We start from the raw sequence: 132833 nt of genomic DNA on the forward strand, positions 1-132833 counted from the left end.
GGTTACTGTGCTATTTCTTAATGTGACATTTTAACACCAGGAAAGGGCTCTCCAGCTTTCTTATGCTGCAGGAGAGGGAGATCTCTGCTCCTTTTCCTAACTCTATTGTAAATTGCTTGCTCTTCATTGCACTAGGTCCTCTACGTCTACCCTGTCAAGTTCATCCACATTTCTCAAGCCTTTAACCCTCTGTTGCCTATTTTGCACACACTGGTTCGACCCCAGGCTCCCATCTAAACTGTAAAACTTAACCGCCCTACAGGAAGCCCAGTGTCTTAAGGCATCATTTATACCACACTTGCTCCAGACAGAGGGATGGTGACCAAAGGTCCATGGGTCCCAGTGGAATGTGAAACCCACAGCTATGGAGAAGCTCTCCTGAAATTTCCTTTCATAGGAGGGCTTGGCTTCCTTGCCCTGTTCCCATTACTCTCCTCTTGCCAAGCGGCACACAGTTGGCTGGCATTTCCCTGAGACCGTTGCAAGAAGTGCCTTCAAAGATGCGACGTCACGTATGCCACAGCATGCCTCCGGTCTGAGTGAGTCCCTGTCAGCCTGATGTGTGGGGGGAATACTGAATTAATTCCTGATGCTGTTACATGCATCACAACACAAAGATGTCACCCACTGGCTTGAGCATGTTGAGTCACTACATTTCCCCAGGCTGCAAAAGCACAAGAATTATAACCATTTCCCACACAGACCCATGAGGGTGCTGGCTCCTGCTGAGAGACCTGTGTGCTCTGCTTGACTTTCCAACATTTTTTCTGAGGATTTTAGCACCAATGCAAGCCACAAGTGGGTCCACCTTTCCCTCTCCCTCTCTCTTAGCCAACCACAGCATGGCTGTGAAAGGAAAATAGGAAGATTCCAGGGAAAGCTACGTGCCTGCCCCAGGTTGTGAAACTCGGTTCACATGAGGCTGTGGAGATTCCCCCCTCCAAAAAAAAGGGGGAGGGGGTCAAGAAAAAAGGAAATGATGGTTTGGATCAAGTTCAGGCCTTTGATGTGCGCTTTGAGTCTGGAAGCCCAAGAGACAGTTGTAAGTTGCCCCACTATTTCTGTACTGGGAACAGACTGTTTTCCCTCACCACCTCCTGGATTGCATCTGATCCTATTTCAGCTACCTTTTTTATGCATATGCTTTCATACCACTTTTTTGTTATTTCTTTTGAGTGAAACGATAGGTTTTATGGGCCAGTCTCAACCCTATGGACCATTGTGTCCCAGAGCTGTTCATCAGAGGGTGGCAAGGTCTCTTGCTGGGTCATCTGTGAGCAATGCTCTGTTCCACCAGGAGGGCTGAGCAGGGCAGAAATGGGAGTCAGGATGCTTCCTAGGGAAGACAAAGTGCAAGAGAAAGGATGTTGTGTTCACAGGGTGAAAATGCCTCCCCTCACCAATGAGGCAAGGGGAGTTAGGGCAGCAGAATGGTAGCGAGGCCCTGCAGCTCTCGCTCTACGTACTTTTGCTACTACTGCACAAGCGGGACAAGGGGGACCACCATCGCACACCATCTCCCAGGAGGGCCAGGGAGATCTGTCCCTGGCTGAAAAACACCACCCGTGGCTCTCTGCTGCGATGATTATGTTTGTCTAATGTTGAGGGAGCTGACAACTGGAGAGCAGAGGAGGAGGATGGAAAAGAGGGGGGGGGAAGGCTGTTGGTTGTGAATGGACAGACAGATTATTGTTGCCTTTAGGATCCTGGGGGACAGGTAAATTGTAAGAGAAGCTGTAATATGCCATAAAACAAATACCTCTTGTTGAGACTATGATTTGTCACAGCCAAGAGAGTTATGAATTTTAGTTCAAGAGTTGGTATTATTTTAGCTTACCCTTGAGGATCAGGATTCACAGGCTGGAGATGAAGTAGATGTTGTATAAAAATGTTTTCCCACTGGTAAGTGGGTGTTTCTGCTTTTCACTGAGTGGTCTGCGTGATATGCAGTTTTATGGAGGGCATTTTGTATAAGGCATAAAATATATCACATTACAGGTGAGAATATGTGGGATCCAAAACTTTTGATGGGTCTGAAGTGAGACAGCTCTGAACATGCAGATAACTGGGTCAATGACAAAATGTGTTATTTTAATGCCTTTGAGGTTTTCCTTCTGATGAGCGTTTGGGTCCCCACACCTCTGGCTTAGGATAGGAGAGGGAGTTTCAAGCAGGCAATGTCAAGAAATGAGAGGAGCTAATAACTTGTGCCACGATGCAAGGGAGAGACTTGTCAGGGATCTCAGCACTGCAAGAGATTCAGAAAGAGACACCAGAAGAAGGGGCTGGTTGGAGGACAGCCAAGCACCTTTTGAGATCTCTGCTCTCTTCCCTAATTGCTACACCCCTCTGGATAAATCAGGAACAGTCTAACTTGCAGTGGCTGCTCCAGATCGCTGCGTCTATCCATTAGACCCATCCACACAAGGGCACAATCTCAGATCTGAATGAGGCACAGCTCAGCCCATGGCCAGGAGACAGCATCCCTTAATTCTTCTTTGCCTTGAGTTACAGCTTCAGACAGTCACCTCCAGCCCTGCACCCCGCCTCTGCTGAGCTCCGGAGTGTTAGGGGACTGAGCTAACGAAACATGGCACTGAAATTTGGCCTCAGAGGAGACGGCAAACTGGCAAGCCGAGCCAGGACCCAGTTGCAGGAGCAAGCTCCGCCATAGAGGGGTTGAAGCCATCTGCCCTGATTGCACATGCACATTTTCCTTTCCATCCCACTGGGGGTGGAGGTGTCCCAGCAGCAGCTGTGAGTCACAAAGGACTTGTTCTAGAGGAAAAGCAAAGGCTGAAATGCGCACACAGGTTCCTCTGCAAGAGCTGATTCTCCTGCTTGTCAGCAGTGTAACAGTCCAGAAAAGTGTAATTATTGTAAATGTAATTAATAGTGATCTGGGAAGATTATAACCTTCTCTCTCTCTTCTTCTTCCCCTCCTCCCCTCCAAACTTTCTGGTTGTGCTTTTTTTGGCAACCCCAAAATAGTAATTTGATGCAGACTCTGGCCACAAATCCAATGGAGCTTGATAGGCTTTAAATGAGGGGAGGGGGGATAGGCAGGGGTGATTGCTTTAATAACTGTTCTTGGAGAAAGGCCACTGATGTGTTTTCATTACTGGGAAGAAAGAAGAAAGCCAGAAAGAAAACAAGTGGCAGGGCAGCCATTAGAAAATAACTATGAATAATTATAGAGTGGGGGTAAGGGGAAGTCCAAAGAATTACTTCAGGGATGTAATCATGAGCCCACATCCAGGCCAGTTACTGGCAGCTAAGAAGAGGATGTATCCCAGCAGTGTTTGACGGCCCGTCTGGTTTGGGTCCGTCTCCATCCAGTCTTGCATGAGCCTGCATCCCCATCACAGAACCTGTTGTCCCCAGTGTCTCAGCAGGACCCCGAAACACTACACGTATTCGTGACCTTACAGTACTCTACAGACCTTCAGGGAGGAAGCTCCACGGATGTGCCTGGGACGGGATGGAGACAGGATATTTTCCTTTCACAGCAGGAAAGCTGAGGGTCTACACTGCAGCCTGGATTTGACTGATGAGAATCTTAACTGTCCTTTGAATGATACAACCGCTTTACTCTTTACTTATTGTGGGTATTTAATGAAGGAGGCTGTACACAGGCATCCCACCAGGAGAAAGCTTTGCAAGAAATCAAGGTGTGATCATTAAAAGAAGGAGAAAGGAGAGTTTTCCCTAGTCAAAAGGGCTATAAATGGGAACAGCCAGTTCTCCCCATCCCCACATCCCACAGTAGTTTGCATGTCCCTGGGAACTTCTGTGGTACCTCAGCTGAAGAGAGCGCCTGATTTCTGAGCACTCTTCAGAGTCAGGCTGTAGAGATCATGTCACCTCATGTCTATAAAGTCTCGAAACCACCCATAACCATGCTTGTCAGTGGTGCAGCCAGACACCCCTCCATGGGGCTCTCCATGAAAGTTACACCTCCCTGCCCTTTGGAGAGGGGTTTTGGTGTGTTCCTGGTGGTGATCTTGATTCAGACAAGAAAATTTCCAGACACGTGGCAATGTAAAAGAAGATGAAAAGCCCAAATCCATCTTGGCTCATGCACAGAGCAGGAGGGAATCCAGAGTGGTTGAAAGATGAAAAAAGAAAAAATAAAATGAGCAGGGCCCAAGAGATTATTTTCATGCCAACTCCTCAGGCACTATGCAAAGGTTCAGGTATGAATGTGCACAGCAGGCTTGGAGGGAGGTGATGGTCACAGTCAGGAGTCGTCTCTTCCAGGTAAAGCTCTGCCAGTAAACTGCCAGTAAACACTGCCAGTTCACGGGGCCAGGCAGCAGGTACGTGATCACAGAGGCAAAGGGCATCCCCACATCACACCCTGCACACCCTGTAAAGGACCTCTGGATTTTCAGTCAACTCCAAGCATATTTTCTATCCAAAGTCATTATCCTAATGTTCACAGCAGAACCTGCAAGACCTTACAAGAACAGAAAGGAGCATCCTTCTGAGGACAACTGCATCTTCCAGGAGATGCCCCTCTCCTGCCACAGCAACAATCCATTGTATTTCTGAGTCACCCATCACCATGGCACCCATCTGCACAGCAAAGTTTATAAAGCTTCTTAGTCTACTGCTAGAGAGACACAGCAACCCCCTGTATTTTATTGCACTACAAGGTAAATAATTAGACAATACCTCCAGAAGACAGCAGACTGGGGCATCTGTTCAAGTTTCCCAGAGACCATCTGACTTTATACTCTTCCCTTTATTTACACCATTTTTTCTTCTGGTTATTGATGATGTTTCTCATTTGTTTTTATTAGATGCAGGTGTTTTCTGCGCTTCAGCTGGGAGCACTTTCCCTTTTCAGCTAATTCCAGATCTACTTTGTGTCTTGGTCACCTTTTGACTGTGATACTGGAGAGGCAGAGAAAGAGAGAGGAAAAAAAAAGAGAGAGATACTCTTTTTTTTGCGGCCTCAGCAGATGTGTGTTAAAGTGTTTTAGTGATTCAGTCAGTGTGCCTCCCTGAGGCCAAAGGAGAGGCATTGTCTGAATCTAAAACAATTAATAACAAAAAACCAATGTGGGCAGCATGGAGCCGAGGAAGGTGGAGGTGGAAAGTGAGCAAATCACAGGGATATTTCCAGCTTGCAGAGCACCTCAGCAAGATCTCCAACCACTTTTAAAGGCAGCCCTTTAAACCCACCAAGTCCCCTTCGAGATACAGAAGTCCCATCAGCCCTGTTGTGCAGATAGGGAAAAATGAAGTCACTTTGATCACCCAGACTGCACTTTCCCGATGGCCCAGGGAAGCATGACCCCATACACAGGCCCATGCTCATGGCAGACGTGGTTGGGAGGCGGTGGGAGACTTGCAGCACCCACTGGTTCCTGCACTCCATATGTGTGCTGGACGGGACACCGAGCTGCTCACTCTGCGCTCAGGGATCGCTCTCACATCATTCGAGAGCCATCAGCAATGCATGACCTCTACTCTCCACACTGGCTAGGAAGGTGTGAAGGGGAATCTTTGTTGTCTGCTCATGATGACATGTCTGTCTTATCCCTCCCAGCAGAAGTAATTAATTTCATCTGTGGTCAGGCAAGGGGGATTTGTCCCCTGAGCCACTCCTGCCTCTATCATTTAAACATCCAGTGCAGCCTTTATGCTTCAGTCCTTGTAAAAGACTCTGAGGACCTCCTGATGCTCAAGATCTGATGTTCCTCATTTACCAAATCCCCCCCACCTTGCAAGCTAACTCAGGTGGGCCACGAGGAGATGGAGGCACACCAGTCACCAGTCACTGCTGGAAATCTTGGCAGCCGAGCCTTGATAATGTGAAACAGAGCCAACACAGCCCTGCAGAACACCCAGGCACTGATCTGTTGAGGGGAGACTCCATTTCTACATGCGGTTTAAAATTGATACCCCCATGAGGCGTGTTAGAAAGCAAAACATTGATGCTGCCTTCACTGGAAGCATCAGTCGCTTTGTTTTTTTAATGACACAGAAAGCTGCTTGCAAGGAGATAATTTCATTCAGCCTAGCCTTTGCTGGATGTGGAAGGAAGTCCTTGGAGGTGACTCACCAACGTATCCAGTATGCCACCTAGCCCTCGCTAGCTCTACTACACTCACCGCTTGCTCCTGCTGGAAAGGGGCTCCCAGCATGAAGCTGTGAACAATTGTTGGGGTTATCATCCAAAGTAAGAAGGCACTGTCCAAGGGAAGGGCAAAACATCTTGGGAAGAAATTGCATTTTACTTCTGACACTCAACCCAGTCTCCATGCAAAGTGAAATATCATGTCAATATCTGCACCACCTGCTGTTGCTCATCTTTCCTTCCTGCATTTCTGTCTCAGACTTGCCCCATCACTTCCACTTTTATCACTTGTCATTTTTCCCTCCAAGGATGAAATACTGGCTGTTTTCCATAATGATGCTTCAGCCGCCTGATTTCACAACCTGTTGGTGTTTTATAATACTTGCGTATGAAAAAAAAATAGAATACTGTCTCCTGTATAAGCATTGTTTTGCTAATGAGATTCAGGTCTACACAAACTGGACAGTGGTTTTGGAGGGAGAAGAAAAAAAATCTCACTCTCATATCTGTGATTCAGCTCTCAATCTTTCTAGATTGCCTGAACTTGTTTGATGTTCTAAGTGCCTCCAAAACACACAGATTAGCCCAAACTCATTAAAGCATATGTTCCATCTTCTTTATCATACCCAGGAAAGTCAGTGCTTTGGCACATTAAAGAGAAGATCATAATGAAGTGTGATGTATCTGAGATGTAAAGAACAGTAACTTTCCAAATAATTATTTCTCTCTTTGCAACAGAGCCATATGTAACACATGGAGCCTATAGCAATGGAGTATATTAGAAGATGCTAATAGAAACCTTGATTTCCTCTGAATGCTCTCTGTTAACTCCCCCAAAATAAGAAGGCATGTCTTATAAACATAAAACATGATTGTGATCTCCCTTGAAAGAGCACAAGCCAGGAGAAATGTGATCTGTTAGCTGCAGGCTCTCCTACAGCTCACAACCAGCCGTACGCTGCGCATTGCCCGGTTGTTGTCTTACTTTCCCGGGGTGGTGGGGTTTTTTGGTGTCAGCAAAAGATGCCAAAAAGACAGCCCTTGTGAGGAGCTTGGATGGCACACACCAAGTGGTCATTAGCAATTTCATCCCAGCTGCTGGGCTCAGCGGTTCAGTATGGGTGGTAGCCCCAAGATCCTCATGGCTGAGACTACCTTCTTAACGTGGGAGAAAACCTGCCATCAGGGCACATCTCACCGCTAAAGTCTTGTCATCTTCTGGGTAAGGATATGACTGATTTTCCAGGCACACTTCTGTGGATGAATGTCCTTGTGATACAGCATAGGAGTGAAATGAGGGTGGCTGCAAGACAGCTTCACACCTGCTTTTGGCCTGCTTTCAAAACCCAGGAAAAATTTCCCGGACAGCCCTAAATTAGAGCAGCTTCCCTAGGGATCCCTTGTAGGATCTCTGCCCCATGGCATTCCAGCCGTGCCCAAGCCTCCTATGCCAGGGCTTGCAGCTGGGCTTGATGGAGGCATTTCTCTACATGCCTCACCATTTTGTGTCTCACAGGTTGCAGTGGGAATGAAACCTCTCCTGCACCCCTCTAGATGCTCTCGCTGTCTCTGTACCAGGTATTAATATACAAAGCATGCTATTTCTTAAAGGGTGGAGGAGAGAACAAGGCAAGCAAATTCTCTCCTGCCTTAAGCCCTCTCACAAAGTGCTTCCAGATCTCCAGGTGAACAGTGCTCACTCTCTGCCTGGTGCTCTCGTCTACAAAGCACCCATTCACATCAGTGGCAGAGTCTCATAAAAATCAGCTGCGGGATGCAATTAATATGCTGTAAAAGTACTAAGTGTCAACTGGAGAAACCATTTTAAAACACTTCTAGATAAAATCCTAAAGGGTTGCTTCTCTTAACTTAAGGGTGCCTATTTTTTTTTGCAGTTCACTGTGATCTAAGCAAAGAATCAGGTAGTATTAATTAAAACCTCTGGAAAACCACTTGATAGAAAGAAAAGCCCACCCCACCCCCCAAAAAAAACCAAACATACAAAAAGAAAAACAAACCAAAAAAAAAAAAGAACCTTAGAAATGCTTCTGTCTTTTCTGAAAGGGTTTAGAAATGCTTCTGTCTTATTTGAAGGGGGGAGGGGGGAAGAACAGAAGGGAGTTGATTTTTGCGATAGAGTCCACATGGCATGGTAGGAAGGCAGTAAAACAAGGAACACCTGAGAGGTGCAAAAAAAAAGCTTTAAGCTTGGAAATTTTGGAGAAGAAGGAGTTAATGCTTTTAAGCAACAATCCGTCCTCTTACCATAGATAAGGGTGCATTCTAGTGGCAAAATCCATGCAATGCAGCTGCATATATGACTGATCTGAAAGAAAACCTGGGGAATATGAGGCTTTGGAGGAGTGTGTGCATATGTGGAAGGGGGGTTGACTCGAATCGCGCGTAACCCTCACCCAGAACTGGCTGCTCGCTTTTAATTTCCCACTCCCCTAGATAACCGTGGGCTTGCGGTCCTGCGCGAACTCCCGCCCCTTGGCTCAGCCATTCCTGCCGGGCTCAGCTCATCCTGCTGCTCCAGGTGAAACAGCCCGGTGCACAGCTGCCCGGGCGGGCCACGGGTCTGCACACTGCCGTTGTGGAGATTCCCTTCCCCACGCTCCTGGCAATGAATGAGCACTAAGGGAGGCAAGTGCAAAGGACCACGGCCGGAGAGCTGTAACCCTTAGGAATGCAGCGGTGGAACAAAAGAACAAACCCCAAGCTGTCCAGGACAGAGGATGAGCATTGCAAAGCGGTTTTGGTTGTTGGGTTTTTTTTAATTCTCACTCCCCACTTTGTGCAGGGCAAGAGGCAGAAGAATGAGCTAAAACGTGCAAATTGGACTTCACATGGCAAAATTCCCCTTGTTTTCTGGCATGCCCTAAGCAACAGCGAACTTTTCCAAAGAGGAATCTAACAAAGTTCTTACAAGCAGCCCAGCCCTCCCTCCAGCTCACTGTCCGGCTGCATTAACCCTTGCTGTTTGGTGTGTCAGAGGTGCACCCCAGCACTAGGTAAAGCCTCACTGCGTTTTTACACCTCGCCCAGGGGCAGAGGGGCAGGGCAGGGCGGGTGGGCACACTGCGCACACAAAGGCTCCTTCCTGGACCAGGGCTGGCGAGTGGCTCCCTGGCGTGCATCCAGCCATCTCCCTCCTGCACTCACCTTTGGTGCTTATGGGTAGATGTGTGCACCAGCTGCCCCCTCTGAGGGTCCCCAGCTCGCCAGCTACCCAGGCAGCCGATGGGGGTCCCTGCACCACCATCACAGGGTACAGCATGCAGGATCAGGCCCTGCTAACTCAATCCTCCCTTTCCTCCCCAAACTGAGACAGAGCCCTAACCTTTCCCTCCCAGGCTGCCTGCAACCCAGGCTCCGTGCAACCCAATTGCAATCACTTTTTCCCCCACCCCTTTTTTATTTTTTTTTTTCCTTAAACCATGAAGATCTGAACTTCCCTCTCCCCATCCCCCTCCTCCTCCCCTTGTCTCTCCTCATAATATTATACTTGATCACTACCCGGGGTTTGAAGCCCAGAAGTCAGAAGCTGTGCACCCAACCCCCACCGCCTCGAGTGCGCACTGATAGGGCCCTGGCTGCTGGCACCTAGTCAAGCTGAGGTGTCATTGGGATCTCAAATTGCAGCTAGGGGCTGGCAGGCAGCCAGAGGCAGTCTATTTAAAAGACAGCCTGTTCTGCAGTATTCAGTCTCTTTAGAAACTTCTCCAGGGGAAAAGTGTTGGGAGATCTACAAAGTGGATTTTTTTTTCCTCTCTTTTCTTTTTTTTTTTTTCCCCTTCCCCCTGTTTTTTACCGCTCCTCTGCAGACTTTGCAACAAAACACTCCAACTTTGCCGAAAACTTCTCCTTTTTTCTTTTATTTCTTTTTTGCCTTTTTTTGGCGGGTTTTTTATTTTTTTCCGCTTTTTTTGCCTTTGCAAATCTTGGAAGAGGAAAGCGGGAGAGTTGAACAGAGCCGATCGAAACACAGCTTTGCTTCATTCCAAGCTTCACAGCAGCTCACTGCGTCGGGAGAGACTTTTTCTCCTCCTGCAGAAGAAGATAGGGGGAAGGGGAGCTTTGCATCCCCTCTTCCTTCTCCTGCGGTGTTTTTTGTGTTGTTTGTTTTTTTTTTTACCCCCCGTCTTGACTGCTTTGATGCATTAATAGCAGGACACTGGTTTTCAAGGAACTTTGCTCCCTTCTCAACCTGCCTCCTCCCAGCCCTTTGGGAAGAGAGTGTGTGTGTGTGTGTGTGTGTGTGTACGTGCGCGCGTGTGTGTGAAATCGCCGTCCCACCTCCCCGAACCCCCCTGCTCCCCCACGCCTCCCCCTGCAACCTGTAGGCTGTGCAACCCCTGCAGGCTTTTCTCCCTTTCCCCCCTCCTTCCCTCCCCCTCTCTTTTTGCGCTCCCGCGGATCGCAGCGAGAATTCCCCCTTTCGAGGCGAGAAAAAGCAAAAGCAAACAACAACAACAACAAAAAATCAAAAAAGCCAAAAAGCAAACCTAGACGCTCCCCCTCTCCCAAAGCCAAAAGAAAAGCAGGAGGGTCTCGCACCCCGAGAATAAACCCCAGAGTGGGGCGTCTGCAAACAGGAGCTGCGCTCTCCGCCCCTTTTCCTTTTTGATTTTTTTTTCTTTTTTCTTTTTTCTTTTTTTTTTTTGCCCCCGAAGGGGCAATCGGAAAACAAGCGCAGCCCGCCCCCCCTCCCCCCGCCCCGCCGGCGGCAGCCCCCCGCGCCCCGTCCCGCAGCATCCCCGCCGCGATGCTGCTGCGGCTCCTGGTGCTGCTGGGCGCCTGCCCGGGGCTGTCGCGGTGCCTGGGCTCCTTCGTGCAGTGCGAGCCCTGCGACGGCAAGGCGCTGTCGCTCTGCCCGCCGCCGCCGCTGGGCTGCGAGCTGGTGAAGGAGCCCGGCTGCGGCTGCTGCCTCACCTGCGCCCTGCCCGCCGGGCAGCCCTGCGGCGTCTACACCGAGCGCTGCGCCCGCGGGCTGCGCTGCCTCCCGCGCCAGGGCGAGGAGAAGCCGCTGCACGCCCTGCTCCACGGCACCGCCGTCTGCCTCAGCGAGAAGAGCTACCGCGAGCAAGCCAAGGCCGGTGAGTGACCCCAGCTTCTCCCATCCTCATCTTTCCCTCGCGCTTTTCCGCTTTGCCGGCGCCTCTTCCATCTTTGCGCCTACTTTTTCCATCCCGCCACCGTCTCCCGGCCGCATTTTCCCTCTTTCCGGGTGCTCTTCCATGCCCCTCCGCTTGCTTTTCCGCCTTTCCGGCTGCCTTTCCATCTTGCCGCTTGCTTTTCTACTCCCTCCCACTGGCTGCTCTTCCCTGCCCTCCCCGGCTGCTTTCCCATCCTTCCAGCCTCTTTTCCATCTTCCCAGGTGCTCTTCCATGCCCCTACTTGCTTCTCTGTCTTCCCGGCTGCTTTTCCATCCCCACCCTCCCCAGCTGCTCTTCCATCCCCCCTCCCCCGCCGTGTGCTCTTTTGCCTTCTCTGCTGCTCTTCCATTCGCCTCCACCACCAGCAGCTGCTTTTCAATCTTTCTGGCTACTTTTACATCCTTTTGCATGATTTTTCTCTCTCACACACACATATATGCACCCCGGCTGCTTTTCCATCTTTCCAGCTATTTCCCTGTTCCTTCCCCTCCACACCCCCTCCACCAACATCTTTTCCAAGCCCTTGGTTGCTTTTCCATCTTTTTCAGGTGCTTCACCACTACCACTTCCCCTGGCTGCTTTGCCATCCCCTTTCCAGCTACGTTTCCGCCTTTCCAGCTGTTCTTCCACCCCCTAGTTGCTTTTCCACCTTTGCGGGTACTCTTCCATCCCCCTAGCTGTTCTTCCATGCTCCCTGCCACTTTTCTCATCCTTCTTTCCATCCATGCCTTAGGCCAACTGCCTGTTGCATCATCTCACAGCCTCCCCCACCCCCCCTTCCATCATCACCTCTGGATTGTCCCATACACAGTGGAAACCTTTTCTTCCCCCACCTCCCAGATGCACCTTCTGAGTCACAGCTGCACCTTCTTAGTCACAGCTGCATCCCAGTCCTTCCCCAGTTGCATCCTTTACATCTTTCCTGCATCCCCGTCTTCACGCTCTCCCTGACCCCTTTCTTTCACCATATCCTCCACCTTGCTCTGGGGCCCAAGCTGACCTCTGCAGCTTGAGACGCAGGGGACGGCAGGGCACCTCCTTGCAACCATCTGCCCCATTCCCAAAATCCTCAGCTATCCCCAGGTTTGTTGCTCAGCCTCCCGCTTTCTCTTTGCCATCGTTGCAGCCTGCCCCTCCTGGCTGCCTGCTGCTGGACTTCTTTGTTGGGCAATGGGTTTTAGTGCAAGGAGGTGAAGAGAGCAGGTGCGTTCGGGACAGGGAATTTACAATTGCAAAAAATAATGATGGTATTGCTAATAATCTGAAAGAATAGGTTAAAAGCAAGCATGAAGGCTGGCATGGTAGCACCAGTGCAAAGACAAGCTTCTGAAATGTTTGCATCTTGCACGTGACAAAAGCACGAAAGAAAGCGCTCCTTCACTTTGGCACATGCTTAACTCTCATTTCTGGATCCTGTAGCTTGTGCAAGGATACTTTCCCTATGCTTCTCCAATTACATCTGTATTTCTGCCACGGCGTGAAGGGGAGGGTGTCTGCCAGTCCGGGGGACTGGGCAATCACTTGGCAAAAAAAACCCAGAAACATGCCCCCCACTTTTTTTGGTCCATGAAAGTTAGCAAGCTTCTGCTTATACCCACACAATGGGAATCCGTTTCTCCTTTCTAGCACCTAATAAATCTTGATGCATTTATTTTTTTCCCCTTCGCTGCTTGCAGGCAGTGGTTGTGTTGCTATGCTCCATCCTTCAGAGCAAAACCAAATTCTGTGTATAACTTCCCCCCTCCCTCAAATGACAACGAATGTCCAAACTCCCTTAAAATCTGCCAGAAACAGCAAAGCTGAGCTTGGTTTTCTGAAGGGGAGCTTCAAGGGGTGAGGGCTGGGAGGGGACCTGTGTGGGGAGTGCAGGGCGAAGCCAGGAGCAGCATTCCTGCCGTGGAGCCTAGGAAGCTGGGCAATAACCCACTGGCAGACGAGCTATGTGAAGCATCCCAGAGCTCGTCATGCTCAGTGTTTATTTACTCTGCGTGTGTATGTGTGCACGGCCGGGGCAGGTGGTGTGGTCAGGAAGGCAAAGCTATGCAGCTGAAACCCAACAGTGGCTGAGAGAGTGGGGCCAATCCTTGGGCCTGTGGCAAGGGTGCACCATGCAGACAGGAGGCACCCGAAAAAGCTTTGGCACTTGGCTCCAATTGTGAATGTCCTTTTGTTCCACCTGCCTCGCTCTTCCCAGGGAAACTGGTCCTTTAGCAGGTGCTTTGCATGAAAACTTTGGCCAGTCCCTTTGTAATATCAGTGCTTTTGGTTTTCTTGGGATGGGGAACACCCACTGAATGAACAAGGAGAGGGACAGGAAAGACGTTGCAGGTCTGTTGCAAAACCAACCCCCTGGCACTACCTGCACTTCCAGTTTGGACTCCCCAAGTGCCACAGGGGGCTCTTTTTGACGGGTTTTGTTCACAGCCAGGAGATGAGCCTGGATCGGAAAGGCTGCTGCGAGAAGTCACAGGAGACAGGCAGGCTCCTCTTGAGATATGTGAGATTGCAAAAAAGAAATAAAAAATAAATCAGGAATTCCTGAGGATGGGAGAAGGGAAAAACTCTTGGCATTCAACTGGTAGCATGTGAGAACAAAGTATATTTTCATAGGCGTGTTTCTAAGCAACGGGGCAAGGAAAGAAATGAAGTTTGACTTGAACTTTCTGGCCTCTGCCAGTTTGGCCAGCAGTGCAGGGACCGTGAGCTGGGGAAGCTGGCCTGGCCCTCCCATCTATCAATGACCAAAATTGGCCCTGAGCTGCGAACCACTGGGAAAGAATCGGCACTCTGCAAAATAAACTATGTGACAGCGGCGAGGACTAGATCAAACTGCATTTCCATCTATTTCTGCTCTTGCGCTGGCCGAGTTTAACATCGCAGATGCTTTCCTCCTTATAGTCGATGTGGAGATGCAACAAGTGGTATTGCAAGAACCCAAGCCTGGGAGGCCAGGCTTGGCTCTCCTGTAGACCAGATGTTTTGCCTGGGGACAAGATGCTCCTGGGTACCGTGCCTCAGTTTCCTCATCTGGAAGCTGGGCACAGTGGTACTGGGAAATGCTGGAGCCACTGGGCAGAGTGTGCTCCTGGTTTGCTGAGTAGTTGGAAATGAAAGCAAGTGTGGGATTAAAGGGCTTTGGTAAGGCTCATTTTAAGTAGATGGATGTGTAGGTACTGACAGGACAGTCCCTGTAGTCCTTCCTGGCACAACAGTCAGACACTGTCCTTTACCGAAAGCCAAACATCACTGCTGTAATTGACTGTTCCTGGTAAAAAAACATGAATGAGCTTCATTTATGGCACAGGCTGCAGGATTCTGGGTTTTCTCTGTTTTGTTTAGGTTTCCTTTGAACTGCACCACGTCTTTCCATTTTTCTCCTCCGTGCTCCTGCCAGACTTCCTCCTGCTGAGACAGCAGGGTCAGGCTGAGCACTGGGGAGCGAAGGGTACAGATTGGAGCCTGCTGCCCTAAAAAGGCTCATGGAAAAACAAAGGTTGTCAAATATTTCCTTCTCCTTTCTCATTCCTGCTCTCTTTCTAGAAAGCGAGCAAGACTTGGCAAGTTTCCTTGCGAAACCGTGAGCCAACGATAACCAGGAGGGGAAAGGGGGGGGACAGGGGGACGTGTTATAGTATTAGCCCTAAGAAAATCGTCTTTGCTGCGTCAGCTGGAAGTAGGCGGAGGAGGAGTGCTGCAGAGCCCAAGTTTCCTGCGGCTCGTGTTCGGTGCAGTCCTTTATCCCTCTCTGACATATTCCCCGCCACCATTTTTCTCCTTCCTGTGCTCTTCTGCTCCCTGTTCAGGCATGTGTGGTTTCAGGGGCAAGCGATGGGACAGGTGGGCAGCCCCATGATGAGGTCCAGGGTAAGGGTGAGGGTTAGGGCAGGGGTCGTGGGAGCAGGGCGCTTGGGACACACTGGCTTGTGAACATGTGTCGCTCAGGGAGGGACCCGGCTGGTGCGAGCAGCAGGTTCTTTGTGTAAAGCAGCTCTTGAGCAGTCAAGGCAAAAAGCTAGTAGCAACAGGCCTGCAAAGCCTCAGATCTGGAACAGGAAAATCTCCATTTCTCTTTTGATCTGAAGTTTCAACAATAATAACTATATATTTTAAAAAAAAAACGAGGGTGAAATCTATCAGATGCCAGCAAGAGAGCTGGGTTTCTGTGGTGTGTGTGTGTACGGGGGAGGGAGGGATGGGGTGGTTCAAACAGGAAAGGAGGGGCCTTGGCTGGAAAGATTTTTCAGCAGCCTGGTTTCTAAGGAAGGAGGGAGAATATTAAGTAGTTGATCCAAATGAAATTCCTGTCGGGTGCCAGCAGAGTTCACTGGAGAAAAGACGTGGCTCTGTGTGTGCGTGCGTGCATGAGCGATAGAGCTGGTCCCAAGCTCCCACACAGCACTGTCAGCCTGGACCCACTCCAGGTGAACGAAGGGCACCCCTCCAGAGCCGGCACTGCTGCAGCAGAGAGCAGAGGCTGGCCTTAAATGAGAGCTTCCACAAACCTGAGGGATGCTGCAGAAAGGCTGCGTGCCTCCTCGCGTCAATATTTAAGCACCAGCATCCTGTGCCCAATTGACCGTCACGGTTTTGGCAGGTCAGCGTCAGCAGCGTGAGCAGAGTTGTGTGCGACCGGAAGCATTTGCATGAATGCAGGGTGAGGTGTCCCCTCAGGCTCGGAAGAAGGGGGTAGGAGAGCCTCAGTGCATTTTGTGCCAGCTTCAAGAGAGCCCCCGGGTTCTTTTGTCGCACAGTTTGGCACACGTGTGTCACGGCAGCTGGGGAGGAAGGAGAGGAGGAGATGCAGCAAGCGGGTGCTGCCTCGCACAGAGCATGGTGCTCTGCTTCCTCCTAACGTCCACTGGAAGTTTTACTCATGCTGGGTCAGAAAACGTTGCAGATGCAGGAGCAGCTGCTGGAGTTGTTACAGCAGTGGCAGTTCCCAGCGTTCTTCACCCAAACTGGAAAGCCTGGGAGCAGTCTGGGAAGGAAGGCAGGAACCTCAGCCCCTCTGGGGCTTGTTCTCCTCTGCTCAGCGAAGCAAGTGACTAAGAACAGTTGCTGCTCGTTTCACCCATGCTAAGTTACAGGGTAGATAAAAGGGCCCATGGCACAAAAAATCCTGCCTGTTTTTTTACCAAGCACTTAGTAGTGTAAATTCAATGTCAGACATAAATGGAGAATTTGGCTGCAACACACGTGCCCCTCGATGTGGGCTGCAGAGCAGTAGGGCTAATATGCACAGGAAAGATATGCAAGTGAAGGTACGCACACATGTACCCGTGTTCACACGCCCATGCACACCCGCGCGAACATTTAATGTGTGCGCACGCACACACACACATTTTTGTCTCTGCAGCAGAATGGTTTCCAGCCAGCACACACAAACCTCTCTTAGGTGCAGTGGTTCTGCTTATGACTGGCACATCGGTATTTTGCCAACAAGATCAGATATTGGCGTACAGACTGGCCTACCCTATCCTCCCACTGAGGGCTGAGAAATGAGATGCAGCAGGTGAGCATATCAAACAACGGGAAGCAAGGAAGGAGATAGACCCGAGATACTCCTCCCAGCCAGCTGTGTGGATCTGAACTCAACCCCCTTGCTTGGAGGTGGGTTGTGTTTTCTGGATAGACTAGATCTACATTAGTTAAATACCCCAAGAGATATCCCAGTGAAAGTGCGGATAGGTTGCAGCTTGCAGAGGGCAGCAAGTCCAGCTCCAGCCCCATGCCAGGTCTGGAGGACGTGTGGGGGAGGCAGTGGTGCCTGGTAGCATTGGTGGAGGAGATGGTACTGGGGCCACTGAGGGCACTGAGACCCTATAAACTTCTCTTTCCCCAGGCAGCCACAGCTGGCCTTTGGGAAAGCAGGAAAGAAGAACTGAATTGGGAAAAGATGGCAAGTTTGCTGAGATGTGGCAAGCTGAGGGCAGGAGAAACAACCTCCAGCATTGAGGAGGAGGAAGCAGCAGGACCTGAAGACATGGTTCATGCAGAGGTCAAAAATGATCCAAAGAGTTTGGCCTGGGTGAACTCACTGGCAGCCAGCATAATAACCACCTAGTCATTTGTAAGGAGATTTTTTACAGGCAAAAAGATATTATCTGTTTATCCTCAGGACAGGTGTAGCCAAAAGCATGAGGAGGCTCTGCTGGCAAGGAGGAGAGGGATATCTGGCCCCCCATGCTGGGATCCCCTAAGATGTGGGCCCGCCAGGTCCATTTAGCAAAGGTCTCCACACTGGGTCTCCCCAAGGTGATGTGCAGGCTGCCAGTGGGTCACAGAGCAGGGTGGCAGCTGTGCCAGCGCTCCTGGGCCCCGGGGCTGCCTGTCCGAGGTCACTGGGCATGGGTCATGCTTGATGCCTCAGCCCATCCTGGAAGGGTCATGTCACATCTGGTGATGAAGGAGTGACATCCCCCATCCCCTCGCCACTCAGCCCCCACAGGACACTCCCTATTCCTTCAGCTGTGTAGCCAAGGCAACTCTCAGCAAGATACTGTTTTTGAGGTGGCTCTTTGATGCTAGTGATCTGAGGGGACCCCTGACTGTTTATGTCAATCCACAGCTCACAGTTAATCCCAGCAGAAGCCAGCATAATGTATTAGCAGAATTTTGGGACTCTCAGTGCTTTGACGCAGGCAAATTTGCTCTCAAGAAAGCCATTTTCCAGCATGTTTTGGTGGGTCTCCTGTCTACTTATGATGTTTCCAGGACGTGTGCTAACTGCCCATCAGCCCACATCTTTTAACCATCAGCTTCTGGCTGGGAGACCACACCTCTCTTACCCTATGCCTGCAGGAAGGTCCAAACCTTCCCTGGCTGGAGAAAGATTCTGGTCAACAGGCTAAACCTTGAGGAGGCATCTTAAATTTATGCCCATGGAGTCAGTGGGCATTTCTTGTGTGTGTATGCATAAAGCATTGCTCTCACGATTGCCATCATTCTCCAGACCCCTATTTTTCCTGTTATTCCTATCAAATTTTTTTCCCAACCCTCCACCCCAGTGGTACTGCCTCTTTCATGCAGAATGCGGGAATGGGAGATCAATACCTCCTACATCAAACTGGCACATCGTTCCCTATTACCTTGTCAGGGGTTGATCCTGCAAGATGCTGAGCACCTTTCCTCTTGGCTCAGGGCATCATAGGCTTTCAGGCACGTAATCCCCTCTGTGGGAGTCAGCAGCCTCAGTCCTCAAAGGACTGTGAGGCCAAAGCTGAAGACAGTGTTGGCTTGGTAGAATTGGAAAGCTCTTAGCAGCTGCCTGCCTTGAGGGCTGTTATTGCAGTTTAGTTTGTTTGCTTGTTGGATGGATACAGCTGGCTGACTGATGGAGGTAATTGTTATGTTGATGGAGGTAACTGGTCTGGTTGCTATTTAAGGGCAAGAAGGTAATCCTGACAGATACTTAAGGAAATGATCCCCTAGCTAACCAGGGTAGGCAAAGTATCTTAGTGATAACTTTGAAGGCAAAGTTGGCCAACAGTAATAATTCTTTTAGTAGAAAACCAGTAGAAATATTTTCTTTTTCCAAATTCAGATGGGATTCATCCTTAGGAGACAATTGAATCAACAGACCTATTTATTATTCATGCTTAAGGAATCAGTTGTTATGCATTGGACTGATGATGCAAATCTACTAATTAAATAAGCCAATGAATAGCTATGGAACCTGGCTTTCACTTTTTAATTTAAAGGAGATGCTGGAAAAGAAGAAGCTTTATTAGGAAGGGGCAGCATGTCTTATATCTGTCCATCAGTCAATTACGGTGCTGCCACAGCCGCATGTATGTCTTAATATATTTTAATAATGTCTAAATGCAAAGTTTCCTGAAGCAATAGCAGAAATGGGTGACGTTTTACCACATTGTTTCATAATCATTTCAGTCTTCAGTTATTTGGTTTTGTAACAGCAGAGGTGGCTTGAGGTCGCAGGGAAAACAACGAAGTGCAAGAGGGTTTTTATCATTGCAGAAGGGCTCTGGACCTGTGGCAAAGAGTGATCAGTTCTCTTTCCTGGAGTTTCAGACCCCAAAATGGAGGTCTGTACCCTTTGCTCCATCGAGGGACCCATGATATTTTTGTAACATTGAAAAGCATTTTTTGTGTTGTGTTGGACCAAAGGGAATTGGTTAATGTATGCAGTGCAGGGAGGGAAATGGCTAGGAAAGGCAAGAGTTACCCATCAGGATCAAGCCTGGGCAAGTTTCTGCTTATCAATATTGTCAGAACGTGAACATCAAACCTGTTACTTTTTTATGGTACAACTTAAGTGGACTGAGAGATTAAATAATAGCTAGGTCTACTCCAGGCGAAGGCTTTCTGATAGAAGGAGCTATTAAGAAAGTAGAAGGGAGTCCTGAGGGCAGAGGTGGAGATTTCGTTGCTTGGAGCTTATAAAAGTCAGGTTGGACGGTACACGTAACAACGTGTCATCTGGTGCTGACACAGAGATGAGCAATGGGTGATCTCACAGATATTTTCCATCTGGTTTAGGGCAGAGCTGTGAAGTCGGGCCTAAGGCCTAGAAATTAATCCAGGCTAGGCTGGAGGTTGTAATCACAGCTGCACACCTGAAATACTTGTGGTGTTAGACTAGTTCTCATGTAGCACCTGACACAGGTGCATCTCCAGACTCCACCTGATAGGTCTTCACCTCTTTTTGGGTCAAGCAAAGGGTTTGGTTTTCGTGGCCTTTCTGGTTACTGGCTGCTGTTGAGGCTGATGGATGCCCTCAATAACCTAAGTGGGGATGGATCTTTTGATGGAGACCACCAGCCTCCAGTGGGAGTAGTGTTCAGATTCAGTTCCAGCAGTCCATTTGTTAAAAGCTTCTTCTCAATATGAGACTAAATCAGGTTCAAAACCCTGATCAAAAGGCAAAACCCACCTTCGTCCGTAAGCAGACCAGAGAGTTTATCATAAATCTTAATGGCTTTTCTTAGGCCTTCCCTGAGTTTTCCTTCTTTGCTCTTTTCTGCTCTTAGTTCCTTGGCAGCCTGGTGGGGTTTTTGCCGCCTTTATTACAACCAATGGAATCTGCCACTAGGGTGGATTTGTTGGAAGAGATGCAAGACTAAGAAAGACTGAATGATTTCATCCTTTCCAGGAAGGAAAAATATGCCTTGGTCACTATGATGTTGAAAGCTGGTTTATTTAGATTTCTCTGGGTCATTCTTCAATTCAGCTCTCAGCTTCTTCTGCAGTTTCAGCATATGGAATGAGGAACATCTGCAGCCTCCAGATGATGTGAAGGAAATATGTTTTATCTTCCTATCATCAGTGCCTCAGCAACAGGAGCTTCTTGATGTAAATCTAATTCTGAAATAATTCCTTCCCCTCCACTTGCCAGTTCAGTTCCCTGGAAGATAACTTTGTTCAGGAAAGGTCAGGCTGATACAAGCAGCTATCTAGAAACAGGGTGCCTGCAATTTTGCAAGATGGTGCACAATGGCATCATTTAATTGAAATGTACGGATGTTTGTTCATCATCTTACCAGAGGGAGAAACCGGAAGATTTCCCTACTATTTACTGGTTAGACATTTTGGGTTCTCTCTTGCACAGAAATGGTTGTCACTGTGAATCCAAAGTCTCTGTCCATGCTGCCTGTTGACCCAGACTCTCACCTGGACTTGGTGTGTCTTGTACATACATTGCAAATTCCCAAGCCTGTATTGAGAACTGATCGTAGCCTGATCTGGGAACTCTCTGGAGAGAAAGAGGTAGATCAAAGGCAGCACCTCTCAGTGAGCCCAAATCCTTGCTTGTACATACCAGGCGAGAACAGCCCAGCCCACTAGCTAGTGCCCAAGCTTGGGTCTTCCAGAACAGCATGGATCCTTGTAGTCTGCTGAACTAACAGCTAGCAACGTGTAGGGAAGGCCCTTACATCATGGAGCTCCCCATATCTAAACCTGCTTTTCTCCTTGCTCTAAAGAGTTGCTCCCAGGGAGTTTTATTTTGTGGCTGCAGCAAGGAAGGGCAGCTCAGGGAAGTATCATTTGGCACACAGCAACACAGATCCTTCTTTACATTTCCAGTTCCCATAGCTGTACCTCTCCACCTCCGTGGCACTTGCTGGCACTGCGGAGAAGTGGTGCTGACCCAGAGATCTGTTCCTACAGATAGGCCCTGTGCTTTCAGAACAGACCAAAACATGAACTGGTTCCCTTGAGAGCTCCTTTCCCACATGCTGAGCTGCATTTCTCCCCCATCCAGCTCTGTATGAGGACACCAAGGTCATCAGGATGATGATCTCCCTTTCCCATGAATCCTCTGTGAACCTGGGGGCATCCCAAGCACCTGATATTCACGCTCTGTAGGTGAGCCCTGGCTGATGCAGCACAATCTACATACACAGGTTTCTGCTGAGGAGACAGTAATCTCCTGAGAAAGAACTGGTCTTCCAGGGTAGTTCAGCAAAGCCCAAACAGTAACTTTAAAAAAAAAAAAAAGGACACAGTATAGCACATCCCTCTGCCATCCATCCCTGCTCTCTGAGGCTTTCCAGATATTCCTGAGCTGTTCCCATGCATTCTCCCAGCTCTTGGCTTAATAAAATGGAGATAAGCCTTAACCTAAGGCTGAGTCCTTCCAGCCCTGTGGCCGCTTTTCCATCTGTTCTCTGAGCTTGGTCCTACTGATACTTATCCTTCTCTTAAAGGGTATCTCTGAGACAAGAGAATAAGGTTCCAGCAACTTTTATCATGCTGTAACAGGGATATAAGGCATTGGAATACCCCAGAGCTCTCTTCCAAAAGCTTGTGTGGCTTTTGGGCCATGGACTATTTGGACTCTGGTCATATGTCTTTGGTAGGGGACTGGGCATGGTGGGGCAGAATGGGCGTTTCTATAGGTGCTTTGACAATGCTTAGACTGCTAAAGACTTCCTTCCACACTCTGCAAATCACAAAAGTGATTTGCTGCTTCTGGCAGCTGTTGGAGTACCTAATTCCCAGTGAAGGAAATAAGGTCTGGTTTTTCTTACCACTGCTCCTGTGCCTGTAAAACTGCCACCCAAGAGAGCTGCATCACAGGCTGTGAGAGGACCAGCACTGAAGAGGTGGTGGGATTTACCTTTATTAACTTCAGTCCTTTGGAGGCCTAAGTGTGACTATTGGAGTCACAGGAGGAGAGACTGGAGCCCCCCGAGATGCATTGTTCCACCCTAAAATCAGCATCCAAGCCAGATGATGGGGCTGGTCAAAATTTGGAGGGTGCAGTGTCAATGCAGTGACTTGGACTTGGAGTTTAGCCAGCCAGCGAAGCCCTAACACCTCTGTGTTAGTGGACGGGCATTAGTTGACAAGATCTGTCATAAATGCCTGTTGTACTTTGCTAAGACTTGGGGAAGGTAGGGTGGCAGTCCAAGGAGGGCTTTTTCTGTCCTTTTTAGTGTGTGGTGTCTCCTCCCAGTCTCTCATCACCTGTGAGCATCACCAGTGTGCTCCCTTGACAGTTCCCACCAGACTGGCCATGCCGGCCTGCTGCCAAGTCCCCACCAAAGCACAAAAGTTCATCAAAAGTCCAAGGCACATTGCAGCTGGCTCTCCAGCAGTCAACGCCCTGGTCTAGCAGAGGGACCGGCTGGAGCCTGCATCCCTAGCCCTGGCTGCTCCTCCTCCAGTGGATGCCAGACGGCCTCGGGCTGGATGGCCGCCTGGAACTGATGCCTGACTTCACCGGGGCGGTGGTCCGAAGCAGTGACCCCAACCCCAGGCATAACGCCTGAGCTGGCTCCACTGCCCACCCCTGCGGGGCTGCACACAGGGCTGGGAGTCATTTGCCACCATGCTGCTGGGGTTGTGCCTGTGATGGGAACCTTAATGAGCTGGTCTTCATTAGGGCAGTGAAAGCTCCCTTCTGTATGGGCTAATCCAGGCAGCCCCCAGAGATCTCAGGAATGTTTTTGCTCAGTTGCACTCTCCAGCTGCCAAAGGGTGCGAGATGAGATGACCTTTCTTGCTCTGCATCCCTTCCCCATCTGCATTATCCCTTCCCTGCCTGCATTTCAAGACTGCATACACAGTGGCTGTTCCTGTGTGCTGATCAGGAGGGAGGGATTTTTATTTTCCTGTCATCGTCAAAGGTGCAAGTCCAGGCTGGAGAGGAACTTGCCTGCTCATTCCAGGAGGTTTCAGCATAGATCAGGCATGCCCCCTCCTTTGGAGTGGGGACAAGTGGGGAGGGCAGCTGGGGGAAATGCACAATGGGGGATTTTACCAGCCAGGGACCTGAGCATAGTCTTCCTGTATAAGACCCCATCTGAAGGAAAATAGGTACAACTCTAACATGATTTGGAAGTGCAAAAGTTGTATTCAGGGCCAGCACCAATGTTCATCCTCTCCTAGCCACAGAGAGCCCAGGGAAGCTGCTTTACCTTTTCCAGCAAGAACCAGTACTGTAAAGGAGTGGGAGGAAGGAGAAATGGGAGGATCACATCCCTCCAGCCGGTACAGGGAAGGAGACAAACATTGATTTCAGCAACCATTGCCTTTGCCTGCATGTGAGTGTAAAGTCCAGCATGAAGATGTAAGCAGCCAGCGTGGGGCTGGGCAGATAATGGAGCTGCCGTAGATAGGGAGTCTGCAGCTGTTTGTGCTGGGTAGCTCTTTTTATGGGTAAAAGCTTGGAAGGAGTGTCCGGATCTGGCTCTGATTAGCACTTCTGGGTCCTGATTGATGGGAACTGCAGAAAAAAATCCCTCCCCAACCTCTCCCGTAATTTTTTTCCCTTTTCTCCATGACCAGCACCAGCTGCCTAGGTATCTTATCCCAAAATGTTGTGCCTCCCCAAAAAAAGAAAGCCAAAGTGTCAGAAATCAGGCAGCAAGATTTGGAAAATACCATCTTGTAAGCAGTGATGGGACAGAAACTGGGGTACTCCAAAGATAGCTGCCACCGGGGCCCAAAATCACAGGGAGCCCACTGGAAAAGCAGGGTGGAGGGGGTCACTCCTGAAGTCCTGCAGCTGAAGATATTCCCTTCATGGGCATACTGGGAGGTGGTACTTCATTCTGGGGTTAGATCCTCCTCCAGTGGAGAGCACAGACATTGTGCACTGTTGCAGCACACTGTTCAGTGGGAGACGCTGCTGTGTAACCAGCGATGTTTCAGCCCTGGGTAATACAAGCCTTAATTTCCATCTTGTAATGAGCACCTCTGAACAGAGATGGCCAAGTTTGGGGCCAGAGGAAGGACTGGGCAACTTCTCAAGGTCTCTACCAGTGACAGTTGCTTTGTTCCTGTGCTAGAGGTTTAAATGAGATCCCCGTTAAATCTTCCTCTAACACCTTCCTGCTTAAGTGGTGTATTATGTTAATGCTCATGCTGTAAATAGTAATCATGATAATCAAGAGGGCTGTTTAGCAAGGTTCTGCTGTGGTTGTGCTTTTCCTTCTTAGATGCACGTGGCTTTTTGGGGAGTTTTTTGATGGAACAGCAAGTCCTCTAGCAGTGGGCTGTGGATACAATGAGCACGGATCATTAGCAGCAGCAGTCAATAGATACTTTTCCTACCTTTCTGCCAGAAACTGATGAAAATATGTTACAAAAATTCAAGCCTCCTAGCTATTTGGAAAAAGCTTCCTGCTCTGCTCTCTAATGTCAGCAGGCAGGGAGGTGGTGTTCCCACACGCCCTGCACCCACATGTGAACACACACACACACCCTGTGGGGACTTCACACGTGTCCAAAACATCTGAAGCACAGAAGAACCCAGCTGGGTTTTGGCCCAGGTGCAGGAAGGTGCATGGGCTGCTCTGGGTGGTATCTGTTGAGGATGGCAGCAGGCAGCCAGACAGGAGCAATTTGCAGCTTCCCAAAAACTGCCTGGTATTTTGGTACTCCAAGTCCCTTCTGTAGGGGCAGGGTGAAAGGGTTGGAAATGGCTTCTACTAGGGAGCTCCCTGTGGCCAGCCCACAGCAGGGAGAGGGCTCTGTGCCCTCAGCCCCAGGGCAAAGGACAGCCTATGCTCTGCTGTGGGTATTTTTTGCCTCCCAGGGCTCATGGAAGCTGAGTGGATTAGGACATAAACAGCGCAGTCCTTCTGGCCTGACCTGTGTCAGGAACATCTCCAGATGCTTGCTCATCTTTCCCTGGGTCTTCCATGGGCACCACAGCGTCAGACCAGACACAAAGCCATGGAGTGGCTCTGAGTTGAGTTCAGTCTCCTGCTTTGGCTGTAGGGTCAACATCCCCTTGAGGCAGCTACACCCAGGCTGCATCTCCAGGCTAGCCAGGCATCCTCAGCTTGGCCAGCATTGTCATTCTTCTGCATGGTCAGTGAGCCTGGGATCTCCTCTTGGAGGTCACCTCCTACTGAGGAGCGGGGAGAAGGGATAGAGATGTGAGAGCCACCCACCTCCTGCTTCCCACTGTTCCCCAGCTGCAGAGATGGTGAGCAGGGCCTTCCTGCCTATGCCTTGTGCCCGCAGCTGAAACACTGAGGTGTAGCACGCTCTGCCTCTGCAAACAGCCGCCTGCCTGAAACCCAGTCGCCGGGTTGGCAAGGCAGATGGGAGTGTGCGGGAAGGGGCCGTGCAGCAGGCCAGATCCTGACAGCAAGGGAGGAGGAACTCCAGCCTTCTTCCTGAGTCTCAGACAGGCATAATTAGGGCTCATTCAGGAAAACTGGGCATTGCTTCTGCCAGCGTCTCCTTGGGAGCAGAGGCACAGCGGTGCCAGTGCTGTCTGCCACAAGCCAGCCCAGGGTGTCAGACGGAGGTTAATGAATGAGGTGGTGGGTGAGGATGGGCAGGCGGGTGCAGGGGCTCTGGGGATGCTGATGTGGGTGTCTGGTCCCAGCTGCAGTGAGCAGCTGCAGGTTGATGTGGATGAGCCAGCCAGGAGGTGAAGGGGCTGGAGGGGGGGACTGCACGGGTGCTGCCAGCCCCAGCTCTGCCTTTCCCTCTCCTGTTGGCACTGGGAAGGTCTCTTACCACCTGCCCAGAGCTTGTCAGGAGTTTGTGTGTCAGAGACCTCTGCCCTTCAGTTTGTCAAAACTAGCTTGTTAATATCAAATTAGGGAACACAGGTGCATGAGCAGGGACTGCTTCAGCCTTGTTGCTGAAGGAAATTGGGCTGTAAAAAAATTCAGAACGTGGAAGAAAGGGATCTCTGCAATGCATCCACAGGGTTCTCACTGGGAAATAAACCCCCAAACTAAACACCGCTGCTGAGCAGCAGATGGAGAAGTCCCACCACAGCCATCCCTTATTGTATTGCTACTTGAGGGGTGGCCCATGTGTGCCAGGGAGGGTGAAGGGTGTCAGTTCCAGGTACTTTTTTAGCCCTGCAGGAAGCATTGAACTTGGGCTGGGAGCTAGGCAGCTTTTGGTGCATGCCAGCCCTCAGCTCCCTCTGCAGAGCACTGGGCTCCTGTGGCTCCCATCTTCCCTGCTGAAAGGGCTCCACATTAGTCCCCAGCTCGCTTTGGCTTGCTGGCAGCTTGCAGGAAGCTGCTGACCATACGAGCAGGATGAGCTGCTGCAAACACCCATTGCAGTGTGAGTCCTGGGAACTGGACACCCTGTGCTGTTTTTTCTGACTGAGTCCTCACTGCCTTGTCCCATTTGTTTGTTATTTTAGATTTACCCAGGTAGTTGTGCCTCTCTTATTTGTTATTGCAGAGGTAATGAGCTGTGCCCCTCTTGTGTTATTGCAGGGTTGCCTGCACCAGTGTGAATCCTCCCCTGCCCTTAATTACCATAGGGCAGCCCAGGGAGATGCCCTGGCAGTGGGTGCTGGAGGTGATTCCTGGAACGGATGACAGTGTGTTTCATTGCTGTGGAAGGGCTTAGTCACAGCGGATTCATCCTGTCTCCTGTCAGACCTTAGATTGCTGCAACATTTTGTGGCAAAGGATGCTCTTCTGCTACACCTTGTACAGTGTCATTTAGTGGGGGACAAGATCATTCCCAATTTAATTAGTCTTTTCTCTATTCCTTGTCCATCATCCCAGTATAATAGAGGACCCCCCAACCTGTGGGGGCCTTTGAGTCCTGCAGCAAGAAACAGAACCCAAGCATGGGGCAAAACGGCAAGAGGATGCTGTTCTAGGGAGAAGTGTGAGTCCTGGGGATGGTGCATGGGGTCACTTATGTTGCCGTGGGCAGTTAGGAGGCCGCTGAGTCTGGGATGCTGATCCAGTGCTGTTCTTTTGGAAAGAGAAAAAAAAAGGGCTGCTTTAATAAATAAGTGGCTACGGAAAACTCTTCAGTTTTGCTGGGAGAAGGCAGATTCACTTTGGCAAGGAGGATGAAGAGACCAGTAGCCATGGCAGGTTTGTGGGCCCAGTGACCAACTTGTTCCCTGGGCCACCTCCAAGACCTCTGGCTGGGCTGTGTGTGACTGACTGGTGCTGCCTTCTGCTGCTGAGAAGTTCATCTGTCACCCCTTGCTGGGTGTCCCCCAGGCACCCCTGGGCAGCCCAGTGGGGCAGAGGCTCCCTCCTCCCCCCTGGGGCTGCACCTGGGCTCCAGGGAGCTGCTGGCCTGCAGGGTGACTCCTGTTGCCTTGTTGGGGGCAGGTTATCCACTCTTATTTTCATGCTGAGCTTTTTAATTTTGTCCCAGCAGTGATGTTGCAAGGAGGGGTAAAATTGGTGTCCTGCTGTCTTCACTATAGGGCTGCAGGAGGGGATGAGCCAGGTTCACCGGCATCGAAGTCATGGGAGACACCGTGCAGGGAGGGATTTCAGCTGGTCTGATGCTTTTCCTTCCCCCATGGTGGAGTTCCCCTGCTCATCCATCAGCCTCAGCACAAAGCTGGTATCGGCACAGGGCTGCTGGGAACCAGGGGCTGGGAGACTGAGGGCCTCAGAAGCTTTAAACTCTATTCAAATTTAGTCCAGAAATAACCCTTTTTCACTCTGGTGGCTGTACTAAATGTCACAAGTCATCTAAGTTTAGATTGTCACCAGATTGCTCCTATATATAACTGCACAGGGCTCCTGACTGCATCCTGCTGGCACGGGTCATGCTGGGGCGATCTGGGGGGTCTATGGGAAGGCAACTGCTGTGGACAGAACCTAAACATGTTCTCTTTTGCCATTGGTACCATCGGTTGCAGCTACAGTCAGGAGCACCACTTGGCAGTGTTACCCTGGGCTTTGCTGGCTGCTTGGTGCGTGCCAGTGGATGCGGGCTGGTTCAGTCCCATGAGCTTGGGGCTGCAAGCTGAGGACCCTGGAGATCCCAGCACTTGTCAGCCACGTCTTTGGCATTGCTGCTGAAGTGTCTGCCCAGCTGCATGATGGCTTTGCTGTGTGATTGACCTTAACTCTGGAGTTGCCTCATCTTTGAGCATCCCTGGCTTTTATTCTTGCAACTGCAAGGCAGGTTAGGGTGTGAATTTGTCACTTAATCCTCTCACCATGGCTAAAGAGGGGCTTCTCTGCCACATTTTGTGTGTCATCTGGTCCTTTCTGGGTATAGGATAACCCTCCTACCAGGCTTTTTCCACTGACACACTGCACTGATGATGGCTTTGTATGTAGGAGTCCATGCTAGACCCCCAACTCCTCTGTACCCTCAGACACCTTCCTATCCTGAGCTTGGGGGTCACACAAAATCCATGTCAAGTCCCACACAGTGGGATAAAGCCAGAGCTGTAGCAGCAGCTGGGAAAGGGATTTCTTTGGTCATTTGTTCCCATCCTGTCTGTTGCAAAGATGTCTTCTGGGGTCAGGCAGGAGGCTTTCTACGCAAAAGCAAGCCCCAGTCAGCTCATGGAGACCTGATGGTTTGGTACCCCTTGTCTTCCAGAACGGGAGTCCCGAGAGCATGAGGAGCCAACCACGTCAGAAATGACAGAGGAAACCTACCCACCCAAGGCCTACCGGCCCAAGCATGGGCGCCTCTCCGAGCTCAAAGCTGAGGCCCTGAAGAAGGACCGCCGGAAGAAGCTGACCCTGGCCAAGTTTGTGGGCATGGCCGAGAACACAGCACACCCCCGCGTCGTCATCCCTGAGCTCCGGCAAGAGTTTGAGCTCGTGGGTGCCTTCATTTTCCCTCTGTGGGGCTCCCATGGGCAGGGGGCTGTGGGAGGGCTTTGCCCCCCTGGGGAGCGGGTGCTGGTGGAGAAGGAGCAGGAGACCTGGGGGCATTTGCAGCTGTGAGGTGCTCCCCTTCTCACACTCCATCTTCTCCCCACTTGCAGGGCCCCTGCCGCAGGCACATGGAGGCATCTCTGCAGGAGCTCAAGAGCAGCCAGCGGATGGTCCCCCGTGCTGTCCACCTCCCCAACTGCGACCGAAAGGGGTTCTACAAGAGGAAGCAGGTAAGAGCCCCGTGGAGGGATGCTCCCCACCCAGGGAGGCTTTTCTCTGCCACTGCCCTGGATGGGAAGGATGGAGATTTTTCCTCCGATGAGCTGGTAGGTAGGTTGCTGTGAGCATCTCCAGGCACATGCAGTGGTGGGTGGCCTTGCTGATGGGTTCAAGTGCCATCCCTCCTGAAGTGAGCATCTTCCTGAGAGGAGCTGGTGAGGGAGGAAAAGTCAGAGAACCCGAGGCTGGGGTACCAGCGGGGATGGAGATGTGCTGAAAGCAGAGACCAGGAGCTAAGTCCTACCCAGGGAATTGCATTGCTGGGGTGAAAGGGGCAAAGTGCATGGCTGATCCTGATCCCCAGTGTGAGGGAGCCGCGCGGTGTCTGGTGGCCAGCTCTTGATATCTGCCCTTGCATGTCTCCCCAGTGCAAGCCCTCCCGAGGCCGGAAGCGTGGGTTGTGTTGGTGTGTGGACAAATACGGCATGAAGCTGCCAGGGACTGACTACCTGAGTGGAGACCTGCAGTGCCATGCATTCGACAGCAGCAACGTGGAGTGAAGTTGCATCCCCTCCCTCCGCCCCATCACTACCTACCCAGGCTCCCTTTCACCCTCCCCTCTGCACCTCCCTGTGCCCCGGGACTCCGATTCCTTTCATCTCATGTAAGAAGAAAGAAAGAAAGGAAAAGAAAAAAGAGAAAGGAAGGAAAAGGGAAAAAAGAGAAAGGGAAAGAAAGGAGTAAAGAAAGGAAAAGAAAAGAAGAGCAAAGAAAAGAAGAGAAAAGAAAAGAACACAAAAAGAAAAGAAAAAGAAAGAAAAAAACAAACCCTGAAGAAACTGAGGACTCGGAATCTACAGCAGCCTCATGACAACAAGGACTCAGCAAGGAAAGGACAGAGCCAGAGATAAACCAGCTGCAGCCGCTCCACCATCCTGCGCCTCTCCCCAACACTGCCCACGCCCCCCTGCCACAAGCAGAGGCCACCCCAATGTAGGAAGCTCTCCAAGTTGGTGATTTTCCAGTATGGGTTTTGGGCAGGTTAATTTTTTTTTTTTTTTTTTTTTTTTGGGGGGGGGGTGTTGGTGGTGGTTAGCTAGTTGTTTTCTAAAGGGTCTTGAGATAAAACCTTGCAGCCACCACTGTTCCCCCTCCTCACTGTGGTGCCCTGGAGTCTTCTCCCCACATCACTGGCACTCACTCAAGTCAATTTGATTTCCATCTCAAACAACCACCCCAGATTCAGGCAGACTTTGACATGTCAGGAGGAGGTGTGGGACTGCTGGCCTCATGTCTGGAGATGAGATAGGCAGGGAAACACAGCTCCTGCAACAGCATGAATACCCCCAAAAATATCCATGGACTTCAAAAGGAAATCATCCTAAAAGGAAAGATGTCTTTCTCCATCTGGTTCCTCTTGAATGGAAGGTCATAAATCTTTTTGGACAAGCACAACTTTGACCGTTATCCATCCAGGTGTGGAAGCATTTGTCACCTGTGTGCACATGTGCAAGCATGTGTGTGCACAGATGTGGCTTTTTCTCCTTGCAAAACTTTGCTTCAACACCTGCAGTCTGGAAGGCTTAAGTGTAATCAGGGGGAGAGATACTGCCCCTTCCCAAAAAATAATAATAACCTGCTGGACTAACAGGAGCAGGGTTATGGAGGAGCATCGGTGCCTGCAGGATCAGGGCCCAGCCAATGCCAAGGGCTGCATCTGAGCCAACTCTACAGATATTCCATCAGCATCCAGACTGAAGCATCCCTACGTGAGGACAGGGGGATCGGGGCCAAAACTCTTCCCACCCTTCAGCACCACAAGGAAGACCAACTATGGAGATTTTTTGTTTGTTTTTTTTCTTTCACAGCCAAAAAGTGGTTTGCTCCAGGGAAAAAAAAAGAAAAACCACCAAAAAACCAAACAAAGAAACCTACACTTTGCTTTATCTTGGATTTTTGTTAAGGCTGGTTTATAGCCTTCCCTGTGGGTAGAAAAATGCCAGTCTCCATTCTTTTGCATTGAGGATACTACTCATATTGCCACGGCTGATTCCCACCACCTTGCAGCAAAATCCTGTGATGGGCCTTCACCTTTAACCTGGGACCCAGCTCCTTGTTGATTGACAGCAGCCACTGCACCACGGAGACCCACTGCGTCAGGCATGCTGGAACAGACCTCAGCTGCCTTCCCGACTTATTTTGTTGTTTTAAATTTTTACATTCAATTTTGGGACTGTTGCCTCTTGCTTCCTCATGACAAGGGTCTCCGCGATGTTGGCACTGGGAGGAGGAGATCCTGCAACAAAGGGTAGGAAGGAAAGCGAGCTGTGGGGTCTGAGTGCTGTGGTCCCAGTGGGAAAACATGCACCCACCAGGGACCGCAGCCCACTTCCATGGCTGGAGCTGGCAGCTGGTGCTGGCCAAAGGACACAGCTGATCTCCGGGGGAAGGTTTCTGCACCCCCAAAGCCCTGTTGAGCATCCCGGACTTGGACAGAGAGGAAAGGGGGTCCACAGCACCACCAGGTCCCTGCCAGCGGAGATGAGACAAGGGGAATTCGATGCCAAGGGGGTCTGGCGGAGGCTCCTTTTCATCACTGGTTGGGCACCCTCATAGCCTCCCACAGCCCCTAGACGCCCTGCATACCCCCCACCGGGAACTTGCCCTGATCGAGGGCAGGACTGGACACCCTGCCATTATTTCCCTCGGAGTTAGGGTGGGGGAAAGTTTTGCCGATGGACTTCCACAGAGACCCAGTGGAGCATGTTTGGAGCTGGGGACAAGGCTTCTTTCCTTACTGAAAAGAATAGAGGGTGCCACCAAATGCAGATCTGCCCCACACAAAAAAAATGCTGGAGCAGGGTGACCCCCATGTTGCTGAAGGGGAGCATGGTGTGTGCTGGGGCCAAGGGAGGGACCCCTCTGGGCTTTGCAGGGCTGATGGGGCAGGGTCAGTTTGACCAGGGTGGTGGGTTAATGGTGTGGTGAAGGTGAAGAATGGGGTGCAGAGGCAGGAGGAGAGGCGCTCAAGCTAGCCCCAGGGGCCACTGGTCGCCATTGTCGACACTGTTCCCGTCTCCGCCACTTGCCAATCCCTGTGCAAAACCTCCTGTTATAGGCCAGTACCACCTTCCCCAAGACCCTTCCCTTCTTCTCTCTTCCTATTTCTTGCTTTTTTGTTTGTTGTTTATTTTGTTGTTTAACTTCCCAAAACTTGAAAGCCTTTGGCTGCAGGGAAAAGAGACATGCTACCAGGGCAGGATGGGAGTGGGCAGAGGGACAGCAGCTCCCCATGGACCTTGCCTTTTGGGGCTGATGCTTTTGCACAGTGAGGGTCTACTCACAGGGCCCAGTGATGGTTTCATGACATGGCCACCATGATGATACTGGGAGGGGGACACAGGGGGCATCCCCAACCTTTCCCTACAAAGCGAGTTTCAGCCATGGCCCTGGGAGACCAGAGCACCAAAATTCATCCCACACAGCCTCCCTTCCCCCTATGCATCCAGTGGTGGGGTGGCACTGCCTGTCCTGTCCCCACCAACCTGGGGGGAGGAGGATGCAAGGAGGGGGTTGCACCACCCTCACCCCACAGACCAGCTTGGCTCCCGGGACGGGGCACCGAGCAACCCCCTGGCTGCCCACTCCCTCACAGTTCCCCGGCAGGACGAGGCTGTTTGCAGGCTGCACTAATATTTAGGACCGGGGTTAGAGCCTGAGTCAGGCTGGGGGTGAGAGCAGCTTCAGGAGGTGTTGGCCACCTCCTGGAGTGGCAGTGACGAGGTGCTCCCATTTTCAGCACCCAGCAGCACTTCTTTCCATTTAGGGTGGAAAAACCAAAAGGGGCAGATGTGGGAGCTGGGGAGGGTGGGGGGCTGAGGCACATGGGGCGATGCTGGCGATTCATGCATCAGGGGGAGGTGTGAGGCCTGGGGGTCTCTGGCCACAGTACTTGCATCAAAGCTGTGTCAGTATCCAGGATGCAAGCTGGGAAGGAGAGGACAAGGATGGCGCAGGGGTCAGGACAGCCCTTCCGCCACATCTCCCTGGGGAGTGGCACTCAGCAGCTGGGCTACCCCTTGTCTGTACTGCAGTGGACTTTGAAAACCACTAGTACAAGAGCATTTTGCACTATTTCTCTGCTCTCTCCCCCTTCTCTTTTTCTCCCCCTTCCCCATGAAATCTCTTTTTTGCTGTTGGAGTTTTTGTTGTTGTTGATGATTTATTTTTTTTCCCGAACGGAGCATTGTATATTTAACAACTGACAGTTCACCTTGCTTCCAGACCGCTATCCTGGCCCTGGCTAGGAGCCCTGCCGACTGTGCCTCCCTCCCCAGCCCCGCCAGCCCCCCGCCACTGCCACTGAGACAGACATCACCATGCACGTTACCCACCATTGTAACACAGTTGATAAAACACACCAGATTCCGAGTTTCCTGCCTGGTTTTTATCTTTAAGCAATACTCACTACACATTTTACGGTAGCTTTTTATAGCTTTACATACATACGGTAGCTCTGTTGTTTCATTTTGTTTTGTTTTTATTGTTTTGGGGTTTTTTTTTCAGTAAACAAGAAATACTCATAATCTTACTGGTGGGGAAAAAAAAAACAAAACAGTTTGTGAAAAACTGACAATGGAAGAAGAGCTTAATGCTCTGTTTAGCATTTTGTACTTAAAAAAAATCTCACATTTTATTAAAAAGTGAAGATTGCTGTATACTATTTATTCAACTTATAATTTATGTTACTCTTTGATCTTTGTCTTTTCTCATGACAAAGCATTTATTTAATAAAGTTATGCATTCAGTTAGCTTGTGCCTGATCCTCATGGAGCATCTGTGTGCCAGGGCCTGCCAGCGAGCTGCTCTGGCCCCGAGCATCCTCTGGCCAGCTGCACTGCACCCCTGGGGGGATCAGCCAGCTCCACAGGGGTGCTGAGGAAGGTACAGGGCATGGAGTAGCATGGTGGCAATGGTTTAGGAGAGATTTTGATACTGGAGCAATCACTAGGTCAGTGGTAAAATTGCAGGTTTGAGTTTAGAGCATCCTTAAAGCAGAGCTGCCCTATTTTTTTTTGGAAATTTGTGTGGATGTGCCAGTGGGGCCAAGCAAATGCATTCAGCCATCTTATAGGGGGAGAGGGCCTGGCAGCTAGTGATGCTAAGCTCCTAGACGATATCCCAAACTCAGCCCTACAGTTTGGAATCAGACGTGATATTTTAGCCTCAGACCTCTCCAGGCAGCTGGAAGATTTATCCCAGAGCGCAGGAGCATCCATGTGCCATCCCTGAGGCAGCCCAGACAGACAGTGGTCCTCAGACACCTCATGGCGGCCCTTCTCACTGCCCTGTGTCCTCCCCAATGCCAGATCTGACACACACACACAGAGCCCACCCTCTGCCCACGCAGGCATCACCCTTCACCCTCGCGCTCACTCCTCACATCTCCCTCCTCCTGTGTGCCCCATCCCTGCCATTCGCATGGCTGCCAGCGTCACTTCATGTTCCCAGAGCAGGGTGTGGGGAAATTGTTCCCTTTGGCCCCCAGTAGGGACCCATGGGTTGCCAAGGGTTTGCTAACATGTATCCCCCAGCCTATTTGCACCACCCAGGGCTGGCACAGCCACCCGGTGCCTGCTGCTCTTCTCACCCCATTAGCACAACTGGGGCCAAACCTGCTGCCCCAAGTTAGCAAGGTAGTGGAGGTCTGCACCACACTGCCCTGCCATGCCACCCTGCAAGGCTGAGCCCACTCCTCCTGGGCACAGCCCCAGCCCAGCCCAGCCCCCAGGTGCTGGAGCCGCTGGGGTCCGCAGGTGGCACCAGGTGGCATGCCGATCCTGCCCATGCTGCGCGCCCTGCCTGTGGTGTGCACCCTGCCTGCACAGCTGGGCAGGGAGGCATTGCTGCTGCTTTCAGCCACACAGTCACTGAAAATGGGCTTTCCACCCAAAATGTTAGTGCTCTCCCTCCCTGCCCCCAGCTGATGGGCTAATAAATCATACCCCTACCCACAAGCTATGGCTACATACACATATGTAGATAACTACAGCTGTACATAAATAGAGTCATACAGTCTTACACTAATTATGGTCTTTATATTAAGTATTATTATTTGTATTATACTAGTGTATAATTTTTAAGCTATAGTAAAATTGTAGTTTGACAGTGTAGATAGTTTTGTGTGTGTACACCAGAGCTGCTGAGGTTTCAGCTATGACCCTACGTGCAGCTGGCCAGGTCCCAGTGCTTGATCACACCTGATTACCCAGAGCACAGGAGGCACAAAGCTGGCCCAGACAAAACACCAGAGCCAGGATCCAAGCAGTGACATACATGCAGTCTTTAAGGCTACACTGCAACCCTGGGGAACCCTAACCAGGAGCTCTTTGCTCCTTTTGCCTTACTGCTGTCCCTCTGCCTCTCTGTAAGGTGCCTGGACAGCTGCAAGCTGCCTTTGCTGGGCTAAGGGCTCCTGTTCCCCTGCAGCCCTTGAACGATATGGTGGCCCCCAGGCATGGCTGGACTGGGCTCAGGCATTTCTGCCACCTTCAGCCCTCCCCGGGCAGCACCTGGCTTGGAGCACCCTTGTGCCCCACAGTGCTACTTGGCACCCCCGTCCCTCTCCTTGCATCTCCTGAGCTGCCTTCGGTTCTCCCCAGCGACACAAAACAGGATGGCATTAAATGTTAATTTTGTTCCTTCTCCCATGTTCTCCAGCCTTACCCACCCCCTCATCCCGCCTGCCCTCTCTCGCTCCCCTGCAGCCTCATGCACTCACCGCCTCCTGTCCCCACACATCTTCCTGGTGCTCCCCACCACTGCCCAGCCCCTTGGCACACATCGGTCCCACTCAGAGTCCTGTCACAGGGTAGGAAAAAACAGACAGGGAACTTCCCGGTGGTTTTGCCTTCCTTTGAGGAGGTCAAAGGGAAACCACAGCCACCTGGATATGGGCTGGCAGGACCGCACGGGGCCCTCTCCAATGCTGCAACTTTAATTGAACAGCATGGGTTTGGGTTTGGTTTTTTTTGGTGTTGTTATGCTTTGCCTCCCCACGGTGCCCCAAGCCACGAGCTGTGCTGTCACGCTCCCTTTGGCCGCACCTCTCACCTTAGTAGAAAGTGCAGAACATTCAAGGGACGCGCTCCACGGCCCGTGTGCGGAGCAGCTCTGCCAATGCCAGCCTCACACACAGCCCAGGCCTCCTGCACCTTCCAGCGGCCCGCTCTGGGGAAAGACTTCCATGGAAACACTAAAGCGGCTTTTCAGCCCGTTCAAAATTTGCTCTCCTTGCACAAGCAAAGCGGACAGTCCTTGGAAGGTCCTCCATGGAAATCCATGCATCATCCTGCTCAGCAGAGGAACTCTTTAATGGGGTACAGCGGAGACCAAACCATAGCGGGACACCTAAAGGAGCCCAGATAATTCATGGGGAACAGGCCCATCTACCAGCTAATAAACAGCATAGCTGGGTACAGCTGCCAACTCAAGCAGCCCCTGAAATACCAAGGTTGGGAAGCTGGAAAGAACAGAGCTCCCTTGTCCTTGTAGCCTTTGCCCAAGCATCTGCCAAGGCCCTTCAGGTCCCTACGCTGGGTAGGAGGGACCTTCCTTTGCAAAGCTGCTCCCCTGCTCAAGGAGCAGGAAACCACCACTCTCACACAGCCCCTCAGCAGCTCAGGAAGCTCCACAAGCATCATGTCAGACAGGGCGTTCACAGTGCCACCTCTCCACCTAGCAAAGCGGGACACAAACACCCTTTTCTGACAAATTTAGCTGCCGTCAGGTGAGGAGATGGTCTCTGCACACATGCTGACCAGATGCTGACTTGAGGGCACAGCTGCGTTTTGCAGGCTCACAAGGTACCACATCTGGAGCAGGAACACAGCAGGCCAGCAGACAAGCGACACCAATTCCTCCCTGTTCATACAACTAGGACCAGTAACAATGAAAGGCCCAAGTTCCACTTCTGCTTATCATCCCAGCGTTCACAACACTCCCTGGACAAAAGCAGAACAGGCCCAAATTTCCATGTGATGCATCAGGCAAGGAAATGTGTCCTATGAACAGAGGGGAGCAGGGAGGGGGAAGATGACATTTTTCTGGCATCCCATTTAATTTATTCCAACTTTATGCAGCTGAGCTTTTCCAAAAGAGAAAAAGAAAAACACAAAAGAAAACTTCCTGATTCCTAAACAAACAAAAAAAAGTACAAACTGCAGATGACAGCCAGCGTGTGCAAGGTTTACATGAAAAAGCGAACACCCTCGGATGTTAACAGAAAACAGGCAGCATCACTTTTACAGTTACTTGGCTTTGCATGGAGGCATGTTTTCTCTCTCTTGTGTACTCTTGCTCCCTCTCATACACATTCACATGCATGCACTCCCACCCCTGACTTGCCAAAGCAGGTCCTTTCCCTGTCTCCTCCACTGCCACATCCAAACCCCTTCAAAGTCATGAGGGGCTGAATTTACAGAGACCACCTCTGCCCTTCACACTTGGGATCTGAAATGTGAGGCCAAGGCAGGGAAAAAAGCAATAAACCTCAGTGCTCTCCTTCCTCCAGAAGCCATTTGGCTTTTTGCTTTTCCTTCTCCAGATTCAAGTCCCCAGATGAGGAGGTATCAGCAGTGTGGACCCCAGCTGCGGTGTTTCTCCACTACCATTTGGTGTTTCTGGGTTGTGCCACCAGAGGCTAGTCCTGTCCCTGCAGGTCATGGTCAAGTAGCTCTGCTGCCTGGCCCCCACCACGCAGGCACAAGGTGTCCCCCGCCAGCACCCATACTCACCAAGGAACCCCTTTTCCTCAGCCATATTCAACCTAACCATGTGGAGGCCCTAGGATCTGAAGGATGTTTGCTGCTTAGAAGGATTTGCCTGAAATTGGGAGATGCTTTATCTCCCTCCACCACCCCACCCTGATTGCATTTAAGGGAAGCCTGAGACTTTTACTGTAAGGAGAGAATTTTTGCATTTACTCTGCAATTGGTATTCATATTAAAAAAAAAGGGGGGGGGGGGTGAAAAAAGGGAAGAAAATAATAAATTCTCCTTCCTTAGGCGACGGGGAAGTTATTTATTCTCAGCATCGGTGTGTTCTGTACAGAAAGAAATCAACAGGTGAAGTAACAGCAGAGATACATCTCTCCTCAGAGTGGCATGTCCAGCTCAAAACCTCTCAGAGCACTTGGAATCACTTGGATTTCATCTATACAAATGTGTGTGTGGGCAGAGGGGTGCGTGTATGTCAGGGCCTTTACAAAGCAAGATATATACTGTAATTTACTTTAAAAAAAAAACAACAAAAAAAACCAAAAAACCAAACACCAAGAAGTGTGTGCTGAATAGCAGATGCTCACTCCAGTCCCAAGCAAAAATGGAGGGACAAGGGCAGCTGCTTGGGAGTGCAGGTTTTAGATGGGTTTTTCCTATCTAGAAACAAAGAAAAAATGAATGAGAGGGAGAGAAAGAGAGACTCCCTGGCTTGTTATCCTAAATCTACACAGGCATCCTTCCACCCAGCCCCAGCAAGTTCACTTTAGCTCCCTCAGCATAAGCCGATCCTAAAGAAATACTGGGCAATAGCTCTTCAAATCCCCCAGAAAAACAAGCACTTAGCTTCACCATCACCCAAAGGCCCCATCCTCCTGGACCACTGGCTGAAGCCAGGTCCCTGTGGGGCTGGCTGTGCCCCAGCACCAGGAAGGGAAGCACCCAGGGGTATTTTGGGCAGGGGGGAGCTACCTCATCTTTAGCCCTTTCCCTCACTGATGCCTCCTTGGGGGATGCATCCCAACCATGCTGCCATGTTCCAGCTGGGAAGCCAGGGGCTTTCCTCCTTCCCTCCCTCCCACACCGCATCCCATGCCAGGACCGAAGGCCAGGCTGGGGCACAGGGGACCGGCAGGACGCAAGAGGCAGGCGACACAGTATTTACAGTCTTTGGTCTTGGGGAAGGGAGGGAAAGAGAGGGAAAGGGTGGGGAATTTTCTTTGTTTTTTGTCCCACTCCCACCCATGGCAAGGGTTTTTTTCCCCTGGGAGGTGTTGGGGAGCACACAGCGCTCTGTGCTGGAGGGTGTGGGAAGATGCCGCAAAGCAGCAGGGAGGGCAGGGCCGCAGGGCGAGGAGCAAAAAAGACCAGTTCTCTGGCTTACACTGGGTGAAAGACTATAAGAAAGCAGTCCCTTCTCCTTGCAACCCCCCCACCCACCCCCCACCGCCCTTCCCCTCCCAGTATCCCTCCCCTCCCCAGGAGCTGGGCAGCAGGGGAAGGAGGGCAGCACTCAGGACCCAACCCCAGTCTCTTCCAGAGCCTAAAGAGACACGCTGAAACCCATGTAAAATCCAGCACTGGGGCCACGGCAAGCTGCCTCCAATGAGCAGGATAGCGTCTCTCTACTGGCTCCGCAGGGCATGTGCTCCCCGGTCCTCCTGCTCGTGGGCTGTATAGAAGAGGTGGCACTCAGGGTCCCCACGGATGGTGGGTGCACCCTGAATCACCTTCCCGTGGATGGGGTCCACGCACCAACACTCGCCACGCTGCCCGTTCACCGACATCTTGCACTGCATGGAGAGGGACAGGGCAGGTGTCAAAGGAGGAAATGGGGGGACAAAACAACCCCCTCCCCAGCCCCACCAGTAGAGAGCCCAAACACAGGCAGAGCTGCAGCTTCTCCAGTGATCTGGCACTAGTTTGAATTTAGGCAAGATTCATGGATGCTGCACTTGAAGACCCAAGGGTTTGTACTGCACCAGCAGCACTCGTCCAGCAGTCCAGGCTGAGGGCTGGACTTCTTCCTGCAGGGGCCGTGCCAGGGACCAAGAAGCCAATTTTAATGAACCACAAGAACACCTAACTATCCCAGAGATGCATTGCGCTCTGCCAACTGTGGATGAAAAGCATCCAGAGTCAAGAAGGATGAGACAGGCTGCGTAAGCTTCTTCTCACCTGCAGACTGGGCTAAACAAACTGACACATGAGCGCAAGGCCCCCACAGCCAGACACAAACATTTTTCCAAACGGGGTTTCACTCTGTCCCAGAACAGAGACAGGGACTATGGTGCATCTGGACCTGGACTCTGTCCCCACCCAGCCTGGTTAGAGACAAGTTTCTTGCCCTAATGGTTATCATCCACCTCTTGGCCTGGACGGGCACAGGCACTTTGAACCTGATGCTCAGACCTCCATCCCCAGCAGGTACATCTCTGAATAGGGTGTAGTAGGAGATACAGAGGTTACTCCATCAGACCAGCCTCTGCGTGCACTCTGTAAAGCTGAATTCAAGCCATTTTCTGCAGCTGGACTGAGGTCAAAATGCAGCCTTGTTCATGGGAATAAAAAGCACAAAAAGAGAGGATCCAGAAGAGTGCATCCAGGCACGCTCCACCCATGCTCTGGCCCACAGGAGGTGGGAGCAACTGGGAATGCTTTTGCTGGCATCTGCTTTCTAGCAAATGAAAAGGAGCTGATGCTCAGCTCTGGAAATCCAGATGGAGGGAAATGGGTATCATTTCACATTTGCCTTGTTTGCCCTTAACCAGGGCAAAGGTGTGGGGAGAAGAGAAAGCAATGTTTGTCTCCTCTCTTTTTCTGCAGCAGTGACTAGCATGTAACTCATCTGCACCCTTCAGTGCAGGATGACTTGTTTCCCAGGCAGAAGGAGCAGCAGAAACTGTCTTTTCTTTTGTAGCACACGATGTATTGCTGCATTGCCCAGGCTCGTTCCCCAGACACATCTCCTTACAGGGAATTTGCCAGCTCTGCTCCATCCATCCCTTCCAAGTGTGCTCATGCTGGGGGATCCAGCCAGCCCATGGGGCTCTTCAGGGAGAGGCAGAGGGTGAGGGTCCAGGCAGGACAGGGAAGAGAGAAGGGACAGAGGGAGATTATATCTCAGAGCATCCTACTTTTTTTAATGCTCCTGATCAATGGGTAGAAGTAGCCCTAAGAAAACACTTAGCCATGAAAACAGCAGGTTTTCTGGGGTCCCCTCCAAATAGCTATAAAGGGCGCTCATATCCAGGTACTATTCACACATGGCTGCTAGTCAACCCTGGACAAGCTGGTGTTTTGCTGCCCAAGAGATTTTTCCTGGCATTTTTTCCCCCATTAGCCACTGACACCTGCTGGTTTTGCATGAATAAAGCAAAGAAATCAGAATTCAGACACACTTTAAGTCATTTGAGTCCTTCTGAGTCCCACAAATACTTTCAGAAGCATGCTGCACCCCAACCCCCACCTTGCCTAGAAGGAACCCCTCCTGGAGCTGTGGGCCCAGCCTTGATTTGCTAGTAAAACTAGTAAAGTGCGCTAAAAACAGGAGAAGTACTTTCTGTTTTGTCTGCAAGACTGGCCAGCATTCAAGGCCTCTCGGCTTTCCCCCTGTAGTGGAGGCCCAAGCAGGACAAGACCTGGCTCAAAGCACATGAAAATAGACCTGGACAGATAAGCAGCTCTTGCAGAGAAGAAGGGGCTCTGAACTAAACAGATTCTCCATCTCTGGGCTGCCTGCAGCCACATGTGGATGTGAGTCTCACATCTCTTCTTCCTAGCCCGTGGCTGCAGACGCACCTAGGTGTTACTAAACCTGTCCATGCCATGTGCAATACTTGCTGTTTACCCCACACCTCACACCACGTGTGCGGCTATCAGCCCAGCCCCAAGCTGCACATGGTGGGGACGCATGCTGAGCTGAGCACTGCTGCTGGGAGTGCAGCCAGCCCCAGGGCTCTGGCTCTCCCCACCTACCTGTTTGAGATTGTACAAGCCATGCTTGTCACAGTTGGGGATGTGGAGGGAGTAGAGGTGCTCCAAGGGACCTCGCTCGTCCGGCAGCCGCATAGTGGAGATGCGTTCCAGAACCTGATCTAGCTCCTGCTGACAAGGGGTCTGAAAAGAGCCAAGAAAGCAGACAACAAAACCAAAAAGAATCAGCACAATGAGACAATTCAATGTCAACACTTTGGACAAGTAGGAATGAACACCTGTGTACACCTCCTCATGACACAGCTTTGCCACCAGGTCCCACTGCAGACTTAACCTGAAGTTAATCAGAAAATCAGAGTGCCGCACACCTGCACATGCCGATGTGTGGAGGTCCACACAGGGAGACAGGCACATCTCTCCCATGTGCCTCACATGGCCAAGACCCAACAGGACACCCCTTGAGGAGGAGAAGCCGCAGAGATGCTCCCATGGGTCCCACTGGTGATTGCAAGTGATGTGAAACAGGACTAATCTAATCCAGACAGGCCAGGAGGGCTTCCATGAGCATAGCCCAGATCCCACACCCAGAAATGCAACTCAAAGCATGTGAGACCCCATGGGAGTGGAGGCGAAGCCCTGGGAACAACACCGCCCAGCAAAGGCAGCCTCCGGAGGCATCCCTTTTGCTGCACAGCAGCCCCAAGCCAGGGCTCCCAGCCAAGGCAGTCTGGCTGAATTGCACCTGATGCGAGCTGGAGCGAGTCCACACCTCTCCTTTTGCAGTTGTTGTTTGTTTGGTTGTGGTTTGTTTTTTTTTTTTCCAAAGGAGCTGCAGCGGCGTGGGAGCTCTCTAAGATGACATTGCCGGCACCTTACTTTGAACCTCTGCTTTGCCTGGTCCTCGGAGGGGACGAGGGCTTTCTTTTAAATCCCCTTTCTGTCCCTGCGCTACCGTATATAAATACCCTATACGTTCATGGAGATACGTATTATAGACCTTCTGAGGTACCTTTCCATCCCCATCCCATCCAGTTGCCATGACCAAGCTTCCCACTAGAGGGAAACCACGGCCAAGGACTGGAGGGCAGAGCAACACGGACAAGGAAGAAGGGCACAGGCGGGACTCCAGGAACTCTTCCAGCTATGTGACAGCCCCACAGTCCACCCTCGGGGGCCTCGGGACCGCGCCTCAACCTGGACTGGGGCTGCCCTGCAGCAGGCAGACATGTCCCCCGTCCCCAGATCCCCTTAGGCCATCCCTGGCACTTGCTTAGGTAAAAAGGGTGAGAGAAAGCCAGTCCGCAGGCAAAGGGCACGCTCTCACCCCTGCGGAGGTAGGTGTCAAGCCAGCGGGACCCCCCTTCCCCAGCCCTGCTGTCAGGAGGTGAAGCTGCAATGAAAATAACGCCTCCTCGCCAGCACATCAAAGTTCATCAGATAGTGTGCTCGGCCCCAGCTTCAGGCCAAAAACAAATATTTGCTTTTCCTTTTTTTTTTCCTCTTACCCTCACCCCCCTTTTTTCTTTCTCTTTAGGTTTGTTGTTGTGTTGGTTTTTTTAAGACAGTTTGTTGCAGATGTCACTACAGCTTGACATTCAGCATTTCCTGGCAAGCCTACAGCTGCCCTCATTAGCTCCCCATGCCCCTTTGCCCCCTCACCCTGCCCGTCGACAGCCGCGACTTCTTCGAGTCCTCATGGTTGTGATGGGGCTTGCCGACTTTGCCCATCTGCCGCTGCTGCTCGTTCACCTTCTCCCTCATAACTGCCAGCTCCTTCATGCCTGTCTTCATGGGCTTCCTCCCGCCAGCTCCGCTTAGGATGCCCGTGGTGCCATCCACATGGTTCTCGGCAAGGATGCTCTCGGACCGGTCATCGCCATTATCTGCAGGAGACAGGGCAGACAAGGAAAGGGTCAGGATCAGCCAGGCACTCTCTCACGTATTCATCCTGTCCTGGATCGCTTTCAAGCGTGGCTGGTTACCAAGCCATAAAATCTTTGCATGCAAAAATTTTAAACTGCATTAGCTCTTTCATCTGGAAGGTGAGAATAGATCCTTTCATTCTGGAGTTATTACCACACTAAAAGACAGTTTAGAGAACAGGGGAAATAGCTGCTGGAGGAGTTCTTTCTGGGTTTAATTTGACCTTCTAAATTACTTCCCGGAGAATGTAATTTTCCCATCAGAAGTCCAGTTGGGTTAGGGATGCCAAGTGTACTTCGGCTCCAAAACCTAAAACCACAGTGATTAGTAACAATACCTTGAGTCCATCTATCATCCCCCAGAGTATCTCCAGGAATACTTAGTCAATATTAGTGTGCTAAAATAAATTCTCAGGCCTGCTTTCAGAAATACCTTGCCTCTGTTTTATGGCCACCCTAATTTCCCTTGGAGAACCTGCCATTTCAGTGATTGTCCCTGCCGTATCGTCTTTCACATAATTTGTCATACAGTGCATTACTCATTTAGCTTCTACCTAGTGCTGCACTTAGGCACTTCTACTGACCGTGGAACAGCCCCACATGTCCTGGGTCCAACTCTGCCACTACTGCAAGCCACAGACCCCCAGCTAATTCGGTCATTTCAAAGTCAGTTAGCAGAAATCTGGGAATAAACACTGTACTTTTCCCACCTCCTCCACTCCGCTTTGTGTATATTCCAGTTCACTGGGTGCCACTCCTGAAAGCCATCCTTGCCAAAGTAGGACACAACAGTCACGATGCTGCAGACACCAGTCCCTTTGGACCTTGCAGTGGCAACGAGGACAGATCTTAGTTCCTCCTGCTCGTTCCAGAAGTCCAGAAGGTGACACACCTGATGTCTCCTTGGTGCCTGGTCTGATCTGGCTGAGCAAGCATGTCTAACACTGTAGCTGGATCTAACATGGAAGCTGGCCCTGCTTTAAGCAAGGGCTTGGACCAAGACCTCCAGAGATCTTTTCCAGCCCAAATTCTGATTCGACCCATGCACGCACATCACCTCTCAGCACAATAAGCTAGGCTAGGTATGTTTCTAGATCTATCTGTATATAGGAGCTCTTCAGCAGCTCCACAGGTCCCACACCAGTGACAGACCAGGCCATTCTGGTCCTACAGTGGTGACAAACATGAAATGTCTTTTAGCATACGCCAAAGAGGAACTTATAGCATCTAGCCTACCAACATCAGCATTCTCTCCGGCATCTACAATCTAAAACTCAGGCACTTACATAGAAACAAAAGAAATCACATCAAATTGTGCATGATGAAGGGCAAGTAATGTTTTAGCTCATGTAACAGTGTTTAATGTATGGATCTCTTCTACTTCTTGAAAGACCAAGCACACAGAGAATTAATAGATTTTAACATTTCCTTTTTTTCAGAAGATGCATTGTGATGTTTTGTCAGGGCATAGCTCTACTGCCATGACAGTAACAGCAAGTATTTATTTCTACCACAGCTTTCCAAACTCTTTTCAGGTGTTGCAACCCCAAGCTCACACAGGAGGAACTGCAAGAAGAGTTTTGTCTGAACTTACTCAGCAAATGGATGGCTGCCTGCAGACTGACGGCAAGAGGATGCCCAAGTGGGCTGGATCAAAGAGCCACCCCAGCCCAGCATGCCATCCACAAGAGACCACCAGCAGCTGCTTGGGGACACATGTCAGAAGAACCATTCCCAATCTGTGCTGCAGATCAGCAGTAAAAGCACTTTCATGGCTGGAGACTGCATCTGACCCACAGGATTTAAAAGCCACCAACAGACCCATCCCTCAATGGATTTGTCCAATACCCTTTTGAACTGCCTCACCATTTTGGCCTCGTATCTCCCAATACTGGGATCATCCCACTTCCCAGAAATACCAAATGTGTTTGGTCTGCAGGTTTTTAGCTGCTTAGGTAGCAACTGAAAAGCAAACACAGAGCAAAACCAATCTGGCAAAGTCCATGACTTTCCTCAATACTGGTTCCAGATGAGAACTGGGACCAGGTTTGATAGCCAGATGGGCAAGCTCAAAGTCTGGGCTGCTGCCTGGTGATTGCCGTCTGGCTGTCATCCTAGGAGCCGGACAAGGAATATTTTGAGCAGGAATCTTCTGTTTATACACCAGTCTCCTTGTTAATTAGAAACACATAGTGAGAAGAGAGAAGGCCATGAGGCCGCCCTTCAGACAGGATCAAATGAAAAAGCACCGTGCAAGAGACGGGCAAGGCTGGCCAGGCTCTGATCCTCAACGAGCTACTTGGGAGGGTCTTAGCCCTCCAATGTCTTTTGTGCTCTTCTCCTCGGCATCCCACCAAGCTGCTAAGAACGACAGAAGAACAAGCACAGCATCTCAGACACGCTGCAGTCCCCTGTTTCATTCAGAAAACCAATGGTACAAACTGACAGAAAAGCAGCAAACTAGAAGCAGTGCCTTCCCCAATGGATTCTCGCTACTTCCTGCCTCCAACTAAAATATATAGACAACTGCCCAAATAAGCACTGCACTAGTAAATGAAGGCAAGCTGGTAAGCCTCTTGTCGGCTGATTCATTCACAAAACCTGCCTCTGATAATATTTTCACTCATTTTTCTCACTTTCCAATGCTAACAAATACCAGCCCAAAGAAAACCACTGATGGGAGCAGAGTGTGCAAGCCCATGTGCATGAACACACCCAGGGACAGGAGAGATTGGTCTTGGCTCCCTGGGCACCATCACAGGAGTAAGCCTAGAGCAGAGGCCAGGGAGGTCTAGCTGCTATCAACCACAAGCTCTCCTCTCTAAGATCAACCTTTCCACGGCAAGCCATACCTTCACCCTGCTGCCAAGCTGGACTGATCCATCTGGGGCTGATACCAGAGCCCCACCACAGCTTCTCCCTCTCCGAAATCTGGCGCTGCTTTTAAGGAGGAGCTCTCCTGACCTGGGGCTTGCAGAGATGGCTCAGTCATTGGGGAAGGGAAATGGGACAGAAAAGGTTGGCCCCATGTGCCAAGCACTAGCACTGCCTTCACAGACAAGCTGCACGCGTGGGAGGAGGCTGAGCATCAGGTGTGATGGACCACATTTCAAAGAGCAGATGGGCTGGGTAGTAATGACAAGAGGTCAGGAGAACACAGAGCATGCTGTGAACCAAACAATACCTTTTAGAGCCAGATAATGCTTTTTAATGCTGCCCAAGAGTGAGTTGTGCGCGCTTGCTTATGACTATACGTGAAACAATTAAGCCACCCACCAACTTAAGCAGCACGGGATGGGCAGGTGTGCAGTTGCCTCAGATATACAACCCTAATCTGTTTGTCATCCTGGCAAACGCCCTTTCACTGACCAATTTCAATTCACTAAATATATCTGTGAACAAAGCAGTGCCAAACTCCAAAACAATTATGTTTTATAGTTCTTCCATTTTCCTATGGCATGTGGAAAACATCTCCTGTGCTATTTTGGATCAAAAGGTAAAGAGCTTTGTGTAGGGTGGGACAAGTGTGGCAGGAATCAAAGCAGATAGCTGAAGTTCTCCTGAACACTGATGTGGAGCCCATGAAACACCTCTGTCCACGCCAAGAAAATGTGTTCTTTATGGCCTTTTTCAAGGAAAATTCCCATTGGCCTCAATGGGGCGAGGACTTGGCTGAGGTGAAAGCGTGTTCAGATGGCCATGAGCTAACATCTGTAGGGAGCTACACAGTCTTGCCAACATTTTCAAAAGCAGCTACCAATTTCCAGCACTGAAATTTTGGGGAATCTGGTTTGAGACCTCTAGGCACCTCTGCTGAGACAGCTGAGAAACAGAGGGACTTAAAAACAACCTGCCACTTCCAGAACTACGAAAAGAAAAAGCACCACGCAGAAAAAGGCAGCTGCCTGAAGTTAAAAATACATCTTTATCCCTTTGAAGAGCCACAAAGTGTATCTGGGCTGCAGGATGGGATCGAGTCAGTAACACTCACTTAGCACGAGAGGGCCAGCCTGTATCACGGGGAGAACACACCATGCCAAGGACCACAGCCGCCCTCTCCAGCACTGCTCTCTCTCTGCACTTGCTTTCCTTTGACGACAGCTTGCCCAGGGCTTCACATGCATTTGCTTATCTGCCCGGGGTGTTTGCATAAGTGCTGATTAAGGTCCCAGACCCACAAAAGTTTCACCCAAGTGGCCTTCAACACCCTGCCTGGAGCCCTGCTATCCTCAGGTCCCGGCTGTTGGACTGGGCTTACATCTTCTTCCCACAGTGACTGCAACCTCTGCTGGCCCGCACGCTCCCTTTGAAGACATCAAAGGGCTTTGCATTCATTAATTACCCTGGAGAGAGATGTATTCATCTGTAAAAAAACAAAGGCATGAAAAAATTTAAGAGTGTTGCCCAAAGCTACGCAGGTAATCGATGAGCAAACCCAGGAGCCTGCGCTCCTGCCCTGGCACTGCAGAGGAGTGCACACACTTGGGGCTGCAGGAATGCAGCATCCAGGGAGTGATTTTTAACCCAGAGCAGTGTTGTCTGCCTCATCTAGCTTTTACTTTTAACTTCTTGTCGCTGCGTGTTCTACCGTTTCAGGATTGATTTAAGCGCCTGTTATGGGTTTTGCCTGCCACTTTTTATTTTAAGGAGCAGAGTTGCCTGTCCTCAGCTGCCAGGAACCCAGCACTTGTCCTCAGCCTGAGAGCAGACAGGGCCTTTAAACCTGACCTTTAACATGCACAACGGCCATGGCCAGAGAATTATTTGCAGGACGGTGGACAAGGAGCAGACAAACCTTGACTGCAGCCCCAGGGACTTCTGCCTCATCAGTCTGCAAAGCATTTCTAGGAGAGCCCTGGGCAAAGGTTCCTGTGCAATAGTTCTGGTGTGGATGTTGTTGACCTGGAGCTCGGATACCTCGAAAAATTTGCCAGCAGGGATTATACCAGCGTTGCAATTTCCTCACAACAGGAGTTGCCAAGAACAAAGTCCCCCCCAGGCCCTCTGGCCCATCCTACCCCAAAAAGGACCCCGGGTTTGCTGACTGCTGCTGCCAAACTGCATTGAGCCACGACACAGCATCTGTCAGCACTCAGCTGGCAGCGGAGGGGAAACGTGGGGGCACCGGCATGTGGTCTGGCCCCAGGCGTAATCAAGCTGGGCTGGATGCACCTCTCCAGGGGCAGATGAAAACAAAGCAGCTGCTCAAGTTTCACTCTTCACTTCGCACCAAAAACACCCAAAAAAACCGCGGCTAGGAAATGCCACAGGAGCACGACAATGGGTCAAGTAGGAGAGGGGGTAATGGGAGGGGAAAGAATGCAGAAGGGGTGTAGAGCAGAGAAGTCCCCTTGCCTCAGAACATCATCTCTCACAGAGGCCAACCGTGGATGCTCAGGGGAGGAGCATAAGAAAAGACACAATTACAGAGCAATCCCTCCCCAGCTCTTCTAGCCTTCTAGCGGTCACCAGTTCAGGAGCCAAAGGTTGCATCTAAACTGAGTTTAATAGCCACTGATGGGCCAAACTGGGGAGGAGTCATACATAATCCCTTTCTGGATTCAACTACAGGGACCCTCCCATACCTCTCCCTGGTCCCCCTGCCCCAGCCCACAGCCTGTTCTGCCTAGCCTCACTCAGTTCTGCACAGGCAACACGTGGATGTTTGAACACTTGATTTGGTTGCAAAGGACACACAGCCAGGGTGCCTCGGCAGCTCAGGGGTGACCATGCCACCCAGCTTTTAGGAAGGCTGGCAGGAAAGCTGGCCTCCCAGACCCCTCAGAGCCACGGGCTCCCATGGGAGACAGATGAAGATCAGCTTGGAGCGTCTCTCCACCTGCCAAGGAGCTCCTTCAGGGCAGGTTCTCCCGATCCTCTGCCTGCCTGCACTCTCCAGGGTTATTTCATCATGACAACTTGCTCAGTAACAGTGAGGCAATTTCATACCACAGCCAGAAAATTCCTGCATCAGTCTCCAAAAGCTTGTTTTACCCCTTGTGATAAGCTGTCCACAAAGCACTCTGAGATCCCCTGGGGTTGAGAGCCTTGGGGCTCTGCAAACACCCTTTATTTTTTCGTGAGATCTTTTCAGCCCATCTCTACCAGCAGGGAGGGCAGGACTAGGGAGGGAACGGCATGTTCTGGCCAGGGGTTGCTTAGCAAGCTCCTCTCCCTGCCCTGAGTGGCTGGCACGAGGGGTGATCCAAGGGGCACCCAGTGCCTTCCTTTGGCTCAGGCATCCTGCAGGAAATGCTTTATGCTCCTCCAAAGTGCCGGGGACATTGACTCAGGGCAGCACAGCTTTCAGCAGCCTGATTCACTCTCTTTTCTCTGCCCATTCCTGGTGGCTGGAGAGAGCAACTTTCCCTCCTCCAACCACCTAGGGTCCTGAGCCAGAGGAAAACCTCTTACTCACTGTATAGTGCCCTATGGGGCGCACCTGTGCCCCATCGCACACAAACTCCTCTGGCAACCTGGAGAAAGCACGGAAGCGATACTGAAATGGAGCTGATATCAGATGAGGGAAGAAGAGGGACTGACATGTCCCTTCCCCTGGGTTTTTCTTTAAACAGTTTTGGTGTTGGCTTTGGCTTTTTGGGGGGGTTGATTTTATTTATTTTTTTTTTAAATCATGTTTGTACACTGGTTTCCCAAGGATACAGGACTTGTGCAATAACACAGACTGCCTCTATGTGTTTCTGCATATGCGTGTGTTTGCATGACTGCCTGTCTCCCTATTAGTCCTCCTCCCCCTCCACCTCCCAATATATCTACAAACACGTCAGCAAATGCCAACTACATCTCAAAACAGGAACACAATTCTCAAAAATAGTAAGTTTCCAGCATTTCATGGAAATATGTGGCTGGGCTGAAAAGAGATAAAATAGCAGGGTTTGTTTTGTTAGCTTTCTTTCCAAACAATTTGACTGATGGGCCATGTAGCACCTCACCAGCCCACTTTGTGTAGACCCAGCAGAGGACAAACCACTGCTGGGGAAGGTCTGCTCCAGCCCTCCTCCTGCCAACAGCAAGCCTGCAAGAGTGGTTTGCAACATCCCGTTCCCTCCAGTGCCAGCTGTCCACTGCGTGCCAAGAATAAGGAAAAATGCTGTTCAGGTCCCTCAAAAATGCAGGGGAACACATCAAACCCCCTCATTTACCCAACTTCCATTTGCAATCCTAGTTTACTTTCACCTACTTCTTCCCCCAACTGTTGGGCTGCTGAGCATCCCAATGTGCATCTACAGCAGCGACTTGCATGGACTCACCTAAAAGCTGAGGCTGAGGAGCCACAGGGTCTCATCTTGGGGTTGGTAACAGTGATTTTGCATGTGTGCTTAACTTCAACATGTGTGAAGGCAGCTTGCTCAGGGGAAAGACCTTAACAAGTTTGGACGGTTTTCCCGAGTGAGGCTCTCCAAGCTCCCTGCCACCATAAAAGCATTGCCCCTTCTTAGTGAACCGCATCTCTTTCAGCAGCCCAACTGTGCCCTTTCAACACACTTCTCCAATTAGCCCTCCACAAAGCTGCAACCTTCCTAGCAGAACCAAATGAATTAACTTGAAAGCACTTCCAAGCTTAAATTAATTGCACCTCAGCTTCCCGATTTGACCTTGACCCCATCTGTAAAATCCCCAGAGCAGCTACGATTTGACCTTGACCCCATCCGTAAAATCCCCAGAGCAGCTACTACTTAGTCATTAGGGGCTTCTGCCTGACTAAAACAAGCTATTAACCTTCCCAGGCCAGGTCTCTGCCCTCCTTTCCTGGTCATTCAGATGCATCTGTGTGGTCTTCAGTACCCCAGCCACCCCAAAATACCTGCACTGACTTCTAGTATAAGCTTAGCTCTTAAATCCTCAGTTCCTATGAACTTCCAGAATGAAGTCAGACCACAAAACCACCTTGTTTCCTACACGTTTTACTAGTGTTTGAATTACCCCGATTTCCCCACTTCATGTTAGGACACACAGGCTCATCTCTAACCCTGAGTCCAAGCCAACTTTTGCATCCCACAGTCCAGACCATGCAAGCACAAAAGAGCTTTCCTTACCACAGCCTCTGTGAGGGTGCCTGCATGTTACTTACTATCTAGATTATCTCTTGTTTGGCATCGGGATGCTGCGCCTCTCTTTCCTGCAGGACAGCCAGAGGCTCGCAGAGTTACAGGAGCTGTGATTCTTTAAAAGGCTGACTCCCAGGTATGGTGCTTTGCAACCTGCCAGAAAGGGCTGATGATCTGATGGACACACAATCACAAACAAGAAACTCTTCTCTGAATTCACACTAAACACTTCTGCCTCATGTATTTTTGGAAAAAGTATAATATACAGGACCTGTTCAGACTCTTCTGCTATTTTAAGATGATAACCTTTCTAGGTGCAGGCAGTGACAAGCAAACACCAAGACAGACAGACTGTCAAAAATCAATTTGAACCTGCATGAAGGAAAGATATACTACTGAAGAAAGTGCCCACATCTGTCCATCAATGTCTTCAAACCCAGGTTATATGCCTTTTAGCTAGGGTGCTTTAGCTGAAGACATGTTGCTCCAAGGAGAGGTGACAGAGGGAAATTCTGTGGTCTTTATCATATAAGAAGCTAGGGCAGATAGTCTAGGCGTTGTTTCTGGCAAAGCCCTCCGCCTGTTCTGGCTCCTCGAGTATTGCTTAGCTCACCAGAAAGATGTACACTGGCTCTGGAAGCCCAAGTGTGCCCTTTGGTGCTTGTTCAGAACCCCCCCAAAATCAACGGCTGGTGGGGAAGCAGCTCTGGACAGGGCATGACCAGAGAAGCCTACAGCAGAGTACTTCTGCGTGCCTTCTGGGAAGGCTGCATGCAGAGCAGCCAAAGTCTGACCTTCTGCCCTGCAGAAAGGTGGAGAAGGTTCAAAATCAGGAGGAAAAAAATACTACAAGTAAAAAAGACTTAAAACCCCAAAAAGGTCAGAGCAGTGCCCCACCCCGCCTGCGAGAGCTGTCTCTCGCCTATCTCCGGTATTGCTCCACTCCCTTCTCAGCCACATTGGCTTCTTCAGTTATTATGACTATTGCATGCAAATGGAATGAACTTCAGTCATTTGTATTACCAGTTTTCAAATAACATCTCACTTTTCCACAGTCGATTTTCCAGACAGCAGCTCAGTCCAGGGCTCCCCTCACCACCCACCCAAATCTCATTGCACATTTCTTCAAAGTCTGCCTTTTTCAAAACTCACTCGCTATTATTACAGTAATTCCTTCCCACCTCCTCCTCAGAAACTGTGCCAGAGCCCACCTCAATGCCTGCTGAACCTGCTTTCCCCATGCAGACCCTTAGCCAAGCACCAGCCCTCAAAGCCAACCCTGCATCTGCTTTTTCCCCAGGAACCTGCATTCCCCAGGGACAAAGCACAAGCGCCTCAAAATAAAACCAGAGTACTGAACTGTAGGTGGAAAGAGGCAGTATCACCCACTGTAATTTAGTTGTGAGTCTCCTCTGTCCACCAGCACCTCCCAGTTGTCTACACAGATCACTCACAGACATTATTACCTATCCCTTCTTATGGGGGCTATTACCGAGTTGCCATATCCCACATTTAAGCCCCGAGTTGAGCTGTTCACAGATCACGGGTTTTTCTCATTTAATGTTCAAGCTAAACATCATTGCAGTTGTTTCAGGTTATGTCAAAACACTTTGTTCATCTGTCCTTGGGACAATATTTCATTCAGTTTTGCAGTCTCTTTGCTGGATTTCTTTAACCCTTGTTTTATGCTTCCCCCAGGTAAGGTAAGGGCAGAGCTCAATTTGAACCTTCATGTTAGAGTACACCATGAGAAGGGACTGTTCTTGCATGTGTGTTTATTATGCACACTTACTATTTCTCTTACTGTGTGCATTTACTGAAATAAGGCAACTGCCACTCACTTAGGCATGAAGTCTTTATTGATACAACACTGCTACTGAAATAAACAGTTTTGCTAAAATTCAGATTTGCAGATTTGTCCCACTGCTGAATGAAATGCACACATGCAGTAACGCCATGAAGGGCTGAGACTTATGGACAGGCTACCAGAAGGCGGCAATTTACTGCAGATTGGCTGATCTGTAGTAACTATTTGTGGCATACTATGACCATGCATATGCAAGTAATGCAAGTTACCTGTATGGTCCTTCAGCGACTTCCAGCCTCCAGAGCCTACAGCATGACCAGATCAAAGTCACTTGGCCTTAAAAGGGGAAGTTTCCTCCCACACAGGTGGGAGGGAAGCAGTGCAAGGCAGCCTGCTGCTTCGCTCTGCTGTCATTGCTTTGGTCTCTTGCCTTTATAGAAAAAGGGGCTGGATCTCACTTTGTTTGCAAACGACTGTATTTTGGGCCACCCATGAAGCTGCCCAAGCTCCAACCTCAGGAGTATGCAGACTCCCACTGAGCAAAAGGCAGGAAGAAAGAGTCATAAAACTGTGGTACAGGAAGGAAGAAAAGAAAGGGGAACATCAGTCAGCTGCATTCCCAAGGAGGAGGAAGGCATTACAAAACCTAAAAACCAGACCACCACAAAACACAGAGATGGAGACAGATGTGATAAGCCAGCTGAACCACTGGAAGGGAAGCTTGACTGTGTGACAGTCAGCTTGCTGTTTGAACAGCTCCAGAAAACATTTCACATACATCCAGCCAGCACACTCGGCACCAAATGCCCTGGTGTGTTTGCTGTGCACCTGATCTACACAGCACCCTTTTCCTGGTTGGAGGGTCTGGCTACCACCTAAAGGCTTGGAAGACACGTGGAGGCGGTCCCCAAGTTAGAGTAAACCATCCATGTCTGTGTTAAGCCAAATTGTTAGAACACTGAGCTTCTGCAAGAAAATGCCAGGGAATCCCCTGGCTTCAAGAAGGATTGGCGTTAACATAAAGAGTTTACCCCAAAGCACTGGGCAGCTTCAGCTGGCTTGTGACATGCTGGTGTTTAAGTCCTTCTCCAAACCAACTCTGCACATGGTCTAAACCTGGTCCAGTCGAGCCTCCCCAGGCAAAATTCAGCCGGTTGCTCTGCAGGCAAGTATTACTCACGCTGTAAGTTGCAGGTATTGTACAGCATGCGAATAACAGGTTTTACCTGGCCTTTATCCATCTGCTTACAGCCAAAAGCATCTCACTGCTTTCTGCTGCACTTTTGAACACCCAAATTTTCAAAATGGTATGTGGCAGTTATTTAAGGGCATGTAACTCCCCAGTTATAGGGTCCGGGGAAGGAACACACCAAGGTAGCCACTACAACCTCCTGGGAGCATCAAGGTGGGAGGCTGTCACTAGATAAATTGCCCTGGGATGCTGTAACCAATCCACCCTCATTGCTCTCAAACAGGCCACCACAACTGAAAAGCACCGTAAGCACAGCCATCCTAGGGGCAAAGGAAGGAGCTGAGGAGACAGTGGGAAGCATCAGCCCTGAGCACCCACATACTCTCTGAGGGCCTTCAAAGGCCCCAGAACAAAAGCACTGCTGTGCCATTCCCCATCGGGAAGCAATGGGCATACAGACCCGTCTCCACTGCGCTCTGTCCATAAACTCCAGTTCTTCAGAGCCACTGTTGCCACATCTGTTAGCGCTTTAAAGCACGTACATCTGGCTTAATTGAGCACTTGACTTTACTACTGCTTTATCTCCATTTTCTGAACAGGCCTTGGGGAGACAGTTTTGCGCGGTTCGGGTTTCATTTTCTTCTTCCTTTGAAAAATTTTTCCACTGAAATTCCACCTGAAGCAGGATCAAAAGCCCCTGTGACAGTTGCTTGCACACTGGAGACTGCTTTTACAAAAGTCTCCCCTCTAGACAATAAGCCCCAACCTAAATATTCTGGTTTATGTGCTCCAAAGCTGCAGAGCCTTGACACACCAATCCTCCCCTCCCACTCTGCCTCTGTCCCCCCGGAAAAAAAATAAAAAAAATCAGAGTTACTGGCAGAAGGTGTCACAGTACATGCCAGGGAGAAAAGAAAGAAATTAAAAGGATCTTGCTGCCCCTGCAGTCTCTGAAACTTTGCCTCTGCCAAGTTACAACAAACAGGAAAAGCAGAATCAAAACACAGCTCCCACGTCCCCCTCCATCCACCCAGCACAGGCTGCACCAGTGCCAGCTACCACTCACAATCACACTGCAAGCCTCCTCTAACACATCCTTCCAGGTGGCCTGAACAACAGAAAAGGCCAGCTCAGGAAAGCTGCATCCGATGCACAGCACACACTTGAATTCCCTTCCAGGAAGCTCAAAGGTCCTCCACTCCCCCAGACAGAGAAAGTTACCTGCAAGTCCCTTTGCCAGCTCCTGCGCTGGAATATGCTTGTGTTTCACTGTGAAAAGAGAAGCCGAGCACACAGTAGCTGGAAACAGAGAGGAGTACTGGCTGCAAAATTGGCTGTTTGCCCCCGAGTGCCTCCCAGCCATTGGGAGAACAACAGGACCAGTCCCTCCTGTGGGAAGCAGCTGGGGTACCATTGCTGGGCTGCAGCATACTCCCAGGGACCTGTACCCAGCATCTTTCAGGCCATGATCTGGCATGAGCAAGTACCAGCAGCGTCTCCGAAACCTGGCTTTAAAACACTGCCCTGGACAGTATTTCCCTCACTGCAGACTGAGGCTGGAACCACTCAGCAGGTAGCCTGGCTTTCACCAAGCACCAAGTGCACAGCAGATGCATTATGCTAGTGGATGCTAACACAGGCTGCAACCCACACATGCAGCTCAGGAGCTTTATGCCTCCTAAAAGCAGGATGACCTGCTGAAACCAGGACTACTGCGGCTTCAGACTAAGTGGCTAGAGGAAAAGCGATGACTGACCACACCACCACACATCACGGCTGCAATGCAGCAATCCTCATAACCCATTTCAGACACTCAGAAGCAAGCTCCTCAGTTATACTGCTTACTTTGCAAGCCCGTCAGGTATGTTCCTCAGCTCCACCAGTCATCTTCCCAAACCTGCTGCCCTGACTGTCAGCTACATGTTCTCCCGCCCCCCACTCACAAGGCAGTCCTGTTCAGCCAGCATCACACCTTGTAAGCTCTGGCTTTCAACTTTTCCAAAGGAAACAGGTGTCGATGCCCTGCCTGTCCCCCTTCCTATGAGAGTAAGATACCCAAAGCATTGTCAGCTTTCCCAGTGCTGTGTTCCAGTTTGATTTCATGCTACAGTGTTGAGTCCAACTATCTTTTATACCTACTGCCTGATATCTTTTCTCAGATGTCTAAACACAAAACCCACCCTTGAGGTGAGCAAAAAGCCAGGCGTACTAGCCGCAGCTGAATGAGCTCCCCTGGTCCCTCCTGCCCCAGTCCAACGAGACTTCAAGTCCAGTAGAAGAAACATCTGAATAGTGAAGTGGAAGAGAGTCAAAATGTAATTAAGTTCTGTACTTCCTATCCCAAAATGTTAGTGGGTGCTGTTGTGGGTTTGAGAGTTAATCAGGCACTCTTGTTTCACTGGAGAGCAAAACAGTGCCGTATTTAACAAGGCTGCTCTCCTGGATTCCTTGGGAGGAAGGCAGTAAGCAAATCACAATTTCTAAACCTCTCCCTGTCTTTCCTTCCTCCAGCAAGGTTCACATGCACAAAGCAGAGACATCTTTCATATCAAAAAAATCCCTCTTTAGATTTTCCAACCAAACCCACCTGGGCTTTACCGATGGGAAGACCAACCCAAGTCATCCTCACAAGGACACCCCACCTTCCAAAGTTGAGGAAGGCAGAGAATTTAGGTACTGCCGTACCCTTGTTAATCCCTCTTCAACTGAGGGCCACGGAGAGGGGACAGTAGAGGGCATCTGCAGCAATGCCTGGCAGGGAGGGAGGGAGCGGGCTATGGCAGCTCCTTGCACAGAGACCAAACCAGTCACGAGTCCAAAACACAAGCTGACCTTGACACAGAGGCTCATCCACACAGAGGCTGAGGGAGGAGCAGAGCAGACCTGTCCAGCTGCACACATCTTGAGGCCCCAGCACATGACTCTTCTTCATGTCTCCCTGCCAAAGCGCCAGTGTGCTCCTCCAGCACTAGGCTGCAATCTCTGTGATCCCCAAGCAGCTACAGCTGTCGTCAGCAGCAGATGTTAGGAGGAGCGTAACGACCGATCTTTGCTTCTGCTTCTGGAAACCAGTGGCATAGGGACTTTCTGAGCCAGAGGCTGCACATGGATCTTCATATTTCATAACTAGTCATCCCTCTATGAATTTCTATACTTCCTTTTAGAAGCCATTTATATCAAGGACATTTCCAACTTCCTACATCAATGACTACCATCATTTAATTGTGTTACCTGCTCCCCCAGACGTGCTGCTTGACTTTTTAATGGGATGCCAAATTAAGCTGAAAAATAGTGATCTTCTCATTTCTCCCCTCTCATTCATAATTTCATAGCTCTCCATCTCAGCCCACTGGAACAAGTCAGCAGAAAGACCTAAACGCCAAAGCGCAGGTCTTCATATGCTGTTGAGACAGGGTTTGAAGACCCCTTAATCAAGGAGTAACCTTCAGAAAACAACACGCACCTGCTGTGTGCCATGCACACCTCCATCACACCTCTGAAATCAACTGCAGCCCTCACAAGGGGCTGGGAGCCAGGACACCTCTCCTTTAAAGAGAAAGAAAAATGCCCAGCCTTTTCACAAATACAGAAGGCCTTGGCACAAGCTGAGGGCACAGGAACAAAGCCAAAGCACATGGAAAACAGCAGCAGCAGCAGCTCTTACTGCTGCCTGTCTAACTGGAGAGCTGGGGTGCCATCCTGGAGCGAGGGATTCATTGCAAGCTCCTGACAAGCCGTGCAGGGTGCCCCAACACAGGCAGAGCCCCCTCCAGTGCCACCCCTTTTGCTGCCCCAACGGCCCCAGCCCCTTCGCACTCACTTCGGTCACATGCTGCTCTTCCTCAAAAGCCTGCAAAGCATGTTGGCTGAGCCCCAATGAAAGCACCTTCTAATGGGATTTTTCAGGTTTCAAGGATATCAGTGTCTGGCACAGGCTGAAGTAATTAAGAGGATGTCCAACAGACAATCTGGCATTGATTAACCAGCTATTTACCACTGAACATTACAAGTCCTACTCTAAAACTCTACACCAGAACACTTGCTTTTTCCTAATTGTTTTCTCCTTTGCCCCATCCCTGCCTTTCACAAAGGCCCAGCTGTGGCCTCTCACACTGCTCCCTCAGCCTCACCGTGCTTTGCCTTGCTAAATAAACCATGACGGTGTCGACTGGGCTAAAGCTGGAAGGCTTGCTGAGGGTTAAAGGGAAAAGTGTGTTGCTCTTGGCAAACAGTTAAGCCCAGTTTTCACTGAACAGGCCTCAAGATGGACAGCCAGAGCCATATGTGCTTGCAATCATCATGTTTGCATTTGACTCTTCCTATTGAATACTAAGGTAAGAAAATCCTTGGGCTGATGTCATTTCTACTGGCCCCACTGGGCTGGTCCCTACACCACCACAGATCTGTTCATCATCAAGCTTTTCCAGACCAGAGACACCCCTAAAGCTACAACAGCTATGACTCCATCCTACATCACATAAAACATGTGCCTGGAGGAGCAGCAAACAGGCAGCTCGGGAGGGAGGGGTCTGTAGTCAGTAGCGAAGAGTTACTGGTGGCATTTAACACTTCACAGGAACTGTAATGCAAATTCTGCAGGGAGAGAGCTTCAAAGGCAGGATTTGTTACAGCAGGTGAGACAGCAGAATTGGTAGGTCCAGGTTCACTGGAGGCAGCTGGGTCCTCTGCCCCAGCAGAAGAGGATCACATGCAGTAGGCTGAGCAAGCCCCACAAAGTTTATCAGTGGGTCTCATCTTGCAACACCCCAACACACAAAGAATGGAAGATCAGTGGCTTTTTGACAGCAATTTATTGTCTCCATACACAGACCAGACTGCATAATGCACTGCACGGGCCACCTCTTCTAGACATGCCAAGTGAATTGTCAGAGTATTTCCACTTCTCTACATAAATATCACCAGCAGCTATGTCCTCCCCTCTCTTTGAAGGAGAAGCAGGAAGGTCCTTCCATTCCCAGGGAGCTCCGAAGGAGCAAAACGCACCCAGCACCTCCAGTGTTTGGGTCCTCCCCAGCAAAGCTGTACCACCTCTGCTCCCAGTGCCCCCACAGCAGCATGGGAGATGCAGAGAAAGACTAAACACCGGTGGAGCAACACTCTGCCTCTTTGGAGGTCTGCAGAATACTATGTAAATTGATGGGGCAGCATAAATATTTATTATTAAGTAAGTGTAAGAGAAGAGGAGAATGGAAACTGCTAATCAATAATGAAAAGCAAAAGCAAATAAAACCTGTTGAGAAACTTCCCCACAAGGTTCTTACTCATTCCTGGAGTACAACTGTAATGGAGCACCACAGAAGAAAGCAGGATAAATTGCTCAGATAAGATATTAGAAAGGAAAAAAAGCAGCCAGGGAAAATTTTACTTCACCTACAGTTAAGAATATGAAGACCAAAAAGGAATTAAAGAATCTTGTAAATACTCAACTGTTACTGAGATGAAGACTATTTACTGGATGAAGCAAACATGGACAATCCAAATAATTAGCCACTAGCACAGTTACAAAAGGATTGTGAATAGCATCTCCTGTTGTGAGTGATTTTGAAGTCAAATGTGAATGGTTTTTGTAGCGCTGTAGTCAAAACAGCAGGTCACACAGCAAAAATCTGTGGTCTAAACTGGACCAGGAGGCAGGTTTGAGGACAGAACACCACCCTTCTGGCCTTAGAGCTGTGATAAATGAACCTGGGAGCATCAGAGATGGATGCACCTAGGAGAAGACCTGATATCACGTGGGCTTACCCCTAAACCAAGTGCCTCCGCCAAAGAAAAGGGCAGTGCTCTGATCAGACCTGCTACTGTGCAGCTGGTGAGCGTAGGACAGAGGTCTTCAGATGATGATTCCTTACAAAAGCAGCCTTGATCAGCTGCCACGACTAATGAGGTTAGCATAAATCCTTAAATCAGATGGGAAACAAGGCAGCGTTGACACAACGAAGCAGCCCCAGAGACGGACAAAGGAACAAACTCTTAATAGAGCATCAGGTGGTGGAAAATGTGAGAAGTCATGGGAGAAGTCATCCAGACAAATTAACTGGAAAATGGCAGAAGGCTGATGAATATTTGGCACCAAAACAGCCATCAGCTTCCCTGGGATGTTCCCAGAATGAAACTGTAGAATGAGCCATAAATAGTCTGAAGTGCATCTTGCTCCTCTGCCCCAAAGGCAGTATGGCCATGCTGGAGGAGGTCGGAGGTTGGGAGAAGCAAATGCCTAAAATCCAACCCTCACTGAGTCACAGGAATAAATCAGTCACAGCAGTTTACAAAGGACCACTGTAAGCTGGGGAAGAGCCTTCTGGAGATCTTAAAGGCACGTGATGCTTCTCAATTTCTCAGCTGCCAGCTTTTGTTTCATTTGCAATTAAAGCGTCAAAGATGCCAGCTATCCTTTTCCCTGTTTCTGTTGGGGCTGCTGGCCTCAGACAACATACCTGATACCTCCTCTTGAGTAACCAATTCTCTGTCAAGGGCTTCCTAACTTTACCATATTATCTAATTACTGGCATTGTACAAGGGCTTTGTTTTAAAGTCTTCCCCCATATCCCCATTGCAAATATTCCCTTTCTGAGCACTTGCCATTTCTCCATTCCCCAAATCCCCTTTCATTGAAAGTTTAAGGTCACAAAGTACAGATTTCCTCATTTCAGTTCCCCCCAAAGCTGAAGTCATTTGACTTGGCTGCAGGGCAAACTCAAGAGCCTAAAGAAAACAAACACACAGGATGCTTCTGTTACCCTGAAATGCTGAGCAATAAAATCTCATAAATAAATAAATACATCGAAAACTGCCTTAGGTCAGAGTATGTCATGCTGCTTAGTTTGCTACAATTAAAAATAAAATCTATTTTAAAAAAAGAAAACAGACAGGCAGACTGGGGTCCTGCACCTAGAGAACAGTATTAACAAAGACAGCAAAAAATCTCTACATCTCCATTCCCTTTGAAAATTCACTATAGTAGCTTACTGTGAAACAGGAACACTGCTTTAGCCTAGATCCAACTGCACTTTGAACAGACCCCAAGTTCTGAGAACACAATTTTATTCTCAATTTGGTGGATAAATACTGATTTTTAACAACCACCCTCCCATGACAAAACTTCCCCTTTGCCATACTGAAGGAACATTAGCATTGCGAGGTCAGTGTTATTTCCCTGTGCGCTGACAAAACCTGCTGGGCCTGTGAACAGAACTAAAAAGAAATTTTTAAATTCTTGTTTAAGGAAAAAAATAAATCCTCCCTAGGATTAGTGCAAGGGCCTCCTGAGCCACTCGACATGGGACTTTAATTCAGCCACATCACACCGGTTTTCCTTGGGAGCAGAAGAGCATGTGCTCTGCCCTCAAGGTTTCACCTGGAAAAGATGCCCTAGAAGGACAGTACTCCAGCCAGCAGAAGATGCTGTGTTTTCTAGACAGGATATTATTAGGGCTGAGTTATGGTATGCTGTTCTCATGCCAGCACCCTTCTCCAGCTCAGGCTGCTCCTTCCCCTCCCTGTTTTTGTTTCCTTCCTGTATCTCACTGGAGCAGCCAAGTCCTCCCCTGCCCAGCCCTCCCCATAGCACATGCTCCCACTCCCCTGGAGCTGGTCCCTGCACCTGTGCCTGCCCACATCCATTCCATTTTTTTTCCAGCTCATGACTGTGGCCAAGGGGTTGCCAGCTGCTTTCACAGGGTTTAATGCTTCCTTCCCTGTGGGACACCTCTCGCTGGACATCGGGCAGTTTTTGCAAAGCAGGACCTCAGTAGCAGTCCACCCTCACCCTGGGACTTTCTTAGCTGTCCAGTGACAGATTTTGCTAGCAAAAGCCCCGTTCAGCAAGTTTTCCAACCTGATCTTTTACTACCCATTCCAGCACTCTGTGACCTTCTGTTTTAACCCATTCCTGATGCTGTCACCCCTCCACACACATCACTTATCCTAAAGAGTTTTCCTGAGCTTTCTCTCCATGACAATGAACCTAACTCAGCACAATCATGAGTATTCAAGACCTTCACACCTATGGTTTCCACCAGGGCCATCACTGCAAACCCACAGCCAGGTATACCTCACTTCTTACCCCTGGTGTCCTCTGCAGCCAGATCCTACAACCCACACACAAGCATCTGTCACTCCCTCACCGATCCTCAAACTGAGTCCCTCTGTCCCTATTTTAAAGAATATTTTCTCACATGCGTTTGTATCTACTGCTCTATGGGAGACCACACAGACCGGATAACTGATTTTTCAGAAAAGTGCAGTATATCGGACAAAACTATCAGCTCAGCCTGGCATGATCCACCTTCGCTTCATCTGCTTGGCGTTTACCCTCAAGTCATTTATTACTCTGTTCTCCAGCTCTGCCAGTGTTGTCCACGGCCAAGGCTGGATTAATGTTATATATCTGAATCACTCCTCCACCACCTCTGGTGATTGAAATACTGGTTCCCCGTTTCCTACTTCCCACCATGACCTAAAAATCTTTATACATGACACAGTGATTTTTTGTTTTGGTTTGGTTTTTTTGTCCTGGTCCCTTCAGAAACTGAGGCAAATGCTCCTGGCTTCTGCTCTCTGACAGATTTCAGTCACTTTGATGTTTAGACTTTTGGGTTTTCCCCTCAGTTTTCAAGGTTTTCATGTTCTTATCCCCTCTAACTGGACTGAACACTGAAGCAAAGTTTGGTTAATAATGGAGCCATACCTAGATCATCTTTAATCTCCAGTTGGTCCTCACTGCACAGCGGCTTCAAGTCTCTTTTTATTTATATAGCTGAGAAACCTGTTGCTATTTGTTTTAATTTCCTTTGCCAGGCCTAACGCAGCTTGACTTTTGGCAATTCTCATTTTATCCCTACCCCTCCTGACCTCTAAGACATTCCTTTTTTGCCGATTAGTCCTTTTTTCCATTCCTTACAGACTCTCCGTTTAATCCCAACTATCCTTTTTAAGGTGGCTATTCACTAGCTTCAGCAAGGAGCCCTTTCCTGCCATGTTTTCCTCCTTTGTTTGGGATCCCTGGTCCAGACAGTTTCTGCATCCCTGAATTAGAGAGGCTCTGCACTCAGGTTCTCATGTGTCTCTGCCCAGATGACTTTACCCACCAGGTTTTTTAATTTTTCAGTTTGTCCTTTCAAAGACAAGTATGCTAGTTCCAGACCTACTTTTGTTTAGGATTCCATTTAATTCAAAAGGAATCCATTTTATGAGCACTAAGTCCAAGATTCCTCTGTACAACCAGGCCCTCCTGTAACATCAACACTAGTTACTAAAACAAAACCTAAAATAGCACCTCCATTTGCTGGTACTGCTACTATTTAATGAAAAAAATCTGGGCTATCACATCCAGGAATATCTATGTTTTACCTTATTAATGTAACGTGTTTGCCAACGTGTATTCCTAGATATTAAGATACATTCCTAAGTTCCCACAACAATATTATTTTCGTAACATTTATCTTTCTAATAACAGTACAGAGAGATCTGTCCACATAACCCCTGCCACCCCTCATTTCACAGTCTGTGGCTCTATCTATCCTCCCATGGCTATTTCCCAAGGTACTTAGATGAACTGCAGTCTTCTAAGGTATTTTGTGAATATCGTCAAAGTGGTCTTATCACCAGGTTGTCTCTCAAAACAAGCAGTCCATCACAGGAAAAAACATATCAGCTCAGACCACAGGTCCAAACAGCCTCATCTCCTACGGCAGAGAAAAGTAGATGGAGATCGATGACTGTTTGAGGGGATTTTAACCCCCAGTAACTTCCCCAGTCTCCCTTCTACACTCAGAAATTTTGAGTATTCATAGCATTCCTCTGGAAAAGTAATCCAACAACTCAGCTACTGATGCTATGAAAGGGCACATCCCTTTATTTGGGCAGTTTCTGATCTCTCAGCTGTGATCCTCAAAGTGGCCCATAAGAAACCCTGAAGCTTGGAAACAAGCAGTTGTAACTGCTAAATACTAGAAATCTTGGTTTCAACAGGGAGATTGGCTTTATTGCTTGCTGTAGCTGTCCTGCCTCTTCCCAGCTAATCCCATGTTCAACAGATGGTAGGTTCTCTCTTTCTTCCCCATAGGACTCAATTTCCTTAATTTCCTTTTTTTTTTTTTTTTTTTTTTTTGCTAACACCTCTCTTACATGCAGGTATTAACTAACTTTCTCTCCAACAACCTACCTCATTAAACTTGTAGTATTTGCTCTCAAACTAAATATAGCTTTGAAGACTGCCATCTCTGTTCCAGACTTCAACTAATGTACCTGAAAGCTTGGCCACCAGCTGAACAAGAGAGGTTACCTGGTTACCTGCCCCCACAAAGCTTGCCTTGTCTCTGTCTTTAGGCTACTACAGCTAGGACAACACCACTACAGTCCCCATAGTCTACATGCTAGTGCTTGTGGTGTCACCAGCTTTGGGACCCTTGACTACTGATCACAGCCACGCAGACCCTCCTCCTTTCTGAGGATACTATTGAAGAAACAAAACACACCACCATAAAAATCCTCCACTGAAGATCTTTAAGTCTTTTTTGCTGGTATTCTCATCTTTGGTCTGTTTGAGGTGGAGTCAGGAGTGTTGTCTCAATGTGAGGGACTGTGAATGGACTTGTCATGGAAGCCACAGGCTCTGGCATGTGTCTTCATCAAAACCAATGTTATCCAAAAAGAGGGGAAATGCAAATGAAAGAGGATGAATTAGATTCTAGTGAACTAAGAAAGTCCCAGTGCCCATTTTGTTACTGACTGTGAGGCCAAAGATCTTTGCTTTCAGTACGGTCTTTGTTCCTGCTCCCACTCCAATTTTTTGTGCAGTATTTCACAGTAAAGTCCTTGAAAGCGACTAATGTGGCCCTGGCCATAGGCTGCTTAAGGCAGTTTACACTGGTGGCAATATAACTGACTTCAGGGAAGTCAATCCTGATACCAAGAAGGTCCCATAAACAATCTCAAGGCCAAGTTCATGAACTGGAATTCAACAGCATTGGATTCAAACGGTCTTACCCTGCTTCCCCCTCCTTAAAAGACCTTGAAGAAATAATTTTATCACTCTTTCCAGCAGTACGCATCTATAAAAAAGGGATCATAAAAAATCCCATCCTTGGCAAAATGACTGTTAGCATCAAGCCAGCGGATAGAAGGAAGTCCTTGTAACTATGGCAAAGACATCCATATAGCTACACTGAATAGGTATTTATGTGCAAGTCCCTTGCTCTGACACCAGCTGTGCTTTTAGTGCCACATAAATAATTCCACTTTATTTTGGCATGCTATTATCTCTGCACATATAGGTTAAAGTGAAAAGGGGGGAAAGAAAAAAGTCAGGTTTCTTTCTCCCTTCAGCCCTGCAAAGGCTGGAGCTGTATAGTGAAATCTGAAAGGAAAAGGATTGTGGTTAATTACCTCACCTGCCTCATGCCAAAGATTGCCTTTTCATTAAAAAAAAACACCCTCACGCACTGCAGCTGCCCAAACCGAGACAACCCCAGGCATTAACCCTGAGCTGCGCATCCGACTTGCTTTTTATCTTGGGCTATGCAGATTAAGCAAAGCTGACCCCATGCAGAAGCCCAGGAGAGACAGCTGCCTCTGGATGCTTCCCCTGACATGGCTCCCACCAAACGACCCAGCAGGCTGGGGGACACTGCTGTTTCCCCACAGCACCAAACACAATCCACCTAATCACATCACCTTGTTACCTGCTGAACCACTCTATTCTTGCTTGGCACCAGACACTGTGTTTACCAAATGTGGCAGAGGCTGGACACTCCTCAAACTTGAGACTTTCAGGAAAGATTTGGGTGCATCTTTTTTTTTTCCCCTCCCATACAAGAATCAGCAGTTTTGCAGAAACAATTTGCATTTTCTCAACCCAGTCATTTTTCATATCAAAGAGGTGTACGTGCCAAAACACACGTGAGCCTAGGCATGTAAGAGGCAACAGTAGTCTCCAACTTGCCCTTGAGAAAAGTCAAGCAGTAATGAGCTATTTATTCACAGGGAGAAAAGTTGCTCCCAGTCAGTGAACAGCTTCAGAGGAATCAAGGTTTGGTCCTGAATGAACCCTAAGACCCCAGGAGCAAAGGTCAGATTCTGCCTCCTAGAAGTGATAAATCTAATTCTACACCTGAGCCACTTCATCAAATGCTATTGTTATCACTTAAGATTAACACGTTGAGTTGACCTGAGGTCCCTTCAGGACAACAGACTTCCAGCATACAATTTGCTGAACAAACCCATTTAGAGATAATCTTGTCTCCTAAAGACTTCTTCATCAAAGAAAACCAGTCAGGCTTTAAGGGAAGAGCTGAGCACCCCTGATCTCATTGCTTCATGACTGGATTAGCTAATACAGATCTTCAGGTTCAGGTCCTGTAGCTGAGCTCCCTGAAGTCCACCTGCTCCTGATGAATCTCCTGGGGCCTAGCTGCAGTTACCAGCCACATTATGGAGAAGTCCTCCAGCTCAGAGCCTTCACTCTCCTTGAATGCATTGAAGTTTATAAGTTCTCCAAAATGAACACTGCACCATCGCAATGCTTACATGCGGCAATCAGGCAAGCTGGAGCAACTGAGAGTCATCTGCTCAAGATCATGCAGGCATCGGTGGCAGAGCTGGGAACAGAGTCCCAGGATCTGGACTCCAGCCCTTGTTTTTTCCACAGTGGATAGCGTAACTTCAGGATTAGGCAACTTGACTTGCACAAATCCAAACTGCTTGCTCCTCCCACTGCAAAGAATGCTCTTGCCTGCTCTCCATTGTATGGTCTGGATGGCCATGGGTTTGGAAGGAGGACAAATCAGAGACAAAGGAACAATGCAGCAGTATAAGACAGGAGCCTGGTCTCTCATGTTGTCCTGTCTCCTCAGCTGGTTATAATCTTCCACAAAATGAAATAACAAGAGGATGACTAATGACTGGAAGATGAGAGTGCCTTGCTGAAGCAACACAGCAGGGCAAAGGACCCTTGCCAAGGGCAGTGGAGAATCTTATTTCATTGCTTCCATGAACATAGCAGCCATTTACCTATCTCACCAGATCCCATCGTGCTTTAAGTAAGCTGCTGCAATGAAAAGAAAAAACCCAGCCCTTGCCTTCCACTGATTAATGCCCCCCAAAACACCTTAGTTGCTCTGAACCCATTTTCCCTTAATGAACTAAGCCATATCTATGCTCTTCCACCACAGCTGTTCACAAGCACCTACTAGAGATCTCAAGCACCCAGAGAAAGCAGCATGAGCAGGATCAGCCAGGAAATCCCCAGATGGCCTAGGGGAGGGAAAAAAGGCTACAAGATGCAACCTTGTGCTGAAGTAAACCTGCCCTAACCAGCTCCCATCCAGAGTAATTTCTTCCCAGGGTAAATGAATTTCTTCCTGAGACAGCTGTTCATTCATGTACAGATGTCCAGAGGCAGCTACCTCCATGTTTCTGTTGCCTTGTCTCCACCACTTATGCCACATCAATTATATCCAATGTTATTTGAATCCCTGCTTTAAGCAAACAGCTCTTGTTTCAGGGAAGGACACTCTTCCATCTTCTCCTTGTTTCCCCTCCATGTTTCCACATCTTGGACCAAGTCTTTGCTGTCTCTCTTCTGAAAGCAACATTAGTTTGTGACCCTGTCCTCCCTTCTGCTCTGATGCCAAACAAGCACTAGTTCAAACCCATTCCATAATCAGGAATCCCACCTGGATGAACCTCTGGGGACTACAGTAATTTCTGTAGCAGCTCAGTCTGAACTCGAGAGTTGTGCTGTGCTGAATGATCAAGAAACACCTGGAGAAAGGGAACTGGGATCAGGGGGCTGAGGAAGGAACCAGGAAGGTCTGATAGATGTCAGCCTCCCATCAACAGGGACAGAAGCAGCAGCAGCTCTTGGGAGAATGCAGAGAATAAGAAAGAAAAGGTTTGACAAGCCAGAAAATAACAACTGCTGGATTTCTACCAGAAAACTCTTGGGTTGGGGGAGGATGAGCCCAGTTCTCGCCTCTCTTCTGCCCAAAATGACAATGAACTGGTGGATCCTCCAGAGAGCAGAACCAAGGAGGCCAGCTGTCCAGGGGACCAGCACTAATGAATGCTTTCAATGCAGTTCTCTGACATCAAATTGATAGTATTAAAAAGATCTCATCTGCCAATTTTCACAAAACTAGTAACATAATTTAAATGGCTTCAAAGGCATGCAACAGAAAGACTGAAACAAGGGGGATTTCACCACTTACATTTAAAATATGCCGAAAAAAAATCACCCATAGGACCTGATTCCCATAGTCAGTCTAGAAAGATTGATAGAGACTATATGTTTGCTTACCACCAAGTCTTTCCTTCCTGAGCATTACCCATCCCCAAAGTCCAGCCCAGCATGGAAATACTCCGAGTCAAGGTGAGGCTGGAAGAATTCCTGGTGCCAGACAGTAAAGGACTTTGCACATCCAACTGACGATGTAAGAAAGCCAATGAGTCTCTAATAAATGTCTCCCCTCTAAGAGACCTAATGCTTACAGCAAATGGAGTAACTCAAGGTGGTCCACAAGGCTCCCCTTCCAGTCCTCTGCTTTAGCTTCCCATGCTCACTGCAGAGCATGTGACCTTCACAAGGGGAGCAGAGACAATGCTCACCCCAGGATAAGCTCCAGAGAGGCCCAGAAGACAGACATCACCTGTGACAGGAGTCTCAGCAAGTCATCTATCTCCCAGAGCCAGAAACACTGACTAATTAGAAACACCTTTAAATCCCCAACTGGGGAGGTGCCTGAAAAAAGCCAAAACATAATAATGACAATACCTGTAACTGCTGTTACTTACTACCTTTTCAAAATGTTGACAGCAGCTTTTAGCAAGTATGCACCAGTGAATAGCTTGCATGCACTAATTCTCTCTTAAAAAGCACGTTTAACCCTCATCAGAGTGAGCACTTCTCTATCCCACATGAAACCTTAGGAATTGCCAAAATTATTTAAAACCCGAGCAAACAAGAGCTCTTGGAGGTGATGATCAACCCCCTCTTGCCCACACATGACTCTCAAGGTCTGCTTCTTATGTTCTACAGTTTCCAGCTGGGACCCATCAGGAAGCTATCAATTGCCCCTTCCATACAGATGAACAGGTAATTAGTAAAATGACCTAATTAATATTAATACACTTGAGTGACAGAACTAACTAAAGCTTGATTTTTAAGGGTTTTTTTAATGTAGCTTTTTCCTGAGACTGGGCTTGGTTGTTGGTTCTCCAGTGTCTAATACTGGCTGAGTTTCTGCTACAAACCCATCAGGAGAGGTGAACAAGGTGCAGTCCCACTATCCAGCAACTCTTTTCATAAAAGCGGTAGGAAACCAGTATTTTAGAGCTCCTTCCCTCCGGTGAATTTTCTGGTTCAAAAGTTTTCAGGGTAGCCATAGAGACAAAGATAATCCACACGTGCCCACACACAAGGCTCCTTTGGAAGAAAGCCAGGCTCAAAATGGGACAGGCAGTACATTGCTTTAAAACAAGAAAGAGAAGTCTTTACTGAGTGCAAGAGCTAAACAAGGACCATGTTTGCACTTTAACAACCAGATGCCCTCCCAGCAGAGTTAATATGGCATGGTACACCACAGAGATGTTCAGCGGAAAAGATCTGCATTTTGACTGTAGCAGGTGCTCTGGATGCACAAAGTATGCATGCACATGACAGGGATCAAAAATGTATGATTCGGGAATTTTAACGGGTGGGGGAGAGACAAAGAACAGGCACAGTGAACCCAGCCTCACAAAACACATGCACACACTCGTCTGCACTAAGCGAAGACGCCGAGAGCTTCAGCGTCAGGTCCTGGAGCAGTGCAGGGGATCCTGCCTGCCCTCCCCACCCCTGGGGCTCAGGCGGCAACATGAACAAGCAGGAACAGACATGTAATGGAGCAGCCCGTGGGGAAGCAGAAAGCCAGTGGTTCACCTTGCAAAGCCTGCAGGCAAGGCTTGCTCACCGCCTGTCCCCAGCTGCTGTGGCAAGGAAACGTGGTCCCTGCATGCACGACGCCAGCAAGGCAGCACCCCAGGGAAGGAGCAGAGATAGGCAGCCTCACACAGAGATGGGATGTTTTACTCCCAACGCTGTCCAGGCCTGGAGGTGCTCCCACATCTCCATGAGTCCAGCACATCCCATGCGGAGGAAACCCAGGGACAGGGCTGGATTAAGCAGGAGGAATTAAGTTTGAGTTAACTAAAAGCAATTTTAGGACCCAACCAAAATACAGCAGGTCAGGGGGACCTTGCCAGCTGGCTGGGCTGGCCACTCTGCAACAGAGGAATTCAGGAGCACCTGCTGCAGGTGTGAGACCTCCCAATGCCAGTGCCAGCAAGGAGCAGTACTTGCTTCTGTGCCACATCACCCAAGAGGCCATCAAACTAGTCAGCAACTCAAATATTCTCATGGTTTGTGCTCTCCTCAGGCATACCCCTTTAAAAACCCCACTGTGCATCACATCTCCCACCTCAACCCTTCAAAAATAAGAGGCAGAGGGAGAAGAGAGAGAAAGGAGAAAGCTGTGTCAGGATGGAGGATACAGCACAGAGGATGCAAGCACAGGCACGTCTACAGCCCCTGGGAAAGGGGGGATGGTGGCGGGGGGGGTGTGTTGAAACACAGCCCAGGCCTGCTGCTTAGCAGCTGGGATTTTAACACTTGTTGCAGCAAGAGAAATTAGTAACAGAAATCAGCACAGGAAAAGATGAGGGTGTCAGGTACAAGGCCTGTGCTGCACCAAGGGAGAGCAGCAAAAGTGGTCTCTAGGGAGCGGCTGACTGGCTTTGTTCTGCTCTGTTTTACATTTCTGTGAACAGTTCTTCAGACTACTGACCGCAGTCCCAGGAAATGTATACCCTCTCTTACATCTTCCTATTCTACCATCTTGGTGTATCTCCAAGGCATGAACACCCTGGAAACAAGAACAAGTGAATTTTTAGTGTTTTCTCTGCTGGAGCTTTTAGGCAATCGAAAGAAATTACTTTTATAAATGGCAACAGCTAGCTTTGTTATCTGCAGTCCCTTCCACTGATCCTTGCAAAGTATCGAATAGAAGGAGTAAAATGAAAATAATAATCCATGTTACCCCTGTCTCACAGCAGTTTGGCTCCAGCCCACATACCACAGACATCTGCACCACTGCCGTGAATCAGAGCCAACACGTGCGTCGGTGCTGCCTGGGCATTGCCCACTGCACGGATTGTTCGGCATGAGGCCATCCCACAGCATCCCCTCTATCCCAGAGCAGGGGGAAGCACACAGGCACGAAGGTTATCAGGAACCACACTGACCATTGCCTCAGGACAGCTCCCCCCATAGTGCTATTGCACACTTAGCAACCATTGGCCCTGCAGCAAAAGCAAGGGCACAGGAGGAGCCTTCCCTGCCACCCCATCAGGGTGCACATGCACAGGATCCCCCCGACCTGAGAGCAGCACTAGTGCAAGCGCATTTGGGGCAGCACAGGGCACTCACACCCTGCTCAGCAGCCTCCTGGGCCACAAGCTGAGCCATGGCAGCTACCCACGTGTGCAGGTTGAGCCTCAACTGCACATGCCCCCAGGAGGCCCAACACATCCAGCCCCTTGCTTCCACTTGAGTCAGTTCATAAGAAATTCAGGCATCTGGGGCGATTGAGGCTAAGCCATTTTGTTTCACAGCTGGAGGCAGAGCAGGCTTGGGCTCAATGGCCCTGCTTGCACCAACAGGAGAAGCCCCTGCCCTGCACGATGCTGATACTCATGCCTACACAGGCTCAAACCCCATGCAGGTTCCTTGGAAGTGGAGGATTATTTTTACATGGAACTGATGAAGCAACAACCCATGCCAAACTAGGATTTTAAACTGATGCTACATTGGGTTTGCATGGCAAGGTTTTGGTAGCAGGGGGGCTAGAGGGGTGGCTTCTGTGAGAAGCTGCTAGAAGTTTCTCCCATGCGCGATGGAGCGCGTGCCAGCCAGCTCCAAGACAGACCTGCCGCTGGCCAAGGCCAAGCCTATCAGCAGTGATGGCAGCACCTCTGGGGTAACACAGTTAACGATGGGGAAACCCCTGTGTAACAGCAGTTGGGGCCGGAGGGAGATCGTGCAAGAGCAGCAACTCTGCAGACAGCAAGGCCATGGAGGAGGGGGGCAGGAGGGGCTCCATGTGCCCGAGCAGATGCCCCGGCAGCCACAGCGAAGCCCCCGGCGAGGCGGGCTGTCCCCTCGGCCCATGGAGGGCACCGGGGGAGCAGATCCCCCCGCAGCCCGGGCAGGGCCCCGCGGGGGCAGGGGGTGCCCGCAGCCCGAGGGAAGCCCCGGCTGGGGCAGGGTCGCTGGCAGGGCCTGTGCCCCCGCGGGGGACCCCGGCTGGAGCAGCCTGTGCCTGAGGGGCTGCGCCCCGCGGGGGGACCCCGGGCTGGGGCAGGGCAGGGTGTGAGGAGCCCCCCCCGAGGGGGAAGGGGGGCTGAGACCAGGGCTGAGGGACTGACCCCGGCCCCAGGAGAGACACCGGGAGGGAGGCTGTGCCCGGGGGGAGGGAGGGGGGAAGGTGGTTTTAAGATTCGGTTTTATTTCACACTATCCTAGTCTGATTTGATTGGTAATAAATTAATTTCCCCAAGTTGAGGCTGTTTTGCCTGTGACTGTAATTGTAGAGGGACCTCTCTGTCCTTATCTCAACCCACAAAGCCTTTCACTGTATTTTCCCTCCCGGGCCCAGCTGAGGAGGGGGCAGGCAGAGCGGCTGAGGTGGGCTCCCAGCACCCAGCCAGGGTCAGCCCAGCACAGGTCAGATGTGTAGCACAGGTAGGCTCCGACTTGACATCTAACAGGTGCCAGCAGCATCTCAGGTTGCTATTGCAGGTGGCACGGCTCTCCCACATCAGGATAAGCAGTGAACACCATCTCACATCTGAAATTGAGCAAAATAAAACAGTGAGCTCAGCCCACCCATTTGAGCCACTATTACTGAACCGAGGGCTTTTCCCAAAACCTTTGTGCTGGGACCATGTTCAGGTTATAGCTGCAGAGGATCACGCAGTCCTCTGAGATTTCTTCCTGCAAGGAATGTGAACCGCTTGAAAATGCTAGCGGCTTTCCCACACAGATGCAAGAAGAGCAGCCGAGACACCAGGCAACCACAGCCTCTCAGAAAAGAATTTGTGATGAAAAATTATGGCTTTCCCTCCTGGCAGGGACAACCTTTAACTGGGAGAGACTCTAGACCCACACTTTGCACTGCAGCCACTTGCTCCAAGCAGAGATCTCTGAGCATGCAGGGCTGCCGGATCAGGACTGCACCTACACATTAGGACTCTTCCTAAAGCATGTCAGTCAATGAAGAGACTCAGCAGGAGCCTAGTTGGGCTGGCAGACAAAAGGGAGGGGGCAGGGGAAAACTGTGACAAATTGAAAATTCAACATGGATTGTGTAACTGCATGAATAATTCCTTTCAAGTCAAAAGGGGTTCCTGCAAAAGAGGTAGTTTGCTGCAGTCCCTCAGCTCCGCTTAATAAAAGAACCCCCAGACAGTTGTGTGGTTTTGTTGTTTAAAAACAAAAATTCTTATAACCCTGTCACAAGTTGTAAGATGCAACTGATCTTCATCAGCAGAAAAGAGCTGGGGGAACCAAACAAACAGGTGACACTGGAGACTGATTTCCCCACACACCCCCAACTGGAAGAGAAATTTGCGCAAAATGGCAAAGACATACGTTCCCTTTTGCTAGAGACAATTTTTTGTTAACAAAAACAATGTAAGACATATTCATAGGAGGGGAGGAAAAGATCTGCTGACAAGTATTTTAATAAATTTCAATGTTTTAGAGAAAGCATGGGATGACCTCCCAGCAGGAAAGAGGAATCGGTTAAATAAAGAAGGGAAGGCTGGAAAAGCTGGGGGTGGGGGTGTGTGGGGAGAGTCCCAACAGTAAGATCTACTCAAGTTATTGAGTGGCATGCCCAGTAGCGGGTAAGCCCTCTTCTCAAGCTATAGGATGAAAACCTGGAACCATTCGGCACAAGGAAGGGCCCCCTCCCCTGCATTTCCCAGCTGCCGTGGCAGGGTTAGGCTTATTCCATGTGCAAAGTTTAACCCTGCAATAATCTCTCTTCTGGCCACATCACCCCAAGTGAGAGTGATCTCACTGTATTTCCATACAATCCTAAAAGCAACCAAACTGACCCAGGCCAAAGGCCCACTTTTGCCCTGCATGCTGTCTCCTACCAGGGCCGACTGAGATACACAGGAGGGTCCACACCCTGCAGGACCAAGAGCCACCCCAGACCCCTGGGGCTGACAGTATCCTCTCAGCAACAACCACCAAAATGACCCTTCCTCAAAGGCAGCAGTCCCCAAGAGGGGAGGAGGGGGTGTCCAAAGCATTCCACCTGGTAAGAATAGGAAATTGGGAGGTGGAAGAAGGGGGTAAAGGCATCCCTCAACTGACAGGAGACCATATTGCTCTCTACAACTACCTGAAAGGAGGTTGTAGAGTGGTGGGTGTCAACCTCTTCTTCCAAGTGATAGGACAAGAGGAAACAGCCTCAAGTTGTGCCAGTGCAGGTTTAGACTGGATATTAGGAAAAATCTCTTCACCAAAAGGGTGGCCAAGCACTGGAACAGGCTGCCCAGGGAGGTGGCTGAGTCACCATCCCTGCAGGTATTTAAAAGATGTGTAGATGTGGCACTCAGGGACGTGGTTTAGTGGTGGACTTGGCAGTGTTAGATTAACAGTTGAACTCAATCTTCAGGGTCTTTTCCAACCGAAATGATACCATGATTTTGGTGCTTAAAGTGCATTGTTTCCCAAAGGGAGAGCCATCCACCTCAGGAGCAGCGCTACCCGTGAGTGCATCTTGGGCACTGGCACCCATGTAGATGCCCTGATGTCTAATATGCCAGTTGAACCCACACTACAGCCTTCCTCTCCAAGTGAGCAGTGGCAGGGCTTTTTCTCCTCTACCTAGCCAGTGATTTTCAGGAAACTTTCAGGAAGGAAATCATTGGTCAGACCTCTGCACCACCCCACCTGCACAGAGTTGGTCAATGGATCCAAAAACTAGTGGGAAAGGGAACACCTTTATAGAAGTCAGGCTAAAATGCATTCCCTCCAGTGGGATCTTTAGAAGCCAAATGCACTGGCTTTGGAGTTCCATCCTTGAATTCCACATCATATTTTTCACTGTTTGCCCAAAACCAGACCCCCAGCTCCCTGACAAGTCCTCCTAATCCACTGGCTTCAAGGTCAGGACTGGAGCCTACTACTCCACAAGTTCCTCCTCCCAGGCAGTCCCAGCTCCTCCTCCTCTTCCCTAAACACCATCCCCACAACTGCTTATTCACCAAGTTTCACCTCCACCCCACTTCCCCTTCTTCCCTCTTCTTGCTTCTCCCAAGAAGATCGTGAGCCCTAACTCCCCTCCTGGCCAAACCCAGGTCCCATTTTGCTCAGGAGAGCTTGGGTATCTACCATAAACTCCAGGACCAGGCATGGAGATCAGAGAAAGTCACAGGATGGCAGGTTGGGTGGTTTGGAGGCTGCTGCTCATTGGGAAGGTGGGACAGCACCAATCCCTTTTTCCCTGCTTGTCTCTCTATTTGGGAGTATGGATGCATGGAAGGGGTTCAGGACTGCCTCCTTCTCTAGCCCCTTAGTTGGCAGAAGCAATTTTGCAGGTCAGTGCTTCACACCTGCTCAGGATGGCTCTGAGCACCCACGCTACTACCAGGAGATGCTGCTCCACATGCTCCCACCCCACTCAAGACAGTGCTCACGTGGCAGAACCAAGCCTCTTCATCCTCCAGTCTGACTCAGCTGGGGCACAAGTAGCAAAAGGCACAGCCTGAGCCCCAGCTCAGGAGCAGCTGTGCTGCACCAGCACTGACTCAGGCATGAGCAACACCAGCACGAGGGCACTGCCTGCCATCGGCATCCAGGTCCAGACAGCCCGCAGCTTCAGCCCAGAACACGCTCTGCCCAGTGAATCACACACCAATCCCGGCAAGTCCTTTCAAGACCCATCAATCACTAGAGGGCAAAAAAAAATTACATGCACACAAAGTAATTAGAGGTGTAACCCTCTCCCCTCCCTCTGTGCAGGCTTAATTCTCCCTTTGTCCAGGCATGTTTGCCTTGCTAAGTTGTGCCTCAGGACAGCTTTCTTGACAGAAAACAAAGGTTAATTAATAAAAAAAAAAAGAAAAAGCACAAAGAGAAACCCCTCATTAAAATGGCCACCCTCCCAGCAGAGCTCTTTACTTAGACTGGTCCTTCCTGGAAACAGAGGCACTGACCCATGGCCGTGACCCCTCCAAAAAAGCCAAATTACACACAGCCAACTCAGGGCTGTCTCCAGCAATGGAGGGACGGGAAGCCAGCCAGTGGAACAGAACCAAGACGCAGCAAGGTGCAAACCTGAGGGTTGTTACCCACCTCACCCACTGAAATCCCAGCCTCATGGACCATCTGTCTCCAGTTAAATTAAAACCTTCCCCTGATAGCTTGGTGGCACACATACCGTGACTTACTGTAGCTTTTTGAAGTATGTTACAGAGGATGGGATATCAGCTATCAAAGATGCTCTGCTCCCATCCCTCCTCACCTAAGCAGATGAAAACACAGCAAACCTCCCTTCCAATTTACCACCTGCATTATCAAATGCTTCACCTCCACAATCGAAGTCTCTCATTACAGCACAGACATGACAAACACAGGTACAAGTCTGCTTCAAACCTGCTCTCTGCAAGTGCAAAAAACATCTCTCCCATGTGCTCGAACACACATGAGCACTTCTGATCCTGTTAGCTAGAGAGGTGGTGAAAGCACACACGCACGTGCATGCTCACCAGCCAGCTCATTAAATCTAATTAGACAGCGTTCCACAGGGAATTTTGAAATGCATATCTAGCAATTGCTGTGCGCTGCTCTTTCCTCAGCCCTCTGGATGTGTGAGCATGATTTCTCACCACATGAAAAATAAAAACTAATATGAAACTTAGGGAGCTGCCATACTTGCACATTAACAGAGGTGCACTGTAATTTAATCAGTCTTCCTCATTAGAGACAAATATGGTGGCAGCAATACAGGGAAAGAACACCCATGCCTCAGATCTAGATCCAAACCTCTCCAGAAAACTGACAGTCCAGAATAGCAGAAGTTTTCCCCAGTAACTTTATCAAAAATTTCCCCTATTGACCTTCTGTTATGCAAGGTGTAGAGCCAACACACATGCGCACAAGACCACTAGCACCATGAAGACAGCTAAGCCAAAGTACAAGGGACTGAATTTTGGGGGACTCAAGGAAAATGAAAAAATCCTCTCCATGAGCTGCATTCCTGTACTGCAAGTACAGGAAAACTGTGGCTTGAGACCTGATGTAGCATGCATGGGATATATGAGGGCTAAGTGCTGAAATGCAGGGTCTCAGGCATTCCCCAAAGTGTTCTCCATCCCCAGCTCTGCTGGTGTTGCCAGCCAGCAACAGTTCATGTCAGCTCCGGGAACATTCCCTGCGCTCAGGACAGACATCCTTTACAACATCCACTTCACTGCATCAATTCATCACAAATAAATCTGGCAACTGCCTTGTTTACACAGGAAAAATTTAATCTGAATTCACTTCCACGGTAGAGTAGCTAAACTGTGTTAAACATGCCAACTTAATACAGAGCATCCCTCCTTTGAGTGTGCCACCTTATATGCAGGCAGAATTCTGCTTCCTTTGAACAAAAAGCATTTCAACTCTCAATAGGTGTACTGCATTAAACCTGCTACAGATAAAACTAATCCAGACTATATACACATCGTTAATTCCTGAGAGTCCCTAGGTATCCAGCCTCCCATTATGCCTAATCCAGCAGATCCCAGAAGGATTTGGTAAACTCCTGATTTCCTTGTTGATGTGAAGCACCCCAGCAGATTTGACCAGGAAATGTCAACAGCACTGCTCATCTGCTACAGCTTATGGAAGGTACTCAGGAGACAAAATAAGCGTCTCTTCTGAAGCCCATCATTACTCTAAGTTATGTTCCTCGTTAGGGTGATTGGTCACCTAGAACTGCTCTACTGAAAGCAAAGACATGGTGTCCATTGCAACTATTTATACACATGTAAAATATATATTAAAAAACCATTATTTTGTATTGCAGGGGTCATAGTCTGGTCTTTCGATGGCCAAGTATTCCTGTATGTACTCACGCAGGAAAAATCATGGAATAATGAAATACAATGGACTAAAACAACTATCACTCATTCATATGGATAACAGAACCATAGCACTTGCCTTTCTTTTTCCTGCTGGTGAAGTATCTGACTTACATTCCTACTGTTGACAGTAAGAAATGCAAGTCCTAAAATATGCAGGATGACAAGTATCCAGCTAGGGTTACTGCACACGGCTGCACTGTCTGAGCTGTTCAAATTTTATGATTATTCCAATGATACAATTTTGTCATAGACATTACAGTTTCAATTTAAAAGACATCAGAAATTAACTATGAACTGCAGCACATAAAGCTAGAGAACATAGCTGTCAAAACAAGAAAGAAAAACCCAAACATAAGACCTTTCAGGAAATGATCCAAGATTTCAGCAGTCATATAGCCAGTAAGTTATAGAAGGAAAGTATACTTAAAAAAATCCCAGGAACTAAACCCAACAGCTTTCCATAATTTTTGTGACCCTACATTAGATGACATTTTGTTCATGATCAGAGACAGCAGAAACATATTTTCAACTTTTTTTCCATTTTGGTCTGAAAACTTCAAATTGTAGCAAAGACTTTAAAATAAGAGAACCTGTAGAAACCAAGATGCAATGCAACTGAAGGTTTAGCTGTATTACAGTTCAGAGCTGGCTTTGCTCTGCAAAAGTGCTGTTTCAGCAAGAAAACGAAAAGAGAAGACAAGACAATTATTCCAACTACTGGAAAATACAGATGTTAGTTCTAGATTATATCCTGTTAAAAACAAAAGCTATGGGAGGGGAAACACTTTTTTAAAGTATTGGAGTCATGACAGCTTTTTCACAGAGACAGAGAGAAGCAACTTGAATATAAATGTGTCCAAAATAGGTCAGCACTCTTTTCTTGGCCAGTGAAGTTTGATACTTTTCACTTGAGGTTAGCCTGGACAGCAGTGGCACACACACTGCAGGGACAGAGGCTGAGCCCATGGGTAGCTGCTACCTCCGTGCAAGCCCCCATGCCCCACACACAGCCTGGGGTGACGGGCCAGGGCTCACACACCGAGCATCACCAGGCATGCTCAGGCAACAGCCGCATGTTTCGCAGCAGTACCTGTGTTTCCCCTGATTATATGGGTTTCCGATACAACATCGCTCCCATTCCAAGAGGGTTTTGAAATGCTGTGTGCCCACAGCTGGTTTTGAGCTTATCAAGTAAGAAGCATCATAACAGACAGGATGTTTTCTGCAGCCCCCACCAAGACCCCACCACATTCAGCCCCAAGCATCCTGGCCACAGCCTGGTAGGAAGCAGCTCCTTGTGCCAGGGCAGAAGTGGGCCCTGCATGATCCAAATACGGTGGGCAAAGCCACTACCTCCTCACCAGAGGCTACAGCCCCTTAAACCAAAGCAGAGAGCAGGTTTTGACCCAGAAATCAGTCCACGAGGTGCAGATCGTGCACCTCAGCTGCTGTGCTGCCGCTTCCACGGGGGAGGTTGGTGGGAGCAGTAACATCAGGCTGCAGTAGAGCCACAGGTTTTTGTTCTTTTTTCAATTTTTTAAAAAGGAAAAAAGCAAACAAGTTATTTCTACAGTACTGACAGGCACGCCTGCCAGTCCAGCCTCAGCAGCATTTCTGCCTAGCAGCTTGGCTTGTTTACCACCAATAAAAAGCCCATTAGTTGCACAATGCGCCTGTTAAAAATAACTCAAAAAAAAGTCATCACTGGCAAATTAGTAAGACATCAGGACGCACAGACACCTCAGCGTGGTGTTATGGAAACCACAAAGGAGTCAGGCTTCCCTAAAGAGCTTTTCCCAAGGAAGATGAGACCAAAGATTTCTCTCCCTTTGAGTGGGCCCAGCTAATTTGAAGGGCTCAGGACCAAAATACAACAGTCATCCAGCCAACCAGCCCGAGGTTTCCAATCAAGTGACTTCCAAAGAAAGTAAGCTCACCAGGCTCAAATGCTAATGAGAGCCTGAGGTCTCCCTTGCACAGGTGCAGCCAGTGGAGGAGGCTGCAATACTCTGGATTTTCCCCAAAACTTCATGCCCCTGCCCAGGGTCTGACACAGCAGAAGCAACAGGTGCTGACTCAGTAACCCCCCCTGCCCTGGCCACCCAAGGACCCTGCTTTTAAAGCATTGCTGGTGTAAAACTAAAAGGGGGCATGGGATGAATCATAAGCTGCCCTCCTTTAGGGACTGGTCACTCCTCACCAGACTCCTATGGGCACTGCTGGCACAAGGACAAAGACTTACATTTTCCCCATATGTTTTAACATAACTGCTGGCAAAAAAAATATCCAGCTCCCAGCCCGGTCCCCGATCAAATGAAACACAAAACTTAGCCTTGCCACCTGCCAGGCACACCATTACTCTCCAGCTCAGAAGCCCACAGCAGCACAGTTCAGACCCTGCAGACAGGGCTTAGGACCTTTTCCGATCACTCTCCCCAGATGTGTGCAATTCAGGGGTCACTCCGAAGCTGACCCTGTGGTTCACACAGGCAGCGGGAAGAGTGGAGGCACTTTCTGGTTTCCCTACAACCCTCCTAGAGCACCCAGAGCCTAGGACACAAGCAGAGAGGCAGAGTAAGCTCAGAAAGGTGCTGCCCTAGTGGGTATGGACAGAAGAGCTGAGAGTTCTTGCAATACTGTCCCACTTAGCAAACTCCTCCAGAGATGCAGCAACCCTGGGAGCTGCTATTAAACTCAAGAGCAATGTTGCTTTTCCTCTTGAATCCAGCAGATTTACATGGAGGCTACCCTAGATGAACAGCCCAAATCCCTAGTATCACCACCAACCCCACCATTAACTGGTTATGGAAAACCTGAAGATACCAGTTTGCAAGGATGTAACCAAATTTTATTCACTGTCTCTTCCCACAGCAGGGTGTCTGTGACTCTTCTGCAATTAGGGTGCTTCTGCCTTTCCTTCACATGAGCGCTCACAACCCTTTCCACAAGCCCAGACATTTCTCCCCACAGCCCCTCAAGGAGAAGCTCCTTTGGGAACATGCCAAGCAGAGATACACGTTGAGGACACACTGCATTTGTGAAACAGGATGAGGATCCTCTTCTGCTCACAAGGTGGCAAGAGGGGACTTCAAAAGCAGCTGCAAATATTCAAGGTGGTGATTTAGACTGACCTTTTCACAACAGAAAAATTTCTCTTCATGCCCACACAGGAGAATAAATGTATTTTTCAGACACACACACTCAATCCTGCAGATTTGTAAGGATGAAAGTGGAGTCACGCAACCACGTGAGCAAGCACTGCGTTAAAGCCTGGCTGAAGATATAATCTCTCAATATAAGAAATAAAAACATCTATTAGCACAGTGGGTCCATAGTATCTGCATTACTACTGTTACTAGCAATTCTTCTACAGAGCCCTGAACATTGAAAATTCCCAAGCAAGACCCAAATGCCATCTCAGAAACACTCACCATTCTCAGACTGGAGGACAGTTGGATAAACCACACTAAGAGACTTACATCCAGGGGAAAAACAGCTCTACTCACCCTGGGAAGGAGAAACAGCCAGCCAGCCAGCCTTTCTCCCACCCAACATTTAAATTCAGGTGACACTTATGGAGACAACAGAGCTGGAAGAGCTGCAACCAAGCTAGTAGCTGGTGTTTTGGCTGAGATAATTAAGATGCTCATCTGCTTCAGCTGTGGTCATCTGCAGCTGGAAACAGGTGAGAGCCACTCTCCTCACTGGGTCTCTACTTCTGAAACCTGTGTTATAACTTTAAAGCTATGCTCAGGAATAGCTTCCCCACTGCTGACAAGCCCCTTCCACAATGCCTAGATCAGTAACACCAGCGAGATTACACTGAGGATGTCTGGCCTGCTAAGGTCCCTACCAGACACGTATTTTAACCAGCAGCAAAGGCGCTTCAAACTGGGCCACCGGACTGCAGTGTGCTCAGAACACCTCACAGGGATGGAGGTGGATGTGGCTACATCAGAACAAGCCACAGCCAAGCTTGGCTGGAACACTCTCCTCATACAGACCTCATTGGCCATGGCTTGTCCTGGAGTGCCATCACCTCCCACCCCACCAGAGTGATGTATTCCTGCATCAAATAAATAGCTTATGTCAGGGTTTCTTGAGATGCTAACTCCGTCCTGAGGGTGCTTAAAATCAGACCCAAACCACGACGGCCAGTGACCTGCTCTGCGCTCATCCCTGCTGCTTCTACTGTGTCCAAAACAACTTCGGGGGAGAGAGCAGGAGGGGCGACTTCACTCCAGCAGGTTTCATGCCAGACAGGGTATCACCGCATCGTCTGCGCTGCTGTAACGCAACGCTGGCCAGGTACCGTCAGCCCCGCCGCTGCAAGGCAGCGCGCCAGCACAAACACCGTGCCGGGTGCTCCGGCTGGTTCGACAGCAGTGCAACCATATCCTCGGGCCGGCTCCAGACCATGACCTGCCAGCTAAGCCAGACATGTGCGTCTCCGGTGCCGACGGCCATGGAAACTGAGCTTTGGTTTGCCCTTGTTAAGCTGTTTTTGGGTGCAGGGCCACCCTCCAAGCCAGCACGGGGCAGGCGGGGGTGCACACCCCAGGAGTTTGCAATAAAGGAGATCTGTGTGGCTGGCGAGTGCTACGTCTCCTGGGAACGGCCCTTTTACTGGACTCCAGATGCTGTGGAGTGATTGCTTACATGAAGGCGGGGGAGGCCTCTGTACTGTTTCTCATTTCCTCTTTTTTTGCTCACACACCCCCCCCCCCCTCTGATTTCCTGGTTTTGTTCAGAAGCACAAGAGAGTCATTCATCATTTTTCTTCCAGCACAAGGAGCGCTCTCACCTCCTCCTCATCCCTAAATCCCTCCCCACCAGAAAAGGGCATGCATTCGCCAGCCAAAAAGGCTCGCAGCAGGGAAGGCAAAGCTCCCCAGCTCCTGCAAACAGCTCCGGCACAAAGGGCCACATTCTCAGCTGGGTTCAGTGGGTGCCAGCCCCCAAAGGGTGAAGGCCAAAACTCAATGACAGCAGAAACGCTAAGTCAGAAAACGGATATCAGCAGAGGAGGAAAGCAATTTGCCCCGGTTTGAATTACGGGCGGGCGATGCAAAGCAGAGAGGAATTTGCATGCTGAAGAGACAGACAGCATCTCAGGTCACTGGAAAAAAAAAAGAGCTAAGGTGAATGTCCGCGTATGTCTCAGCCTGCATGCCCTGATGGTCACCCAAATTACCGAAACCTAGGAAAACTTTCCTTGCAGAGTCGCCCCCCAACTCTCTGGAAATTGGACTGGCACCAGTCCAGGTGTAGTCCAGGCAATGGATTTGCACTGCTTTATGTGACAGCAAGACACCAGCCCCAGCTTTGGGATGGGCTTCCAGGAAAACTGTTCATTTTGCAGGAGGGGAGAAAAGGGGTGGCTGCAGGTGCAGACATTTAACCCTTCCTGAGGGTCAACAACAACCCCCCCCCGCCCCCCCCCCGCCCCCCCCCCCCCCCCCGGAAAACTTCATTGTAGGGCTTTGCTTCAAAGTCCACTTGGGTTCACAGTCACACTGCTCTCTCCATAGCTTCTTGATGACCACTCCTTGCCCTGTCTTGGAGGGAGAGCACCAGGAGTAAAACATCTCAGTACAGTTGCAACAGAAAAGAGAAGTTCTTTCCAAAGCCCTTGAGAAAGAGTGAGTAGGAAAACCCCAAAGTAGTTTGAATTCTTGCACACGTTTTTATAAAGCAACTGCATGTTTGCATGAAAACCAAGACAGTGCAAACACCTGGTGTCTGTTTGGGGCCTTTTGGTTTGGCTGATGACCTGGAAAAAAGAAGGAAATAAAACTGGACACATAGAAAATGTTCCAGGTTTTGGTTTTGTTTGGGTTTAATCACAGCAATAACAGCAACCAAGTCAAAAAGGTCTGCTTATGGTCAAACCCAAGGCTTCTTTTTGGTCATTTTAGAAGGAAAAGAAATAGCGGATTGTGGTACTGGGGCCAGTTGTGTGGAGGGGAGCCTACATACCAGCAGCTCCACCAAGAGGTTCGTTAACTGCACAATTTCAGCAAGAACTGGAAGAGCAATGAAAGTACAAGCCACCAAGAGTCTGGCCATTTGGAACTAAACTCTTCCACACCCACTGAGCCAGAGATCCTGGGGCTCCTGCAGCTGCTTCTCACCAAGCAAAGCAGGATCACTAGACTCCTCCAGGCTCTCCCTCAAAAACCACCAGCTGCTTATGCCAACTGAAATATCAACGTTTCATGAGACCCAAGTGTTGCAGTATGGGAGCCCAGACAGTCTGTATTCATGTCTCAGGCAAAGGAAGAGTTTGGGGCCACTTTTTGCACATCCTGTGTCACTGGGTAAACTGGTGGCATGCTCTTTGGGGCCACTTTTGAGTCTGGCTCTCAGTTCATTCCCTTTGCTTTCTTTAAAGATGCTCAAATGGTAAACATTTTTTTGAGGCTGGTCTCCCTCAACATCTTTGCAAGCTTCTTTTGAGATTCTTTTGTGCTCCCAAGGAGAAACACCAATCTTTCAGTTACCTGAACAAAACCTTAGATTTTGCTTTTTCCTTTTTTTTCTCTCTCTCTCTCTTTTTTTTTTTTTTTTTTTTTTTTAATGATTTGGCAGCCAAACTGAAATTATCAGCCCCAAGCAGGAACCAACATGTGGACTCCATTGTACTCCAAACCCAGTGTGTCACCTCCACAGCTCCCAGACGTGCTCATGCAGAGCTCTGCACCTGACCCTCCCACCCCAGCGGGGTAGCCCCCGACAGCTCCTCTCTCTGGAGCAACAGCAGGTTTCAACAGGTCTTCACCGAGCCAGACATGTCAAAATGAGCCTGCTAGCACCTGCTGAAAATACTCAAAGTAAATCTGAGAGCAGGCATGGGGAGAGAAGGTGAGGCTGGCAGAAATGCACCAAGAGAAAACAAGAGGAAGAAAGAGAGAGCAGCACTTTATAGCAGGAAAAAAAAACCTTGCTGATCAAAAAAATGCAATGGGAAGAAGGTACAGGGCTCTAGGGAAAAAAAGAGCAGCAAAGCAAGAAGGCAAGAGGGGCTGGGATGAACACGCTGGTCTGAATGCACATGGTCAGCGTGGGTATACTGGTGCATATCCTCTTCTCGGCTCCAAGGAGATCCCAGAACCTTTTGCAAATCAGGAGCAAGCTCTTGATTTTTCCTGGGTGCAGCAGCTGCTGGATCATTCCTTACCTGTCGGGCTCCCATCCCACAAAAGTCCAGGCTTCTGGTATTGGAAAGAGTATTAAAATAAACTCAGAAATATCCCAGGGAATTTTGCTTTGGAGCCTTTTCAATATTTTCCTCACCTTGGCATCTTCAAACTAGGTGACGCGTGGCACCATCATGTTTTCTGTAGTGTTCATCACTGGAGCAACTAGCAAGCTGCTCAGTCTAAGAAACTTGCTCTCCTGAGATACAATCCCATCACTGAGTCTTCCAGGACAAAAGGATAAGTAGCCCCCGAGAAGAATGGACACAGTGGTACCTGCCTCAGTTTCCTTAACTTCCAGGTAGGGCTTTTACAGTGCAGCAGGGGCCAAATGCAGGTGTCCATGGCCAGGCTGTGCCTGGGGGCAGCAGAACCACAGTCGGGGAGGGATGAGGTTAATCACACGGATAACAGAAAGCCGGATGCCAGCCCCCATCCCACACAGCTCAGACAGCAGCACAGGGGATGCGTGAGGGAAGAGAGCAGCTCAAAACCCAGAAGAGCTCCCAAATGAGGCCAGTCTTACCCTATTCCAGCTACAGACCTGCATCTTGGCCTTCACAAGGGCCAGGAAAAGCCCTGCACATTTTCTTTAGAAAGGAGCACAACAGTGAAAAGCCCCCAGTAGGAGGGTTTTCCTTTCAGCCTGACCTGGACTGTCCTGTGTATCCGCCACGAGGGCACGGCCACCGGGAGCCAGCTCGCCCGCTCGGGGAGGAGAAAAGGGAAGTTAATTTTCACAGCCAAAAGAAAATAGGGAGCTCTTTTCAGATGGCAGGAATGTAACCGTGACATTTAGTCACTTGCTATTGCTGCTTCCCGGGTATGTCTCTCTACAGGAAAGCCCCCGGGACAGAAGTCCCTCCAGGCAGCATTGCAACATATGTTTGCCCAAAAGTTGGTGTCTAAACCTGCTCCAAGGTCCCCACACCGGCTCCTTGGGAAGCTGGGGGGGTTCGGGGAGGTTCAGTCTTGCCCGACGTGCACTTTGGCTGCCTTAAAACAGATGCATGCGCCTAGGTGGGAAAAAAGCAAACCTGCAACCCTGGCTCAGGGTCTGACACACCAGCAGAAAACAGCAAAGCCCTGCTCTCTGACACGCAAACCAGGACAGGACGGCAACACTGCACCGCACTGCACCAGCCCTGCGCTGTGCAAGGCCGGCTTTGCAGCAGAGGGGAACCAACACCATGTCTCTGGCTCTGAAATGCAGCCATTCACCACCACCACAATGGGGACATTGCATTTGCTCCGTGTTGAGCTGCAACGGTGAGTGACCCTACCTCATGGCATTGCTCCTGCAACGAAGCCAGCACCTCCCACCGAACTCCCCAACTCCATCACAGGGTCAGAATCTGATCTAGCATGTCCCAGCTGTTGCCAGGCTGTGGCTACATGCCCTCCAGGCACCATGCATGCTTACACGGTTGGAAAGAGAAGAGAGCAACCTAGCTCGGCTTTACTCCAGTACAGGGCAGGCTGCACACCTTGCACAACAAGCCCCAGGTACCAGCTTCAGGCAGTCAGCCCAGCTCAGGTCATGCTGATGACACTGCTCAGCCCACGATTTCAGGGATTTCCAAAGCACAGCCCAGTTTGCCAGCAGCTCACAGAGGAACCTTCTTTGCCATGTTACTGCACTAATTCCAGCCTTGCACTGCAGACACTTTTCTGACACACAGCCTGAAGTCCCACCCATCCACAACTCTCGTGGACAAAATTTTGGGAACTTCCCCCATTAAAACATTTCGTAAATCTGATGGGAGTTCACTGCTTCAAGAGAACTGCAAAAGCTTACTGCACACTCTACAGAGCTTCTTAGGATATAGTTTATATGGCAACTCTACAGAGTTTCTTATGATATAGTTTACATGGCAGTGGGCAGCCCACAGCGGGTTGTAAACCCTCCCACTAGAGCATTCACAAACTCAACACTGAGTTCAATGTCAGTCTTGAACATGGGTAATGATGATGGGAGACAGCAAGATGCATAATTTCACTGTGAAAAATGCTGCTTCATCATGGGATGCAATGAAGGGGATATGCATTCAGTTGAGTATCCCCACAATCTGGGAAAAAGAAAAGAGAAGAACTAGGGAAAAAAAACAAACACAGGCTTAGTTAAATATTTATAGGGGGCCACCACATTTCAATCATAAGCAGTTTTTCAGGTCAGCTGAGACACATTTCAGCTCTGCTAGGGCTGATCAGCTCCAGGGGACAGGACAGTGCCAGCAATCACAACCTGGAGGCTGAACTCTCCTAGCACGTAACTCAGGGAAAAACCTGATCTGGGCAAGGCTGTGCTTCCACTGGGCACAGCCCAAGTAATGGGACCTGCCTTCTCACCATGGCTGTTGCTTCTGGATACATGAGGCGCCAGGAGGTGTGAACAGGTAGCAAACTGGATTTGTAAGAGCAATCCCAAATTGGTCTCGTACGTGCGGATCTTCCTATCCCAAAGCTTCAACACACCGCAGTGATGTACACAGCTGAGGGTTTGCTTGCCTCCTCCAGCACTTGAAGCCTCACTTCTAGAACTCAGGAGGGCACCTCACCCAACAAAGAAGGTACCTCTGTGAGCAGCCAGCAGACAGGTCTGTGCTCTAGAAATCCCTTAATCGCAGGCTCAGTGGCGTCAGCAGCATGATGGGTTTCCACAGCACTGTTACCACCTTGCAAGGCTCACTCCATACTCTTCATAAATTCCAAATTTGTGCACTGCTGACTACCACTGAAGGCAAGATTATGGGCTTGATGGACCTTTGGCCAGGTTGGTCTGCTGCCTGGTCATATCTGCGCTGCCCAAGCACTTTCAGCGTGGTCTGAATTTGCAAAGGTCAGTTTCAGCACATGAAGGACCAGCCTAATGGCCAGGGGTTAAGGTAACAAATCCTCAAAACTGGCCTGATAAAAAAAATAAACACAAAGATGGAGTAAAGCAATGACTGAAATCAGTAACAAACATTACTAGAAAGACAGAAGCTTTCCAGTTGTCTGAGATGAGAAGAATCTATCTCTTAATTACCATTTTTTTCCTCTTTTTTACCAGGCATACTTTGTCAATGCTGAAAATCAGCCCTTTGTCAGCTCAATCTGGCCTTAGTCCCTGCAGGATGAAGACCACGATTCTCAGGAGGGCTGAGCACCAACCAAACCATGCTTTGTGCAGTGGGACCTGCAGGAACTTTACCACTTCCCCAGTCTGCTTTGTCATGTTGAACTCACTTCATCAAAAACAAGGGGGGGAAAAAAGCAAATAAGACAAGCCCTGGTTCACAAAGGTGGGGTTGAGCAGAAAGGAGGGGCTGGACTCAAAAGGAGAACCCCCTGTCCAAACACAAGTATCTGAAGCAATATTCGTAAAGCAAACAGTGGAACGACCGTCAAGCAGTGTGCATTTTGCACACCTGCCCCTTACCAGCAGGCAAATGTCAAGACAACATCAGCACTTCTAAAAAGGGATTAAAATAAAAGCACACTGAGTCCACGGTCAACCTTTGTTTAAAAGCCACGTGAGAGCCGATAAGTTTCTACAGGCTGACTCCCTGCAAAAGTAAGCAAGGGAAAGTTATGAGCTCTGGGCTCCCAGAATATTTACTCAGTCTAATGTTATTCTGACTACCCTCAAGCAGACCTTTTCAAAGTCCCATGCTGTCATTTTTATGGCATACCCTTGACCAAAACTCAAATGCAGAGCACCCTTTCTCAAGGGTATTTCTTTGCACTTTACTGCCACAGAAGCAAAGGGTGTCCTTGCAAGACAGGAACAGTGCTACAGAAACCCAGCCTATGGCAAGAGGAGGCTGAAGGTTTGCAGCCTCCACGGCACAACAACCACGGTTCAGACCTGAACACTGCATCAAACTGAAACCATAGAGGTAATTAAGAAGCCCAGATGAATGGCTAAATCTGAGCAGGGGCCAAGAGGCTGAGAGAAGGCACCCTCACGGAGCAGGCTGGGGTGTTTCAGTGGCTGCAGTTGATCTCCAACTTGGTTTAGATCTCATCTGGCCAAAAGCCACAGCCTGGGAAGCACGTCTGGTAGAGGATGTTGGTACACTCTGCGTGTTTCCTCACAAAGGCTTGGGATACCAGATCTTATTTTTAGTACTGTATTCATTTCTTCATGTAATGAGTTCAGTGTTTCAGGCAGCCCTGGAGGAGCAGGAAGGACGTGTCCTGTAATAAAACTAATTATTTCATGTGGAATTTCTAGCCATTATTGTGAAAGTGGCCAAATTCCTCACTCCTGAAAAGCTGCCAAAATGGCTATTAATCTGGCTGTGGTCATGAGCAGGATTCCTGTGGCCTTCTGCAACACCCCACCGGCCCCTGGGACAGAGACTCCAGATCCAGAAACCAAAGTGGATGTTGTTATTTCCTCACACCGACTCCCACAGCCCGGGTTTTACTAAACAAGAGAGTTGCGTCAGAGGGCTCCATGCCAAATTCTTCCCAGTGCCCCCAGACCAAGCATGCCCCAGTCATGTGCACAGAGGTCTAGACCTTCCTAGACCTCCAAAATCAGCCTGAATCAGCCGTTTCAGCATTATTCAAAGGTCTGTGGACCAACCATTTCTACCTGCCTAGCCTTGGCCATGCTTTCAGTGACAGGTGCCCTGAGGGAGCAGGGTACCGAATTTGTCCTGGAGACATCAGAAGTTCTATTCCCACCACCCAGCTGGGCATGCTATGAAGCTGAGCTTTTCAGGTCCCTTCTGCAGGCAGTGGGAAGCCAGGTTCCTCCACAGAGAAATTCCAGGCAAGAACCTCATGGACTGAAATCCCTCAATAATGCACAAGAATTAATGGAATCTGTCTCGCTCCCTGCAAGATGGGGGTGACAGGTCTGTGGGGCCTGGCAGGAAAAAAAAGCATGGAATAAACTTATTTTAGCCACTAAAATCAACAACAACAGAATTACTCAGCATACCCACAGAGGGCTGACCTGTTACTGTAAGAAGACACCATTTTGCCATAGACTCATTTCTCCCTCCCAGTTCTGGACTGGTCTTTAAATTCAGGGATGGATCAGAGCATTAGCCTCTAAATAGTACCTCTAGTGCTGTCCCACCATCCAGTCCCAGGAATGGCAATATTCCCTGAAGACCACTAGAATTCCAGACCTTTGCCCCAAACGTCCTATGTAATGGACTGTCTGTAACAACTTGGATTTCTAACAGTCTAACCGAAAATCCTCCCAAAACCACCTGTGCACAAGCCATGGAGGCAGCACTGTTCACCATGGCCAAAGGAAGAGGTCCCCTACCACAGCCAGTCACTGCTTTAGGGCTCCTCATCCCAGTTTCCATCACGGCAGATGATTTACCTGTCCATTCACACCACAGTCAGATCAAGATGGTGCAGCAGTGATTTCCCTGCCATTATATCGACCTGGTTCATATGACGTTCAGAAGACAGGACAGTGCCCTCTGCACATCAGGGATTATATCAGACTCATGGCCCTTGATTAGTGGTGGGTACTATGCTAGAAAAAGAACAGCTGTTGGAGCTCAGCAGTGCAGAGTGCAAGAAGGTTCCAGCACAAGAACATTGTCCTTGACCAGCTGGACTCAGAGGTGCCTTTTCAGAGCCTGGGATGGAGTCTGGAGCAGTTCTTCAAGCCTTCGGAAAGCAGTGGTAAGACTTGTTATAATGTTATTGTTCAGCATTTTCCTCACGCTGGTTCAGCTGCAAACCTAGAAGAGCAAAGCAGCTACCACGTGGAGGGTGGATTGCAGCACCCCTGACAACTGTCCCCAAGAAGCAGGACGTAATTCACCGATATAACTGGAATTTGTCTTTAGCACAGGCACTGTGGAGTGAGTGAGGGGGACCAGAAGGTACAAACAACAGTCACGGAAAACCCTGGAACTCTTAGGTTAGCTTCACTGGGAACAGCAACACCATGGTGGCCAACCACGCTGACCCTACAACCTCCACACCGAACGCCCCCGGCAGCCAGGACCCACAGGACACACACCAGGCGTCCCGGGGAGCCCCTGAGCCAGCTGCCCTGGATTATCCACAGCCTCTGTAGCTACACATCCCTGCCAGGGCTGCAAGGCCGAGCCCCAGCACCAGCTCTGGGCTCCAACAGCGCGGCAGGATGGAGCCCCATGCCGGCCACCCCTCCCGCTCCTCCTCCTCCTCCTCATGCCATTCCTCTTTGCTAAACCTGAGTTCCTCTCCCCATTTCTGCTTGCTTTTGAAGTGCCAGATGAAACAGCACCAGATGGAGGCGAGCCGCTCACCCGCTGAAAGCAACGGGAGGCGAGCGTTTCCACATGGGCTGTGTGGGAGGGCTGCCATCGCGCCGGTCGCAAACCCTGCGTCTCCCCCCAGCTCAGCTTGCAGCCGAACGGCGCGCTGAGCACCACAGACAAAATCTCCTGGATTCATACAGAAAATGACCCCTGAGCAACTTTCCAAATGCAAATAAAGGTCAGATTCTGTCCAGTTTCACTGTTTCTACTCTTCTGCCTTCACTGCAGCCACTCAGGATCTGTCCTGCTCCCCTCAAGAGCAAAATTTGGAACTTCTAAAATACAAGGGCACTCCCTACCCTGCAGGAGACACCTCACACTGGGACACATACACCTGATCTTTGGAGGTACAAAAAGGTCTTGGAGGACACCCAAACCTGCAAAGACACCTTCAACAACTCACCCACCACTTCCCCCAGACTGAACAGCGAGCACTCCTGGGATGTGGACATCTGGCACCCACCTTTTTCCAGTTTTAAAACAGCAAGAGGAAAATACGGGAAGGTTATCAGACAACTTTCTCACCAAGCCAAGAGAAGTCTATTAGCGTGGACTGGGTCTTCTCCAGCTAGCCAGAAACGCTGACAACAGGTTACCCTGGCTGAGGTCTGAAAAGCAAGTTCTTACATGGAAATCTTGCTGTGGTCTTGAGCAAAAATACTGCACAAAGCTTCATGAATTTTCCAGACATTATAGGACTACATGTCCCTCCCATAGATGATGCCGTGCAAGTGACTGCAACAGCATGTCACTGTTGTAGGCATCCTGCATCACCTGGCTACAAGGACAAGCTGCAAGGAGGCACAAAAACTCCTCTCTAAAATTGCCTCCAGCCAGTAAGGTGTTGGAAACATTATTAATTTCAAGGGCAGAGCATTAGAAATCCCCTCATCCCACCTGAGCTGGTTTGTCTGCAGAAAATTGTAAGGAAAAGCTGGAATTTCAACACAGTCCAATTCCCAGCAGTGCTTTGTGTCACTCTCAATTACAGTCCAGAATGAACTACCAAGAAATCGTTCCTTGCGGCTGGCAGAATTAATGGGATCTTTGACTACAGGAGCACCAGGCAGTGAACTTGTTCCCTTACCAGCCAAGAGGCACAGTGCAGCTTTCTTCAGAATAAAAGCTGCAATGTCAAAGGATAGTTTAAGGCTTATAAAAGTGACCTGATGTTCCCCAGTATTCTGGTCTGTAAAAGGCAAGAGATTACTGACCCTTTCCTTTCTAAAAAAATGTATTTCTACCATAAGCTGATGCAGCAAGAGACTTTTATCTTCCCACGGGTATCCAACTAAATTACGTGTAGGGCAGAACGCTGAACAGAAGACAATCAATAACGCAGTTACAACAAGCTGTCAAATGCTGGGCTGCAGCAAAGCTCTGATAATTGCACAAACCCCTTTCTCTTAGGCCTTTGCCTAGGAGAGCCACCCCATCACATTCCCTCATAATTAGGTGTCAACTCGCACGTTTAATGAGGTCATGCTTGGCCAGTTCGTGAATGAGAAACACCTCCCAGCTTGCTGGCAATGACTGCTGAAAGTAGGCAAAGATGTTTCAGTCAGACTCAGTCTGCTGAAGGTAGTTTATCTTTGTGGAAATGATAGTAAGACTGGACTTGCAATCTGCTAAACTGGCAGAAAACTCATGCTTCCAGAAAAGTGAAGGTCTCGCTGGGTTAACTCCCTATCATGGCTCACTCAGGGTCCAGACAAAGACCAAGACCTGTATGATGGAGCACAAGGATCTGCACCAGGACAGGGGGGGGAGTTGGGCGTAACTGCCACGAAATCAGCTCAGCAGGGATGAAATGCAGCTAAGAATAAGCTGCACATCAGGACCCCCAGCAAGGATTTTTCCTTCTCTCTGAAGTCCACACCAGGCCCATGCACCATGGTTAGTCTCCAAACCCCGTAGCACACTCAGCACCCATGAGGCAGCATGCTGTTGCGTGGTACACAGCAAAGGGAGACAACGCAACTCCCTCCCCCAGACAGACACAGGGCACTAACACAGCTTTCCCCACAAGGCTAATGCCATCGGGTAAAGCCTCGCTCACTCTTCCACCGAGGCCAAACCTGCCTCTTCTGGCAAATGCAAACAGTCAGCAAGGACAAGGGAAAGCCAAGTCCACTCTGTTCGGTATGCGCTGCTAAAGGACACCCTCAAAAGCAGTCACACGCACACTCATTCAGGCAGCACCTCCCCAAGGAGGAGCCAGGGCTGAAGAAGGGTGGAAGCAATAGTGAAGCGCATGCAATGGCAACAGCTTGGCACCCTCTGATATGGAAGGGGTCTGCTAAGCAGCCACTGGATCAAAATTATATATTTTATCCTGATTCAAGAAAAGAAACCAGGAATTCTTACACCTGGAAACCACCACAAAGCTCAGCCCTCCTCTGGTAACAGAAATGCTTTAAAAGCATCTTTGCATTTTACCTTAGCCTTCCTCTTACTCTGTCTGCCTAGAGCAAAAGATCCTCCCTGCAGGAATCAGCACGAGGGGGGAAGGCAGATAAAACAATGCTCAGAAAGCTGGAATTGCCCAGTCCAAAAGTCACCAGGGAAACAGCTCTTTCTCCTAGCTCCTTGGTGCTGAACACGCAACCAGGAAAAGCAGGTCCAGAAGTGCTGCTGGCCACTGGGATGAAACCCTGGCTTCACAAATCCAGTTGCATTTGTAGGTAATAGCAACAGCTGCCCATCGGGCAGATAAATTAACCTCAACTAACGCTGCAGCCAGGTCTCGTACAGAGCCATACACAAACATACCTCTCACATTCCAGTTTTCACTGTTTTGCCTCCTGAATTGTTTACCTCGGCTCAATTCCTGGATGTGGATAAAACAAACGAGATGGACTTTCTCACAGACAGGGCTTCTTGCTGTTCGCTTGACAAATACCATGCTCAGCGAGTATGAGCCTGAAACCCAGAGGAAAGGAAACAACTGCGAAGGGCAAGAAGGAAACGGATCATTTGCCAAGGGACGGCATGAAAACACATTTCTCCTTTGGGCCAGAGCCTTGAAATCTTCCCAAGCTTCCCCCTCCCTCCAAACCACCATTTTCACACCACCATCAACCCCACCACAGCAGACACTAGTGGGACTGGGGCAGGGGGTAGCATTATTTTCAAGAAGCTGCTCCACAAGATGCTATTTATTGTCTCAATAGTTAAAGACGACAGCCAGCCCAGGGCCCGACCAGGTTAGCTCTTAACCCGACACAGCTGCCGCAAAATTGCTTGGAGACCTGGCCCACCTACTGGCAGAGCCCCAGAGGCAGTGAGGACAGATGAGCTGTGTGGTTTTTTCACTCACATATCATCCTTAGAGCTGTTATTATTATTAATTGCATTTCACTTTTAATAATTTCTTCCAAGGCAAGGAGCTCTGCAGACATTCAGTTTATCCTGGGCAGAGCCGCTGCAGTGGCCGTGGACCTATAAACACACTCCTGTGGATCTGGTTCTTGCCGTTGGCTCCGCTGGTGCCTAGCAATGTCCAAGCTTCCATAAGCCAGGCTGAATGCCTGGTTGCAGCACTTGTAAATAACCTCCCTCTTGGTCGTGTGCTTTTGCCTCAAAAGGCATCTCACACAGGACAAGGGGGACACTCATAGCCTGGCTCTCCTCTACCCTTCGCCCACTTTTTAGCCACACAGCCCCTTCAGAACGTTAACTGCTCTGTTAGATCTGGTCAACTTGACTGACAGGGTCAGAAGTTGTGGGGGCAGAAGGACAGATATGCACATGCAGATCATGATGGATGCTTTATTTCCTTACAAAAGCAGGAGAAAAGCAGAAGTCTTCCTGGCAATTCAGTGGACATGAAAAATGCACTCATAGCATTACTGGCATGGTTTTCAAGTTGCTGTTAAAATTCCACTTATATTATGCTACCTCCAACCTCAGAGTCTTCTGTGTTTTGCAGCAATACATTAAACTGTCTTTTAGCAGCTGCCTGCCAAGGGGAAATGGAGGTTTTGACATTTGACCCATAAGGAAGGATGTGTGGCATTTGGGGCTACCCAAATAAGGATTTTAGTTGGATGCTAAAGCAAGCTGTGTTTTTAACAGTTAACTATTTTGACGCTGTTTTTTTATCATGGGAGTTCAAAGCGGAATCCCTGACCAGGTGAATGAGGCAACCCCAGCCCTGCAAGTTCAAGTTTGCCTGGAGCCACATTCTTTGCACAGCTCTCTTTCCATTTGGAAAGGTTACTTTGCACTGGCAAGGAATTAAAAAAAAAAACCACATTTGTTTTAATAAAGAAGTGAGATTCCAAGGCAGGACTTAATAGCCAGCAGTGGGTTCTGAGGCAGATACCACTGAATTAGCACAAATATCTCAACAACAAAATAAAACAATACTACAAACCCAACTGAACTGCACTGGCAAAAGGGAAAAAAATTCCCTTAACTGGTCAGCTCTGAACAGTCGCTCAGGAACCTTTTTTTCAGAGTGGAACAAGTTTTATTCCAAGGACCTTGTCTCCATTAGGAGAAAATAGATGTTCTTCAGCTATGCTCATAATTTGGGCAAGACAATTTAGGACATTTGCTGACCGCTAAGGTCTGCTCTGCTCCACCTCCTAGCATAAGTTCCCACCTTGGAACAGCACCGGCACCCTGCTGCACTCTGAGCCAGTTCAGGTCAATGATCTGACAGAAAACCGTTGACTTGTTTCCTGGGGCTGGCTTTCTGCAGGATTAGCTCCTGAACCAGCCTACTCTGACACAAGGTTAGAGTAAACCCAGCAGAAGGAAGGGAGAAGGACATTGCAGCTGAGAGCTGGACAAGACCATGCAAGGCCCCCAATTCCAGTTCATGATAGCCACAGCAGAAGGCAGCATCCCCACCCTTCAGCTGAGACTGGAGAGGTTGAGAGACCCCAACGGTACCTGATGTTTCAACACCTCTCAAAGCACACTGTGTCTCCAGGACCCATTCAGATCTGCTTGGAGAGAAGATGGCTCTCAGGGACTGGGACATTATCTGCCAGAATGCAGACTGCTAACACCATGCACAGACATCCCTCACCCTGCTCCCTGTGTCCTGGTCAACCTCGGGCACATCATTTAGTCCATCTGCAAAACAGCATGCCAGTCTCGCTGAGGGGCTGAAAGAATAAACACACTCAAGATTGGCATGAACTCTGCGAGCTCTGCATGCACAGTAACAACCCTCTGTCCCCAGTTCAGGCAGTTCCAGCCAGCAGTACGTAAAGCTTGTTACACAATGACCTGAAATAAACTGTAAAGGAGTGTGGTCCAGTGGCATCAAAACTATTTCAGAGGCCCTGATCCCTGGAGGTGCTGAGCCTCCACCTCGCTCCCACCACCGGTGGGAGTTCCTGCACTCCTCTCCCCGGGGAGGGGGTAGAAGTTCTCAGACTGATTTCCACAGACTGCTGCTATTTTGTTCCAACATTCCCAACATCTTCAAAATACCCAAAAGCCTCTTGTGCAATGAGCAACATCCCCTGCTTCCTAGCTACATGGTGGTTTATGTTACTTTCCATCTACAACCATTTCAGGATTGGCTTTACAGACCTATGTGGAAGACTAAACAATGCTGGAGCCACAGCAGGAGAATTTGCAGAGTTTTATTCCTTGTTTCATTTGGGCAATCCTTCTGCCTCTCATCAGGGACAAAAAAAAATTGCCAACCTCTTAATTCAGAAATAGCACGAGCTCTGCATTCCAGTCCTGAATTAGCCAAAAGAGCCTTTTCAAGTTGGAAAGGGGAAAATGGGCAAATACCTTTAAGCACATTTTAAAAAAAAAAAAAGCCTCAACACCTGCCTTTTGCAGGCAAAAAACTGCTCTCGGGCACTCTTGAAACTAGCTCAACATCAGCATTTGAAAGCAAATTCCAATCCCTGCTCTTTTGGGTGCCAGACTGCTTTCCCTGTCACTGCTTTAAAAGAAAAGCAAACTCTCCCTCGTACATGTTTTGCAGGCACCCTACAGATGGAAGCGAGGATGTGAGTCTGAACAGAAGAGTATCAAGCGAAGCTGGCAGATTTGGATTTTGTTTTTGTTGTGGATTCGGTTGCTTTGGTGTTTTGATTTGTTTTGTTTTGTTTTTTCTAATGGGTACAACAACCTGTTAAAAGTTTTGTAATCTGAAGACAGCAAACCCTTTTCTGGATGTCCAAGCTCCTCTGCCAAGACATGCTCAACTGTGAATATTCCAGCTGCATGTTTCACATCACGCTCGTTAAGGTTGTGCTAGTATTATTATTCACCCCCTATGGACATTACAGAGCACCTAATACATTAAAATGTTCTTAAACTGGCTATTTATGTGTGTGTGTATCACACACAGAGATACAGTCAAATAAATAACATCCATTGTAAAGGAATAAAGATAATAAAATCAAGCAAAATACCCAGTGAAGTAACATAATTCTGAGATGAAGTCCATAAAAGCAGCATTAATTCAGAAAATCACCTTTCAGCCCATCACTGCAATGCTCTCCATGCCCCCCCCCCCCCCCCCAACTTCTTGTAAAAGCATAAGCCTGGAAGTCAGCGCCAGATTCCTTAAATCTGAACGCCCTTGGCTTCTTCTGGAGAGTGTAAAATTCATTCCCTTGACACCCATATTCCGTAGTCAAGCAAGATTTCACATCAACGTGTTCTCCAGACTCCCGGCTCTCCACAGCCCTTTGCAGCTGGGCAAAGGAGGGGGGCACGAGTGGGGACCACAGCATGGCAGCCTGGGTGCACAGAAGCAGCATCTTGCAACGTCTGAAGTTTTCCCTGCTGCTGTTTTTGTTTCACTCCCCTCTCTCCATCTCTCCCCCTCAAGTGTAGCAGCATGCGCAGGTACCCAAGCTGCACTCGCATCCTTCTCGGTGAGTGAAGCCAAGAGGTACAGCCCGGTTCAGAGCGCTTTTAAATAAAGCCTCAACAAGAGGGAAGGGAGGGAATTCAAAGTCGTGCTGCTGAACTAGTTATGCAAACAGGGTCAGAGCCCCAGTCATAGCCAAGGAAGCAAAACCAGCAACGAGGCAGGAGCCAAGGAGGGGTGATTTCAAAGGAGAAAGTGCTGGTTTCTACTCCCAGACCTGATTCGGCAATTTTCAACATGCCACGAAAAGGGAAAGAGCTTGCGGCGGATCGCAAGGGAGAGGAGGCATCAATAAACCAAGCTCTGCTGTATCGGCACCCCCTGGAGCGCTGCCTCCCACAGCAGGCGCAGCAACAGGTCAGGAGCCTGTTGGCATCCCCGTCCTCGGGGCTGTGCCCTCGGGGGACTCTCCTCTTCCCCCAGGACCCAGTGCCTGGACCAGGGGGACCAGAGGGGGCCAGGACCCCCACGGCAGCCGGCAGCGGCCACCCCAACTCCAGGGCGGGCTCTGCCGGGAAGGCAGCCACAGGGAGCGGGCTCCCGGCACAGCAGGGCCCCCGCAGTCCCCCAGCCACCCCCTTCCCACCAGGCAGCACACGGTCCTCCCACAGCGCCTCTCCCCGTGTCTTTGGGGCATCCGTCACCCTCCGGGGTAATTTCAGTCCGGCGCCAAACCCAAATGCGAACCCCCACCGCCCTCTGCTCCCCGAAGAGCTCCCCCTCCCTTCAGCTGCATCCCCCCCAAACTTCACCCTGAGCTTCCCCCGTGGGTTTTCTTCTCTACGAGACCCCAACCTCCACCCTGCCCTGCCCCCGCCCCGGACAGTCCCTGCATTCCCCCTGTGACACCCCACCCCTGGGCTTCCTGCCCCGTGCCAGCAGGAAACCCCTCCGACCCCCGGGGCAGATGTACCCCCCAAATACCCCATTTTCCCCTCACGCCCAGGGATGCGCTCACGGTCCTTCCTCCCCCCTCCAGCGCCCCTCTCATTCCTGCTCCCTCTGTCCCTCCCCGGACGCCCTCTCCCTCCCTTCCCGCCGGAATGCCCCTTCCCTGCCCTCTCGAGGGGTCCCTCTGCCCCGGCGGCACCCCCTTTAGGCCACCCTTCAGGACCCTTTTGTCCCCGGGACGTGCCGGCGCTCCGCTGCCCCGGCGCTCGGTCCCGGGAGCGCGGTGCCCGGTGCCAGTGCCGCACGCCCGGTGCGCAATGCAGACGGTCCCCGGTGCCCGGAGCGCGGCGCGCAGTGCCCGGTGCCCAGCACCCCGGCGCCGCCGCCCGCTCCCGGTGCGCGGCGTCCGCTCCCTCGCTCGCAGGGCGCGCGCTGTCCCGTCCTCCGCGCGCGGCTGCGCGTGCCCCCCGCCCGGCCCGCGCTCCCCGGTGCCGGGCGCTCTCACCTGCGGGGCGCTCGGCGCTGGCGCCGTACTCGGCCGTGTCGCGGCGGCGGGCGCAGGTGCCCTGCCCCTGCACCAGGGCTTGCAGGGGCAGCTCGGCGCCGGGGTCGGGGTAGCAGCGCAAGCCGGCGGCGCAGCGCGGCGTGTAGACACCGCACGCCTCGGCCTCCAGGCGGGCGCACACCGGGCAGCAGCCGCAGCCCGGCTCCCGCACCAGCTCGGGGCAGGGCGGGCGGGCGGCCGGGGGGCAGGCGGCCAGGCGCTCCGCCGTGCAGGGCGGGCAGCGGAACAGCACCTCGGGCAGCGCCGGCCCCGCCAGCGCCAGCGCCGCCGCCGCCGCCGCCACCAGCAGCCGCGGCCAGGCGGCCCGCGCCGCGCCGCCGTGACCGACCGCGCCGAGCGCCATGGCGGGACTGACGGGCGGCGGGGCCGGCAGGTGGACACGCCGCTCGGCCTCCCGGCGGCGCGGCGCGGAGCCGAACGGCACGGCGCGGCACGGCACGGCACGGCGCGGCACGGCGCGGCGCGGCGCGGAGCGGAGCGGGGCCGGGCGCGCCGCGGCGCCGCCGGGTCCTAGAGCCGCCCCCGCGCCCGCCCCCCCGCGGGGGTCGGGGCTGCCCCGGAGGGGAGAAGGGGGGCTACCCCAAAGGGAGAGGGCATCAGACTCCGGGAGGTCTGGGGCTGCCGCACGGGAGGCTAGGGGTGCCCTGAAGAGGAAATGGGGGGTCTGACCAACACGGGGCGAGGGGCTGCTGCAGTGGGAGCCGAGGTGTGACCCACGGGGGACATGGATCTGCCGCGCAAGGAGGCTGGGGTCTGCCCCGCTGGGTAGAGCGGGGCCGCACCCGGGCAATCGAGCCTGCCCCACGGGGACGAGTGAGGCCTGCCCCACAGAGACGCCTGGTGCAGGGAGGGTTGGAGACCCTACCTCACAAAAGAGCTGGGGTCCTGCCCCACAGGGACACCCAGTGCTGGGGGACACGGACGGACTGAGTGATCTCCACAGCACCAGAGAGAGACGGGAGGGGGGCTGGGGGCAGGTGGGAGCCCACTTTCACCCCTTGCCCCAGAAGTGCCAGACCAGGCATGAGCAGCCACATCTCAGGCTGGGTCCCGCTGTGGGGATGGGGTGGGCAAAACCTGGGTTCAGGGACAGTCCTGCCATCCAGCCTCCCCCTTCCCCACCCCAAACCTGGCCCTGGGAGCCATCCTGCCTCGGTGGGAACCAGACCCTGAGGCTGGGTGAGCCCCCTTGGAGTGGCAGAGCTCTGTGCCCATAGGGCTGCCCACATCTCCAGCCTGGCTCCCCACAGGGCATTTACACCCCCAGACCAAAGCCAGCTGCAGCTGTGGCGGGCTCGGTGCCTCCCCTGCCTCGCCAGGGTGCCCGAAAGCTGGGGTGTGGCCAGGGATGCAGAGGCTGAGTTCTCCGGGCTTTGGGGTTTTGGTGTGAAATACCCATTTCAAACCCTAACACACTCCTCTCCCTTCTGCCCAACACCCAGGCTACACAGAGGATTTTAAGTACAACGGCTGTTACACAAAGGTGACTTTTTTGACTAATGAAAATAACAACAACAAAGCCAAGGGAATGCAACCGAGCTTATGAAACTGGAAAACTTGGTTAATACCTTTGTGGGGTTGAACGGCTAAAGTCAGGCACTGAGGGAGCCCGAGTTCCCCCAGCAGCAGGAGTGTCAGCTTTGGGGTACTTAGAGTTAACATTTGCTGCTGTAGTTTTTTTGTTGTTTTGGTTTTGGTTTTTTCAAATTAAGAAAAATGCAAAATGCTGCTGTTGATGATGACTCGTGTGGCACAACTTTGTGCACAGGATTACTCACGGCCCTGGAGTTATAGAACAACATGTTTATTTGTGGGATCTGCGAGCGCAGGGTGGGATGATGGCCTGCGGCATTCAGCATGCTCCATGAAATCCCTGCGATGCATCCTGGGACCAAGCGCACAGTCCCATCCCCATCCCTGGGACTTCCCAAGCAATAACTCAGGTTTTACCAGAGTTTAATAAAGCATGGTCCCTTTCTCCGGCTGCCCGCCACACTGCCAATACCTTGTCATGGAAGAGCTGCCCATTTGCTTTACTTGTTAAAATACATCATTGCTTGTCTGCATCTTGCTTAAGCTGGACGGTGATTTTAACCATCCCCATTGTGCCTCTGGAGGAATCCAGTTAGTTTTGGGGTCCCTATGACTGTAGCACTTGTTGCTGCTTATTGCTGCTTGCAGCAGTCATTGCTCTGAGTGTTGGGGACTCGGAAACTCCCAGCCAACAAAAATGTTCCCCTGAAATTAGAAGCAAATAACAAAGGTATTTTTATTCCACTTCACATTACAGAATTCCTTTTTGTATTACGGAACCTGAATTTTAGCCTGAGTGACTCAAGGAAGTCTCTTCAAGAAGACAAGAAACAAATAATAGAAAAAAGCCCAGCACAGACTTTACATTCGTTACTCCCACAAATTGCAAAGTGGGAAAATGGGATGCACAGCCCTGCACACAAGCAGCCCCTCAAAAGCCTCCCTTTAAAACAGATTTGCCAGCAGATGTTCAATAGACAATGGAGAGAATTATTTTCACCGCACACTCACGACTTCTCGGGGATGGGGGAAGGAGGCTCTCGGTACCTTTTTTATGATCTGCCATTGACTTCACTAATGACTCACATTTGGTTCCAATGAGATATTTTCATATGACTAATGAATCTATATTTGGAGGCGTAAGAGGGTTTGGCTAATTATCTGTTGCAGTCAGTTAAATATTCCCAGTATTCAAAGTAGGTTTTCTTCCAGTGGCAAATGTTATGCCCTCGCGGTCTGTCTTCTAGTGCTTTAAAAGCAGCCCAGCACTTTGACTCGTACCAAGCTGACATCTGGGTTTCTGCATGTGTAAGCACAAGAGATGGCCTGAACTTAATTATACAGCGAACCAATCCTGCATTTTTTAGGTGGCCAATAGGTCATTCCCCAAGGGACGATTTAAAACCGATTTTTCAACACGCGCTTGATGCTTGCAGCGGCCCGTTTTGCTGGGGGCATTTACTGGGGTGCCATTAATAACTCCTGGCAGGGGCAAATTCCTTATAAGCACCGTTGTGTAGGCTGCTTGTGCACAAATCATTTTGCCACAGGGAGGGCTCAAAATCCGATGAGAGAAGGGAAAGGAGGGGGGGAGAGGAGGGGCTCCATCAGCTCAGCTGCCTGAATTGCAGGAGAACATTAAACATAATGATCCTGGAGGGAAAGAAACCATACGCAGCTCAGATGTGGGAACGAGCCAGGATTTCCTGTTCATATGCCTCTTTAGTAGGTGCTCAGGCTGTTCTCCGTCTTTTATTGCTGTCATTTTCTTTGTCCACCACCGAAGCAATAGCACCGGTGCAGACACAATGGATCAAGTCGTTCCCCCTGCCCCTGCTGCTGCAGCCCTCAGCCTGCAGCCCTCTCTGCACTGTTCTCCAACTCCAGCAGAACAATAAAGAAGATTTTACAGCTGTTGTGGGGATGGGGGGAGGCAGGGAGGCAGAGGGAAAACAGCTTGAGTGCCCGTGGCCAGCTATAATTTCTCCAGTGGGTCTTTGCTGACAGTTTTAGGATTAACAAGTGAGCTCTGTTCCCAGGCATTTACCCCTCTGGATAAGCTGGCCTGTTTGTTCTCAAGGGTTTATTTTACCCTACAAAATATGGCATTGCCAAACAGATGTAGGCTTGTTCCTAGAAAGGCAAGTTATAGCTGAAGCTGCATCTCACAGAGGCTTTAGTCCTTGGAATTGTTTGGAAATGCTACAGTATTCCTCCGACCCTTTTCAGGGCAGTTTTTTCCCACAGACGTGCTGGTCAATTCTTTTATGGCTCTGTCCTTTGTCAAGGATGAATTAGGAAAAATAAACTCACAAACAAAAAGTGGAGGCCCAGCACAGAGATCCTCTTGCTCCCAATGATTAAGAAGTATTTTACAGCTCCGGGGTGGGGGTGTTGGGGGGAGAAAACAATGTGTCCTCCTGTGTTTTTCTTTCCCCCATTTTCAGCTCAGTGTGAGTGTGTAAGGGGCGGGGGGGGGGGCGGGGGGGGAGAAGAGGAAAGAAGAATAAAACAGTCTCACTATTTTTAAAGGCCTCCTTTTCAATAGATTGACACAAAGTGCTTTATGGTGAGCGCTGGAGAAAGCCTCCCATGTCCCAGAGCTGCCATGGCGAGGGGCAGGTGATGAGGAAGGGAAGGCTGTGAGGAGGAAGGCTGTGTGGATGCATGCTGGGCCTGATGTCAGTATTTGGTGGCCAGCATCTGGCTTTCTTCCTGAAGATCTGACAAACTTTGGCTATGAGTAAAAGTTTGCTGAGGACCTGGGACCTGGGAATTGCCGTTGACTCAGAACGAAGCACACCAGGGTGGGACAGTGAGGGGTCTGCCCTCCCTTGCTCCCGTCCCTCCATGGGGGGTGGCAGGGGGACATGCCCAAGGTCAGCGTGAGTCAGTAGTGGGGGCAGAAGAAACTCCACCCTGATCTCTGTCATCTGCAGGGGAGACCCTGTCTCCCCCTCAAATGGACCAAAATAGCTTTAAAAGCCAATTACAGTGATGTTAAGCCTCTTCATGGGATATGTGCGCGTTCATGGTCTTGAGTGATGCCCTGCTCTTGCTGGCCAGCAGGCTTTTCCCCTCAGCAGCCGGTCAAGCTGCCAGAGCTCCCTCACACACTCTTGGAGGGAAATCCCACCTCACCCACAAGCCCAGCTCTCCTTCCCTACACTGGCATTTGGGAAAAGGCTCCCTACCACATCTCCCCCACACTCCCCAGTGCTCCAGCCCCATGCCACCTTGTCCCCAGGCCACAGGAGCAGGGAGAGTGAAACTTCACTCGCCTCCAGACACCCCAGTTCAGCAGTTTTGCCCACCAAGTCGGGGTGATGGGGAGTGAGCTGAGCAGGGCTCCTACAGGAGGCACTACGGGACCCACTTGATCCAGCCTGCCCACAGTGCCAGCTGCTCCCCAAGGCAATCACACTGAAAATGGCAGGCTTGCAAAAGAAATTATTTAATGAGTGGGCTCCAAGCACTCCCCCTGCTCCACACGAGGCGAGGGCAGAGCTGCACCACCTAGGCTGGTTGTTGCAGGGCTCCCCAGCACACTCTGCCTGCCCCTGCCCTCCAGCCTTCACTCCTGGTGGTGACTTGCTTTTTGTTTGCCCTGCAACTAGTTACATTTCAGCCTCTTGTCCTCCCCCTGCACCAAAATGCATGTTTCAAGCTTCCCTCAGCACTTGCTCTCTGGAGCTTGGTTGGCTCCAGTGTGAGGAGTGCGGGTGTCCCATGAGCTCCTGCGGCTCTGATCCTCACCCTTAGCTCTGCTGCTCCACAGGTCATGCTCAGAGGTCTGAACCTGCCTGATGTCCCAGGCCCCCCTCTACCCTCAGATTGTTTTCCCCAGGTGCATCAGCCTGGCCAGAGTTCAGATGTCAGCAGAAGGGCCAATTGTTTTTACATTTACCTTATCTGAGATGTTTTTAGAGCAGCCCTAAACTCATTATCTATGAGCTTGATCCAGTTAATTATGAATGCCTTGGAGTGGTCCAGGCTGGTTTGTTTAGGTTTCTCCAACACTGATGCGAGATTAGCAGAGCTAAACACCCACCACCCCCCACCACCCCCCATTAGCTGGAAGGCATAAAGCAGTGGTGGTTTTCAGGCCCATCTCTCAGGCACTGCTGCTCTCCAGCAAGGGTGCAGGGGAGGGATGCAGGGTGCCACGGGTTTGTCTGGTCTGCTATTACCGTACGTAGCACAGGCTTGTAGATGACATACATAGCAGAGGCTATGGATGGATTTGGACACACCAGTAGCCAAACTACTCTCATCCCTAAGCATCCCTCAAAGATGCCTTTATTAGTCTCAGGTGTACAAAGCAGCTTAAAACCAAGAAGCAGATCAGGAGGAGGTGATGCAAAAAGGCTTAAATATTGACCTAGGATGGTCAGGCACAGTGACTTGCCTTATAGAAATGATAAATCAAGAGCAGAGAGGATTTGTGTGGAGATGGCCCTTGATTTCAGCTGGTACCAGGGTTAATTGCTGTTGGAAAAGGACATGGCAAGGATGAAGGAGATGTACATGAGGGAGGGGAAAGAAGAGCCTTTACCTCAGTCCAAGGTGGCAGCACATCTTTGCAGAAATGTTCTACTTTAAACACGACTCTGTTTGAAGTGGGTCTTGGGTGACTGAAGTACCTGGTACTACCCACAGTTTCTGTATTTACGGTTTCTAAGTTGCAGTGCTCAGGATATCAGCAAAAGGTGACTTTGCAAAGACCCTAAAACTACAGCACCACAAACACCACAGTTTTCAAACACCACAGAATCCCAGCCCTAACCTATAGGGAATGGGGATTAATACTCTCTGGGTTTGGTGGCTAACAGCCCTAGCTTCTTACCTGAGGACCACCTCCTTTGGCCTCAGAGACCTTCCCTCTCCAGGCCACCCAACCCTGATTCCCCTTGCGTGGTAGGAGTGCTCCCACAAACGCATGGGCACCTACCGAGTCTTCCAATGTGCTCCTTGGTTTCCAGGGGATTTAGATCCCTAGACAAAAGTTAGATTCAAAATCACTTTGTTTAAATGAGTCCAGATGCTAGAGAGTCTGGCTCCTTGGAAAGGGCTGGAACAGCCTCCCAGCCCTGTGACACAGTGGGAATAGGAAACGGGCAGCATCCTCCTGACAAATATAAGAACCCACAGATCCCTTTGACATTTACACTGACAGGCTTTCCCTTCATGTCTGGTACCCCTTGAGCAGGGCAGCGGGATGAAAGCATTTCAAAGCTCACATAGATGTTTAAGAATTTTATTAGCAGCATCAGCCAGCATTTCCACTTGCTTTGTATTTGCTGTTGGAAAGTAATAACAGCTTTGGAGAATCTACTCAGGAGAGAAAACAGCTCTTCCCTAGGCACCACGCCGAGATACTGCTTTGAGTAACAACATTGCATGCAGGAATGGAGTGGAAAGGGGCTGCAGCCCCAGGAGGAGCAGGGGTTCTTATGCTAGCCCATGGAAAGTGCTTGGATGGAACAGGACGAATGAAAGGGAGGTGTGGTGTGACTACATATCAAGAAAAGCCTCCAGCTGCTGGTCTCTAGCTGCCTATGTCAAAGCCTCCTAGGGAAGTAACTTGATATTCATCTCCTGGGACAAATAAAACAAGTACTGGAAAAAATACAGGGAAGAGTCTTGCGTTGGCTGGGGACAAGGCAGACCATTCAGATCTTAACCCAGAGCACAGAGCTCTCCTAGGGCAAGAGAAGTATTTGAAGGTGCACTGATATTTACCTCTAACACAAAGGAAACCCCAGGCCCCTGCAGTCTCCTGGCTGTTGAGGAACAGGAGCTACTCCAGGATTTGGGAACACGCAGGGCTGTGCTGCCTTTGACTCCCTACCAACTCCTAAACCAAGAATGTCATTAGTCCCATTTCCCTGGTCCCATGTCTGCACCTCTTTTGGGTCTGACTCATTTCTGGAGGTGTGGCCATGGCAGAGGGAGATGGAGCCAAGAGCTGAGGGGACAGAGCATCTTGCAGAAACAGGTCCTCACCCCACAGCTCCCCTGATCTCACACAAGCTCTGTCCCACCTCTGTCCTTGCTCAGTGGTAAAGGCAGAGACCACTTGTAGGGCATCTTGGGGCAACACCAACTCTACCTTTCTGCCTCCAGACAAATCCCCTTGCCCTCCTCAGCAACAGCACAGAAGAAAGACTGAGGAACCAACCCTGTTTAAAGGTGTCCTTTTCTGCTAGCAGCTAGAGATGAACATCTCTGGTGACCATCACAGCTGTTCGACCCATAACGGTACTTAACCAAGAAGCCATCAGAAAAACACAGGGCCTCGACTCAGAATATTTAATCATATGCTTTGTAAAGGCAGGTGTGAGAGGGGGTGATCTGGATGATCTCACTCCAAGGTAATGCGATGAGCCCTCCTGCACTGTTGCAGCCCTGCTGAGACAGCCGGGCAGCCTTCCAGGTGGGTTTCCCCTTGCAGGACGCTCCCACGGCAGCAACTTTTTTCCTTTTCTTCAGTATGTTTATATGTACCAGCCTGTGAACACAAGCAGTGACATGCAGCCCACAAGCAAGACCTCTTCCACGACCTTCTGTCCAAGCATCACTGCTCATTTCTGGCTTGCTCCTCTGGACCCTCACCAATTTTTGTTACAGAGAAGGAGCTGGACTAACAAGCTCTCCCCTTCCTTGCTGACGTGGACACCTTCCCCAAGAAAATGCATGACAAAAGTAACAAGGGTGGGTCACCACTGCCCAAGGCTGTATAGTACTTCTACCCCAAGAAAAGGTCACCTGGCGATCCCACAACCCAGCACCTCCTGGAGCCCCCAACCACAAGCAAACAGATACCATGCAAAGAAGAGGGTTCAGCTAGAAACCTCCAGAGGTCCCCTTCAGAGCTGGAAAAAGTAGCTCAGGGTCTGTTCTGTCCAGTTTTAAATATCTCTAGGAATGGAGATCCTACAGCCTCTCTGGGCAAAACCACTCTCCTTGTGAACTTGTTTTCTTTTTACTGAGACAAAACTTTCCTCATAGCAACTTGTCCTTATTGCTTCTTGTCCTTTCATGGTGTCCCTCTGAGAAGAGATCTGCTCCATCCTCTTGAATCCTCCCTTTGGAGAGTCAAACACAGCAATTAGCTCTTACCTTCTCTTCTCCAGATTGATTCTCCAGCTTGCAGCCTCTCCTCATTGCTTGCTATCAGATGCTAGTTATTAACCAGAGCTTTTATTAAAAATTTTGGTGTCCCACTCAGCAGTAGAGTATGATTTTGTGTTTATAGCTCTGTGTCTATTTCCAAGAATATTTTACTGGCCTGATGTAGAAAGCTACTTAAACCTTAAAATGAAGTCATCTCTGCCACAGAATACAATTTGCTAATTAACCCTTCACAAAAACACTACAGCCAAGATCTCAAAGCATGAGCACGAGCGTAGACCAATGAAAGGACAGAGGGCTTTTAGGAAGATAACAGGAGGGATCCAGATCACGGATCACGGGTTTGCCTGGACATCAGAGCTGCATGAGCCAAGTTCTATCACACTGCTTTGAAAGCAAGTCGACATCAAAGCTGAGGACGCTCCCACTCAAATAAACTAAAATTGGATTTTAAAGTGCAGCCCCACTCTGCAAAGCAGCTCCATAAAAATGTCATTGTGGGACTTCCTGTTTATTGTCTCTTGCAGACTCCAAATGAAACCCATCCCACCAGAGAAAGCTGTTTCCTAACGGGCCTTCTGCAAACACAGGTTCTCCTCCCTCACCCACCAACTCTAAATCAACAGGTCTGAATCTACATCCCCAAGCCCTATGCAACACCCTGGATTTTGGTATATCCACCCAGCCAGAACCTGCTAATCCGCTTTCTTGCTCTGTGCCACATCCACCGTTGTCCTCCAGCATCTGCCTATCCCATAGGTCACTGTCCTGGCAGGCGCTGCTGGTGTGGCTGCAGGGGGGAGCAGTGAAGAGCAGACACAGCCTTTATCTTAGGCAATAAACCAGCTACTCACTTTACCTACTAGAACAGCTGTGAGCTGGAGTAAAGCCTACTTACCTTCATTGCTGGGATTTTTCAGAAGAGCCTGAGACCCAGCAGCCTGTGCACTACAGGCATTCAAAGGCAAATGAGTACATGATTTCCTACCGCATTTTTAACTCTCCCAGCCTGCAGCAAGTACAGCCCAATTCTGACCCTTTAAAGGAAGCAAATGCACAACAACTGGTGCTGTTTTTCCATAGTGTCTTTTGAGAGTTGAACCACACTTTAAATCACTTTGATGATGCACACACACTAATTTGTCCTGAGAACAAAGAGAAAGCGTCCCCCCAAAAAAGAAGACAGAAATATCTGCTTCACTTCAAGCTTGCCTTTTTTAAAAATTTGCTAGTTAAATCTTAAATCTTAAACCTCAGCCAGGCCTAAGGGTGAACAGTGCACATTCCCAGAAAGAAAGCGACTTCATTAGGAAAATCATGTCCTGCAGCATGTGGGACTGTGTACCTGCCAGCTGGAACAGTAACAGATAACAACGTGAATGCATGGATGCACTAGAGCTGTGAAGGAGCAGCAGGCACCATCTGAGCACCTTGAGCAGAGCTGCTCCTTGCTTGTAGCTGACAGGCTGGAGGAACAGCAGCTCTTCCAGGGAATCAGCTGTCAAGGTCCCAGGGCCAAAGTGGACCAAAGAAAGAGGAAGATGTCTTCCAAAACAGCACGAAACAAACACAGGAAACAAAGCCCATAAAAAATTACTTTTTGTATCTCTCCACATATAAGGTTGAAAAATAGCTAAACAATTTTTACCTATAAGATCATGCCAGTACCAGTCAGGAGACAGATGTAGCAAAGAATAAAATACGGTGTTAACTGGCCAGGAGAAACGTTACGATGCAGCCAGGCGAAGAGGGGAGGAAAAGGGGCTGGGTAAGGTGATGCTGCCTGCTGGGAGCCCAAGCAGCCCCCGCGGGTGTCCCCCCAGCCCCGGGGCGGGCGGTGCGGGGCGGTGCGGTGCGGGGGCGCGCTGGGCTCGCCTGCCCCCTGCCGGCCGCCTGCGCTCGGCCAGCCCGGCCCCGCGTCGGGGTCCGCACCGCGCAGCCCGGGCGGGACTGCAAGTGGGGGCGCAGCGGGAACCGAACACAGGCATGCCAGAGCTAGAAACCGCAGTGGGTACAGAAGGTGATGCAGGGCCAGCTAACAAAAGAGGAAAGATCTTCTTGCCACTTCTACCTCTCTGAGTTACCCAACATCTCAATGCAACGAGCTTTTTCTAGCTCGGGTTCTCAAGATTTGGGTGTCTGTCTTCCTGCGGGAGATGAACACGGCTTTCCAGTGCTGCATTAACGTGCCTAGAAGAGCAGGAGATGGATGTCAGGAGGGTCTTGCCATCCTGTCCAAGCAGGACTGCGCTGCCCCATGGAGAGGAGATGAGGGCGCAGCTGGCACTGTGAGAAGACGTCCAGCTTCCAAACTCCTCCAGCCACTACAGAAACAACCCCCAGCCCAATGGCTTTTGTGGGCCAGCCCGACCCAGCAGAGCATAAACACAAAAGATCTCCTAGGAAATAGCTTCTGCATCTCCCAGTTTCATGGGATGGGGCAGGGCAGGGAGTTGCATGGGAGCCAGCCAGGATTCCCGTATACGCACACAACCAGCAGCCTGCACACCAGCTCCCACAAGGTTTAAATCATGGCCTGTGGGGAAATGTCGGCTTCTCCAGACGAACTATTCACATTAAAAAAAATTCAACAGCAGTGTTAAGCACTTGGAGAGTTTTTATAGCAAGCTCAGCACGATCCACATGGCACTGCAATATCCCCTCTTTCACCTGCATCCTCCGAGACAGGTAGAATCTTTCTTAGGACACCTCACACGCACCCCACTGCTGGGAATTTGCTAGAAAACCCACCCTGGTGTGGCAGAGATGGGACCCAACCATGTGGCTTTTTATAGCCAACACTGTTCCTTGCAAAATCACCACGGTTGCCCTCTGCACCTGCTTTTCTCCACAAAAGCAAGTAGATGCACCCAGTCCAGCACAACGGTAACCTCTCACATGAAGATGAACGGTGTCACCACATGCATGTTGCCATTTTGCCAGCACACACAGTCATCACTCAAAGAAGGGCAAAAAACACAGTGAAGAGTATGAAGTGCTCAGTAAACCAGTTCACCACATTGGTCTGAACTGGGAAGAGCAGTGAGAGATCAGCCTGCCAAAACCTCCACTGGAGTCCTTCCAAATTACCCAAGCCAGCCAGGACAGCGCAGCTTGGCCAAGAAGTTGATGGGATGGGGTGTTTGCAGGCAGCTGGACTTCCCCTGTGTCTAGACTGACTTGATGGGGTTGGGGCAGTGTTGCACTCCATGACTCACCCCAGGCACCTGGCAGCATGGCAATGGCCTCTGCTCTCCCCTGCAAAACCCAGCAGCTGGAGTGGAGGAGGTTGTGTGCATGATCCCAAGGAGAGCCAGTCTGCAGCTGGGCCTGGGAGCTGAGGTGCTCTGGCTGGGGACCAGGCAGTCTGACTGCAATGACCGCTGCACCCAGCTCTGAGGGCACAGGCAAACCTGCTCCATCACCATTTCTGTCCATGCCCTGTTCTGTACCTAACTCATGGGATGACAGGGGACATGACTACTCTACCTGAGCTTGTCCCCAACATGGGACTCATCTGCTAGCCACATTGCTTGCATGTGAACACATGCCCCACATGAGGCCTGGAGCCATGCAGCCGAGATCCAAGACTTGGTTCACGTGCTCTGGATGATCAGAGAGACACCGCTCCGGTCCTGGGCAGACACCCAGAGCCTGAGCCCTCTGGCTGGTCCTTTGAACGTGAGCAGGTCAGAGCTTTGGGTATCTGCTCTCAGACCCACTCTCAAACTGGCAGCACGGATGTCACAGCTAGCTTGTGGCGCCCACAGCCTAGTGTGAGCCCAGAAAGTCTAGCAGGGTTGTACTTCACACTGGGACAATAAAGCCATCATCCCCTGGAATGGCAATAAACTGTCCCCTGAAAAGAACAGCTCTGCTGGTGTAACTGCACTGGGGACTCCAGCGAGCCTAGCTAAAGCCACTCACAAATCACAGCACCCCCCACCCCTGACCCGCATAGCTCTGCGGGTAAAAGTCTGTACCATTGCTCTGGCCAGAAACATTAGACATAACAAATGTATTTTTAAAGCAAGGGGGAGGAACATTTTTCAGGCCTAGGGGGTAGAGGATGTTGGCTTGAACTGCAGGATAAAGTTCAAGGTCAAGTCCTCCTGCATGCAAACCAGCTCCTCCAGCAATGCTTTGCACCACCGCCAAGTATCAGCCCCTATTCTAACATCTTCCACACAAGTACCTTTCTGCTTTGGGCACACATGTATTTCTGAAAAATATCAGGCTGTACATCAGTTCTTCTCCTAGCTGGTAAAGTTCTCAGGGTAAGGATAGTGTCCAAATAATACCTGAAAACCACGTGACAGAGCCAGGCAATGCTGCCTTTCTCACACCGAGATATGGGTGCATCGGCCTGTGCTTCTCATTCAGGATCCCAGTGGAAGGCCTGGCCTTCATGATTCTTGTTATCACCTCTCTTCCAAGACTGGGACAGACAGATGAACAGGTAGACAAACAGATCATACATCAGGGAAATGGATCACATTTAGAGCACCTCTGACTCTTCACCATGGCTCCATCCCACTGGGAAGCCAACCCAAAAGACCCTGGGTCACTCTCAAGGGACATCTATACAAAACCCCTTTCCCAACAGACATTGCCCAAAGCCTTGTTATTTGTAGTAATTGTCCCAACCAACTCAGAGGCAGTCACCCTGGGGTGGCACTTGGTAGACGCTCGGCAGGGCTGAGTGGAGCACCAAAGCTGGAGGGGGAAGCTCTGGACATCTCAAGGGAACATGCTGTCAGTGCGGCAGCATGCCAAAGTCAACACTCGTGCTGACCTTCAACTGCGAGCAAGAAAATCCTCTAACAGAGACCATGCCACAAACATCTGTGCTCTTGTCAAGGCCAGGTGAAATTAATGTAAGGGCTGCTAATTGGCTTCTCCCTGAAACTGGTCCAGGGACAGCAGTGTTGAGGATTGTGTGGTACAGGAGGAGCTCACCAGTGTGCTCCCCATCCAGGCAGCCTCACTTCTGCTGCTGAAACTATCTGTTCACCAGCTGGGCTTGCAATGGGTCACTTTTAGGCCTCCCAGATCAGCCAGGGTCACCCCATCTTCAGCGAGGTCTTTCATTCCAGGACTCTCCATTTGGAGATCTGATGGGCTGAGCCACCCTGTCCTCCAGACCGCCCACAGAATCCCACCAGTGGCTGGCTGCCTCACAGGTGCCTTCCCTTGACAGCTCATCTTGCCCTACAGACACAGATCTCCTTCAGCTGGTGCCTGGTGATTAGAGAGCTGCTCCTGGTGCCAGGTTCTCCTCCACTGCCTGGCTGTATGCTGGGACACTCTGGCTTCATGTCCAAATTTTTCAAATATTTTGCTTTGTGGTTTTTCATGCAGCGCTCCAGATATTTTGCAAAAGGCACCTTATAAATTGACTCAATAAATACACATAAAACACCATGTTTAATCCTTCCTTTCACATTCTTCTTTTCATTATTAAAATGTCCCCAACCTACCAACTCCCTCCCCACCCTGTGTTTAGGTCAGGCCAGTCCAACTTAAAATACTTTTGGCTTCTACAGGAAGACTGGAAAATTACTATTTTATTTCAAGGAAGCTTGTTTTGGACTAAAATCAGGCCTTGTAAATGGCTGAAGCAAAGAACGCCTGTAAAGTCTATCACATCAGGTGCACAAAATAACAAAAGCATGGTGATGTTTTCATGCCAAGGGGCTCAGTCCCATACAAGACCCCCACTCTTGAACCCTTCCTCATTGGGGCATCCTGAATGGGAAAAAGTACATAGAAAAGAAGAAAAATTCTCAGGAGTAGAGAGTCTAAGGGACACCCAGACATGGGCTGAGCAGTGTGGGTACAGCTTTGGGGACAGGCAAGACCTGCCCACACCAATGGTGGGTCTATCTCCCTTGTATGGGTCAAAAAGGTGCCTGACTGCAGTGAATGACTCCTAAAAGGTAGGTTCAGCCTTTCCAAACACCAGGTCAGATGGGCACGGGTTTGAAATTAACTTTAGAGGAAGATCTATCAAACCTGCTTTGGTTTCCTCATCACCATAGTGTTTGCATTATATACAGCACTGGGGATGCTCAGCCACCCAACAACATTCTGCTTTTGTCAACCTCCAGCTCCCATCTTGTCCTTGCAGCCCAACTGTGCTCAGCGCCAATGGACCATCTCCAGGCCCTCCATGTATTAAAGAAGTAATGGGACAAGCCAACAAGGAGAAGAAGCAAAGGTCAAATTGTGATGATAGCAGTTTAGCCTGCACTGGCCCGTGCTCTGCACCTCATAGGTTTCCTCCAGCAGCTGAAAGATGGAGACAGCAAAGTACTAGAAGAGCATTTTGTACACCACCAGATAATACCTGAGTGTTCAGGATCTCCCCTGCCACCAAATGACAGAGCCTCATCTGAAAAGTGAGAATTAAGCTTTGTTACTTGCACCGCAGTCACAGGGCACGGTGGGAGACTCATGCCATCCACAGGGGCAAGGGGCACCCTCATCTGACAGGTCTCTGGGTGACAAGCCCCAGAAGATAATATCCATGCTCTCTGAAAAGCACAAAAAATCTCTTCAGCCAAGAGGTCAGAGCAGCTGAGAGACCACGCTAGCTGAGTTTTTGTTCTTGGAGCCCTAACCCTGTGGTTTAACTTTCTTAAGATTCCTTTAAGGATCACAATGTTCTGGCCAAGAGACCTTTGGGACCTCTTGGGTAAACGTGGGCATTTCTTGTATTCATTACCAGCCTCTGGCTGCATTAATACCTTAGCGATTTCATCACAGGCCTCTCATGCCTGTTAATATGTCTTTTGGACTCATTTCAGCCCACAAGCTTCCCAGTTCCACAGTTTTGCTGAACAGCTTTGTCCTGTTTCAGAAGGAGCTGAGCACTGTGGCCTGGAGGTTAAAGCCCTGGAGGCCTGTGCATGGGATGGCTGGCCTCCATCCCTGGCTTGTGGCAGCTCGGGCACCCCTTTTGCCCCTTCCACCCCGCTGAGCCCAATGGAGAAAACCCAGGAGCAGCAGGGTGACCTGGCCCGTGGTGTTTGTGGGAGCAGGGATTACCTGTGCATGGACGCATTTGTGTGCACCTGAAGTTCTCACTTCTTCACTGATAACCCAAAATATCATGGCAGCAGTGAGGCCAGGCACCACGCCAGCTCAGCCAGGCACGTCCAGCACTGGTGAAGCTTTACTGCAAGACCTGAAAGGCAGAGAGATCAGATCAGGCTATTTTGTCTGATAAATGAAGGGATAAACCCAGCTTTTGATGCAACTCTATTTAAGGATGGCCACGGGCCCAAATGGAGCTTTGTTTTCAAGGTCTAAAGGGGAAAGACCTAAAAGTCCTTTTCATGGGATTTTTCAGGATTTTTCTTTGCAGAAATAGTTTGGTCCAGGGGTCAGGGAGAGTCTGTAAGCAGAGCCAGAGATAACGAACTCGAGCCCATGTGCTCAACAAAATCCAGGCCTTGAGAAGCGGGCATGGCAATGACCTTCAGTGCCTTCTGTGGGAGGAAGGTGTGCAGAGCAGATGAAAACTAGAGTCCAGTCCCTGCTCCATGCGCTCCTGATGGCTTCCCTGCCCATCCACCAGTACAGTTGTCCTCACCTCCTTTCCCTCGGAGTTGCAGAAAAACTGGAGTTCATACGCAACCTGGGGTTTGTCACGTCTGTGCAAACAAATCCCACTAGGGCCAAACCCCCAAGGCTTGGGTCATGGAAGCTGGGAACTAAATGAGTCGGGCTGGCCAGCACGGATGAACAAGGTTGTGGCATTGTCACCAGGCTGTTTGAGAGGGACCTTCCAGGCAGCTGGCTTTGGTGCCACCTAAGCATGGAGGTTTTGTTGCTCTCTAAGGCTTTTAACAGTGGTTTAATGAACAATTAGCCAAGCTGGTCAGGAAGAAAGGTTGTTAAAATGTTGTTGCTTTTCTCTTCTACAAAATGTCATTATCCATGACCTCTTTTTAACATGTTGCTCAGATTTAGGGTGAAGAGGCAAAACCTCCAAGGCTTTCTGCGAAGGCACAGAATTTTTTCAAAAAAGAAAATAGCCTCATAGTTGGGGTTATTTGGTCGGTTTCCCATGAAAAACCTAGGAAAAAAGTCCTCGGAGAGATGTGCTGTGTTGAAATGCTCAGTTTCACAGAAAGGACTGGTTTTCATTGTAGAAAAACAATTTCTGTAAGAAAATTAGAAGCATGTCTGATGAGATAAGTCATATGGGTTTGGTTCAATAGGAGCTACTGGATCTGATATTCTTATGTTCTAATCCTGTCACACTCTTTCTGAAAATGTCAGTAAAGGAACCTGCATCCTATAACCAGGTAACTAAACAAGATTGACATGTCTTTGCTCTTTTCATTATAGACGGGGATTTGTTGTTGTTCCTGAAGGCCTTAATTTGCAGTACTCAACAGCTTAACAATTTCCCCATGCCTTCTGCTCATTAATTGCATCAGTGAAAGGAATGCATTTGATTTATATCCATCTATGTCAAAAAACATAATGAGTGACACTTTTTAATAGGAACAATGTATTCAGCAATAAAAGAAATGTCACAGTGCTTTTTGGGATGACAATGAACTGATAGATCTTGGAGTTTTCAAAGCAGGGATAAGGTAAACTAACTTGGATTGCCCCTCCTGGTGCCAAGTCTGAAGCCGATGCCTTGCCAAATCCATCATAGAAGTGCAAATTGGTGAGGGAAAGCAATGAAGGATATGAACCTGTTACTTCACTGTTGCTCCAGACAGGATCTCAAACCACCTTCTCCAAAACAGCTGGCTCAATGGCACACACATCCTACCCAAAGAGAAATCCTTGAAGAAAATCTTCAGCCATGGTCCACCCAAACGCGCCTTTTTTCCCCAGCTCCCTTCAAGGGAGTACAGGTCTCTCCTGAGTGTGAGCTGCAGGCGATGACTTCAAGGACCTTACCTGTGGGTAGGAGAGCAAGAAAGGAGGAACTGTAAAAGATATTGACACTTCTGCAGGCCCAATGAAACCTTTTACAAGGCCAGAGATGCTGATAAAGTGAATTTCTGCTATCCAAAATGTACAGCACCACTCCTGCCCCCACGTTTAAGGTAAGGACCAGAGGCTGCACTAGGCAGACAATGTCTGGTTCAAAAGAACTATCTGACCATGTTTTTACCTATCAGCAAGCCCACAAGATATCTCGATCTGTTTGCCTTTCTTCCCATAGACGTTACTGCACAGTTCTGATTACTGCAAACATGTCCATACTGGTGGATCTGGAAACTTCATCCATTGGTGCTTAGAGGAGACGCTGGCCAGCTGAACCAGCCAGCCAGGAACAGAGAAAAGAGGAGCCTGTCTTTTACCAGTGCCCTCTGCAGACACATTTGTTGGGCTGAGTTTTGGAGCCGGGTGTATACAGCTCCAGTATACGGGAAATAAAATGACTGAGAACAAAAGATGGAGGGGAGGACAGGTTCAGAGATGTAAGTTCAGATCTGGAAGTCTGACATTAACCATTCAGCCCATCAATGACACAGCCACAGGGTGACTTGGTTGAGGTAATAATTAAGCATATGGAGAAGAGAACAGATAGATGTTTTGTAGCCTGACAGACTTCACCGTAATGCAATCCATAGCGTAGCAGCAAAATTGGCCAAATTCAGTCTAGAAATAAGCTTGGTAGAAGAAATCACCCACTGGCACAACTCACTGATGGCTGTGATGGCTTCTCCGTTACTGATAGTTAAGAACAGCGGGTGGGTATTTCCTTATAAGATCTGCTCTTGCAGTCCTGGGACTATTCAGGAGACTGGATGATCAGTGTCCCCTTCATTTTACTTCAGCCACTGCTCAGCCACCTGTCATGGACCACTTGAGATGACCAAGACAATCAGTTCATCAGAATGAACTGATGACCTGCATAGTGGTGAAGGACTCTTGCTTCAGCACCAGGCTCCTGAACAATGGAACTTGCTGGTCAGGTATTTCTCTCCCTCTGCCTAACCCATCAGCTCAGAAACCAGCCAGAAGAGACCAAAATGATCACTCAGTCTGAACTCTTGCACAAAACAGACCGCAGAGCCCGCCCCAGTAATTCCAGTGTGAATACACTGCAGCCCTCTGGAGACACTGGGAATACAGGGCTGGAAACAATAACTTTGAAAGAGCAATAAAAAAAAAAAAAGGGAGGCGGAGGGGGGCAATAAAAGTCATGATGAGTCAAGGAGGTAATTATGTGTGATAGCAGGGTTTCTTTGGCTGGGGACCAGCAAGAGACACTGTCTGCATCCAACCCCTGGGATAAGCATGACAGAGCAGTTTGTGCTGCAGAGAATTAAAAGTCTCCAGACAGGAGAAGGGCAGCAATCCGAGGTGGGGTCGGGCCTAACTCAGACACACACAAGTCATTAAGCTAATGCCTCTTAGCTAATTGCACACACAGAGACATATCCTGCAAGGAAAAATAGCCTGAGAAAAAGCCTCATGGAACAGGCATTAAACAAACGCATTAAGAAGGGGAACAGTAATCCTTTTTCGATGCCAGCAGGGTGTGAGGCATTTCTCATCCGCAGGACTGCAACCATCCAATCACGCTCAGCCCATGGGAATCCCACAGAAGCAAGACACTGCAAGAAGCTACAAGCCCCCCATCATTGCTTTGTGTACAAAGGCTCAGGGCAAAGAGGAAGAGATCTGGCTGGTGATACGTGTGTGCTGTTAAACATACCTCCCTGGAAAGGACCGTGAGCCCCAGGTTTAGATTTAGTAATAAAACCCTGAAATGGGAGCAGAGGAAAGAGGCCAAGACTTCTGGGTATTGTTTGCAGCTCTGCCCGTGTTTGCTCAGTGATTCAACCCATGTTATTGGGTCTTTTAGAAACAGGCCATGAGTCATCTACACCATTGGTTCCTTCCCTCTCGAGAAAACCCCCAAACCAGGAGGGTGAGGATGGGGAAACAGCATTTTTCTTGATGAAACTGTTCAGCCTCCCAGGTTCCCCTATCTTTTCTCATACCGGGTATCTGTAAGCCTCAGGCTCCTCCAGAGTAGAAATGGAGGATACACAGCCTGATGCCCTCAGACATCAGTGCTTGAAAGGTAGAACCTGCTGATTTTTAAAGCCAAAGCCAGAAGGGACATCAGGAAGATAGTCTGCTTTCACTCCTCCAAGCAGTGTCAGCTCTCCTCGCGCCACTTCTGACAAGTGTTTGCCTAATCTCCAACTTAGAACTTACTACCACCTCACTTCCTCGGTATGTGGCCATCCTTATTGCAGGAAAGTTGTTTCTAACATAGAATTCTAGAATTTGGTAACTGGAAAGGACCTCTGGAGGTCTCTGCTCCCACCCCAACTCAAAGTAAGGCCAACCAGAGTTACCTGGCCAGATGTTGTCCAGCCAACACCTAACCTGTATCTCTCTTGCTGCAGTTCCAACCATCCCTTCTTGTCAGGTCTGCAATTGGTACAGAGAAGCCTTTCACCTTACAGCAAAATCTTTTGTGTATTTAAAAAGATGTTTTCAAAAAGCATTTCCTGCTTCAGATCCTTCAGCCTTTCCTCATAGGTCATGTTTTTGAGACTGCTGATCTTTTATGCCTGCCTCCCACAGACAAATGCTAATCTCCAGCCACACAGATCCTGGAGCTGCCAACCTCATGAACATTACTGCAGCTGTAAATGGGAAGAGTTAGAAGCACGTGCCTCCACAGGCTTCCTCCATGGAGAGGAGAAGACAAAAGAAGGGCAAGCAGAGCAGAAACAGTTCATCGGATGCTCTGAACACCAGCCTTCCTTTGGTCCCCTTCTCCTCACATCTCCAACAACCTCGAGCATGAAGACACATAAAGACCCGCGTGCTCAGTTCAGCTGTTGATAGCTGTAGTACTTCTCGCTGTGCCAACAACATCGCATGCCCCAACTCTTCCCCAGGGCTAGCAGCATAAAAGCGTGGAAAAACTAACTTAGGAGACATTACTGTTACTGTTTTCTAACAGGGCCATGCTAAACCCCCTCCACCCAGAGAAAAACCCTTTTATGCCATTTACAAGCCAAACAGTCCAACTGCTCATGATGAGATGGGTTCCTCAAGATCCAGAAAAGTTAAGACGAGTTCTCCCTTGGCTGTAAGCCCACTCTTGGGTATCCTCTACTCTGCAAATCCCTTAGCTGCATCACCCCGTCCTCTTCTCAGTCCTGCCCTGGGAGCTCTGCTTCACCATACTTCTTTGCCTGTCCCCATGCCCCAGAGCATTTCTCATCTTCTCAGCCACAAGAAAACCCCTCATTCAACTTCCCACATTCTCACCGCATCCCCCCCTCCCCAAACCCACCCACATTTTAGGACTGAGAAACTCCAGTTGAACAGGAGGCAGTTTAGGAGAGCAGGGCTATGAAAAAAAAAGGGCTTTGCCATGTTAACTAGAGGCGCCTGGCAGCCAACAGCCCAGCCCCTGAATGCGCAAGGAATTTTGACCTCACAGTGAAATTTCCTAGAACTTTAAACCTTTGTTGTTGTTGTTGTCGTTGTTGTCGTTTCTTTGGCTCTCTCCTGCTTTTCAATTTTCCACTTGGCAACCATGTTGAAATGATGCAAGGAAGCAGCCGCTGCTTAACTGCAAATTATTAATTAGATGCCAAGGAGTCTGTGCATGACTGCACGCAGGGCGAGCGGGCTGTGTCCTACATTACAAAATCAACAGACTGCTTGGCATTGCTTTTCTGCCCAGAGATATAATTCGGTGGCAACTCTCCATTTGCTCCAGAACTGATTCCTAAAAGAGAAGGCACTTGCACAGTCTAGTGGAGGGAGAGAGGAGGAGGGAAAACAAAAAAAGAACTCTGCCCTTGACCAAGGGCTGATCCTTTAGCTGTTGAAACTCTTTCCTAACAGCTTCAATCTCTGTTAAAACAAATACTAATTGTTCTTAGCTAGGGGCTGGCTATAAATAGTCCGAGTGAAGACATTCTGCTGAAAAAATACCAATCTGATGAAATTGAGAAAGACTTCAGGTGTTCATGGCTACCCAGCTCTCCAGGTTTTCCTCAGACTTACTGCCAGTCCAGAGGGAGCTGACACCCCTCTGCTGAGACAGTGTATCTGGCCGCACGCATCTTCCCAGCCTGCTGCAGTGCCACTGAAAGCAGGTTTGCACAAGCCGTGGCTGAAGGCGCTGTGGTTTCCAAGTGCTCTACGTACACTTTGCCCTAGATACGTCTCTGCTCAGAGGACCTCATAGCTTAAATACTCAAAACCAACAAACATCCCGGGGGGGATCTGTTCCAATGGGTAATTACCCTCATTGTTAAAAATTAACAACAAAACAATAATTGTAGTGAGCTGGGTCTTTCCTGCCTTTTATAGCAACATTCCCACAGCTCCACGAGAGAGATTGTCTAGGATTCATAAATAAATTTTCACCCCAATCCAGGATAAATCCTTGGTCAACTGTTTCAGATGCTTTCCCAAAAGGGAATGGCCACTTCCCATGTGGCTCTAGCCACGGCATACTTTCCTGGCATGCATATCTTGAGCAGCAGGACCATGATTGTAAGAGTAGAGCTCCAGACCGTACTTGTGCACCCAGAGTTGCTGCACCCCTTATTTTCTGCATGTTTTAACTTACAGCATTGCCTGGCCTTGGCACTGACAGAGACATGGGAGCCTTTGGTCGCCTCTGCCCCTCCAAGAGGTTGGCTGGTGGCAGATGGCCCAGGGCAAAGGAAGGTTCAAGGAAAAGTGTAAGCATGTAAAAAGCAGCAGCCAGCTCATCTTCAAGGGGGTAGGCAGAGGTGACCAAGGGATGGACTAAACAACCCCAGCTCCTGCAAGCCAAGCTGATAACCTAGAAGACTGGCAGAGGCCTGATGGGAAGGGTGGAGGGATGTTGGTCAGCTGTGATGTGCATCCTACAAAGCCAAAACAGCATGCTTTGCTTGGATGTTCCACAACATTCTGAGTTGTGGAAAGAGTTTTTCAAACCACGCTCATAGCAACCTTTTAGACATTGCACTTAGAGTTATGTAAAATATTTTCCCTGCTTTGGTAGTTGGCAAACTTTGTTTTGTAAGACAAATGGAATTTATTAATGCCAAATATTTATCAAGTCTTTGTACTTTTTTTTCCAAGGGAGCAGAAAAGTTGACCAGGAGTCTTTCGTCTCTGTTGGCTTCTGTATTTTAAAAATGCAGCTGATTTAGGGCAAGACCACAAGTCAGAGTCCCTCCCATTTCCATACAACCCATTTTTCTGCAAGTGATGGCAAGTTCTTTCTTTAAAAAAGGTACCATCTTCCTGCAGCGATGACGGGGAATGCTCCTGAAATGTATTCTCAAAAGCTTGGGTGATCTCCATCCTAAAGCTGAACAACAGAGATAGAAGGCAGCATGCAGGGTCCTCTGTGCTCAACTCTTCACAGACTGGTAAAACAAGAAAATATTCCATGCCTCAAGGATCTCACATCATCCAGGAGGGTGCATGTAAGGTGAGAACATACCAAAAAAAGAAGTGAAGTAGTGGGAAAGAGGAGGGCAGTACATTGGCCAAATGAAGTTTCCTGATCCCCCATGTACAACTACTCTGCTGATCTCCACCCACTGGAAACAAAAGAAGTAACACAACTGGCAGCTCTGCCGCCATGCCTAATGCCTTGGGTTGTTCAAGTGAGCAACGTGAAATGACTTACCAGTGCTTAAGGTCCATGTTGTAAAAACCATCACTGCCTCAAGCTGCTAAGCACCGATTGATTCAGCAATAATAATCTAAACCAAGCTCTGGGCAATGGGCAGGCTGCTGATGGGCTCAGATCACAAACTAGTTTCTTTATGCTTCCATCCCTGTCTGATGTGTTTGCCTTCTGTCTTTTCCTTTGACTGTTTTCTTCTTCATTTTGATAGGTATCAGCATAGTCTTCATCTGAGGTCCATAAAGACTATCATGGCATACATAACGTTTTTGTCAGAGATAGACCTACTTTGGAATAAACACCTCACTTGCTATAGGAAGTTGCATTTACTTCTTTCTTATTCTTCATGCACAAAAAAGAATAGCTCTTCAGCTGACTAAGATTAAAAAATATTTTTTAATGCCTAGATTATTTATTTGTTCCCCTTCTTTCCTTGCATGACTTGGGTCTACTCTGAATTTAAGTTTTTTAAATGTTCCCTTTACAGATTTGCCTTTTAATCTCAAATCCAATTTGTTACGGTTTTAAATCCAACATCTTGAATGAAAACAGATGTGATTGACAGAGACCAAGATCCTATCTTCAAGCAGTCAATTCGGCCTCACAGCTGGGATATTGGAAACAATTTTGCTTTGCATCAAAACTTCTCCCTTCAAAGGTGAGGCCCAGTAGTAGGTGGTGACTTGGAAGAATTATATTCAGTAAGACAGGCAAGTGCCCTCTTGGTCCACCACTTAGCATCTCCTACAAAATAATATTTCTTTGGAGGAATCAGGTCCTCTCTCCACACTTTCAAAGAACTGGAACTGTTCCAGAACTGCCTGAAGGGGAGAGCAAAGCACTGACTTGCAGGACATTTGTCTCAGGGTGGGCAAGTGCTACAGAATAAAATGTTCTTCTTACAATATGAGATTTAATCAAAGAAATGGAGAGGGGTCACAGAGCAAATTCCTAGAGCCGAAGTCAAGAGTTATAAATAAATCCACCCTCGTGTAGACAGATGTACCTTCAGAAAAGCCCACTGAATCAAGGCTGAAAATATTCCATTCTGATGAATAAAACACAAAAAAGAAGTCATAATTAACAGGAGAGCTATCAGGTCAAGGAGGGGCAGTTCTCCACTCTCCAGCTTAATCGGCCCACTTCACAGGAGTGGGAAAAATCACAACACTCAGAGCAGAGGGAGAGTGAACAAGAAGCCTGGACTACCCTTCCAGTTGTCTCAAGTATAGCCTCTTCTGTGCCAAGGTCTGCCCTTGGCTTTCCAGCCCCCCTCTCATCCCAGACTGTCATGTGATGAATGCAGGCTCCGTGGCCCATAGCTCAATTTCCTCTGCAGCAGCTCCCTGCATCCCCTGCCGAGCTCCGGTGGCTCACAGTGACAGGGCATCGCAGGTCGGCTGATTCAGGTAGGTACTCGACCCTGAGCACAGGGAGGGGAATCTAACAGCCCAACCCAAACACAAATGCTTGCTCCCAAGGTGCGTCATCTCCATCAGATGACCGAAGGTCAGGAGAGCATGTCGGAGGCAAGGCCCAGGGAATCTTTTACGGAATTTGCATTTTAAAAGCGCTGCCCAAAGCCTTGACTGGTGTAACCTCGCAATAGTGTGCTCATAATTGCAGGAAAATAAGAAGCCTAGGCCAGCTCTCCCTCTGCAGCTGTGCCCGTGCACACCACAGCAGAGCGGGCGAGGGCAGCTCCAGCCCGTTTTGCCTCCTGAGAAACCAGGTGGAGGCATATTGCCAGCAAAGCCCCGGAGGTGCAGCCCCGCAGGGCTGACCGTGCTCTTCCCCTGGCCGCGCACTTTCCCACAGCAACACTGCTTACACGCTGGGTCAGGAGGTGAGTAAGAGAGGACAAGAGAAGAAACAAGAGGTGGGCAAAGGTCGAGGGAAAGCCAGCCCTTTGACTCTCCAAATGCATATCCAAGACTGTCTCCGGTGAAGCTCAAGGGAGGTTTGTAGCCTGACATATGGATGGATGCCAGAGTCCTAGGAGAAGGTTTTTTTAGGGACACATTGGGGTTTCAGCGATGCTGCGCTGGCTTCTCCCCTTTTCTTTGCTTTGGCAGTTTCAGATGCCAGAGCAGCACTGCACCAGCTCCAGGGCTGCTTCTACACCAGTATAAGCACTGGGAGGGGGGAACAAAAGGGGAGCACGACAGCCTCATTCACTTGCTAATAGGCTACTGAAAGAAAGACATCAAATCTACGATTGCCATGCAAGGATACAGTCCAACTGACTAAAAACAGAAAAAAGCAAGACAGGGCAATGGAGAAGAGAAAACGGATTAGGTTTTCCAGAAGCACCCCAAAATCCACACTTCCAACTCAACAGGAGCCCCAGGAGGCTGAGCAGGGCAATGACACCAAACTGTTGAACACCAAACAAGCACTTTTTCAGCACTGGTAAGAAAAATCCTTTCTTGCAGAGCTGCCATAGTTCACATGCTTGGAGCAACAGTGTACAGAAAGGAGAAGGGTCGGGTTTTTTTGGGAAGGGGGGGGGGGGGGGAAAGGAGCACAAACTGCACTGGGAAAGCCACACCGATGAGCTTGTTAACATTTGAAGAGACTGCTTGGCGTGATTCCTTACACAGATCCCTGCCAAGAATTTTCAAGAGGAAAGTATATTTAGCAATCCAAGGCATGCCAAAGCCTTGTCAAGAGGAAAAAAAAAAACATTTTGAATATGTGGAATAGCAATTAGACATTTTCTAAGCAGCCATTTTCAAAATGCATCCAAGCATCTAATAAGGGCACCTGAGGCATATCCACAACTCTGCCACACTCCATGCCTCAAAAGACATCCGCTAAGGATCGAATACTTGGAGGAAGGATATGTTACCAATGACAGCTGCCCACTTCCAGAGCACTGGGGCTGGTTTCAAGCAGGCAATTCTCTGTCACCCTGAGCCACTGGAAATACACAGTCTCATGCTACCACGTATCACTTTGTGGCATCCTTTAAGGAATCATTTCTCCAAGAAAAGCTGTGCGCCACACTGCATAACTAGGAAGCAGAGAGGTGTTGCCTGCCCACTTCTTTCATGGCAGCTGGACCAGCAGCTCAGCGATGATGCTCTGTTTCCCCAAGTGGAGCTGCTGAACATCCAAGTGAGATGAGCAGCAGGTAGAAGCTAGGACAATATGTAAAATCAGATGGTCCAACACTCTGAACTGCAAAGCTACTAATAAACTTCATCACTAAAGCTCCTTTCTTTCTAGGGAGAGACCTAGAAAATTGTCCCAGGACAGGGTATATCTGCCCCAGGAAGATGACTCACCTGCATCAGTCACCCAATCTCCCTGGGAGGCAGCATGGTGGAAGAGGCATGAAGGAGCTCAGGAAGGCAATAGGCAGCCCTTGACTGTACACAAGGATGAAGGCAGCTGACCACACAGTAAGGCCAAGACGTTTGCTGTTATAATGGAAGTTAGAAATCATGCTGGGATATGCTCCTTAAAACATGGTGCCCACCACTTACAACTGTCGGGCTATATTACAGTCAAATCCCTAAAAAAAGACACAAAGCCAAAAGGGAATACCTGCACATGGGCTAAGTTCACACCACCTTTAAGCCAGGATGCACAGAAGGGACAGCCAGTGCCTGTGGGTGAGGTTTCTCACCGCTGTGAGCCCTAAGCCCCGAAAGACAAAAAGTCTTTAATATGTTGCATAACACAAACACATATGGTGCCCCCAAGGCTTAGTATCATGATCTCCTGAAGACCAGACAGGCCTGTCAGTGAGCAGGAGGTAGCAGGAAACACAAATAGGGTAAAGCCAAAGCAATTATTTTCTTCTGGAAACAGGTAAATGCTTAACAGGGAAATCAGAATGAGGACAGTTGCCCTGAGCTCCTTCAGAGTTTGGTTTCCAAGTTCCTTTGGGCCGAAATGCCACTTTAGTTACAGCCACCATCCCCTTAGGTTATATCCTTGATCCTGAAAAACAGTCCCATGGAACTGTTGGATTGCTCTGAGAAAGAGGTCCCCTCCTCACCTGTTCTTCAAAAGCAAACAAGATCAACCAACCTGCTCAGCCACATCTACAGAACATTCAGTCCATTCAAAGCTTCTGTTTCCATCGAACCCTCCTCCAATTCCCACAGCTGTAGCAATCCAAGGGGGTCAGACACTGCCATAAGCTCACACCCTCCAAGACAGGTGTCAGCTCTTTGCTTCTATGGCATCTGACAACTGTATCCAAGTTCCTGACTGAGGCTCAACAACAAATAATACAGAAAAGAGTAAGTGAAATTGCTAAGAATTCCTGTTTTCACCTTAGATTCCCCGAGGAAACAACAAATTTTGGGGATTACCTGGTTAAATCACATAGTTGTTGATACAGCAAATACTCCTAGGATATATACAGGGTTTGGACAGAGCAACGACACAAATTCAGCTCCGTTACAGGTGACAAGCCACCAGAAAATCCCTGCCTCCAACCTCCCTATTCCTATTTCTACCTCCTGATCCCTTTTGGCACAGACTCCTGTTTCAATCTAAAATCACTGCCACGTTCTATTTTAGGGGGGAAGCATGAAACGCTGAGCTAAGAAGCTATAGTAGGCATACAGGTGAACGAGCAGAGGAAGGGAAGCTGAGAAGACGCAGCCTCGCAACACGGAGCAGCAGAGCGGCAGTGTCGCCCGCTGGCCGCTCGCAGCATTGCCAGCCGGCCGTGCTCTGGCCACAGCATCCTTCCTCTTTGCTGCCCTTTCCACCTTCCTCCCTGCTCTCATTTTGGGCCAACGTGCGGCATTGGCAGCCCTGAAGGTTCACCGGCACAAAACACCTCTGCTCAGGAGCGAGCCGGGGTACCACGGCACTCTCGGGAGGGCACAACCCAGGAGACCTGCGGGCACAGCCCTCGCAGGGATGTAGGTAGGAGCACAGTCCAGATAAAAAAAAATATCATCTCACATCCTTATCTTCTCTTCCTATTTCCACTCTGCTCAGCTTCCACACTCCACAAATATTAATCCTAAAGGTAATTAATAGCTTCCTCAGCAGGAAAATACCTATGCAATCTCACCCTGGAATAGCAACATAAAACATATACTCTGTATCTGTTAATGGCTACTTCATAGCAGCCGAGTGGGCTTTAATTAGAAACCTGTACTTCAATTGCAACCTCTGCATTAATGCAGGACACACAGAGGCGCACAGAGTCACACCGCAGCACCCAGAACTGGGAGGGGAGAGGGACATGGTAATGTGACCCGAGCACACTGAGTCAAGAATAAAAGGCAACGTGCAGAACGCTACCCTGCTTGTGAAGGCAGTGAGAGCCGGTAACACATGCCTCCACACAGCAGCTGCCACAGCCAGCTACGAGCCTTTGAGACAGCAGGTAAATCTGAATTTGCCAGGAGCATGCCCACCAGCTTGCTGCTTACATCTGGTTTTAGCAGCTCAGTAACTCCAGAAGAGGCAAGGACATGTTTAACCGGGTGACACCCATAGCTGTTCCAAGGACCAAGCAGTACTTTTCTCTGGTAGATCAGTGAGGCAACACAGACTTTCCTGTGCGCATCTATGGCCCCTGTATCACAGCAGATCCTTGCGAAGTCTTGCTCCAGTAGGCACAGCTCACACAGGTGATGCTGGAGTTTGGACCTTTTCTGCAGTGTTTCCCCCTCCCATCCTCAGGTCCATCACCCAGGAAGCTGGGCTGCAGTTGCCAAGCTGTCAGGTCTCCCCTGCCTCAACTGGCTGCATGGTGCCTCCTTGTAGAAATGCAGACACACCCCCCAGCAACCCAAGCCCCTCAGAACCCCTTCTAGCAGCAGAGCTGTACAGCCACACTGCCAGCAGAACCTTCCCCAAGCACATAGAGTGTTTTACCAACAAAGGCCTTCAGACAATTAAGTAGCCAGTAATCAGTACTCGCGTGGTTTCATCACAATTTCCCAACAAAAGGGCTCATGTGAAGACACCTTTAGTATAACGGAAGTTGTCTTTACTTTGATGCGTTTTAAGAAGCATTGCCATAGCTCACAAACCTTCTCGGAAGGTGATGCACAGATGCATAGCCAATACCTCCTGAGCTCACTCATCTCCATGTGCGCTGGCAACTGGAGAGCTCCCCCACATCCAATTCGTCCTCTCCCTGGAGTCCCAAGAAGTACACAGCTGTTTCTGCACATCCAGTCTATACCAGCTCCCCAGACCTTCCTTGCCGCTGAGGTTTCCCTAAAGGATGGCACAGTTACCTACAAAGCAGCTCCTGGACCACACTTCAGAAACTTACGCCAGAAGGTAAGCCAAAGTCAGGGGCAGTGCCCCTAACAAACTCACTGAAGCAGGCCAGCAGCTGCTTTTCAGACAGCGGAGTCCTACAGTAGCATAAGCCATTTCACCCTACCTTCAGCGAGAGCAGCCACCAACAGGAGAAAAGCTGGCTCCTTGAGCTGTTCCAGCTATGCACACGCCAGTACGCAAGGCATCCCCAAGGGAGTAGAAACATCTTAACTGAAAACAAAGTTCAAGCCAGCCTGAAGATGGCAACCCAAGAAACCTGGTTAGCATGAACCAGGACCAGCAACAGAAGTGCCCAGGACTAAGCTGGGAGGTCTGACAAGTACCTGGAGCGAAAGCTGCTGTGGGCACGTCACATAAGAAAAGCAGCAGCAAAAATGAGTTGAGCTAGGAGTTTCTTGAAGCCACAGGTTTCCTTCATAACCCAGCTCTAACAGAAGACACATGTGCAGGAGGCCATGGTGGTGTTCACCTACATACACAAAAACGAGCCGTACCTTTTAAGGAGTCACCTAATGCCACCTCCACTTTAAACCTGTCACGCAACTCTCTCACCATGCACTACAGGCAGAACAAGGTGAGTCAACAGAGAAATACGCAGTGACCTCTCTCCCAGAAACTGTTCTCATCACTGTTGGAAGGCGACATGGAGGATAGGCAGGTTGACATGAATGACACTGATGCATTAATTTACTTGAGTATAGGAAGTTTAGAGCACTGAATTAAAAAAAAAAAATAGTTAGGAAATAAGTTCATGGACACTGCAGTCAAACTTCTGAGCCACAGCCTTTTTGCAGCTTGGGAAAAGGTTCCTACTTTGGTCCAGTTCTGAATCTACCTTTCAAAGATGTCAGGTTCATTAATGATGTTACTGCTGTAGCTCATCACCACCCAAATTCATTTACAGCTTAAGCTGGAGCAAGAGCAAGCAACCACTATGCTACCTGCTTATTATTTTTTCCTCCAGCAACTGTCAAGGTAGTTAACAAGACTCATTTTCTGACCTGTACTGTTAAGGATGGGAGACCAGTCACCAAAAAAACCTAGACAAAAACAGAACTCAAACCAAATCACAACTCACCTGACAAGCCAACCATAAGAATTGTTCCAGCATCTTGACAGTCTAAAGGGATGATCCGGAGGCAATTATTAACTCAAACAGCAGCCTTTCCTCCAAGACTCAATGTCCCATGAATCGGCTCAACATGAAAATTGGTTGCTGCAACTCTGTATGGATTAGACAACCTGAACATAGACACGGGAGCCTGCTATCAGACCTAGGAAGACCAAGCCAGAGAGCGCTCAGGTGGACTAAGCTCCAGATCTGCAAACAGAACACACCCCAGACTGTAGTAAGCAATTGTCTGTAGCTGGTGCTGGGAATTTAGGGGCACCAGCCAGCAATAGAGGATACCTATGGTACTTGCTCTTTTACCATTCCAGTCCCTCAAAGCTACTCATGCTGCTCTTTTCCTCTCCATCTTGCAGCACATGCCCTACTCAAAAGTCACACGGGAAGGGGGAGAGTGATGTTTTATATATTTTCTCTTCCCCTCTTACATTTGTGCATTCCTCCACTCATGGGGCTCTGCATTATTCCTTAAGGCACAGACCTGAAGGACATTATCAAGGTAAGCCAGGCTTCTTAAAGCTATTTAAGCTTTCCTCAGATTCACTTCAGCACACTCAAGTAACAAAGTATGCAATTAGCTGGAAAAGTGTTTTTTAACGGCTTCACCAGCAACAAGAGCCACTCAACTACTGGATAGCACTATTGTCTCCATAGCTATACCTGTAAATACAGTACAGTGCATTGGGTTTGCATGGTAAGGCTTTGGTAGCAGGGGGCTAGAGGGGCAGCTTCTGTGAGAAGCTGCTCCCACGTGCGATGGAGCCCATGCCAGCCGGCTCCAAGACAGACCAGCCACTGGGCACACAGAGGACCCACACTGGAGCAGTCGGTTTCTGAGGAGCTGCACCTCATGAGAGACCCAGGCTAAAGCAAGGGAGGAGTGTGAGGAGTCCTCCCTC

At 49.6% G+C, this 132833-nt stretch overlaps 2 protein-coding genes and 1 long non-coding RNA gene across 6 annotated transcripts; 1 reads left to right on the forward strand and 2 right to left on the reverse strand.

The window, feature by feature from the left end:
* Nucleotides 1–9885: 9885 nt before the first annotated feature.
* Nucleotides 9886–29008, reverse strand: LOC308068338. Its single transcript, XR_013929934.1, has 2 exons — nt 11271–29008; nt 9886–10138 (listed from the first exon to the last, which is right to left on the reverse strand). It is a non-coding gene; the product is annotated as an uncharacterized lncRNA (long non-coding RNA).
* IGFBP5 (insulin like growth factor binding protein 5) lies at nt 10132–34335 on the forward strand. Its single transcript, XM_080398757.1, has 4 exons — nt 10132–11187; nt 29017–29243; nt 29411–29530; nt 29948–34335. The coding sequence occupies exons 1-4, from the start codon at nt 10857–10859 to the stop codon at nt 30077–30079; spliced, it is 810 nt and encodes a 269-aa protein (XP_080254883.1). The 5' UTR covers nt 10132–10856; the 3' UTR covers nt 30080–34335.
* A 4245-nt stretch (nt 34336–38580) lies between these two features.
* On the reverse strand, nt 38581–118788 carry IGFBP2 (insulin like growth factor binding protein 2). 4 transcript variants are annotated; one of them, XM_080398755.1, is made up of 4 exons: nt 116927–118788; nt 43892–44115; nt 42275–42415; nt 38581–40089 (listed from the first exon to the last, which is right to left on the reverse strand). In XM_080398755.1, exons 1-4 carry the CDS (start codon nt 116940–116942, stop codon nt 39922–39924), a joined length of 549 nt encoding a protein of 182 aa, XP_080254881.1. In that variant the 5' UTR covers nt 116943–118788; the 3' UTR covers nt 38581–39921. The 4 variants fall into 4 exon arrangements, with proteins under 4 accessions (XP_080254881.1, XP_080254878.1, XP_080254879.1 ...); XM_080398752.1 differs by lacking the exon at nt 116927–118788 and adding an exon at nt 101150–102321; XM_080398753.1 differs by lacking the exon at nt 116927–118788 and adding an exon at nt 95667–99369.
* Nucleotides 118789–132833: the final 14045 nt, after the last annotated feature.

The sequence above is a fragment of the Falco punctatus genome (genome assembly GCF_963210335.1).
Source record: "Falco punctatus genome assembly, chromosome: 8".
Classification (NCBI taxonomy): Eukaryota; Metazoa; Chordata; class Aves; order Falconiformes; family Falconidae; genus Falco; species Falco punctatus.

Excerpts from the sequence above, each read along its gene's own strand:
- IGFBP5 (XM_080398757.1), top strand. The coding sequence starts at position 10,857 with ATGCTGCTGCGGCTCCTGGTGCTGCTGGGCGCCTGCCCGGGGCTGTCG. Across the intron at positions 29,244-29,410 it reads TCCGGCAAGAGTTTGAGCTC|GGCCCCTGCCGCAGGCACAT; the intron begins GTGGGTGCCTTC and ends CCCCACTTGCAG. Across the intron at positions 29,531-29,947 it reads GGTTCTACAAGAGGAAGCAG|TGCAAGCCCTCCCGAGGCCG; the intron begins GTAAGAGCCCCG and ends ATGTCTCCCCAG.
- IGFBP2 (XM_080398752.1), bottom strand. The coding sequence starts at position 101,552 with ATGGCGCTCGGCGCGGTCGGTCACGGCGGCGCGGCGCGGGCCGCCTGG. Across the intron at positions 44,116-101,149 it reads CAGCGCCGAGCGCCCCGCAG|ATAATGGCGATGACCGGTCC; the intron begins GTGAGAGCGCCC and ends TGTCTCCTGCAG. Across the intron at positions 40,090-42,274 it reads GCTTGTACAATCTCAAACAG|TGCAAGATGTCGGTGAACGG; the intron begins GTAGGTGGGGAG and ends CTCTCCATGCAG.